This window comes from Pagrus pagrus, assembly GCF_965226575.1.
Source record: "Pagrus pagrus genome assembly, chromosome: 24".
In the NCBI taxonomy this organism is placed as follows: domain Eukaryota; kingdom Metazoa; phylum Chordata; class Actinopteri; order Spariformes; family Sparidae; genus Pagrus; species Pagrus pagrus.
Window position 1 is genome coordinate 1,396,095 of NC_140206.1, and position 114,398 is coordinate 1,510,492.

The 114,398-nt window shown below is 43.9% G+C and overlaps 5 protein-coding genes across 28 annotated transcripts; 2 read left to right on the forward strand and 3 right to left on the reverse strand.

Annotated features, from left to right (window-relative positions):
- Positions 1 to 18,990: 18,990 nt before the first annotated feature.
- Positions 18,991 to 56,522, reverse strand: LOC311253020 (CLIP-associating protein 1-B-like). Of its 13 annotated transcripts, XM_084346697.1 has the most exons (40): positions 56,310 to 56,522; positions 53,378 to 53,456; positions 52,657 to 52,760; positions 52,478 to 52,569; positions 52,306 to 52,381; positions 50,787 to 50,884; positions 49,902 to 49,972; positions 41,320 to 41,460; positions 41,112 to 41,188; positions 40,936 to 41,028; positions 40,708 to 40,853; positions 40,485 to 40,620; positions 40,197 to 40,267; positions 39,488 to 39,547; positions 38,230 to 38,307; positions 37,979 to 38,146; positions 37,260 to 37,306; positions 36,734 to 36,934; positions 34,230 to 34,325; positions 33,929 to 34,117; positions 33,276 to 33,380; positions 32,067 to 32,123; positions 30,807 to 30,904; positions 30,459 to 30,482; positions 29,624 to 29,871; positions 29,384 to 29,447; positions 28,897 to 29,060; positions 28,347 to 28,569; positions 28,128 to 28,223; positions 26,968 to 27,120; positions 26,744 to 26,850; positions 26,287 to 26,409; positions 25,022 to 25,169; positions 24,688 to 24,910; positions 24,554 to 24,607; positions 24,124 to 24,326; positions 23,915 to 24,043; positions 23,635 to 23,841; positions 23,438 to 23,554; positions 18,991 to 22,967 (listed from the first exon to the last, which is right to left on the reverse strand). In XM_084346697.1, exons 1-40 carry the CDS (start codon positions 56,511 to 56,513, stop codon positions 22,884 to 22,886), a joined length of 4,854 nt encoding a protein of 1,617 aa, XP_084202823.1. In that variant the 5' UTR covers positions 56,514 to 56,522; the 3' UTR covers positions 18,991 to 22,883. The 13 variants fall into 13 exon arrangements, with proteins under 13 accessions (XP_084202823.1, XP_084202829.1, XP_084202828.1 ...); XM_084346703.1 differs by lacking the exon at positions 32,067 to 32,123; XM_084346702.1 differs by lacking the exon at positions 30,459 to 30,482.
- On the forward strand, positions 55,196 to 65,158 carry LOC311253023 (high affinity cGMP-specific 3',5'-cyclic phosphodiesterase 9A-like). 5 transcript variants are annotated; one of them, XM_084346713.1, is made up of 18 exons: positions 55,196 to 55,394; positions 55,987 to 56,106; positions 58,583 to 58,796; positions 59,451 to 59,600; positions 59,753 to 59,786; positions 59,867 to 59,969; positions 60,123 to 60,236; positions 60,495 to 60,566; positions 60,691 to 60,833; positions 60,955 to 61,014; positions 61,703 to 61,880; positions 62,155 to 62,277; positions 62,367 to 62,459; positions 63,215 to 63,282; positions 63,369 to 63,471; positions 63,787 to 63,891; positions 64,281 to 64,427; positions 64,559 to 65,158. In XM_084346713.1, exons 2-18 carry the CDS (start codon positions 56,092 to 56,094, stop codon positions 64,652 to 64,654), a joined length of 1,818 nt encoding a protein of 605 aa, XP_084202839.1. In that variant the 5' UTR covers positions 55,196 to 55,394; positions 55,987 to 56,091; the 3' UTR covers positions 64,655 to 65,158. The 5 variants fall into 5 exon arrangements, with proteins under 5 accessions (XP_084202839.1, XP_084202838.1, XP_084202840.1 ...); XM_084346712.1 differs by lacking the exon at positions 55,196 to 55,394 and having other exon boundaries at positions 55,868 to 56,106; XM_084346715.1 differs by lacking the exon at positions 55,196 to 55,394 and having other exon boundaries at positions 55,871 to 56,124.
- Positions 65,159 to 65,236: 78 nt separating this feature from the next.
- Positions 65,237 to 75,262, reverse strand: LOC311253022 (H(+)/Cl(-) exchange transporter 4; the record flags this gene model as incomplete). Its single annotated transcript, XM_084346711.1, has 12 exons — positions 65,237 to 68,335; positions 68,963 to 69,179; positions 69,260 to 69,658; positions 69,829 to 70,015; positions 70,306 to 70,851; positions 71,287 to 71,367; positions 71,582 to 71,788; positions 71,872 to 71,994; positions 72,360 to 72,547; positions 73,268 to 73,367; positions 74,055 to 74,209; positions 74,944 to 75,262. 12 exons carry the CDS (start codon positions 75,260 to 75,262, stop codon positions 68,245 to 68,247), a joined length of 2,613 nt encoding a protein of 870 aa, XP_084202837.1. The 3' UTR covers positions 65,237 to 68,244.
- A 77-nt stretch (positions 75,263 to 75,339) lies between these two features.
- On the reverse strand, positions 75,340 to 88,303 carry LOC311252953 (uncharacterized protein; the record flags this gene model as incomplete). The annotated part of the gene is made up of 6 exons (XM_084346617.1): positions 75,340 to 76,262; positions 76,398 to 76,481; positions 76,672 to 76,941; positions 77,600 to 77,902; positions 78,374 to 78,388; positions 88,263 to 88,303. 6 exons carry the CDS (start codon positions 88,301 to 88,303, stop codon positions 76,196 to 76,198), a joined length of 780 nt encoding a protein of 259 aa, XP_084202743.1. The 3' UTR covers positions 75,340 to 76,195.
- On the forward strand, positions 80,202 to 105,291 carry LOC311253455 (uncharacterized protein). 8 transcript variants are annotated; one of them, XM_084347447.1, is made up of 17 exons: positions 80,202 to 80,257; positions 81,352 to 81,525; positions 88,796 to 88,996; positions 89,526 to 89,642; positions 90,115 to 90,231; positions 90,761 to 90,871; positions 91,348 to 91,464; positions 91,994 to 92,104; positions 94,615 to 94,722; positions 96,679 to 96,757; positions 96,912 to 97,140; positions 97,318 to 99,094; positions 99,191 to 99,364; positions 99,748 to 99,921; positions 100,571 to 100,744; positions 104,179 to 104,225; positions 104,352 to 105,291. In XM_084347447.1, the coding sequence occupies exons 3-17, from the start codon at positions 88,815 to 88,817 to the stop codon at positions 104,915 to 104,917; spliced, it is 4,083 nt and encodes a 1,360-aa protein (XP_084203573.1). In that variant the 5' UTR covers positions 80,202 to 80,257; positions 81,352 to 81,525; positions 88,796 to 88,814; the 3' UTR covers positions 104,918 to 105,291. The 8 variants fall into 8 exon arrangements, with proteins under 8 accessions (XP_084203573.1, XP_084203575.1, XP_084203576.1 ...); XM_084347449.1 differs by having other exon boundaries at positions 91,997 to 92,104; XM_084347450.1 differs by having other exon boundaries at positions 91,351 to 91,464.
- Positions 105,292 to 114,398: the final 9,107 nt, after the last annotated feature.

Consider the following 114,398-nt stretch of genomic DNA (forward strand, 5'->3'; position numbering starts at 1 on the left):
TTTATTGTCTCACACATGATCGTTAACTGAATATATTTGGGTTTTAGACTGTTTTCACTGTTCTTGATGTTTTAGAGACCAAACAAGAAAAATACCAATCGGTCAGCTTTACAGACGTCTTATTTAAAGTAAAACAGTTGTCGCTGCTGCCGCAAAATCAACTGTTTCGCTTTCAGTTATTCTCATAGTAGCAACTACCAACAACACAGGACAAAACAAGAGTTAATATTTTCACCTCTCGTCTATAATAGAGATCTGAAAGCAGATAAAAATGGTGCCAGGCTGCCAGCCTGTCATCATATTCCCACAAGCTTTTAAACCTAAACTGTGTTGGTGTCATTATTGTGTCGCCATTACATTATAGTCAACATTTACTTCACAATAAAACATTAAAGCAGAACATGAAGACAGCTGGTCTCAGTGAGCCGAGGTCTGCGCCGTCATCTCCTGCTTCTTGTAACTGAGTAAATATTACTCCTCATCAGTCCGTCCCTTCATTTCCTCCTGTAGGAGTGTTGATCGCTTCAATAATTCAACAACAAAACTTTTGTCTTTGAAGCCACGTTCCTGCACCCTCTGCCGACAACGCACTTTCCTCAAACCTTTCTTGTGGAGTGTCAGAAGTGAGGCGCCACGCGTTCTTGAGACGCTGCTCGACCTCTTTGAAATAACTTCCCCTGACCTCGTCTTACCTCGCCGGCAAGAGCGGGCTTGACATAATGTAAATCCTCACTCGGAGGCTGATGAAAAAGGACGCTAACAGGAGGGGAAAAGGCGAGACGCGTGCCGAGCGGCTGCTGCTGCTGCAGTTAGCCTGTGTGTTCTTGAATATTAGCTGTGACAGAGCGGCCCAGAGGACGCCGCTGCCGAAACCACATAAAACAAAGCAGCTGAGAGGTTCGGGGGACGCAGCGCTGAGCGTTAGCGAGAGGAACAAATGATTTTAGTCTGTCAGGGAATTCAGCCGAGGATACGTTTGATCTGGAGTTTGTGATTGCTTTTGCCACTGGATTCCTTATTCTCTCAGAGATGTGAAGTGGGAGAGAAAATAGCCCCGGGCTGTGAAATCCAACCAGGCCCCGAACAAGAGGTGGAGATAAGACGTGCAAAGATGGAGCATTAGCAGCACCTTCATTTATTGATGGGGATCACTGAGACAGAGAGATGAGAGGACGTCAGGTCGTGGATTATAAATATCATTACGGTGAGAAAAGAACGGATTTAATCACAAACAGGAGGATTTCGGTCACATTTTGCAGCAAAGTGCTCGTTAACGTTACGAAACAACTCAATTAATTCCAACAGTGTGGTGTCAGATTCATATCAGCTGTTTGACTGAAGTAAGAAGAGCACAGGGGGAATATGTGCTGATAATACCAGGAGACACGACAGGTGAACACCTCCACGCTTCCCCAGCTGCTGTCTTACATGAACACAGTTCATTTTTGTAGTAAAGATGTTCTGATTCTGGATGTTTAAATATGCAAATGAGGCGTCATCTAGTTAAAAATGCATCAGTTTGCATAAATGTGCAGAACAGAAATCAGAGGGTCAAAATTCCTGTTTCATTTTGTTGACACATTAAAGTTAAAAGGTTTTTTACTGAGGGAATTTTGCATCATTCAGTAAAAATCAGAAAAGCCTAATTCTGCCTGTTAAGAAAAAATAATGGGAACTTGGCCTTTTTAAAAATACTGAGGCATCAGACTCAGCATGTTGTTGTTCAGCGCTGACGGACGCAGAGCAGCGAGTCGACGCCTGGTGGCCGAGTGTTGAGACGAAGACCACGGACCACAGCTGACGACTGATAAAGGACATTTATTGCATGTCATTCCCTTTATTTCCTGTTTCAACACATATAGTAATATAATAAAGGGCATAATGAAGGGAAAAGAAGATCCAGCTGAAATCTCTGACATCCAAGATTTGAGACCGTGATCATGAAAAGGAAAACAGCAGAAGCAGAAAGCAACTAATGAAAGGACGATTCAGACCGAGTCCACAGGTCAACACTTTAATCAACAGCTGAACACACACAAGACAAAAGGACCGACTTCCTGACTTCCTCTGATTTTTAAAATACACCAACCCTCAGCTGAGAGTCATCTCTAATCAGCTCTTCAGGTTTAACGAGGTGATCTCACTGCAGGGCAGTAAACAGGCCGTCTGCTGACTTTAAAGGCCTTCACAGGAATGTGTTTTACAGCGAGCGCTGCATTCTCCGACATCTCTCGGGGCTCCGAGTCAGACGGACTCTTTATGAGCGACACGGTTTTCAAAACACCCAGACGAACCCGAACGCAGCTGCCGGCGCCGCCGACAGTCAGAATTCAAACGTGATGCGTATGTTTCTGCAAACCGCATGTTTAATCTTTACATTTCATTATGTTCCAACTTTTAGCAAGTTTATTTTAGTTTTATTTTCCGTTTAATGTTGTGACAACGCTGTGTTTATGGTCCGGTTTGGTTCTGGGCACAAAAACCACTTGGTTAGGGTCCAGAAATCGTAATGTTTTGGCTGAAGATACCTGGTTCTGTCGCCTCTAAACAGCTGAATGTCCTGAAGTCTCAAACACACACAAACACGACTGGAAACGTCCCGACTTCTTATTAAAATATCCCGGTTTTCTTCGCCACGCGGCTGAAGAATGTCCAGAAGTCTAGTTAAAAACTATCCAGTGGTTTCATGCTCACAAATCTCAAAACGCAGTCTTGAACAGCGGTCTCTGGCTCGGCTGTAACACCTCCCTGCCCTCTGCCTGCTGCGACAGTCAGCTCATGTACAGTTTGGTCATTTCATACGTGTTTCATCAACATTTCTACAATATTCAATAAATCCGGGTTAAACTGATTATTCCTCCAGGTAAAGAATGAACTTAAGTGTTTCAGCAGGTGTTTTGCACAGTTCTTCTTCTGTGGTTGCTGGTTTAGCAGGAGCCGCCACCCGACGGCGCTCTGTGCGGTCAGACGCTACGTCCCCGCCGCTGACACCATCAACCTGACGATATGGAAAGTGACGAGTGGGCCAACATGGACGCCAGAGGCTCAATTACAGCCCTGACAATCGTGAAGGACTCTCGGCTCTGACCTCCACCAGCCTCTTCCTTCCTCCCTCCCGATGACACCACATCACATTACCACAGCGCGGCATTACGGCGTGATTATCACACGTGTGACAGTCCAACAGTCCCTCCTCCAGCTCCGTGTCAGCGCAGATGATGGATAGTGCTCTGCAGTCACTGATGCCTCATTCATTTCTATTAGACTAATATGTAAATCCCCTGCAGAGCTCAGCCTCTGCCTCCTGAAGCTGGGAGACGATATTAATTCATGAATCAATTTCAGAAGCTTCTGCTCAGACTGGCAGCTGAGGAGTGTTTGTATCTGATCCCACATCAGAGTAACAGGCCGCAACGAGCCAGAGAGCATCCAAACACAAAGAAACAAGAGAAGTTCAAGTCGGCAGCCCTCCAGGCTGCGACGTCCGCGATGTATCAGACGGAATAAATGATGTCTTTTCACTGGAGCGAAGTGGCGTAGTTCACCCTGAGGGTGGCGCTGCAGGAAGGATCAGGAGGTCGAGAACATTTTCAATAACAAACACACACATTCTCCAGCCAAAAATGGCCTCACGGGTCAGAGGGAAAAACAGTAAAATCATCACAAAGTATTTGTTGAAAAAGTATAAAATATATGTTTCACTCACATTGAAAACAAATGCAGGAGCGAACAGATCATCAGTCGGTGGAAACACTACTGCTTTTGCCCACAGGAGGCGCCAGAATCAAAATATAAAACTTCGCAGCATTCTGCTAAATTTCATTAAACACTTGAATTATCTGTTAGCACTTCCTGTTTGCAGTGTGCTCATGTATGTGAAGACAACTATCACTGGATCACTTTGATACTGAAGAAAACTTAAAAACATGATGTTTCTAAGTTCTGCACATGTAAGGAACGTCTTTTTTCCTACAATCACTCTTCTTCAGAGTCAAAACATACATGAAACATATATTTTTAAATTCAATGTGACTTAAACTTTATTAGGATTTAATAATATTGATGTCCATTGCAATTATGCGACAATAAATCCACTTAGAAACCCTTGGAAAAAAAGACGCTCCTCACATGTGCAGAACTTGCCTTAGAAACATCATGTTTTTAAGTTTTCTTCAGTATCACAGTAAACCAGTGATGTTGTCTGTACATTCATGAGTACACTGCAAACAGGAAGTGCTAACAGATAATTCGGCAGAGTTTTAGTGGAGTTTGGGAGTTTTTTTGTTTGTTTTCTGACGTTTTAAAACAAGTCTCCAGCTGCTTCAGTTGTTTAGCAGCAACTCTGTTTTACTGTGAAGCTCCAGAAATGTTCTGTGGACTACGAGACTTCACCTGACTTTATATCAGCACAGAGTTGAGAAGATAATGACAACATTTCCATTTTTGGTTGAACTGTTCCTTTAAGTTTTGAGTCCTCAGTGATTTTATGCTCTTCACTAAATTTACCACCTTTGTTTTTGTTGTAAAGACAAAACCGACTTCATACAGAACTGGTTTCATCCCCACGACCATTAAATCAACTGTTTAGGAATCAAGAATCAGGATTTGTATGATCCAAAGCTCCTTGCAGCTCCAGAACAGCAGACATTTTCTTCCCATGTGTGGCCCCTGAGGGACAAATGTATTATTAAGGCACGGCTCCTCTCATTTCAATAGGGCCACCTCCCTGCCGAGAGCCCAGCGCCGGGGCCTCAGTGTCAGCGGCTGCTTAATATTAACCACAGCCCTCTGAATAATCTTCATCCTCAGAAACGGAGGTCAACGCAGCCATAAAGGACAAAAACAGCGGTATGCTCCTTTAACAGGACAATCAGCCCTGAGCGTTAAATGTTTAATAAAGAGGGTGAACACCTGCAGAAGCCGTCTGGTCTCCAGCCAGGTCAGTGTTTCCCTGAATGAAGCGACACGCTGACCTGCTGCAGTAAATGGCCGAGCTGCTGCAGGTTCTTCAGATGTTTGACCAGTAATTTCTGTAATGAATGAACCCGCACGGCAGATTAATGTTGGCAGGGTGGTTTCTGCTCTTCATAGATATGTTCAGCCTTTATATTTGTCTCGTCAAAATTATCTAGAGCTGAAAAACAGAAGTCTCATCTAAAATATTTGGGTTTTTTCGCCACCAACAGCTGGAAAATGTCCAGAAATGTCGTCAAAAATACAAAGTTTTGTTGCCACAAATGCCACAAGAACTTTTCCCAATATCCTGTAAAAAATATCTTGATTTATTGCCACAAACTCGGCTCGAAAATGTTTCAAAGTCTCATCACAAATGTCTGGCTCTGTCTCCACAAACACGACAGGAAGTTGTCCCGACACCTTGTCAAAAAAAAATGTTGTTTCGATGTAACAGACACGCTGGACAGCGTCCTGAAGTCTTCTGGTTTTGTCGGCACAAACACAAAAAGAAATTCTCCCAGTATCCAGTTTTGTCACGATTTCTATGTGTGGAAAATGTTCAGATATCTTGTAGAAAGTATCAAGTTGTTGCCACACACGTCTAGAAACTGCAGGTTATAAACCTTCTGACAAGACGTCGGGACATTTTGCAGACTCGACACAAACATACATGTTGCTCTTGTGTCAATACGTTGATATTAACTCGTCCTGTCTGTTCCTGTTGGCCGTCACACTCACGTATCAGTAAAACCATCTCAGACATTAAAGACGGGTCAAAATAAAGACGTCCAACACTTCGTTCATCTCTGCAGCTCAAGTGTTGTTGAGGCGGCCAATCATCGGCGAGGCCTCCAGTGTCATGAACTAATACAGCATAAATATTCATCATATGTTCTGATGCAAAATAACATCTGTTTTCCAACAACATGCCATCTGTTTGAGGGACTCTGTGATATTAACGGCTCATCACGCCGAAACACAACAACAGCAACGCCGAGCGCCGCTTTAAAAAGACAATCGTGCTGCTCATTACCTCGCCTGGCCAAACACACACACACACACACACACACACACACACACACACACACACACACACACACACACACACACACACACACCTTGTGAGTGAGGAGATATTTATTTACATTTCAGGCAGCGGTTCAGCGTCTTGCTCAAGGACACTTTGGAAAAGTCCAAAATCAACATTTTTAACATTTGTAGTTCATCATTCATCACTTTTTCTGTTAATATATGTTTTATATATAATGTTAATATGTTTTATATATAATGTTAATATGTTCTATATATAACGTAAATATAATATATCCTCTGCTCCCGACAGACTTTTGAGTCGACGGACTGCTCAACCAAACTCCATTCAAAAAGCAGGTGATTTAAGGCAGCTCATGTTTTTCTGCAGTTACATCATCACAGAGTCTCTTTTCTGATTCGCTTCAAACTACCGCCACACGTGACATTCACTCGTTAGCATCGTTAGCTTACCTGTGATGAGGTGTTTGTCACAGACCTCCCACAGTTTATCATTTTCAAGGGTTCAGTATTCAGGGTTAGGAAAAGATCTTGATTAGGTGTTCAGTGACGTGACGTACTATCAGACTGTTTCTTCTTGATCATTTCTTATTTTTCTTGATTGTCTTGTTGTTTTCTGGATCAGTCTATCTGCCTGATGCTTTTGTTCAGTAGCATTATTAATCAGTCCAGTGTTGATACTGAACTCGCTCTCAGAGACAGAAGAAGAAGATCAAACCGTGACGTAACTCCATCAGTCAACTTTCAGTAACTCAGCAGGAAGTTGAGCATCAACACTGGACTATCAAACTAAAGTTTCAGTTGAAATGCGTGAATCAGGAGCAGAAGGGGAGGAAGAGGAGAGAGGAAGAGGTGTCGGGGTTTCGGAGGAGTCATGGATCCCGGCGACAGCTGAGGGAGGTCAGCGCCGCCACCTCGCTGCTCGCCGGGTCCTCCAGGTCTCCGCTCTCTGGAGGTTTAAGGATGGAGGTCCTCATTAAAACCTCCCATCGCTCTGCCCTCTCCTCCTCCTCGTCACCCAGTCCAGCTTCTCTGAGGATTCACACCACTAAATGTATGCTGGGACGGTCCAGGTGTCATCCGGCAGGTGTCTGCAGACGGCTGGAGGGTTCTGATTAGATCGCACAGAAACAGACTGTGGGTCCATCAGCAGGCCCGCTTTGTTTCTGTCGCTCCGCTCTTTTTAATGATCACTCATGAAACAGGAAGTAATGTCATCAGGTTGGTTCTTCTGGTGTCTCCACCGTCTTTCATAACTCGTCCTCATGGAGATTCATCTCTTTCAGCAGCAGCAGGAGTTTGTTGTTAATAAATAAAAGCATGGTGACGAACCTGCTCAACAAATCTGCCAACAAAGACACAAACAGGCCGACTCTGCTGAAATGTTCAGCCTTGCAAGAAAACTGGGTGTGTTTGACTTCAAGACGTGTTCACGGCGACAAAACTGGACATTTGTAACGAGAAGTCGGGACATTTTTTAGCCGCCTTTGTTGCAACAAAACTGGATATTTCTGATGAGACTTCAGGACAGTTTCCAACATGTTAGTGGCGACTGAACTCAATGCTGTTGGCAAGACTTCCAGATGCATCACTGACGACAAAACCACAAGTTTTTATGAGACGTCAGGACATTTCCCAGCTGTCTTTACACTCATGTTGGTGCGGACAAAACCAGGATATTTTTATGAGGCTTGCACATGTTAGTGGGGACAAAAGTAACCAGTTACTTTATCTTCAGTTAAAAGTTGAATATTTGCCTCTGAGATGTTGCAGAGTCTAAGTAGACAAGAAAAACTCGTACCTGTAATTTATCTGGTTTTGAGTATTAATTTAAACTGTGATTGAAAAATGTGAATGCGTCGTCAACGTGAGACGTCTGAAGTCTGATTTCACACGTTTTGGTGCTTTGAGACGTCCCACAGCCTCCAGACGAGGCTTTAAACACCGACGCTGCACACGAGAGGCAGTAAAGGCTCCGGTGAGACGCCGCTCGCCGCCCTCGCGCCTCAGCACCTGGACCTGAGCTGCAGCCATGTTTGATCTGCCACAAAAGGTCAGCGGAGGAACGGCGGGTTTGAACATTTTCTTTTAAAAATCTCAACAAGAAAGGCGTTTTTTTTTATATATTGTTTTGCTTTTTTTGAGGATGGTATCCCGAGAAAACAGGTTGTCCTGGAGGGGAGTTCGTCTCTGCTCGCCGTTTCAAAGCCAGAAAGAGAACAAAGCAGCTCTGTGTGGAGAGGCCGGCTGCTCGCTCACTGTTTGTGTCTCAATTTTTAACTCCCCTCCTCCTCCTGCACCTCCTCCACCTCCTCTGTCTCCATGATTGGCACAGACAAGGCGTTAGCAGGGAGCGAATGCTATTATTTCATAGCCTGTGAAAACAGAGATATGAACTGTGCGTACATTTTAACCAGGAATCATAAATACCTGATTTCTCTGCTCTAAGACTCGTCGGAGGAGCAATCAGAGCGAGGAAAGTTCATACACCTTGTTCACAAAGTCTTTTTTTCGACTGCAGGGCTTCGGTGCGAGAACACAGAGCGTATGAAACATTCACCACCTGATGCAACGGTGATTTAAGTGTGTTAATGTTTTTCTGGTGAAAATGAAGCCACATGGTGCCAGAAAGCCTCCAAAGCCTGATTATTCTTCCTCTCACTTTATAAATCAACCTTTTCTCTGCGGAGGAGGAGGAGGGGCGGCGGCGGCTTGTTTTCTTTACAGGCTGCTTCAACAGGCGGGAAATGCAGCATCATTTTCCACCGCAATTAAGAAGGAGGCCGCGATGCTGAGGCAGCGCCCGGTGCCAGCTCTGTGTATGGCTCTGGCACCTTCCAGCCTGTTTCTGGAAGGACTTAACAGGCCCTGGTTGCATGTCTTGGCTCGGAGTCTCGAGCTCGAGTCAGCCTCCCCTGACGTAATCCTTTAAGAAATCCTCTCCTGGACATAAAGGGAGCCTTGCTGTGATTATCAGCACGGTTAATAACCCCGACGTGGAGCCAAAGTTAGCGGAGAACATCTAAAAAACAGCCCGCTCTCCTCTCCAGCTCCACATTAGAGGCCATTTATGCAAAGCGTGGCTCGGCCTGTCAGCGGCTAATCATGGCAAGGATGATCGATGGTGTTTATTTTCTGATGATGGAACGCAACCCCCTGCCTGATGATAATTGTAATAAAAAGGACAGATCAAGCCGGCAAAGTTATTAAATTATCAGACCATAATTTGCATTAATGCCTGCCTGCGCTCGGGCTGCAGAGACGGAGGGTTGGGGCGGGCGGAGCGGCTGACAGAGGCCCGGCGTCGGCTCGTTAGAGGCACCGTCCACCTTGAAAAGGCTCCATGTGCCCTTGGCCCCCCGCAGATCCTCCCAACGACATCGTGACATGACACGTCACATGACACTCAGCTCACGACTCACTGTCAGACACCGAGAGAGACGACATCTGTGGCGTCCTTGCTGCCTTTAAGAGTCCAACATCCGAAACTGTCCGCTTTAAAATAACAGCAAAAATGTTTAACTCTGATTAAGATGAAATCTTCACTGCAGCTGCAACACTAATGCCTTGTTGTTGTTTTATTATTATTATATTGTCGCAGTATTTATCATGATATTTGATTCTCTCGTCCTAGAAATCATTGGAGATTTGAAATTTTAAAAATGTTCAGGCCCTGATCCAGTTTGAGATTAATCCATTTTGTGGTCTCAAAACAAAATGTCGGATCATTCACATCGATACCGACGATGATGAGGTTGATTTCTAGTTGAACTCTGAACGTCAAAGGTTGCACGAGCTCGATCAACATGGAGGGTTTTGGTCTCATTTTGTCTTTTTAGACTTTTGACGTAAAAAGAAAATGTCAACACATTTCCAGGACATTTTCCAGACGCGTTAGAGACAAGAAAAACAGATACTTTGATGAGACTTTAGGACACTTTTGGACACATTAGTGGGGACAAAAGTAGCCAGCTTCCACATGAATGTTGTGAAGTAAAAAAAGGAAAACATTTGAGGCGTTACTTTCAGTTCAGATTTCACTGGATGACTGTAATGAGAGCTCAGGACGTCTTAAAAACAGGTATTTAATCCAGAATATGACGCTTTCTTCACACTAACCAAGTGTTTTTTATGCAACATTTAGTTTAGTTTGGGTAAATTATCAGATATTAGATCAAAAAGCCTTGTTGCACATTTAAACATAAAATATTAGAAAACTTGAAAAGCAAGAAATAATTGGCTTAATGTAAGAAAATCAAATGTGGAAGTTATTTATGAGTTCATGTGTTTTTTCACCCTGTTCTGTTCTGCTGTAAGCGTCAGGTGGACCTGGATCACATCCCGTCTCCTCAGGGACTCTGTCACTTGTGCTGCGACCGTGTTGAGCCTCTCTGTGTTGTTCTGGTTTGAAGTTCTCACAGAAACAGACACTCTGCAGTGAATCGAGGTTAACGGGGAATTCATGTATTCCTCTGCGGCTGCGCTGCACTTAAAAGCAGCACAGCCCCATTAGCTGCTGCCCTCTTTTCTTTTTTCCTCGGCTCTTTAGTTTCTTCCTCCCTCTGCTGGATCTTTTCCGTCCAGTTGGCTCCCAACCAGAAGCTCCTGAGACCAGTTCAAACATTAACAAAGAAAAAGAGAAAAGTCCCCGGCCTGGTTAATGAACATCACTCGGCTCTGATGGTTCAGAGGTCCGTCTGGACTCGAGTTCAGGTCTGACAGATGCTGGAGTGTGATGGGATAATCAGAGGTTTCATTCAGACTCTTGCACCGACAGAGACAACTAAAAATCAGGAATACATATTTTTCCTCTTAGTGTTATTGACTGTTTTGTTTTCCAGTATAATGGAACTAGATGGCATTCAGCTTGATGGGTCTGTGTAAAGACGTGGTGGAGACAGGTCTGTGTAAAGACGTGGTGGAGACAGGTCTGTGTAAAGACGTGGTGGAGACAGGTCTCTGTAAAGACGTGGTGGAGACAGGTCTGTGTAAAGACGTGGTGGAGACAGGTCTGTGTAAAGACGTGGTGGAGACAAGACTCTGTAAAGACGTGGTGGAGACAGGTCTGTGTACAGACGTGGTGGGGACAGGTCTCTGTAAAGATGTGGTGGAGACAGGTCTGTGTTAAGATGTGGTGGACACAGGTCTCTGTAAAGATGTGGTGGAGACAGGTCTGTGTTAAGATGTGGTGGACACAGGTCTCTGTAAAGATGTGGTGGACACAGGTCCGTGTAAAGACGTGGTGGAGACGGGTCTGTGTAGAGATGTGGTGGAGACAGGTCTGTGTAAAGACGTGGTGGAGACAGGTCTCTGTAAAGATGTGGAGGAGACAGGTCTGTGTAAAGACGAGGTGGAGACAGGTCTGCGTAAAGACGAGGTGGAGACAGGTCTGCGTAAAGACGTGGTGGAGACAGGTCTCTGTAAAGAGGTGGTGGACACAGGTCTGCGTAAAGACGTGGTGGAGACAGGTCTCTGTAAAGACGTGGTGGAGACAGGTCTCTGTAAAGACGTGGTGGAGACAGGTCTGTGTAAAGACGTGGTGGAGACAGGTCTGTGTAAAGATGTGGTGGAGACAGGTCCGTGTAAAGACGTGGTGGAGACAGGTCCGTGTAAAGACGTGGTGGAGACAGGTCCGTGTAAAGACGTGGTGGAGACAGGTCTCTGTAAAGACGTGGTGGAGACAGGTCTCTGTAAAGATGTGGAGGAGACAGGTCTGTGTAAAGACGTGGTGGAGACAGGTCTGTGTAAAGATGTGGAGGAGACAGGTCTGTGTAAAGACGTGGTGGAGACAGGTCTCTGTAAACATGTGGTGGAGACAGGTCTCTGTAAAGATGTGGAGGAGACAGGTCTGTGTAAAGACGCGGTGGAGACAGGTCTGTGTAAAGATGTGGAGGAGACAGGTCTGTGTAAAGACGTGGTGGAGACAGGTCTGTGTAAAGACGTGGTGGAGACAGGTCTCTGTAAAGATGTGGTGGAGACAGGTCTCTGTAAAGATGTTTCTGGAGACAGGTCTGTGTAAAGATGTGGTGGAGACAAGTCTCTGTAAAGACGTGGTGGAGACAGGTCTGTGTAAAGACGTGGTGGAGACAGGTCTCTGTAAACATGTGGTGGAGACAGGTCTGTGTAAAGACGTGGTGGAGACAGGTCTGTGTAAAGACGTGGTGGAGACAGGTCTCTGTAAACATGTGGTGGAGACAGGTCTGTGTAAAGACGTGGTGGAGACAGGTCTCTGTAAAGACGTGGTGGAGACAGGTCTGTGTAAAGACGTGGTGGAGACAGGTCTGTGTAAAGACGTGGTTAAGATGTGATTTTTGGGTGCACTGTTCCTTTAAGGCTCTGTGTATGTTAAAACTGGCTGCCGTTGCTTTAAAACGACTGAAGCGTCAGATGGAGATCATCCATCTCAAACTGTCTCCTGACTAAAACGCTGTTTGTACAAAGTGTGCAGAGGCCTCATGTAAAATTCATCACATGGTATATTCTGTCTACATGTTGACGGACAGAACCTCTGATCCAAACTGCTGCTTCTCTTCATCTCGCTGTCGTGTTGTGGACCAGACGTGGAGCTGATCGGAGGCTCAACGCGAGCAGCTTTGAACGTCTCGTTTAAACTCAGACGTCTCAAAACAAACTCCAAGAACGCAAAATCACAGCCGCCATTATCACAACAGGAGAGCCGGAGCAGACGGCGTGCTGAAGGAGAGCCGAGGGCAGCCATCTTTGATTTCTCCCTTAATAGGACGTGAATCAGCCTGATCTGCAGCAGGCCGACACCGCTGATCTGTAACTGCATCATAACACGTTTTTATATCTTTAATCTATTTTCATAAAACACTCTCCAGTCAAGGTCCACTTATTGTTCTGGAGCTTTTGACTGCATCACACCGTCATCAACATCGAACAATTATGAGATACATGTCGACCTTTTATCTCCTAATAATAATAATAATAATAATAATAATAATAATAATAATTGTGACTCTTCAGCTCTTGATAAGAGACGGTGGTGTGAACTTGTCTGTCAGCATGAAGTTCCTGGTTTCTGTCCACTGACAGTAAACTGAAGATCTTTGGGTTGAGGATGAAACGAGACATCTGATGACGACATCTTTCACCAAACAACAAAATCGATGAATCGAGGAAATAATCGACAGAAGTTCTTTCCTCCCGTAAAGGAAGTGATGAACTGCTTTAAATAAAACGGCGATGTCCCTGCCGCACCGTCCAGCGTCCTCTTTGTCAGAGACGAGACGAGACAGAGTGGAAACACAGTCGAGTCTGAGATGATAAATAATCTCTGATATGTTATTGGACTAGCTGTTGAGATGATGTGAGCAGCTTTAAAGCGGCCTGTCAGACACCCAGCAGCTCTGAAGCTCCCTCTACTGACCACCGGAGGAACAAGTCCACCGAGCGAGGACTCAGAAACACTCTGGATTTAAATATTAATATCTGAAAACACATAAATCTGCCGAGAGGCTGCACAGACAGAAGAAAAGGCTGAATTTCTGTCTTCAGACTCACTTTTATTTTGTAAAGTGAGGATTTATTTGTTGTTTAGTGAAGACGACAGAAGAATTAAATATTTCCGGTTTGTTTTTTTGCCATTTGATTCTTATCTTTGGTTCAGTCCGCTCTTATTGGTCCGACACGACTTACAGCTCATTTAAATCATCTGATCCCATCAAATTGTTGATTTTCTTATTTGTTTCTGTATTTCTGCCCTGATGAAGGTCTTTCTTTGGAAGCTAAAGGTTGAGGAGGTGTTGTGCATTTAAAGCTTCAACATTAAAGGAACAGTTCACCAAAACATGTAAGTTCAGTCATCATCTCCTCCATGATGATGTAAAGTCAGGTGAAGTCTCGTAGTCCACAAAACATTTAAACAACGTCGCAGCATTCTGCTAAACACCTGAAGCAGCTGGAGACTTAATTTTTTTTTTCAAAAAACAACCAAAAAAAAGTTAAAAAATGTGCAGAATTAGCGGTTAGCACTTTGTTATTGCAGTGTGCTCATGGATGAACAGACAACCATCACTGGATCACTTTGATACTGAAGAAAACTTAAAAACATGAAGTTTCTAAGGCAAGTTCTGCACATACAACAAACATCTTTCTTCTGGGATTTCTAAGCAGATTTATGGACATGTAATTGCGATGAACATCACAATTAATTATATCCTAGGAAAGGTTTAGTCATATTGAATGTAAATATATGTATATTAAGTGTGTTATGACTCAGTGGGAGAGAGTGATTCAAGAGAAAAGATGCTCATTTTATGTGCAGAACTTGCCTTAAAATCTTCACATTTTTAAGTTTTCTTCAGTATCACAGTGATCCAGTGATAGTTGTCTGTACATCCATGAGTTCACTGCAAACAGGAAGTGCTAACAGCTGATTCTGCAAAGTTTTAATAGAGTTTTGCAAGTTTTCATACATTTTTTTGGTTGTTTTTTCCGTTTTAAAACAAGTCCCCATCTACTTCAGTTGTTTAAGAGAATGCTCCAACATTAGGCGAACTGTTCCTTTAATGTCTTATGGCAGCTTTTTCTGCATCTCCTGTAACTAAAATGGCCGCCACAAACAGATTTGGGAATAATTCCTCCGTGTGAACATCTAAAACTCGTTAACGCTGCGGCAGCGCGGCTGCAGTGCAGCGCGGCTGCAGTGCAGGTGAATCTGCTCTGTTAAATAATCATGATGAATAATGAAGGCCGGCACGTCTCCCCTCCTGGGCGGACATTTAGTGTCAGGCTGACAGGTCCGGGCGCAGCTCGGGGACAGCGGGGGGAGGAAGTTGTCTCCATATTAAGCAGCCACATTAGACCTGTTAAATGGAGGGCAGCGTGGAGACGAGCGCCACGTGGACCTCCGGGGTCTCCGTCTCATCCGGCGAGCCCAGGGCCGGGTCTCCGCCACACCTCACGTCTCCCGCATCCACAAACTGGAAGTGACCCCGCGCTTCTGCCAGCCTCCGCCGCAGCGAAGCTCGGCCCTTCCCATCATGCACAGGGGCCGCAACGAGCTCCCAGGAGCCTCGGCTCGCTCCCTGCCATCTGCCGTGATTTATAGAAAACGGCCGATGATTTATGGGCCAGTCATCTCACAATGAAGTCGTTCTCTTTCATTGGCGCGACCTCCCGACCCAGCCGCCACTCCCAGCCAGGTTGGGGAAACGCGCGCTAATCATACACTATGAGGCTTTAACAGGCGGCGCTGGGCGGGTGGAGCGGGTGGAGGTGGTGGAGGAGGCACTGCGGCTTTAATCAAATTAATTTTCAGCAGCGTGTGCATACTGATGAAGCCGGCAGGCCACCGCTGAGAGACGCTAACAAAGCCGTTTCAAGGTCCGACGGCGGGGAGGACTCCGCCCCCACGCCACGCTCTGATCTGCCAATGAAACGCTCCATCAGGAGGCGCTGATCCGAGGAGCTGTTTAAAGATTTACACAAACGCTGTAATCACCAATATGATGATGAGACGGGAGGAGCTCTGCAGGGACCACACGCTCACCTGCTCACCTGCTCGCCTCACCGAGCTGCACGGACTCCACAAGTCTGTACGAAACATGATGACTCACGTGGTCCAGCACGACTCAGCGCGACTCGGCACCACGAGATGAGCCCCTGGAGTCATGGACTCATTATACTTATACTACAAGAGGCTGAGAATACTTGTGTACTTTCACTGCATGTAGCTGATAATTCTGATCTCTCACTGAGTACTTGTACTTGTATCAGAGTATTTTTACGGTATTTTCGTGGTACTTTCCTTTAAATAGCGGACGTCAATACAGCAGCTCCATCTGCTGTTGGACCGGAGGCAGGGCCCGACTCACCTGGTACTGACAAGAGCAGGTACTTTATACCTCAGTACTCAGAGAAACACAGAGTACTCTTTAAAAGTACTTCTTCATTTTCATGTTGCAAAAACAAAAGTTGATCCTTTAAAGTTAAAATCAGACACAAACGTGTTGACTCAGTTTTAAATACACTCTGTTGTTGTTTGTAGTTTTAATTGATTTGATTTCAGAGAAGCTGAACTTGAAGTTGGAGGAAACAAACTCTCTGAGGTTCATGATCATCAGGACCTGCAGCTGAGGATGTGAGTCTGCAGCCGCGACTGAAATCAGGACCAGAGCGACAGAAACAGACGAGTCCTGAGACAGAGAGCTCAGCTCAAACTCCACATCTGATACAAAGTGAACCTGAACAAACAAATAACTCAGAGGTTCATCAACAGTCAGTGTGCAGAGAGCGCCCTCTGCTGGTGATTTCATCCCCAACTGATTTTAGTTTCAACTTATTTTGAAAGTCTGACTCTGAAAGTGACTTTCCATCAGATGGTTTCACTCTAAATGTTGCTGAAACCAACATGAGCACATTTTCCCAACATATTAATGTATAAACCTGTGAATTTAAGATTAAAAATATAATAAAACCTGGAAAAAATATATTAAAATCCACAAATTACCTTCCAGCCAGCTTCTCTGGAGAAAAGACGTCTTCATGTTTCATGATAAAGTTTTTATCTTTAAAGGATTTAGTCCGTAAACGTTCAACTGTGCCAACAAACGTTTGACAGTGTTCATGATGTCGTCAAATAGAAATCACCTGTGCTTTTACGTGCAAGTGCCCCTGGGAAATGTAGTTCAGAGCTGTAGTTTATAAGATAGAAATACAGGAAGCTCCACAAACACAACAACAACAATACATTGAACTTTTCAAGAAACTCAAAGACGCTTCAGAAAAACACACATCAGGATTAAATTACATCAGATCATTAATTAATAATTAAAGGTTGTTGCGGCTTGAGGGATTTATTAAATGTGTCGAGTCTCAAATGTAACTGTCTCTGAAGTAAAAGTACTCACTCGTCTGTAAATGTTTGATGTTGTAAAATATCTAATAGCTTTAAATTTAAATTATCTTAAAGTCGTCACAAGCCAAAATCTGTCATGTGACAAACTAGAAATACTCACGTTAAGTACAATTTATACTTAAGTACGTGTATTTAGTTACTTTCCACCATTGAAAATCAAAAATAATTGAAGAAAACTCATCAGAAGAGAAGAAAATATTTCACATCGTCTTAAACTATTAAAAATGTTATAAATCCACATTTAAACACACGTTGTAAGGATTCTTGTGTTCCTGATAAAGTTCAGTTTTATTTATTCATCTGATGAACATTCAACCAGATTACATATAAAGTACCATTTAAATTAAAGCTGCAAGCAGCGATGAACGGGCCCTCGCCCCCCCCACGTACGTCGGGCCGTGGCGCCGTCGGAGGGCAGACGCAGAGGGCGAGTCTGTCCACTATGTGGCCCGAGAGCTCACCCATCAATTATATGTCATGTTGTAATGTGTGATTTGGAGAAAACAGCCTGTGAATGTCATGTAAACTGGATGATGTTTGTCGTCACAGCACATAGCTGAGCGAAAGATAGCGCCTCAGTCAGAAATGCATGTATGTGTTATGTGTGAGAGAAAGTGTGTGTGTGTGTGTGTGTGTGTCTTTTGGTTTCACTTCTGTTTTGTTGTGCTTGCTTTTATTGTGTGAAGCTCTTTGTGCTACATTGTATTTGTATTAAATGTGCGATATAAATGACGTCTGATTGATTGATATCAGGCTGACCCACAACACAACGTAGCCACCTAGTGGACAGTTTGTGTCCAACACACACCACACATTGACATGGCTCTCACAGTGGCCAAGCATCGAAAGTTCAGACTGTCATGCCCACCAGGAATAACGTAGGAGAAAGCTTTTTACAACTTTTCATCATCAAGGTATGAGGATGAGTCTTAGTGACTGTGAAGTCTGTGGCGTTAAATCTGTAGGGCAAGTTAATTAAAGTACGAGCCATGGAAATGGGTGGAAATGGCGGCAACATCTCAACTTTGAACCAAAATGGCAAACTTCCCGTTGGACTGAGGTTGTGGGTCCAAGAGGCTTTTTTGTGCGTTTGGTCACGATACTTATGCGTGCCGAAATTCGTTAGTGTATGTGCATGTAGGAGGCGGGGCTTCAAGTTTGACAAAATGGCCGCTGTGAACCAAAGTGGCCGACTTCTTGTTGGACTGAGGGTTTCGGTGCCGAGGGGTATTTTGTGCGTCTGGTCATGATACATATGTATATCGGAGGCAAAAGCTTTTGACAAGGTGTCATCATCAAGGTCTGAAGATGATATTTAGTGAGTGTGAAGTCTGTGGCGTTAAATCTGTAGGACTAGTGAAATAAAGTACGAGGCGTAGAAATGAAAAAACATTAATGGGAAAAGCCATAAGGGGGCGTTAGGGGGCGCTACTGAGCTATCGTGCTGCACATGAGGGCAGTTGTGGTATCGAATTAACGTACTCATGTGTAACGAGCTACAGGCCAAATCTGGTGACCCATGACTCATGCAGCCAGTGTAGTTACATGACCCCAACATGATTTTGAGTCAATTGATCACATGACCTGGAAGCTATTGAGCTAACATGCTAATATTTACATATAAATATGAATAAAAAATAATAAAAATTAAAAAAAATATTTAGAGATGTAAAACGTAAAAAACAAGTCTTGCAAATTAGCATGGCCTACATCACAAGATTCAACAGAATTCACTGAACGTGTTGATATGAGGTTTTTGAATGTGCAACAAAGTATGTGGGAGTTATAAGCCAAAACACACTTTCCTTGATTATAGCGCCACCTAGTGATGGAAATTCACAACGACAACAGCTTATAAAATTTTTCGCCAGGTGGGACATATATTCCAGGTTTGCTGAGTTTTGGGGCATGTTCAGGCAGTGAAAAATGCGATCATTCGGGACAAAAAATGATCACTACAAAAACAATAGGGTCCTTGCAGGTTCCCTGCTCGGGCCATAATAAAGTTTGTTTCAATAAAGGTAAAATAAACAAATACATTAGATTAGAAGAGACAGTAAAATGACGTCAGTGTTGTAAATAAAGGACGAAGACAAAGAGAATAGAAGTCTGATAGTTTATTTCAAGTTCTGCAAAGTCTATCACAGGTGAAAGAACCAAACATGTAAATATATACAGGAAATAAAACATAAATATAGTCGAGGATGAAATCAAACTAATGAACAGGAGCCATGCACTGTGAGAGGCCTGAAGCTTATGTACAGCACCGCTCACGTCTCCTCGTCGGTCCACCTGGAGAAGCAGCGCGTTCGTCGTAGTGTTAGTTCGGGTTAGTATCGCACAGGACCGCCGCGTGTATTGCCAGAAATCTTTACCCAAAGGCACACATTCAGGTTTCAAATCCCATTCTCAACTTTTGTTGTTTTCTGCTCGATCGCATGCGGACGAAGTCTTTAAGTTTGAGATGTAGAAAAAGAGTAAAGGGAGGTTTCAGTCGCTGGGCTAACACTGGGTCACTGTGGACGACTTCATTGGTTCTGGAGGAAACATTCGGTCCAGAGTTTGGCGCCGACCGAAAAGTGACGACGGGCGCCGGTGCAGAACATTTAACAGTCCGAGTTATCGAGTCTGAAGAGATGAAGTAAGGCCAGAAGATCTTCAGTCACGTCATCCTTCACTTCGGGTCGCACAGACGGAGGTCGCTATTTTGGGGAATCAGCTGACACCAACATGAAGCTGCAGCCACTAGCCTTTTAGCTTAGCTTAGCATTAAGACTGCAGAGTTTGTTTTATCCTGCACACTTCACTGTCTGATTCAATTTTCGATGACATTCAATATTTTTCCCACATTTTTTTGGACTATTTCTCGGCCGGGTGCAGTGATTTTTGGGCAGAATGAGGCTAGCTGTTTCCCTTTGTTCTCAGTCTTTATGCTAAGCTAAGCTAACTGGTTGTAGCTTCATTTTTACTCTGGCATCAATCATTCAACATCTGGATGATTTCTCGGCCGGGTGCAGTGACCTTTTGGCAGAACCAGGCTAGCGGTTTCCCTTTGTTCCCAGTCTTTATGCTAAGCTAAGCTAACTCACTTTGGCTTCATATCTCCTCCAGTAGGTATCAATCTTCTCTTCTGGAATATATTTTTAGCTGGGTGCACTGACTTTTGGACAGAACCAGGCTAGCAGTTTCCATTTGTTCCCAGTGTTTATGCTAAGCTAAGCTAACTGGCTTTGGCTTCATTTTCCATTATCTAACTCTCAGCAAGAAATCATCGCAGAGTTTTTTCCCAAAATGTCGAACTCGTCCTTCATCACGACTTCAACCTCCTCTGTAGCGTTTGTTTGATCCTTCCTTGTGCGCCAGGCGGGCGGAGTTTAGCACCAGGAAAGTTCAAGCGGTCAGAGGATTCAAACATTTCAGTGTTCAGTCCGTAACCGAACCCACACCTTTCCGTTCAGATACAGTACGTACGCTGGAGTTATTAGGCGCGTTTGTTAGTGTTTTAATAAGCAGCAGTAACATTTTATTATAATATACTTTAAAAAATGACACTTCTGTACATTGACCAGCGAGAGCGTCTCAAAGGAGGAACACGATGGAGATTTACAGTGCTTCGACGTGAAAAGAGTTTATTGCTAATGTCCACAGATCAAACACTCGTTCGTTTTCTCCGTTAACGCCGGCACTTTACGATCCATCGAGTTAGCATTGTCGCTTGCTTTTTTTCTTCTTTTTTAGTAGCATCTCATCATTCAGATTGTCGATCTTTCTGTCAGATTTAGGCCCATTTGCTGAAAATATTTCACATTTTAACGGTCGAAGTCTCCGAGTGGACTTACATTCGATTTAGAAACAGCTGATACGGAGGAGTTTCAGTTCATTAAACCATCTCTTTACAACAAGAACACAAGATGAACAGTTTGTCAGCCATAAATTAAAACACTGATACTATTCTCGAGACATTTAGACCTCAGTCTTGACCTATAGATTACTTTTTAAGTGTAATATGACATAAATACTTCAGTATTTTGGAATGAAACTCTACAAATCACAGTAGTCTCGACAGCAGACGTTAAAACCAGTCAGCTCCCAGTTCACAGAGAAGCGGGCCTTCAGCCTCACGTCCTTCAGACAGCAGAGAAACATCACGTCTGCCTTTCAGTGGTTATTTTTCTAAAAATCATCATATTCTTATTTTTGTACTTTCAGTCCTTAAAAATTATTTTTAAAAATCCAGTTTGATTTTAACATGACGACCGTGTAACACTCATCGGTTTGACTTTTAATGTCGTCAATTAACCAAAATTAAAGATTTTGAACTCGTTTGACCTTCTCTGTGTTTGTGACTTGAAACCTTTTTTTAATTAAAAAATTAAAGAAATGTTTCACTCGGTTTCACACTCACAACTCTTTTCCCCATAAAAAGCTAAGCTAACTGGTTGTAGCTTCATTTTTATCATGATAGCGACCTTCTTATTTTTTTATTCTCTGGATGATTTCTCGTGCAGTGACTCTTGGACTGAGCCAGGCTAGCAGTTTCCCTTGGTTTACAGTCTTTATGCTAAGCTAAAGAACATTTTCTCACCAGTTCTCAGGTCATAAACACAGAAAAGAAAATAATTCAGATCAGACGTAGAAAACATTGTTCTCACTTTCCTCTCGTTCTCTCTATCCTTCAGAAAACATCATTAATCATCATATCGTTAATGAGTTAAAGTGTCGGTGGACATAAAAACAGAAAGAATATTTTAAGAGCTGTCGAACTGTTTGATGAGGAGATATTGTGAATGTGTTTGGTCCCATTTTAAGACGACAGCTCTGTTACTGCAGTGACTCACTTTGCAAAAACGTTTCGTAGTTAAAATTTAAGGTAGAAATTTTAAGTTGAAATGAAGAAAACTTGTATACTGAAGTTGAGTTAATGACAAAAGATTAGTTGATTCAACTAAATTCCTGTACGACTTTTTACACTTTGTAAAAACACTTCGTAGTTTTAATTTGCTTTTTTTAATCCAGGTGGAAAAAAATAGTTCAAAATCTTTATTTTCTATTAACCTGACAAACAGGAAGTGACGTGTTGGAGTGTTACACGGACCGGATTTCTTTTCTTTGCACGTTAAAAATGATTTTTGCTCATCTGCTCTATTTTTAATATCGTCTGATATCTTCTGCTGGTGGTCGGGTCCTACATAATACAACTTTGACTCACTGTAGTGCTTCAAATCATTGGCCAGCCAAATGATCCTTGGATGTAAACTGACATGAACGTGGATTTCACATTATTAGTATATTAGTGAGTGTGACAGCAGAAGAGGAGCAGTTATTCTGCTTGTTGTCACTAATGAAAGCTCATTATTTTAACTTATTCATCTTCAGCCTTTTCAAGACTTTAGTGCCACTTTCTAAAACTCATCAAACGCTCAGAACGCCTTTAAGATTGATCCAACGGGTACAATGAGGCAGTAGTTCAGGAGGGAGGAGCACAACCTGTCAAAGCTTTACATTCAATATACAATAAGGTTTGATGTGTCAAAGCAAAAGGAAATAAAAGTTGGTTAAAAATGAATAAAATACTGACAGCCGCAGGTCTCTCCTCACTCTTCTCCGTGGTCCACACTCACCTCGGGTCTGTGTTCGGTTCAAGAAGACGGATAAACTCTGAGAGGTCGACCTCGGTGACAGACAGTCGGAGGAGGAGGAGATCTCTACAAAATGTTTTCTACCATCGCTCATCCATCGTACATGGATGGAAGATAAAGTCTTAAGGCTCATGACTCTAAAGTGTGAAGGGAGGCGGTTCAGGTGGAGCGCCTGGTTCTGTATGGAAGGATCACCTGACCGCCAGGAACATTAGATTCAAGAGGATGGTCCGGAAACCTGGAGCCATGAAGCACGAGCTCCTCAAGAAACAGGAATCATCTCGACGACAGGAGACACACGATCACGACGGGAATGAAATGGTTTCTGTGACGGAGGCGGTGAAGCTAAGAGGGAGTTAGTAGGAGGAGATGTCGGAGGAGCTGCTGCTGTTGCTGGTGGAGGTCTGGGCTCTCTTGATGTACAGGTTGAGCAGCTTCATCTGTAGGAGGAGACAGCAGCGACGTTAGGGTTCGACTCTGCTCCACCCGAACACTACACTTCATGATAACCGTCAGTGTCATGGAGGTCACATGACTCGTCTCGTTCCTTACTGGACTCTAACTTCCTGATTAAATCTGCCTGGCTACGTTCACATGCACTCTAATGTTCCCTTATTATTCTCAATGTGATAATATTCAGATTAATAAACCTTATTCGATGTAAAGAAGTAAAAACAGGAAACAACTAAACTGAAAGGCACATTTCTTGTTTTATTTTGTAGTTTTCATGTGACTTCCTGTCTTTGTCTCATTCTGACGACCGGTCGTCCTGTTCTCGCTCCTCGTGGCTCATCTGTGTTCCTGCGCTTCATTAGTTTTGTACTTCCTCACTTGGACTTGCTTCGTCTCTAACTCCTGCTACCTGTTTTCTTTGCGGTCTCTGCTCTCAGCTGACAGGAAGTGAGCGTACCTTGCTGCCGGTGAGCTGAGCCAGGTAAGGCTTCAGCTCCTCTCCGATCACAGAGTAGATGGCCACCAGGCAGAAGACGCTGGCCTTCCTCACGCTGCTCTCCGTGTTGTCGTAGCCCTGCGGCAGCAGACGATACAGAGTCAAACACTGGACCGCTCTCTGCTGACAGCACTGCTGCAGCACCGACGGCGTCTCACCTGCAGGAGTCCAGGTATGATGTCCGACAGCAGCTGGTGGAGCGGCTCCTTGGCGATGCGTTCGATGGCCCTCGTCTGCATCTTGATGGCGGCCAGGTTGATGGGGTAGTCCGCCGTCTGCACGATGGGACAGAGAACTTTGATGCACTGCTCCGGGTGGATGGAGGACGCCAGGGTGGAGGCCGCCTCCTCCGCCGCACGCACCACCTGGAGACGACAGCGAGACGTAGGATCAAAACTGACAAAACGACCGTGAGTCAGACGTGAGAATGATCCTCACCTCCTTGTGCGAGTCTTTGTGAGCCTCCAGCGTCTTCATGATGGTGAGCTCGGCGTAGTTCTTGAAGCGGGCCGGCTGGTTCCTCAGGATCTCCTTCAGGACTCGCAGGGCCAGCGCCCGGATCGTGTGCTGTGAGAGAGGAGTCCGTTAACACGACTGTCAGAGACTTTTCTACAAATGTGACGCTCACAAACGTTTTCTGTCCTCACGTCTTTGTCTCCCAGCGTCTCGAGCAGCAGCAGCAGCATGGTCTTGAAGTGTTCCTCCCACACCACCAGGCTGTCCTCTCGGGCCACTTTCAGCAGCTCCAGCAGGGTCCCCCGTCTCTCCTCGGGGCCTCGCTCCCCCGCCTGGCTGTGGGAGAGCTCCTTCAGGAGACTCCCGACCAGCTCCAGCTGCTCCGCGGGGCCGGCTGCGGAAATCAGCAACATAAATTTACTCTCAGATCGTCCGAGGGGGTTTTGTCCAGACTCATGTGGCAGATCGGAGATTAATGTTGTGTTACTTTGCTCATAATTCAACCAAAGCAGCTCTGAGTGCTGCAGGACGTGTGTGTGACGGTGGGAAAAGTCTGGAGCTCACATTAAATCAACGAAAGACAAACAGACGTAGAAACGAAGTCATCAGTTGTGTCTTTACCTGGGAAGCTTTTAGGGTTCATGATCTTATTTTCGACACATTCCTGTCGGCAGCCTGCGAACAAAACGTCTCAGATTAAAGACAAATCATGACAAACAAATAATGTAAAAACTTCTCAGCTGCCGCCGTCTCACCGTCCCTCAGCTGCTCCACAGCGTCCTCGTACAGCGCCTCCTTCAGGCCGGCTTTGTCCAGCGTGCTGATGCTGTCCGTGTAGTTGTACGGGTTGTAGTCTCGGAAGCGCGGGCCGGCGAAGGAGCGCGGTGACGGCGTGTTCAGCAGCGACGTCTTGTTGTCAAGCGCTGTGCGACCTCCGGCCACCACGTCGCCAGAGTCTGAGGACGCCCCGACGCCGGACTGAAGGACGACATCGAAACGTGTCATCACAAACACGTCAAAGTGCCACAAGAGCGCTCTGTTGTTTCATTTTGACAGATTTCTTTAAGCCTGATTTCCTTGTTTCCTCACCATGCCCTCCCTCTTGCCGTCTCGCCTCAGCGGCTCCATCAGGTCTTCTTGGCTGCGGAAGCTGAAGTTCTGGATGGCCTCGGTGACGCCGCGGAGAGAGCTGTAGATCTCCTCTGAGTTCAGGTTCTCACTGTCGTACTCCAGCATGCTGCGGCGGCGAGGGAGAGAAAATCACATGAGAGCAGCTGAGACGAGTTTACATCTGTGACTTAGTTTGATTCTTTAGATCGTCTTTGAAGAAAAACCTTCAATCTTTATTTGTAAATCACGACAAAACTCATCTCATGACACTTTTCAAACTGAGCAGGTCGAAACCAAACTGCTGTCCGCCTCGACCGGACTCCATCTTGGACTAAAGACTTTAGATGCTTTTCTGTGGTGATCCAAGACGACTTCATCTATAGCTTCAGTCATGTGATGGTCCTGGATCAGCACCGCTTTAGTTTAAAGTCTGTGAGTGATGTGACACTTTCCTAGACACGGACCAATCACAATCCTCACTGACGGGTCTGCTTTTATTTCCACTTCTTGGTCTTACTTGTAATTTTTGGGCCCAGAAGTCTGAAACATCACATTACAACACATGTGGTCCATGACTAGGAAACAGGCAGAGCTGTGGAGTCAGAGTCCACTTTCTCTGTTCACTGTGATGTACCCGGGCCCAGACACACCACACCGGCATCAAAGAGCGAGCGGCACCGAAGGCAAAACTGTCCAACACAAAGACGACAGCCGACTCTCCAACCCAAATACTGTCGTACCAGCCAGTCACAGATACACTGGTGTTGGTTTACATCAGATATTGTCTGAAAAGCTGCTGACAGCTGGAGTCGGGTACCGTTCAGATCTGAAGCGATACCGGTACCTGGAATTCAATGCCGGTTGTTGTTGTTTATGAGCAACGTGTCGCTGTAAATACACTTTTACACCGGCCTGGTGTGTCGGGGCCTTCACAGAGCAGGCTGACAAACTGACGGAGGTCGAGACAAACGGGTGAGTCGAGCACGGAGACGACGACAAAGTGACGACACGTTTCATTTTTCAGTCGAGTAAAAACAGAAACTAAACGAATGGACAGTGAAGGACACCTGATGAGACGGTTTCACAGAAGTACGGAAGTTTTATTTAAAACAAAGTCAGTTTATTTATCGATGCAGAAATAAATGTGGTATTGAATTATATCTTAGGTCTGCTGTGAAACCTCACAACAGGGAGGAGGAGGAGGAGGAGGAGGAGCAGGAGGAGGAAGAGAGGGGTGGGGTTACCTGGGTGAGTAAGCTCGCCGCACTGCCTTGAGGGAGGAGTGGGCGGCGGGCGGAGGAAGAGGGGAGGGGAAGGATGGAGGAGGGAACTTGGAGAGCCCGTCTGCGCTCCAACCCCACAGCCGACTGCGACCGGCCGGGGAGGAAGAGGAGGCGAGGGAGGGAGGAAGAGGAGGAGATAGAGATGTGAGAGAAAGTGTGAAATAAACAGAAGCAGCGTTCTCAGTCAGTGTTAGTACAGGCGGGTGGAGGCGATGGTGGAGCTGTGACATCTGGTGTTTGATGGATAAGCTAACGGTTAGCGCTCAGACTACAGACGCGACTTATTAAAGAACAATGTTTCGTCTCTTTCTAACAATCAAATCTCAGGTTTTTATTCTTGTTAGTGTGGCTGTGATGAGGATGAGCTGATGATGTTAAAATGTTAGTTAGTGAGTGTCAGGACTCTTTGGACCGGTACCTGGGCGAGAGCCCGCCGTGGGAGCAGTTGGTGGGTGAGGTCAGGGGGCTGCTGCGGCTGCTGGGCTGACGAGGAGGCGTCCGGCCCGCAGAGTTACTGGGAGACGCCTGAAACACAACAAGACACACGACCGACCTCAGGGTTGCAACTGACCATCATATCCACCATTATCTGTTCAGACGGTTCTGGTCAGACTTATTAATTGAAGTGAAGCCGTGTGTTACCAGGCCGAGGCCGCTGCTGGCGCTGGCGTTCCTCAGGTGGTTGTGCAGCAGCTTGGTGGTGCCGTCCTGGAAGGTTTTGGGCAGAGCGCCCAGCAGCATGGTGAACTCTGGAGTGTTGAGCTCGAACAGGGCGATCAGAACCACCTGGGCCGCCTGCACACACACACACACACACACACACACACACACACACACACACACACACACACACAGGTATGTTACTTTAGCCTGATCTCCGGTCGTTACAGTACCCGGAGCCTCTCAAAGCACAACAACAGAGTGATGAGAATCATTTCAAAGTTTGGAACATTTTCATTAGCAGCATGTTTATTGATTACACAGACGGCTGTTCACTGTTCACATGTCTCTCTATAAATGTGTTGTTGTTACGTGTTTTTTAGATGTTTTCCTTCCACTCGTCTGAAGAAGACGTGTTTACCTCTCACACAACGTTCACCTGTAGCGTCTCGCATTAACTAATCAAAGTCAGTGATAGAAACACACGTCTGTGCACCAAAACTCAGAGAAACAATGTTTAATAAAGCAGTTTCTCTGACATGATTTAACTCTAAAAAGGACCAGAGAGTGAGCTGAATAACCGCCGGTCAACCAGCTTTAAAGTTAAAAACACTCGAGATATAAATCCTCAGGAAACGCCGCTTTAGTTTCAACTCTGTTTTTAGAAAAGAGACAGAGAAATCTGAGAGGATGACGTGTTATGAAGCGTATTGTTGCAGTGAACATGCAGCACGTGTTCAACATTCAAATTAATTCAAAGGAAAAGTTCAGGAACAAGACGGAGCGAGCGTTTTTCACTTCATCAAGAAACGTGTCAAGGTTTACAGAAGACAGGCGTTAAAGGCTTTCTGGAAAAGAAACGTCGCGTTTGTTACAGTTAGTGTCTCGTGTCTCGTGAGACTCATGCACAGACTGGAGGTTAATTAACTGGCTGCTGCTGCAGTCCATCCTCCTCGCTCTACAGACAGGTCAGCTTATGAAACACGATCCTGAGAGTCGGTTTTAGAGCAGTTAGTGTTGAAAAGCGTCCACACAGCTCGCTCACTGTCGGGTTATCTGAGTGTCTTCACACCCAGCGTCTCTGAGCGTCTCTCAGGCCGGGTTAGAGGAGCTCATGCTGCTCTGTCTGATGGAGCTTCTACCTGCTTGCACCTCTCCTCCAGGTTGCCCTCTCCAGGCAGAGAGGCCACGGTGCTGGCTCGGCCTGAGAAATCCTCCCCTGCCCAGTTATGAAGGGTCTGGGGGTGTGGTGAGTGAGAAATGACGATTGGACAAAAAAAACAAATAAAATCAAGACAGATGAAACAAAGAAAAGTAAAGAAACGTGAAGAAGAAGTCACCGAAGCTCCTCGTCCTCCTACCTTACGGACGTCGGAGCTCTTGGGCTCGGTGGTCCAGGTGATGATGCGTGAGACGGCGAGGCGCGTCTCGCTGGAGTTGACGAAGTCGGCCGGGTCCATCTGACGGGCCAACGCCTCGATGTAGCGCAGGATGGCCACCTTCACCTTCAGGTTGGGCGTCTGCGTCTGATCCACGATGAATCGCATCAGGATGTTGAACTGCTGCTCGTACGGGAAGGACTCTCTGCACGGGAGCAGGACATACACCAGAGACTCAGAGACACTGAAGACGGATTTAATTCATCTGTGTCACAGTTATTAATCCTGATTCTGACACCTTCTAGAGATAAAGAAGACGAAGAAGAAGAAAAACTAACCAAACCATTCAAATAGTAACCACAATATCACCAGACTCCCTAAACAAATGTTGTGATTTTAAGAGTTGCTGACTGAGGAGAAACTTTACAAACTGTGAAACTCAGTCCGACAAATTCTTATTAAACTCTTTGATTCCTTGTGTAAAAACATGGTGTCTGTTTGTCTCAGTGATGCACAGAGAGATCTGACCCACCTGGTGACGTCCAGCGCCTTCTGGACTTTGGCCTGGACGGAGCCCAGCAGGTCGGCCCCCATCTTCTTGAGCAGCTGAGTGAGCAGCACAAAGAGCCAGTCCTGCAGGTCGTCCCTGTGCAGCGTGATGAAGTCCACCAGAGTCTCCAGGAACATGCTGAACACCTGACGAAGGAAGAAAACCAGACCAAAGTCAGAATCCTCTGTGTCAACGCTGCAAAGGTGAGACAGGACAGCTGACGGTGAGTACGGTGAGTAAACACTTACTCTCTGGTGTTTGTTAGAGTCCACAGCGAGCAGCGACGAAGGCATGCAACAAGAAAACACTGTTAGTTTGTCCTGCAGTTAGTTCAGACACGTGAGCTGTGATTCAAACCACTCTTCGACCGGCAGCTGCAGCGAGTCCCAACAGCAGCTGAGCTCTCTGCAGAGACTGAAGGTTTGTTCAGGAGCAACGTGAGGCTGCCGTCTGTGTTACTGAAGCTCACCTTGCTGTGAGGGTCTGCAAACATCCTGGTGAAGATCTCACAAAGCCTCTTCAGCTCCACGCGACTGACGGACAAAACAAGCAGAGGGTCGATCACTTCATGTCAGTCAATGCTCTCATAATAACCACCAGCTCACAGCTGATGTAAGATGAAGATCTTTTTTATCAAACAGTCACAAGTTATTCATTTTTAGACACGTTTTAAAGAATGTGTAAAAAACTGCTCATGTGTTGAAGCCACCTGAGCATCCTCTGGCTCTTGAGCAGGTTCTGCAGTCCCAGCAGCCCCTCCTTCCTCTCAGACCAGTTGGCGCTGGCGCAGTGGTTCAGCACCTCGGCCACGTCCTCCGTCTGACGCAGGTAGTGCGGCGCCATGCCGCCGTTGCGCGAGCTGTACGAGCGCTCGGAGCAGGCGCTGGAGGCGTCGCTGTTGGCGTCGTCGTCGGAGTACATTCCCGGAGACTCAAAGCGCCGCCTCACCGGCCTCCGCTGAGCGAGAGGAGAGACGACGGCGTTTAGAGGCAGGACTGAATAACTTCTCTGTCTCTATCTACTGTCATGCCGTCAGAAGGTCTACCATGCAGCTACAGTCTGACTCATGCAGGCTTCTGATGATGGAAGAGGTTATTTCATGCTGTCGTTCTTCACCTGTCACTTCAGGCTAACGTGCTGATTTCATGAGACAAACAAGCAGCTTTTACCAAACTAACGACTGTGACACACTGAGTCTGTCAGGTTAGAATAAAAGGTAACACTTTATGTTACAGGTCAGCAAATTTCATGGTAAGTAGGTGGTTATCACCAGGCAACAGCTCAGAAATGTCAGAAACAAGGTGGAAATTAAAATGACGCTACTGGCAGAAGTTCAGCAGAAACTAGTTGAAAGTTTCCTGGAAATATTTTACAGAAATGACTTGATTTTTTATGAACTGCTGAGCAGTTGATTAGTGTGCCGTTATCTTCTGTCAGAGTAAAACAACCTGCTCACTCTCATGTTTGGAAAACAGAAGTTAATGTTTAATGCTCATGCTCTGCATGCAGTCACACGACGCTCAACAGGTGAGTGTTCTTTGTACCTTACTCCTCGAGTCTCCTAAGAGCTGAAATGTACAAAATCCAGGAAGAAAGAGGACACATGAGCTCACCGACATCACAGACCCTTCACTTTTGTTTCATATTAAAGGATTAGTCTGGTGTTTTTCTTACCACAAACCCCATAAAAAGATCAAAAACAGCAAAACGTCAGACCTCAAGTCTTTTTATGTGGTTTGTTGTCTAGAAATATTACAAATGTCACCAGACTTATCCTATAAAATGTTGCAGAAACCTCTTGACATGATGTGAAGAATGTAACAAACCATGTTTTTCTGTAAACTATAAACTATATTTTTAGAAAACATATATTCCTCTGCTTCTGTTCTCACCAGAGCGTCAGCGACGGCTGCCTCGACGTCGGTGCCAGTGTTGAGGATCCTCATGGCGTTGACGGAGGCCGAGATCCGAGCCTGGTGGGACAGACGGTCTGGAAAAGAAAAAGGCAAACATACATCAGCAGGTGGAGAGGAGCGTGGTGCCATGACCAACACGGGATGAAATCAAATGTGCAGGTAACAGGCAGTAAAATGGATTAAATAATAAGGATGATGATAAAGAGGAACACAATCCACTCTTCACTCTTACATTTTTATATTTATAATTTCTGTCATGAGTTGCAGAAAATGTCAGATTAATAAAAGACAATTAGATTTAGGAGTGACGAGTGTCTCGGTCCTGTTTTTATGGATTCTGGGACCAGAACCAGATCAACTGTGTAAGATGGGTTTTATAACATTAGAGTTCAGGTTGGGCTTCCTTAAAACAATAAGCTTAGCATCCATAACAAATAGTATATATTGTAAGAAATACTTTAACAGAACAGCAAAGAAAGCCGCAACAAACGTGTTTCTGGAGATGAGAATGCAACAGAATGTGAGCGGAGCAGCCAGCAGCATGTTGAACCCACCACCACAAACACAAGATGCAAATCATACACAAAGATGTCACGTGACTCAGCAGCGCTTCGTCAAAAATGCCAAAAACAACAACAAGTCTTTTGCGCGGCGTAAAATAATCATCATGAAGCTGCAAAGTAAAAGTTTAAAAAGTCCTGCATCGCAAAAACACACAAACAAAACGGCTTCTTCATAGTTTCCAGCCACCGAATCCAGCCAGCAACATGTAGCGTCAGGCTGATGTTCAGTCTCGACCTCTACGTGTCCATGAATTGCTTTATGTGAACCAAAGTGGAAAACAACCAACACTTCTGATGTAGCAGCTGCTGAAACTCAAAACTAAGGTCGCACAAGCAGAAAACTAGAATGACTGCGGCTGTGCATCCATTTCTGTCCAGCAGTGAAGGGTTTTACAACACTGATTACTTCACTATAATGCTGTTTTGTCAAAGGCTGTACTGTACTGTACTGTACTGTACGCGGCTGATAATATCTGAAGTAACCGTGCCGCTCTACTTAAAAGCTGCAGACTCAGTGCTGGTTGTTTCCCACTCGAGTCGTTGCATGCAGGATGAGGCTTCACTCAGCAGGAGAACTCAGTCAGCCAGCTAACAGACACGTCTGATGCTGAACTTTGCTGTTTGATCTGGCTAACTGAGTGAATCTGCCTCCTGAGGAGACCTCGCTGGTCACCTGAGTAGCACTCTGCAGAGGACAGGGCGCTGGTTGACCGGGAGTGTCGACGAGTCACTGCAGGAGGACGCAAGAGTCAAAGACAACACGTCTCACTGAGGAACTGACACTACTGTCATCATATCAGAAAAGGGTATTTCTGTCTCAGCTGCACTCTTTACATCATCACACACACTTCAGTGGAAGTTTAGTACAATAGAGGAGACACATTTAAAAGAGCATGCAGAGAGTCAGGCAGGAGAAACAGTGATCTGTGCAGACAGATGTGCAGGGTAAGAGAGGGCTGGTGTAAAGTTGTGTGTTTAGAGCCTTCTTGTGCACTTTCTGAACTTTAAACGACTTTAAACTAATTTTTCCACATGATAGTCTAAAGAGGCGTTCAGACCAAACGCGAGGCAAATTATTCACGTCGTGAGCTGAAAATATTGAACTCAAGCGAGGATTTTGTGTGACGCTGTGTCCTGAAAGCCCGTCAGTGGTGACATTCACACTGACGTCATGACGTCAATGTCGCTGATGTCCGGACATTCATGAACAGCAATGGAGGAGAGGATGATAATCACTAGTCGTGGCCGTTTGCAGACACCAGAGCTGTACGATCACACATCTACTCGCACCGAGACGGGACAAATAAAGAGCTGCTGTGGAGCAAAGTGAGCGAGGAGGTCGGACTACTTGGTAAGTTATGGAAATACGTCTCAGCACAGCAAAGTCCTGATCGATCCAAACTCCATTCAGGGAACAAACATTTTAAACGTTGTCTGCTTGTCGTCTGGCCGACAGACCTGATGAAGCATGAACTCAGGCTTTTTACAAGGCGGCATTATGATGATGTTATTTCAGCGTCCTTTTGATCCTTTTATTGCGTCAGATCACAGAGAAACCTCTTTGTTTTGGGTTCATATCGATCTACCTGCTGGTCACAGTTACTATTTATTGATTTTAACACGCATATTAAGAAACTGCCACTCAGCGGACACAGGTGGACGGGTGAAGTGGGCGCCGGTCAGCTGGAAGCTGCAGTCATCCAGACACTGGAGTTCACCCAGCTGGGTGCCGCGTGAGTAACACAAATAAAAACTAATAATCCAGCGATTATCCCGACTTCGCGTTTGGTCTGAACACACCTTAAGTGTTCTTCTACTGGCCTCTGTGAGCTCTGGTGTGCAAAGAAAGGAGGTTTTGGAGGATCTTCAGGAACATACTCACCCAGGGGGGAGAAACCCCTGGCGGGGCTGGTGTCGCGGCTGCTCTCGCGACTGGTTTCGCGGCTGCAGCCCTGACTCATGCTGGGCCGGGGGATTCGGCTGCGAGCTAGAGGAGCGCAGCAGGCAGACGGACAGAGAGACAGGCAGACAGACAGACAGACAAACAGACAGACAGACAGACAGACAGACAGACAGTAAGCAGCGCAGGGGGAGAGTTTAGCTCGTAGCACTGACACAGCTGAGCTCTGCAGAGATGGTTAGTCAGGCAGGAGAGAAGACAGGATGAGACTGAGGGAGCTGCAGGAACAGTGTTAATGTGAGGAGGAGGAACAGGAAGTACTGCGCTCGTTTGGGACGTGCATGCAAATCTGATCAACTCGACACAAAAAGGAACAAAGATCACACTTACAACTCGCTTCAGACTTCACTTTTACTTTGAAGTTCACGCGTTATTATTCCTCTGTGTTAACTCATAGTGTCGACCTGGTTGTGTCTGTGTTTCTTAGATTAAGTTTGTATTTACTTAGTAACATCACATTACTTCAACAAAAAAGCTCCAAGAATCCACTTTATAAGCTGATGTCACTGGTCCAAATGCTTCTACAGCAACAGGTTGAGCTGAGGTGAGCACCAGAACATGAACAGCCAGCTCACCTGTGCTCGATCTGGTGGGGCTGGTCTCTCGGCTGCAGCCATGACTGCGGTGTCCTCGGGGTCGGCTCTTGTCAGTCATGGTGCTGGAGGTGCTGTTGGCGGCGGCGGCTGCCGTCCCCATGGTCGGCCTCGGGATCCTGCCGTAGGTGGAGCTCAGCAGTCGGCCAGGAGAACCCGACCTACTGCCGGCTGAAACACACGGGGAAGGACTTTAGTTAGTTCAACATTCACACATGACTTCGACTGTTTTTGTCCTGATGCTACTCGTCTCAAACATGAGGATAAAATCTAAGTTACTCACGTTGAGACTGAGAGACGACTTTCCCGCGGCTTCGTCCCCGGCTGTCGGTCACTGATGGACCGTTTCCTGCGCTCGTTCTCCGGGTTCGTACTCGACCTGCCGACGACACAAAACAGAGAAGGAGAAAGAGTGAGAGAGAGGAAACATCTTTAAACTCACGGCAGAGTTTAGACACACTGAATATGACGACTGCAGCTGGTTTGGACCTTTTCTACACTTCTGTCATGCAGGAACAGAGAAATCAAAGTTGAGATCGTAAGGAGGGAAACGTGACAGAAGATATGAAACAGGGAACAGTGAGAGACGATAGACGAACACAAGTCACTTCATCCTGAGAGACATCTTCATAAAACAAAACACAGGCACTGTTGTTTTTTAACAACTAATCATCAGCAAGTACACAACGCAACAAAATATGCAACAAAGTTATAGACGTTGACAATTTAATGCAGGACGTTACATATATCTGTAACCTGAACTGGCAACCACAACATCACCAGACTCCATTAACAAATGTAGTGATTTTAAGAGTTGTTCCATGAGGAGGAACTAAACAAACGTAGTGAAACTCTGTCTCTGACAGACTCTGAATCATTGTCTCCTTCTTGTAAATTCAGCATTAAATGAAAACAGTAAGTTGTTTGTTTCCTTGTACAAAGTGTCAGTTTGTGGCAGCATGGCTGTACCAGCCTGTCTGGTTCTGTGTCTAAAGTGCTAAAGTCTCACCTGCCAACATTTAGCAGCTGTTTGAACACACTGTTTACACTGATTTCACCATTTACACTCAATTTATGAAAGAAGAAACATTTTATTGGCGGTTAACATCAAATTTTAGGCTACTTCTTTGAAGCCTGTGCAGAAAAGTCCCCAGACTCCCTTTAAAAATCGCCTCATTTAGTGATTTGTTGAGTCAGGAGAAACTTTATACACTTTGTTAAACACTGTCTGACAGATTCTTCATTATTTGGGCCTTCCTAGAAATGTCTTTCTTTCTTATTGTAGAAAACACTGTGTCTGTTTGTCTCAGTGATGCAGTGGGTTTTTTTCATAGAGAGCGAAGGAGGAAGTGATCACTTGAGACACATGTTAATGCTGAGTGTGATCGTTTAATAATTCACCGCAGTAGCCTGAAGTTTTTCTCAGAATTCCTCACAAAAAGTCATAATTTCACGTAAAAAGTCAAAATCCTCAATTCCACTCACCTGCACTCGTTTCAAAATAGTTTTAACCAACATGATTAAATAGATTTTCACGTGTAACAGAGACGTTACAGTTCACCATGCATAGACAGTCCATGCATTGACAGTTCCATCACAGATGGGCACCATTACAGTACTGATGGGGTCAAACACACACCGAGGAGGAGGAGGAGGAGGAGGAGGAGGAGGAGGAGGAGGAGCATCATTCCCCTGTCCACATATGGAGACACACACACAGCTTACCATCTGCGTTTACAGACGACGAGCCGTCTGACGGGTGGGTGAGGGGGGCGAGCCCAGGAGAGACACAACAAGGGTCACGGGTCAAGAGGTTAAGATTTGGATATGCTTGTCAAAGAGGTGATCGGGAGACTGTGAGCCTGATAGTCCACTGATTATCAACAAAAACGCCTCAATCGGATGAGACCCGATCAGACACAAACGTGGAGACTCTTTAACGTGACAACACCACTTTAAGGCCTTAAATTCAGCATAAATCCCTTAGCAGAAATATCACTTTTACAATAAAATATCACTTTTATAATCGGTCTCCAGGACCACTTATAAAAGCGTCTAACAGTTGAATTCTGTCTAAATATCTGTAGTTTTGTCAAAAGGGTAGATGCCGAATTTACAAACATTTCACGTTGTATCGCAAACGCATGTTTTACAAACTGTTCGATGTGTATATGAACATTTACAGCAAAGAAATATTAAATCATGACATTTTTAAATGGAGCTTTGGCACAGCAGGCTCGAGGGAAGCGGCTTCATACCAGGAAACGTTCTTTGTGAAATCATGATGAAGTCTTGCCACCTTAGCCAAACTCCATTCAAAAATCTGTCACTTTAAAGACGCCTGTGGCTTAACAGCAGATGAATCGCTTCACAATGTTGGAACCACTTTGCACGATGTCAAAAAACATTAATTCAGATTAAAGGCTTTGGTTTTCATTTGATCATTTAATTTAACGTCCATGTAAACAGTAAAAATTGGAATTGCTAAGAAATATTGTGGATGTAACCACAGCTACTGGCTTTATTTACAGGAAGACGTGCTTCCACAGTGATTGAATTAAGTGTCCAACATATAAATTAAATAATAAAAACGACTTTGATCTTCTGAATCCAGTCATAAGATCCGGATGCTCGCTGAAGCAATAAAACTACTGAAGACACTTTTGGATCTGGGTTCTCTTCCACACAAACTCAGAACTTTCCCAGGTCAGGTCAGAAAACGTCACGATAAGGTCGTAAAATCATTTGAAGGTGCCACACGATGGTTTAAAATGTGGTCTTCCTCACCCAGTGAAGCGTAGGATCCAGGGGGAAGAGCCGAGGCCGAGCTGAAGGGCCCCGCCGCCGACGCCACCGCGGAGGGCACGGTGGGCATCCTGGTGCGGGCCGTGGCGGTGGCCGCGGCGTTGACGTCCACGTCGCTGCGAGAGCGCTGGAGGGAGCCTGGAGACGAGGCTGCGGCAGGCGTCCTGGTGTGGGCGGCTTTGGCTGGAGGACGTCCAACAGAGAGGAGAGCGGCGTGACACAGCAGTTTGACAGCTCTTAGTTCTCCGACTCTTGTGATCACAAACACTGATCTGATATTCTGGGACCAGTTTTCTTAAAAAAATCATAAACAGCAACAGCAGCTTGAAAATTCAAGCTCATCAAATGGTCGGAAAATCTCTTAAACTGCTTTCAAAGGAACGTTTCACAAATTGAGGCTTAAACCTTCAAAGTAAAGGACGTCCTGAATCATATTTCATCGTCTCATCTCATCAGTTTGGACATCACGAGGGTTTTACAGATGAAGTAAAGAGTGACGTGAACTTACATCTTGTCGTGCTGCTTCCAAAGGTGTTCTTAACAGACAGAGGTCGACTGAGGAGACAAAAACAAAAGAGGAAACCGTCTGTTAACCACCAAACTATAAACACTACAATGTGTTGAACTTAATTGTAATATTATCGGTGCATTTACTGGCATATTCATTCCTGTTATATACAGGTGTCCTTCACTACTGCTGCAGAATAACACAACACAAAACATCCACATGGATCTTTTCATCCAGAGAAATGGGTCGAAGATCAAAGCTGAGCTCAGACGGACAGAATATATTAACATGAAGAGACACTGGAGACTTGTGAGGTCGTATTTATGATCGGTGGTGGGAGTATTGTTAGGAGAGCTGCACAAACACGATGTAATGAAGATATTTTCAGACACATTTCATCATCAGATGTTTTGAGCTTCCACTGAAGCTCAGCTGATCTGACAGCTGATATTAACTTTTTATTACTGGATCTGAACTCTCATTGGCTACATGAAGCATCAATCATCTGGAGGCTGGTGTGTGATTGGCTCAGGAGAGAGGAGGAAGAAGAGAGAGTGGGTCAATCATTGGCTGTTGTAGGCTCTAGGGCGGTCATAGAAGCTCATATCTGCTTAAATGAGCTGTCAATCCAACGGCGGCCATCTTAGGATCCCCTGTGTAGAGGGATAATGGCGCTTGCTGAACTGACTATTAACAGGTTATAGGAGGAAGCGTCTCACTTGAGGCTCTCCTGCGAGGACGAGGAGGAGCGATCGGAGGCGGGCAGCGACATCAGACTGTCTCCGCTCCTCAGGTGAGCCTGCAGAGCTTTCTGATAGGACGACTCCAGGCCCTGGAAGAGCTGCTCCGCCTCCCGACGGAAGTGACTGTGGAAACTCCAGTAACACCTGCAACGGCGAAAAGAAACACCATCAGGACATCTGTGGTCTTACACCTGAATGTTCAGGAGTAAAATGATGTGGTGACGTACTTCCTGGCCACAGAGCGAGCCTCGGCGTCGGCATCGTGGATCCCTTTCTTTATAGTCTCCATTAAAACTGTTCCATGTCTACGAGGAGGAAAAAGAAGTTGATTACTCAAAAGTCAGAGTCACAGGAGTGTGAAGTGGGTGCTTTACTGAGCGTTGAGGGTGTAAATAATGATCTCGGGGCTTCTTGAGACTTGGATTACACCAGACGGACTGTATGGAGCCACTTTATAGTTTTTATGGTTGTTCTTTACATTTTAAAATAAGTCCCCAGCTACTGGAAATCCTCAAAACAAAGAAGCGCCTCACATGTGCAGAACTTGCCTGAGAAAAATCACATTTTAAAGTTTCCTTCAGTGTCACAGTAATCCAGTGACAGTTGTCTGTACATCCATGAGTACGCTGCAAACAGGAAGTGCTAACAGCTTAATCTGCAAAGTTTTAATGGAGTTTTGGAGTATGTTTGTTTTTTGAACTGTACCTTCGGTATTTCCATCTGTATCGTGATGTGAACGCAGCCTCTGACCTCATGTGAGTCATGAATCTGCCATCTGCTCTGCAGTCCATTAGGTGAACTGTCACTCTGGGCTTTTACAGCTCCATTAATCCACACGTTGGGATGCTGATGTCACTCTGATGTCACTCTGATGTCACTCTGATGTCACTGATGTCGTTCTGTTTGAGACTTTAATGAGCTCATTTCGTTGATTAAAGCCGTTTTATTTCAGGTTTTATAATTTCAAATGTTTTGATCCGTGTCTCGATACCAAAACAATACTTTTTTACATCTGTCCCCTCAAAGAATAATTAAAATCCATCTGTATTTTGTATGAACGTGTGCTGATGTCACAGCTGCTTTCTCTCTGGATAAATCTGAGCTGGATTCGTACTCGTGTGACGTTTAGGATCAGTGATCGATGAGAACCAGAGAGCTCCCCTGGTACTGGGATCAGCTCGGGTTTCACCCTCGGCAGGAAGCAGCCGGGCGGAAACACAATGAGGCTTTTTGGAGGCAGACAGAGATCCCTCCTGGCATCGCCATGGAAACTGCTGAGACCGACCCTGACCCGGCCGGTGTCACATTTCCTGACAAGGTGGCGAGTAGCGCTTTAAGCCATTCAACGAGCCAACGTTTTATACTTACTGTACGAATATCTGCTTATTTCAGTTCAAAATACGACCGTTTGTTTTTGTAAAAGCGTCGAGCGTGAGATGAACGTCATATTTTCATGTATTATTAAAAAGTGTTTGGTTTCGTCACCTCTCCAGAGAGCCCGTCTGCCACTCCCGCAGCAGCAGATCCAAGAACTCGAAGCAGCGCCTGAAGACAAAAACATCAAAACAGAAATCATTAAAATCTGAACACAGACTGAAGAAAACATCCAGAGTACGATTCATGTATTATATCATTAGTTATAAAGTAAAGTTAATATAATAAAATGTTAGAAATCTAAATAATAAAAATGTAATAACATTTTAATAAAATCATTTAAATAATTTATAAATAACATTAAAATGCATAAATAAGATAAGAAAACAAACAAATAAAACAAATATATGATGTTAAATAAAAATGTTTGAAACATTTAAGATAAAATAAATATAAAAAAGAAATAAATAAATACTATTAAATAAATTAGACATTTAAAATAAAAACAGAATAAAATAATAATATTTATCAAATTAAACATAAAATTAAAATAAATATAAATAATAAATATTTTTAAAAAATAATTAAAAAAATAAAATAAAATAAAATCGATGATCAAAGATAGAAATAAATATATAATATTAACTCGAAAGTAGAATTAAATAATATTAAATTAAGTACATATAATAAATTATATACAAAATATTAATCAATTGAAACATTTGCAAAAGAAAAACAGAAATGTGTGTGTGTGTGTGTGTGTGTGTGTGTGTGTGCGTGTGTGTGTGTGTGTGCGTGTGTGTGTGTGTGTGTGCCTCACCTCCTGACGGCCACAGATTTGGACGCACAGTTGCTGGTGATGATGGGGATGAGGCGAGGGAAGTGTGTGTGCTGTAAAACACAGAGTGGAGTCAGAACAGCGTTTGAACAGACGTTTCTTTCAGCACTGAGACTGAGACTCTTCTTCTGTGGTCACAATAAAAACGGTCATGTGATTTCATCTTTTAATCCCATTTGTGAATTCTTTCCAGTTGTAACTGGGAGCTAACATGGTTATAATGCCGCCTCGTGAACGGTTAAATCGGGACAGGAAGCTGCCGTTACGCACTCTGAGGATGAGGCGGATGGCGGCCATGCCGGAGGTGGCCATGACTTTGGCACTGTTGGGGACCAGGTTGAGGAGGATGGGCATGGTGGCCTCCGCCGCGTGGTCGAAGCGACTGCCGAGCACCGACGACAGGTGGCTGCAGGAAACATCAAACAATGGTGATGTTTTCTGACAACTTATTGTTTTGAATGATCGGTTTTCTCCTCTGACTGACGCGTCTCACCCCAGAGTGATGCAGGCCTCCCTCACCACCTGCGAGCGGAGGTCTTTGGCGGACAGCTTGAACGCCGCCTCCATGAGCCGCAGCTGCTGCAGAAACCCGTCGAACTCAGCGGCGCCGGCCAGCAGCAGCGAGCGCACCTTCTTCAGCTGGATGGACGGAGGAGAGCAGCGATCAACAAACATTCTCACCTAACTGATGACCGAACAGAGACGACAGAGGAAGTCTTACAGCCGCCACTCGGAGCTCCCAGTCCTTCTTATCGTCGGACAGCACGTCTCGAATCTTCGTCATGGCCTCCTCCACCTCCCTGTTGGAGTAGATCTGGTGGGCGAGAACAGGAAGGACCAGAAGATTATGAGCAGAACAAGTTTATGTGGAAATGTGGGATAAACGAGGCTCCGTACCTGCACGGTGGGAACATCCTCGAAGGCCTGGATGAAGTCCTCCTCATCCACAGCTCCAGCAACAGATCCATCCTTCCCTGCAGACGACACCACGGGCACAACACGAGAGGAAACCTTTACTTCTCATTCATCATTCTGTTTACTCGAGGGTTCAGAGTGTAACATTTGCTGTCTGAACATTAAGGTGTCAGCCGGTGTGAGCTCTGACCTGCAGACTTGGCGCTGGAGGCGGAGGCGGGACGTCGGAATGAACCCATGCTCACCGTCTTCCTCCCGGACAGCGAGGCTCCTTTGGATGAGGACGAGGAGCGGCCGCCGTCCACCGAGTCATCGTCCTCGAAGTTCTTGTCTGGAGGAGGAAGAGCGGGAAGGAGAAACGGCTGAACAACGAGCACAAAGAAAACGTCCCTGCTGATGTGGACGCGGCAGGCGGACTCTGACATTTCTGCATTTTAACTTTTCGCTGACGTTCAGCAGAGAGCGATACAGAGGACATAACTCACATTCCTGCATCACCAACATAACGAGCTGGTGACGGCGAGGAGGCTCAGACACAATGTCCCGACAATAAACTCAACAATCAGTCCAGTGTTCCCAGTGAGAAGCCTCGACTGACCACAGGAGAACAAAACACAGTCTGAGGACACGGTCGGTTCTGACCCACTCATACCTTCAGTCTTCATCCCTGCAGAGGGATTCAGACCTGGTATAGAGGTGAAAGATGTGTTTGTTTAGGTTTTCATTAATGCTGAGACAATCAGTCGTTCAGGTTACAAATCATTTCAGTCACTTAGTGAGCAGAAGAGCCAATGATCCACACAGTGTGAGGGTTTGCTGCTTTCATCATATAAAAAAAGTCTGAATTCTGAAAAAAATGTAAAACACGTCACAATTCAGCCAATAAATACTGAATAATCTGAATCTGCAGAGTCGCTGGTAATTAAATTGATTAAATAAATTTAGAGGAGAGGAAGTAAAAAGAAGCAGAAAATGGAAATACTCAGGTAAAATACCTGAAAGTAAGAACAGTACTTGAGTACATTTTTACATTTATTTCTTCACTGGCTGTTCGAAATTTTGACACAAAGATTTTCATCATTGATGCAAATGAATATCAATCAATCAATCAATCAATCAATCAATCTTTATTTGTAAAGCGGCAATTCACAACAAAAGTCATCTCATGACACTTTCCAAACCGAGCAGCTCTGAACCAAACTCCTGGATTCATTTATTGACAGAGACCCAACATGAGCAGCTCCTGGTGACAGCAGAGACAAAAAACTGCCTTTAACAGGCAGAAACCTCGAGCAGAACCGGACTCAGCGGTGGCTGGGTTCAATATCGGTCCCAAATATCTGTTTTCAGTCTCCGTGATTTCTAATAATCGGTATCGGCCCTGAAAAAGCCACCGAGACACTCGGTCACACTGGTGGCAGCAGTGTTCCTTGTTGTAGGCCACATTAAGCTTGTTTCTTTCAGTCGTTCTGTCAAAATGTCAAAATACACATTACCTCCACAGAAAGGCCGTTTTGATCTTTGAACGGCTCAGTAAATAAAAACACAACAATACACAACGCTGACAATCTTTTGTTTGTCGTCTGAGGCCGCGCCCTGTGAAAGCGTCTCCTGGTGGTGGACAGGCGAGCGCCACGTGAGCCCCCCAGAGCGCAGGAATCTGCACGGCCAGCAATCAATCCTCTTTCATTATTCAGAGTTCACACACACACACACACACACACACACACACACACACACACACACACACACACACACACACACACACACACACACACACACACACACAGCAGGGCACTCAGCCAACACATCCGTCATGTGCCATCAGGTTGCAGTTTTTTCCTCCTCAAAGCGACAACAACGCCTCAATATCAACACAAGGTGACTGTGTGTGAGCGGTGTGTGTGTGTGTGTGTGTGTGAAGGAAAACACACCTGTCACCTGAGCTTCAACACATTAGCATCAACACAACACAACAGGAGGAGAAAACAGCTCGTAGCTCAGGAGGAAATCCCTTTAAAACTCGACGACGTGCGTCTAAATATCAAGTAGAAACAGTAAACGCTGATAAAATATATCTGCTGCATCAGGACCATCACTGATCAACCACTGAATCTGATCCGATCATACCTGAGCTGAGAGGGCTAACGCTACCAGATATCTGGCCTGATAAAGCGTGCGTTCTTACTTACATAACGCCCGCTGCATGAGTTTTAATAATAAATGTTATTAATGCTCGACTTGTCGCTGTAAATCTGAAAGGAATAGTTTGAGGTTTTAGGAAATGAACAGACGACGGCAGAAGATGCATTTTACTGTTTTTCGAATACTGAATACAAAATGGAGCTGTTCAGATCAGATTTAACCTCCACAGCCTCAGTTCTCACACATCAACTTGTAAACTCATCTAACGTCTCGTATCCACAACAGGTCTTCATCAACCAGCAGGAACGTTCACCCGGGAAAACTAAAATACGCCAGATTTCATCTCACAATGTCTGGATCCGTCCCTTTATCTGGATCAAGACCCATCCTGCATCCAAGCTTGGTGGAAATCTGTCGCTTACTTTCTGGATCATCCAGCAGAGGATGGAGATCACCTGGTTTGGGAAACCAAGCAAACAACCAACGAACAAACGGACACAGGTGAGGACGTAACCTCCTCGCCTTAGGTAATAAACACTTTATAACTAGAGCTGCAACTGAAACTTAATCTGGGTCAGAAAATGGTGAAAAACAAATGTCTTGTTCTGGACACAATCTCATGTTGTTTAACATAATGAAAATGCAAAAAATTCAAATTAAAGAAGCTGGAATCTGAGAATTGTGACCTTTTTGCTCTCAAAGAGAATGAATCAAACCGATGAATCGATCATTCAAATAGTCAGCGACTGATATAATAGCTGACAGGTAATCGATTCACAGTCCTCTCAGACTCCAGGGCAGCAGACTGCCTCCAGGTTCCTGACCTCAGCTCCGCTCAGCGACCGACCGCCCGGCTGCATCACAACAATCCAGCTGCGAGCGGGCCGACAAATCATCCTGCTGTGTTTACATTCAGACACCACAGACGCATTTACAGCCGTCGTCACACCAGGCATCCCTCCTCCTCCTCCTCCTCCTCCTCCTCCTCCTCCTCCTGCATCCATCATTCATTACGACCTCAACTGGAAGAGCAGCAGCTTACAGGAGCAGATCCGCCTGCAGACCAGTTTCCTCAGCATGCCGGCAGACAGACAGTCAGACAGTCAGTCGGGTGGTCCTCCGGTCCTCTGAGCTCCTCACATCTTTCCCTCCTGCTGAGGAGAGGAAAAGGGGAGGAAGGAGGGGAGTCCGACCGCGAGCCCCCTCCCTCCCCCGTCAGGCAGCATGTGCTTCAACATCTGCCTCTCCGTCTCCGTCCTCTAGTTCACTTCAGCACACACACACCGTCAGGACCGGGATGGAGGAAGAGGAAGGGAGGTGATGGAGGAGAGGAGGAGGAAGGGAGGGGTGGCGGAGTGGACCAATGGGATGCAAAGGGAGGGGTTGATGAGAGGACAAACCCCGGCGCTCGATGTGGAGGCGGAGCTGGGGGGCGGAGTCACAGTGTCATGATGACTCAGGAGAGGAGGAGGGAGGACGGAGGAGACACCTCTGAGGGGGAAGCTGCTCCTGACGGTGTTAATGTCCGCCGCCGAGCCTCCGCCCGACTTATCCGAGCGCTTTTAATCACAGCGAGGTCGAAGCTGCTGCACGAGTCAGGGCAGTGAACGAGGGAGGCAGTGGTGGAACGTAACTAAAATGTAAAGTACATGTACTCAAATCTGAGACGCCCCCATGGCGCTGTCGCTTCCAGCCATCTGCCATGAGTGCAACTGACCACACCTCATTTTAAGACCAACATGGGGCGCACAGGTGGGCGTGAAAACGACTGTGTCAGTCTGAAACACTCACATCTTGTTCGACTTGTTGAAGCTCCTCCAGAGTTGCAGAAGACAAACCATTTAGAGTCAACTGTGTTTGACAGGCGAGATTTAACTTTCACAACTTTGTTACAGGTGGATAACAACTGCCCACGTCAAAAAAAGACTAACAATAATCCGACAAAGCGACTGTGACTAATTGTGCCCCTCCTCTGGATTGCCGGGTCACAAGGTTTCCTCCTGGCAGCGTCTCAAAGTCTTTGTGAGCTCGGAGCCTGATGGAGCCTGACAGCTGATCCCCCCGATGCAAATTCACAAAATGACCCTGGAGAGGTGAGTGCACAGTGTTGCGTCACCGGACACAGAAGGAAACAAGGGAGCGTGGGAGAGCAGCTGAGAGTCTACAGCAGGTAATCTGAGAGAGATCGAATCAGCCTCAGCTCTGCTCACAAATCACACTTATTTCACTCACATTTTTCCGCCATCTCAGCTCAGAATAACAACGGCGTCAGATAATAACGCAGCCGCAGCTCAAAGGTGAGCGCCGACCTGTTCAGGTCCTGTTCAGCCTTTTCATGGCTGAGTGAATGCAGTGGGAAACACCCCTGCTATTCTCCTGCACCTCACAACCGGCTGGAACAACAGTGGGAGTGACGTTCCCACGGACTTATCAGGCTTCATTCACAACTTTCTCACCAGATTAAAATGCATTCACACCAAGCAAATCCACAGGCAGCGGTCTGGAGTTACAGTGGAGGGGCCATTAGTCAGGTATGCTGGGTATGTTTCTTTAGATGAGCAGAGGTACAGGACGCTGGTTCACAAAACACCCACTACTCTGAATTAAAGGTTGTAAAAGAGCGTTAAGTTATTTCACCTGAGACCACGAAGCTGCTGAGAGGTCTGAACAAACTTAATCAGATAAAACGCGGCTGATGGCTGAACCTCTGAATTCATCCTGATCAGCTCAGGTTCCTTTATGCACAGTTTTTATGACTCAAACTGGATTTCAGGGTCGTAAACAATCAATAAAGTAACAAGAATTAAACTCAGTAGAGGACAAACTTCTTCCAAGGACAGCATCCGATTATACTCATTCATAGACACCAGCCACCTAAATACGCCTGATTGTTTCATCAAGATCCAGGAATTATTCCCTGAGGATTTCAGGAAAATGTAGAAAAACACCCCAATCTGACGATGTTAGATACGCACCAAAAGTTAATGGGGTTTATTCTGGGCCAAAACCCATCTTTCATCCAAGTATGGTAGAAAATCAATTCAGTAGTCCAACAAACCAACCAACTAACCAGCAAACCAACCAACTAACCAACAAAACAACCAACTAACCAACAAAAAAACCAACTAACCAAAAAGCCAACCAACTAACCAACAAAACAACCAACTAACCAACAAAACAACCAACTAACCAGCAAACCAACCAACTAACCAACAAAACAACCAACTAACCAACAAAACAACCAACTAACCAACTAACCAACAAACCAACCAACTAACCAACAAAACAACCAACTAACCAACAAAACAACCAACTAACCAACAAAACAACCAACTAACCAGCAAACCAACCAACTAACCAACAAACCAAAACCCAAAGTCTCTTCATTTACTGTCATGAATGACAAAGAAAAACAGTGGATCTTCACATTTAAGAAGCTGGAACCAGAATATTTTTCACATTTTTGCTTGAAAAATGATTAAAACGATTAATTGATTATCAAAATAGTTGGTGATTATTTTTCTTTCTAGTCTCCTAATCGATGAATCGACTAAATGTTGCAGTTTAAGGAGTGGCGGACAGCGAACAGGATCAGGTCAGCAGGACTTTATACAGTTATCTGAGATATTCAGAGATGTTTTGAGAAGCTTTGACCCAAAGATCAGACAGTTCTGCTTCATGAAGGATCTTAATGAGAATATTTCAGATCAGTCAACAGTTTCAGCTCTACTGGACATCTTGTTGTGTGTTTGTTTACTTGTTGGGTCTTCAGGGTCAATCAGTGGTTGTTCCTGTTGGGACTGAACCTCTTCCTGTTTGGTATCCTTCAGTTCTGTGGAGAGGAGTTTTCCTGTTATGTTGCGTGCAGCGTCGTCTGGTGTCTTTGTATATCTGTGCAGACGCCAGCAGACGTGAGGCCAGAAAAACCTTGTATAAAGCAGCAGCGAGTGAGTTTCCACTCTGCAGACCTTCATAAATGCTCTTTCAGCTCTGTAGCACGTCTACCTTGTGTGAGAGCCTCAGCAGTGCATGCTGCCCTGTCTCTCTGTCCCTGCACTGTGTTCATTATTCAGGAGGTTTCCAACTGTGCAACCTAAGTCCTGCTGGCAGCGCGTACCTGTCCTCGTCTCTCAACACCTCCCCTGCAGGACCTCCTGAGGCTGAGTGACGCACACAGCCAGGTCCATGTTTATTAAACCCGCAGAGCTGGATTCAGAAGCACGACGAGGTGCAACGTCAAAATATGACGTCCAAACAATAAAGGTGGTCTGATCGTACAAGTTTTTCTTGAGCTTTGAAACAGAGTGACATGATGACGACTGAGCCGACAACTTCCATCACTGAAGAGAACGAGAGTTCAGGAGCCTCTGATCTACATTATTCAGTGCAAAGTCTTTTTCAACTGCAGCTGCAAGACTTTTAATCAAAACTATGAGGAGAGACCACATTCCTCCAGTTTTAACAGCCATTCATTGGCTCCCCATCGCTCCAAGAATGCAGTTTAAAATCAATTAACCGCCTCTGAGAAGAGGTTAAACTGACTGTAGCTACAAGACCACAAACTCGTCCACAGAAGTCTTTACATGCAACCAAGTGAATCCTCCTCTACTGCGGTATTTTCTCTGAAAAATCAGCTAAAGTACTTATTTTAAACCAGGTTTCCCTGTTGAACAGAACATCATTATTACTGTCTCTGCACCAACAAAAACATTATTATTATCATTTAAGTTACTTACATTAAAGTAGATGGAAATTAGCCTGTAATCATGACTGTAAACACCAAACAGAGTAAGAGCAGCACTGACGAGCACACAGGTGGAAATGATGAAGTTCCTCTAATTATGTTCCTCATATGATGACGACCGTTTCTACCTGAACAACTCTGATGTTTCGGACGTAATCGTGCACGTCAGACGCAGATCAGCGGAGCAAAACTGCAGCATTAAACGCATCGCTGAGCCTCTGTTACTTGTGGCATTCATTTCCTAATTATGATCCCAGAGAGCACAAAGAGTCGAGTGGAGTCGGCTAAATATTTCACAACAGGGCTTCAGCTTTAAAATAACAATACTTCACTGTGTGTAAGAGTACCTGCAGGCTCTCTGCGGATCCACTGGAGGAGAAACAGTGGCGTCCTGACAGCGACCCAGAGCTGGTGCACTGCCGCCTGCCTCCTCCCTTCCCCTCCAACCCGGTCTTGTGACCGTAGGGACGACAGCTGACACCACTCCTACAAAATAAGAGCCCTCGGCTGCTGGAGTCAGTCTTCTTGTGGTTTTCTTCTCAGTTTAACAGTTTGTTTTGCGGGCTCTCTTCCTCTCTCTGTATCTTCATGTAGTTTCCTCTATTCGCTCTCCTCTGAATGATTCGCAGCTTCTCTTCCAGGTCAGCGTGACGCTCTGTCAGCTGTCAGGGTGCTGACGTCCACGTCTGTCTGAGGAGGCTGCTGAACTGAACTGTGTCAAAGTAAAAAGTCTCCCTCTGAAGGACGTTTCTACCGTTATTATTATACTGTAATTATATAACTACTTAGCAGTTTCATTTATCAAATCAAGGAAAAATGAAGAGACACTAAATCACTGGAGGGTGTTACTGAACGGTTTCACTGCGAGTGCAGAGTACAACACTGTCCCACACCTGACAAACGAGCTCTTATCGTCACATTTGATGCAGATCGTAGATACATTTTGCGACTTCTTGTAAGAACTCAGATGTTTCTCCTGCGGCAGCGTCATGGTGAAGCTCCTCCCTTCATGTCAGACTATCTCAATGACAAATTCATGTTGTTTCCCCAAAGGAAGGAGGTCTTGTCTTGTTATTTTTAAGCTCGGGGGCTCAGAGATGAAAGCTGAGCCTTGTGACCGCCTGTCAGCGCCGAGGTTCAACAGCCTGACAGACCAGTCTGACGTCCTGGTGCTTGTTTTACTGCTCATATCTGTGGGTGTGATATCCGCCCCGCTGCTGCAGGGTCGCCGTTCCTGCAGCGAAGCGGCTGAAAGCTCCTCGCCTCTCGCGGCACAAAGAAAGCAGCTCAGGTTGCATTGTGACTGAAAGACAGCGAGCACACCCCGCTGAGACCGCTGGAAACAAGACGAGGGCTTCCCAGGACCGAGATACTCACCCAGGTCACGCTTCCTGCTTAACAAGATGTTCAGATTCATGTTGAAATGTTTTCTGACTAATACAGCGTAAAAATGACTTCCTGTTCTTCCTAACCAGTTGAAGCCCTTGTTGCCACAGCCCGTAGCCTCCACAGTGAGCAGCTAGATGATGAGCAGTAACAACCTGACTGCCCCTCCTCACCACAGACCTCCTACATATCTTCATATTCTGAAATCTCCTCGATATCTCCTCAGACATGTGAGGACTGGGCGACTAAACCGTAGTTTGCTCATTAACAGCAGCTTCTCAAACACAGAGTCCCTCTCGAGGTGTTGGAGTCTGGTTGGTGTACAGTTAATGAACTGTGGAGCAGTTTTGGACGTCGTCACATGTTCGTGTCCGCAGGCTGTTTTCAACAACAAACACAAAGCTGCCAGGACGACCAGATTCACCGCGGGCACGAAACCGTCCCGGTGCTACAGACACGACCAGAACCAAGACGTCAGGAGTGAGGTGTGATCTTACCTGACACAGGAGACAGCACCATGTTCCCCGACCTCTGAACTTCATCGAATTTACTGAAGATGACGTTGAGCCTGGACAGAGAGCAGGAACAGACAGTTACCAGCAGGTGGTGCTGTGATACAAACAGGCCCGCAGCACAGAGTCGGATCATATCTGACTCCACAGAGAGCCGATAACTAGGCCAGAGGAACATCCCAGAATAACAGGCGACGGTCACGGCTGTGCTGGCTGATATTAACGGGACAAACACCGATTATCACAGCGTGGACCACATGTGATGTCTGCGCACTGTTCAGGAGGAAACTACTCTGATTCAGATGAGTGTCTGTGACAGAAAGTGTTTAAAAGTGGATCAGAAGAGAGGCTTGTGTGTGAAATGTTTAAAATAAACTGTCACACATTCTCTGGCTTCAGCTCCACAGATGCTTTGTTTTATATCACTGAAAATGAGACATTTGAAGACAATCTTGCAACTTCTGATCTGCACTTTTTATTATTTTCTGTCAATTTATAGACTTAATAAATCATCAATCGAGTGAAATAATCGGTCCGGACCGACCCTGACGTTGCGTTTGGGGTCCTGGACATCCTGTAAATGCAACCGTGCTTCATCAGCTTTAAACATCATGATTTATTTAATAATTTAGTTACTTATCAACGTGACTTTGAATGATTTTCAGATTCTTTCTGTTTGTCGTTGACGGTATTTTCTAAGCACCACTCGCTCTCATGAATCCAAAATAACCGAGACGATTTCTTGTATTGGAGAATTATTAAAGTGTGTTAAGGGTTAATTATTACTGAAATAATAGTTCGCTGTGTGTTTGCAGAGTCCTCCATTTAATAAGTTAGTCGTGCCTGTTCACAGTGTGCACTTGAACGCACCGTGACTGAGGCAGACCCTTCTTTCCCAGGTCCATCCTCACTCGCTCTCCAACGTGGCGGTAGATCTCAATGAGGCAGTTCATGGCTCCGTCACGCACCTGCAGGACAACAAACATAAAGCTGTGGCGGTGAACAACAGGCAGAAACGTTTTGTGCATTTCACCTCTGACCTTCTGGACATCACATGTCATCACTTCATCATTTTATCCTGATAGACATCTGTGTAAAACTGCGTTGTACTCATCGTATGGATTCTTGAGTTACGGCAGAAACTGTGTTTTATGAGGCCACCAAACGTTAATCAGTTCTACTTTAAGTCAAAGTGGATATTTATAACTAATCTGAAGAACTTCCCTCAATGTGTTCTGGAGGTATCAGGACAGACGGACAACCTGAACTCATAACGACACCTCCAGCCACAGATACAAACAAACTTTACAAAAGATCCTCCTTTCTGAGAGTCAACGTCTGGTTTATCATTTACTTCCATCATATATATTTATATAAAAAACGGACTAAACTGACTTAATTCTCTTAAATTAAAGGAATTCTGATTTTAGTCATTCAACAACATGATGCTATTGTGCTACAAGTGTTTCTCTCCTGAAAATCATATCAAATGTAAACTTAAGTAGTTTTCCTTCAGGTTGTCTTTAAAAAATATCTTCTGAGTCACAATAAAGAGAAACGCTCTAAAAACGATGACTTCATATCCCAAAATAAGGAGCGAGTCATGATCTCAGAACCGTCTACACACCGAGGATGTGGATCAGACGACCGATCGCGGACTGTTTAGTTTTCTTTTGTGCTTTTTGGACGGTGAAGCGTTACCACGGTGACGGCTGCTCCTGCTGCTTCACATGTGATGGTGATTACACAAAATAAACTGAATCATGGGGGGCATATGGTGGCAGTTAGCGGTTGGTCTGAGAAGGATCTCATTGTGCTGCGACACTAAGTCAATAACTCTCTTGAGACAGTTAGTTCCTGATTGTAAGACTTATAGGCTCTTTTTTCTTCATCTGTCTTATTTTGTGCCAGTTTAAAATCCAATAGAAATGAAATCTAATTCTGAGTGAGAACACAATCAAAATGAAATACTGCCTCCAGTCACCACCACGTGTGTCGAGTGTGTTTTAAGATGTTAAGTTTGTTTCCAGCTGGTAAACTGAAATGAAAATGCTTCCTGCACTCATCGTTCTCATGATGATGGCTCGTAAGGCGCTGCGCGACAAGTGTTTGGCCTCAGGAAGGGCAGTTCATGGGCCTGGCTTCCTGTCCTCAACAGGAAGCGTGGTTCCGGTGATGACAGACGTCTGCAGCCTATCAGGAGACGACAAACTCAGCGGGGGGACGAGGAGACCCCGCGACTGAAAGGTGTGATGCCTGTGAGGTATCGTGAGTCTGGCTGCAGGTAAAGGTTTTGTGATTTGGAAAAGGAAACCTGGTTCGTGGCGTGAGGTGTAACTCGTGTGTGTGACCAGCAGAGGGCAGTCAAAGACCAATAATCAGGCCGTACCTGACTGGTGGGGTCTCCGAGGAGGTTACAGATGTGAGGCACGATTTTACTGAGCGTCAGACTCTGAGATCCAAACCTGAAGGACAAAACACAACAAGAACCTCTGAGTAAAACACGAGTTTGTGACTGAGTCCAGACTTAAAATACACCAGAACGCGACGTCTTCACTCACACATTCAGGGTGGAGATGAGGCAGAGGCAGAGTCCTTCTCTGGTCCTGTTGTTCTTGTGTTTGAAGCCGCCCATCATTCGCTCCCACACGAACTGAAAACACAAAGTTCAGATTGAAATGATCAGAACGCGATGGATCTCCTCTCACTGAACTGAACCAGCGTGTGTGCTGAGGTGCACCTGTGGGTTTGCAGCCTGGTCCATGATCTTCAGCAGAAGTGCTTGGTCCTGGTCTCGAACTTGGTCCTTGGCGTCTCCTAACCGATCGATGAGGCTCGGCAGAACTGAGGAGACACGAACAGAAGTGAAGGAGATTTTTAGTCTTCAGCCTTAATAAATTAAAATAAATACAATTTAAAGCAGAATAAATGTGTTTTAAAGATTTATTAGAATTTATTAATTTAATCTCCTTTTTTAATCTGTTACTGAACTCATTCCAGGTAAATCTACATGAACATTGTCAGCTTTAATGTCTAAAATGTCAATTTAAGAATTAAAGAAACAATTTAACTAATAAAATAAAGTTGAATATTCATGTCTTTATCTGGTGTTTATATTCAAGATATAAAGGTTGAAACAGAAGAATAAATAAATGTTTTATATAGATTTATTGTAGCTTGTGCCTTTAAACATTATATCTAATATTATATAATTGACTTAATAAACTCATAAAACACATTTAATATTAATATTTCTATCTTTAACTAGTGTATATTTTTACATTTGTGCTGAACTCATAAGTAAATATACATAGATAGATATACGTAGATTGTGCCTTTGAATGTTTTTAAGTATTTTTCACAGACATATTTTACATATTTGTTTATTTATGAATGTATTTTCCATATTAAACTGTATTTTGTGTTTGTAAACAGTAAAAGGATAAAGTGGATGAGCTCACCTGTTCCCACCTGCGTCCTGAACCTCTCCTGCAGTCTGCTGACCAGAGCGGACAGGATGTCCATCCCCAACAGAACCACCTGAGGAGGACAAGTCAACAGCAAACATGTTAAAAAAAATAATTAATTAATTTAAAAAAGTGAAGAAAAAGAAGAAAAACAACAACATGAAGAAGGAAACCCATCAGAATCAGTTCACAGCACAGACGGATGGACTCGGACCGGCTGCAGCCTCAGAGCAGCACAGGAGCAGTGGATTTGAATCTGAGCTGCAAAGGATTATGGGTAATGACACCAGAGCATGGATTTCCATTAAAAAGAGGGTGAAATAGTCAAAATAAAGGAGTTGTGTTCGGTTAAACTTGAGGGAAATCACCTCATGTGTCGTTCAGTGGGGTCAGAGCGGTGAGCTCACACTGCACCCTGACTGAAGAGCCCGTCCAGGCTCTACTAGCTGCCTCCACCACCTCCTGCTGCAACTTTCCTTGTCTTGGGGTGGTTTGGGAGGCTTGATGAACGTGTAGTGAGAGTCTCCCTGCTGACACCAGAGTCAACACATACGCACCACCTGAGCTCTGCTCAGATCCTGGTGCAATTTTTGGAACTTCTCTTTGACAGAAAGAGAAAAACACTCGTAACAAGAACAAAAGACCGGACCTCCTCTGCTGCCGCCTGCTGGACGGAGAGCAGAAGACGTCTGCTGCACCCTCACAGGACAGCAGCACGTGTTGCACGATATGATGATTTCATTTATTCACTGAATATCAACAACTGTAATAAACTGTCAACTCGGTCATCTGCAGGTCGACGGTGAGCTCAGATGTTCAGGACGAGAAGAAACCAGCAAACCTTCATCTGGAGGTCAACTGACCTTTTTTACACCTGATCTCTGAACCACAAAATATCCAAAGTATTTACTTTACTGACGTTTGAAATGAAGAACAGCAGCAAACCTCCTGAACCAGTGAAGATTTGTCACCTAAATTAAACTGTCTGTATTGATCAACAGCTGAACGCTCTTTTAATCGACACGATCATTGGCGACACCTGAGCTCTATAATAAAGACGTGTTTTATACTGATGTGTTATTGATCGTGCCGTTAAACGTTATATCTGCTTGTTTTAAAATTAAGAAAACAACTAATAAACTATAAAAAAACATTTATTAGTGATATTTTAATCTTTAACACCTGAAATCTAAACCACAGTCTTAAAAATGAGCTTCACAGTTTGACATCTTTAAATCAATTGTCTCAAAATATTTAATTTACTAACGTTTAAAACAAGGAAAAGCATTTGTCACTTTAGCTTGAATATGTATTTATTTTATCCAACACTGGCTGCCTGTTCACTCCCTGTTGATCCTGACGTTGGACCTTTAATCACACATAAACCAGCTGCTACAGGACGTCTGCTTTATGTAACTGATGCTTCGTGAATCAGTTCCTTGATTAATTGTGTCAGTCAGTCGACAGAAAATCAATCGGCAGCGATTTTTCTTTGGTTCCAGCTTCTGAAATCTGCTGCTTTTCTGTTTGATATCACTGTAAAATTAATGTATCGTATGTAATGTATTTCTGGCTGTTTGTCACTAAAACAAAACATCTACAGAGAGTGAGTAACTGTTAGTCGTAGCCTTCCTTAATGTGATCGTTAAGGAGCCTCTGATGTACATGTCCACTTCTACCACCAGCCTGTATTGATCCATTAATTCACAGCCTGTCTGACTGCTCACTGCTCGTCAATCAATTAACGAGAACCACCACGAAGCAGCTGTCCACACATCTGAAGGGTTTTACTACCACCAGCCACTCACACAAACTCATCTCCACATCCTGAAGAGATGTCCCCCCCCCCGCTGGGACAGAAACTGGGCTAATGGTGCTGGTAAATTAAGCTCAGAGCCGCCGCCACGTTCGCCTGGGAGCCTCGTCCCCATTACAGAGCCGCAGATACCAACCAGACCGGAGGACGCTGCGTTTCCAGGGCAGCGCAGGAAGCAGCTATATGATTGGACGTGTAAGTATATGTGTGTGTGAGTGTGTGTGCAGCTGTGTGTCCTTTTGATGAGCTCCACTCAGTCTCATCTGCTCCCTCACACCAAACTCCATTCAAAAATCTGGCAATTTAAGCTTTCCTTGATGCTCAACTTCACAAATTTTTCCCCAAATAAAGAACGAGATTTATAATTCAGTCGTCGAGGAAACAATCTCACCACGGCCTCAATTTGGGAGCTGTTCTGATATATATCGTGCATCCCTATAGAAACAGTGTGTTTATGTATATAACCTGTGTATAAATATAAACACAGAAGTATTTTCACTTCCTGATATAGAAAGCTGCATCAGCCCCAGAATCTCCAGACGTGAGAAAACATGAGAACAAACGTCACGTCGTCATGATTTTATAGTTATTTGCAATCAAAATGAAACTTGTGATGCAAAAAAATAATCATTCCCACGAATCATGAGTCGGAATATCTTTCACAATATTCCCAGTATTTTTCCCTGAGGCTCTCGAACAAGTTAATCTAACAGCCACTGAGCAGAAACTTATCCAGAAGACGAAGAATTCAAGTTTTGTGACGTCTTTTTTTACACGTCTTTCCAAGGTTCACTGCTGATGTCCAAGTGATGAAGATTAAACTTCAGTTTCAGACGTCTGAAGAGCTCAAAATTAAAGGTTTTTACAGCAGAAGCTACAGGGAGGACTGAGGATGGATCAGCTTCAGGTCGGCTGATATTCACAGGTTTGCATCTTCTGTCTCTACTGTTGACTGTTAATCTGCAATATTGTCTTCCTGAGTTGCTTGATTGTCAAAGCTCTTTGTAAACTCTGAACTTCATGATTGTGGACGTCTCTTGGACATGTCTCTGCTCAGTGGGTGTGTCTGAGGGACAGTCGACCTGTCCAGCTGACAGGGACGTGTCTCACCTTGAAGTTGCTGGAGTTGACCCAGGAGCTGGCCACCGCGTCCACCGTCCTGTCCAGCAGGCTCTGGTCCTGCTCCAGCTCGGGGGACTTGTCCTCGTCCAGGATGAGCTCTATGACCTCCGGGCCCACCTGGAGCCTCCTCCCCAGGTCCTTCTGCATCACCTGCTCCAGCACGTACTCCATGCCCACCACCTCCTCCTCCATGGCTGCAGGAAACTCAGTCAGACTTCCAGCTGGCCTTCCCGTCAGGCTGACCTGGTTGTATCAGCTGCGGTCTCTACGAGGCGGCTGCCGGTGCTGAGTGAGCCGGGGAGAGCACCGTGATGAGCACCGTGATGTCCTGCGGTGGAGGGCTGCAGTGAACGCAGCACTTCATTCTCCTGCAGCGACATTTCAGAAGAAAACACCAAGTTTCACAGCAGCACATCAACACGAGGAGCGAACGGCCATTTTACCGACGTGTGTTTCATACGAGCTGAATTAAACACGCTAATGCTGCTTTGAGCGGAGCTAACCGGCCGTTAAGTGACTTAACGCGAACTAAATGTCAAAACAGTTCATGTAGCCGTTAGCTGCCGAGCTAGCACACTAGCTCGCTACTAGCAAAACACAGTTGGTTCAGCGTTAGCTCGGCGGGCTAAGTTAGTTAGCTCGCTAAGTTCCCTACGGCCACGGTGACAGCTCTGACGTCACTCACCTGTTCACAGCGGGTTAACTGATGAGTTATCGATCAGTGGCCGGTTATAGATCCGCTCACCGGATGGACTGAACGGTTCCCAGAAAAAAAAGTGGCGATGCTGCCTCCGGCCACGAAGTACCGTTACTTCACATCCCAGCCCGGCGGGAGCTCGTCGCGTCACGGCAGTTAAGAGTCCTGTCGGTTGATCCTGACGCCATTTTAACGTCAGAAACCGTCCGCTGCCCGTTCTGGACCCAGTCCGCCGGATTAAAGAGGACAAAATGATTATTAACTGGAGAAAATCACAACGTGTCCCACGGCAGCCGCCGTACAGTCTGCAGTGAGGGGAGCCGCAGAACGACGACACCTGCCGGCAGAGCTGAGAACTGCACCTCCCCCCGCAGCAGAGCGCGATCATTTGAGCTGACTGTTCCTTTAATTTCCTCAAAAACTGTCAAGTGAAATAACTCAAAATTTAACATGATCACAGTCCGAGTCACCGTGAACACGAGTCAGTGCAAATACAGCAAGAATCTTTAAAAGAAGAAAGAAAAACTGGTCAAATTAGAGGAAATTATAAATGGTCTGCTATAATTTGAGCTGACTTTTCCTTTAATTTCCTCAAAAACTGCAATTAAATAACTTAACATTTTGTTAAGTTATAGTTGAAATCATCCTCAACAAGATTCCATAAAAAAAAATCAGAAAACTTCTTGTAAGAAAAAAATATGACTGTTTTAATTTGAGCTGATTTTTCCTTTAAGTTCTCAAAAACTTCAAAAAAATAAACAGAACTTCATTGAAAATTTCAGAAAACATCTTAAAATTCAGAAAAATGACAGGTCACATGTGAGTAAATTTCTCACTTACTGTATTTTACCTGACTGTTTTTCAGACGTCACATTCAACAAGACTCGTGTCATCATCTGTTTTCCAGAGAAAATATAAATCTTGACTTTTAAGAAATAACTAAAACCCAAATCAGACCATATTTTAGATTTTGCTCATCTCTATTGACCACGAAAAATAAAAAAACAGTGAATTTCAATTAAAACTTTTGGATTTTAAGATGAAAAATCAAACGGCAACTCGTGTTTTTGTTTTTTAATTCCTGTTTCTGAAAAGAAAACTGAAGTGACTAAAAGACATGATGGATTCATGAAATACACACACATACATATAAACACAATAACAATGAAAATATATTGTGCAAAACAGAAAAAGAGGAAAAACAGGCTGTTGTGTGTTTTAGTTTGCATGTAAAGAAGAAACGATGTGAACATTAATTCGCAGCTTCAGGAGTTTTCTCTGTTTTTTGTCCTTACAGTCGTCGCCATCTTGTTTTTTGGAGCCAGAAGAAGCTTTTTGTTTAATGAGGATTTATTGTGCGTTTAATATCACAGACTGTATAGTTGGAGTGGAGTGGCAGTGTTCCCTCCTTCATCGAGTTCATGTTCAGTTTTGCTCAAATATATGAAAAAAGTAATAAAGAAGTTTAAAATCTGTACGTATTTCTGATCTTTTGAGCTCTTTGTCTGTTCATTTTTCAGATTTTCTTGTGTCATGGTTCCCGTCTTGTTTTCCCTCTGCTCAGTACGACACATCAGAAAAGGGGAGGGCTGTCTGTCAGCTGCAGGTGGTCCTCTACAGACTGAAGGAGTCGGTGTCAAGAGGTCCAGTATTCTCTGTGGAAGCGGGTCATGTCCCACCGGGCTCTGGGATGACGACAAAAATCATTCATTTCATGGTGAACGGGCGGCTGGAGCAGGCCGAGTTTGGAGCCGACTGCTCTGCTGCTGATGTCAAAGGTAAGACGGACGACCGCTCGCTTTAAAGACATCAGATGTAAATGATTTAAACTACGTGACCACTGATGTTTCATTCAAACGGTGAATCCGGTCTCGCGTGAAGGCGTCACTGCTGTGTAGTCGGATCATTTCATGCTCATGAATGTTCCCGCGGGTTCTGTGGATGAGGCCGACCTCCATGTGGCTCTGACAGCTGCTCAGGTTTAAGGACTCTGAACCACGTGACAGCGAGGCCCTCGACCTTTAGAGACGACAGTAAGAAGACAGGTGGATTTAAGGATGTGAGACCAAACTGTCAGTGGAGAAACATCTGAACCAGTTTACATCATTTCTATTATCACAGAGCGATGGATGTATGAAACTACTGTATAGCCTTTTGGTGCCATGACCTCAACCAAACAGGAAGTCAGCCATTTTGAAGTTATTCTAATCCAGTTATCCAGTTCACTTTACTGTCATGGAGGAAAGAAAACAGAAAATGTTCTCATGTGACCAGCTGGAATCAGATGATCAGAATAGTTCCCTCATCGATTGATCGTCGCAGCTCTGATCTGAACTGTGTCTTGATGACGTTCTCTCAGGATTTATTTACTCTGTCCACTAATCGTTGATCGTCTCACAGTCCTGACGTGTCCTGAACCCTCCGTCTGACAGATCTGTTCCGGGCGGCGGCGGAGGCGGGGCCGCACCACATCCTGAAGATGTACAACACCAACGGCGGCGTGGTGAACATCTCCCCCCAGCTGGAGGCCAACAGCGAGGACTCGTTCTACCGGCTGGAGGTGGTGGCGTCGGATCTAAAGAGTGAGGGCTGCAGAGCTGTTTCCAAAATCTAAGAGTCCATTTTGTAAAGAAAATCTTCGTTTCAGAGCTGCGTCATGAACGTTGTGATGTTTTGGAAACCTCGGACCCCTAAAGATGGTAAATCTTGGTTGTGTTTGTTTGTCCATGTGCAGGTGTGCCGACAGAGCTGGACAACATGGAGTACAGGTGAGTGCGTCCTGTAAAGGTGATGTTGTAAAGCGTCTGGGTGAGAAGGACTCACTGCTGTGTCCTGTCTCCGTCTTCAGGCTGCATCACCTGGAGAGCAAAGTGATCGAAGACGTGGGGAAGACTCCCGACATCATCTGTGAGCTGAAGAGCCAGGTGGAGTCCTTCAAGAGGAAGCTGGAGGTTCGTGTCTCTAATCCTACGAAGACATCAGCTGTCAGGGACAGTTTGTTCTGGTCTCCTGAGGAAGACGTGGATAAAAGCTGCTGGAGCCGCAGGACACGAACATTCAACCTCAATCAATGTCATTAAAACTCAATTTGTGAATATTTTCAGGGAGTTAGCACATTTCAAACCTGCAGCAGCAGAGATAACGCACAAGACACACTGCTTTATATGAAGTCAGCCAGAGCCAAGTGGAGGCCACACGTCCCCACAGTCACACTTCAGGTGTCTCATTTTCTTTAAATGTCAAAAATATGAGCTAAAAGATCAAAAATATGAGTTTACAAAAAGTTGAAATTATAAAAAGTCATAATAATGAGATAGTCACAATTGTTGAAGTCAAAATGATCAGAAAGTCAAACATGAGTTTAAATTGAGATAAAATAATTTCAACTTTACTTCTCAACAATTATGACTGTGTGTGAGTATTTGTATTAATAAAGCTCAGTTCTCGTCTTGTGTTTTCTTTTGCTGACTTGATAGCTGGCTCTGCCCATGGATGAGGACACATTTCAAGATGGCAGCTCATTCATTCCTATTAAAGCTGCTCACTGGGTGCATACGCCCAAATACATGTTCAAGTATTTTAGAAAAGAGCTAGAGCAGGATAGACATGAAATATACACAGTGTAGGTAAGAGTTTTCCAGTAACAATGAAGTTTAATTTCTCTCCCGTCAGAGTGTGGTGCACCTGAGCTGGATGGGTCTGTTCAAGGACGGCAGCGAGCAGCAGCCCTCCAAGTTCCCCCCGAAACCCAGAACTCCTCAGCTGAGCGTGGAGGAGGAGCGCCATCAAGTCCGCAGGAAGTTCATCAACATGAGGTGACTTCGGCGTCACAGAATTCTGACTTTAATCTCAGAATTATAACCTGTTTTAATTCTCAAAAGAACTCAAAGATGACAAAGTGTAAAGCACATTATTGTCCTTTGTGTGTTGCTGCAGCTCACTGCAGGTGACAGAAGAAGTGCGAGAGCACCTGAAAACTCCAATTTTTAACAACTGGTGAGTACAAACAATGTTAATACAGTGGCTTATAAGAGCCTTTATTGTCTAAGACTGACAATAGGACTATTATCTATTATGGATGGAGGTTTGGTTCTATTCTTGGCCCAGTTATATTTGCTTTATTGGGCCTTTTAAATGAAGTATTTTCTTTTATGCAGATGACACACTGCTTTACTTTTCCATCAAATATAATTTCAGCAAACTTACTGACCTGGACTCTATGAGCAGCTTGACGTCTTAAACTTTATCAATTTAAATAAAGACTACCTAACCCTCACCCTCCTTATCGCTGAACATGAGTTTGCTCAAAAGACCCTGCAGCAGTCTCCGGGACTTTTGACCTCTAACGTCAAAATGTACTGTAAGAATTCAGGCATCAGATTTGAGACTGGATTTGTCTGTTTATATTAAGGAACCTGTAAAATTGGGCTTTTCAGCTATGAATTCGTTCTGAGGTCAGATTCATTCTGTCTTTAGAGAGTGAGAGACATCAATCCTTACCAACTACCAAGAAATAATAAGATTCTAGTTATTATGACGAAGCTGCGGGGTACAGTTGCTGCGTCCGTTCAGTCTAAATGAAGAATCGTTTATCTGATTTTTAAGTTATCAAGACTTACTGATGTCTTCACGCGCTCAGACACCCATACACTCCTCTCACACCTGCTTCTGGGGTTGTCACCAGGCAGTGGGAGGAGGCGGAGATGCTGGTGCTCCTCCAGGTGATGTTCACCGACCTGGACTTCCTGACGGCGTTCCACATCGAGCTGGAAGTCCTGCAGAACTTCCTGTTTGAGGTGTACTGCCACTACAACAGCATCCCCTTCCACAACTTCAGGCACTGCTTCTGCGTCACTCAGATGGTACGAACAGGAGGAAGGAGTCAGTAATGTAACTAAGTATATTTACTCAAGTACTGTACGCAAGTACAACTTTGAGGTACTTGAACTTCACTTGAGTATTTCGCTTTTATAGAAATTAGAATGAAAGACATTTACTTCCACTAGACTGCAGTGTTTCTAAAACAGTCGGTAACAAAATGTCCACTCCTGCGACACTTTGCAGGTTAACAGAACAGTGCAATTATGTGGAAATGAAGCTGTATTCTGGTGTTTTTCTTTTGTTCTTCTTCCTCAGATGTACGGGCTGATCTGGCTCACGGACCTCAGGAGTAAATTATCAAGAATCGACGTGTTGATTATGTTGACCTCGGCACTGTGCCACGACCTCGACCACCCCGGCTACAACAACGTCTACCAGGTCACCTCACTGCCATTATCTCATCTGTTTGTCTCATAATCTGGGTTTGTTTATTCTTAAACTGTGTGTTCTCTTTAAATTTCACGCAGATCAATGCTCGGACTGACTTAGCTCTTCGCTACAACGACATTTCCCCCCTGGAAAACCACCACTGTGCGGTGGCGTTCGGCATCCTGTCCAAGGTAAAAAAAAGAGAAATTAAAAAATCCCGAGTGTGACTGAATGTCCAGAAAACAGAGGAGCAACGAAGGATCGTAATACCATTCTCGAAAGCAAACATTTGCAATGAACAAAGTGACGTACTGTACTGATAAAGTAAATGAAATCTAAACAAATATTTTTTCTGAATCAATTTTTCAAAAACAGTAAAAACACCAAAAATCTTTTTGATGAGACCTGAAAGGTAAAAAGTTGTTTCAAATGAAAATTGATGTAAATTAACTTTTGTTTTCAGCAGTAAATGTCACAAAATGACATTTACCAACACTTTACATCTTCATTTCAAGCCAATGGGAGTTTTGAATTAATCTGCATTTTTGTCAGAAAAAAGTGCAGTAAAATCTCTGTGAAACAAGATGGTGTCATCTGCAAAAAGTCATAGAAACGTAGATGAACATAAGGAACAAAAGGGTTCCAAGAATGGATCCCTGTGGACACCACAAGTTTCTACCTGCTGTTTTTGATTAGAAACATGATTTAAGATCATAAATACATCAATGTTTGAGAGAAAATGTTCAGTTTTTGACAATTATTCTCTTGATGACACCTAAAACAACTGATTTTTGAATGCAAAGGTACTGAAACTTCTTTGAAGCAAATACAATAAAATGGTCATCAAACATTTTACCCTGCAGATATTCAAGCAGTTAAATAAAAAACACTATTGGACGTTTCTGATGAAACACATTAAAATGTTGTAAAATGACTTTCTTTGCAGCCAGAGTGCAACATCCTGAAGAACCTGACCTCCGAGCAGTACAAACAGATCCGAGGAGGGATGATCAAGTAAGACCTCAGCTCAAATCCTCGTTCCCTTCATCCACGTGGAAGATGTTTTGTTTCTTCAGTTTAAAAAATATTTCCATTTTTAGGTGTATTCTGGCCACTGACATGGCGAGACACAACGAGATCCTCAACAAGTTCAAAGTCATGCAGCCGGTGTTCGACTTCACCAACAAGGACCACAAGGAAGTGGTAAAGAAATACACACTAGATTAATTTTAGACTTTAAAACAACTTTCATTTTCTGTCTTCACCTAAAACAGCAAAAACTTCCAAACTCCTTTTGTGTCCTATTTTACTGCCACACATCTATTTTCTGAGAATTCTGACTTTAATCAATATCAGGCAATGAGAAGTCTAAAATGAAATACACTAAATAACAACACAATAAAATAAGACTCTGGCTTGTAACGACTGTAACGGTAACCAGGAAAAATAAAAGCATGTATGACAAGGAACATCAAATGACCAAGAAAAACTTACCAGTGACTCTTATTCTGTTTCCAGCTGATGAAGATCATGGTCAAGGTGAGCGACATCTCCAACGAGGCGAGGCCGATGGAGGTGGCCGAGCCGTGGCTGGACTGTCTGCTGCAGGAGTTCTTCAACCAGGTCTCTACTCTCAGATCACTGGTCAATATACAGGAGGTGACAGTGTGCGGTCAACCTGAGGTTAACGTCGCTGTTTGAAAATGGCAGTTTAGCAAAATAACTGGTCATGAATGACAATGTAGGGATTATTAAAAATGTACTTTTTTGTCTTTATAGGCTAAAAATTTCAAAAAGTTTCCAAACTGCTAACGTTTTGCTACTTTAGCATTTATTTTTCTATTGCTTAAAAGTTTTGAATTCGATATCGAGGAAATTTTTAACTTTCCACACCGAGGTTTGATTTTTCAGCTCAATAGCAGCGTTTCTTTGAAATGATTGAAGGGCGTATATTAAAATGCAAGTACAACCCTTCATCGACGTGTCAGCCTTTGTTCTGGTTCTGTCGGCAGAGCGACACAGAGAAACTCAAAGGACTTCCAGTGACTCCCTTCATGGACCGAGACAAAGTGTCCAAACCGTCCTCTCAGACCAACTTCATCCGATTTGTCCTCCTGCCGCTCTTCAGCGAGCTCACCAAGCTCTTCCCGTGTCTGGAGGTAAATTACCCCTGTGGCTTTGTGCCAGAGTATCTCTTATAAGTAGATCTAATGTATTAACAGTTTTTTGACGTAACATGCCGAACAGAGATTTTTGAGGCCTAAAGTTCTGCTGTCTCATTGTTGTGCAGCAACATATTCTGGAGCCGGTGCGCCGGGCCCTGGAGTACTACTCCGACCTGGAGAGAGCCGGCAAGGAGGAGGAGGAGGGAACGACCAAGACATGAGGAGGACGAAGAGGAGCTGACTAACACTCAGTCTGGCCTGAGGATGTGTTCTGCATCTGAAATATAGGCATTTGAATTTTTGTAGGGCTGTATCACTTCACAGGTTTTAACGTTTGTTGATATTTTAATGGAGTTTTGCTTTTTGACAGCGATGAGAATCAGTTCAACGAAAGAAGTCGAGCAGAAATAGTTTGTTTTAGGGCTCGGCACCATATTATATCGTTATAATATATCATACATGTCAGAAGTGTTGGTTTTAAAGGCTCATCACAGTAAAGTCACGTCAGTATCTGAACATTGCTGATGATTATTGATCAAACATCTCATTGTGTTCATATTTTCTGAAAGTACCAAAAGTCATCCCTACAATATTGTCAACAAAAATATTGTGGTATGTGATTTTGTCACCCAGTCATAGCTTTAATGAGCTTCTGAGCAGACCTCAAAATAACAGGATATTTATCATGTAACGCAATAAAGACAAACATTGTGATTCAATTCTGAGATTAAAGTCCGAACTCTCCTGTTGGTTTCAGTATTCGATGTAAACTGTGCACATTAAAACAGAAGCAAACCAAACAGTGTGTTTCTTCACCATCTGAAGGTAAATTCAAAGGTTTATTTTTCATTCACTTCATTTACAAATTCAAAAAACAAAAGTGCAAGTATCTGTTTTGTGTACCAGTAATGCATCTGATAAATATTTAGTGTTGAAAATAAAAAGTAACCAGGGCTCAACATTAGTGTGTTTCAGACAAAATTAAATTAAAAAATGCTCACAATAAATCTGCAATATATACAAGACAGTTATCTTTTAATACATTCTCTTGGCATTTAAAAACAGAAAGTTGATCACGACATGGAGTGTTTTTTCAACAACAAAACTTAAATCCTCCAAGTTTCCAGTTTTTAATGAACTGTTAGCAGCTCTGACCGATCAAGGTTATTTTACACTACAACAAAAAACCACGACACAAGAAAAACAATGAATGTGCAGTCGAGGACGCAAAAACTACTTTTTGTGCAATCTTGATATTTTTAAGTGCTGGAAATAATAAATCATTTTCCAGACCTGCGTGTAGAAACACTAACGAGACATTTCCGACTCCTTCTTGATCATTTTCCTTCATTAATGATCGTTCTGCAGCCGCCGGACTCACGACTCTGAATGAAGGAATATTTAGCTTAATATATTGAGTCCAGTTCATGTAACAGGAGCCGAGAACCAGCTGGAAAATGTGAAACTGGTGCAGATCCAGAAAAACAAACTAATTTTCGTTAATTTCTCGGGGAATCATACGTGGATGATCTAACAGACTTGAATATGTTTCATTTGATATTGGATTAGACTGTTGGGCCTTGGCGGAGGTATGCACTCTAGTGATGTTAGATAAAGTTTGGTGTTAAACTTGAGAAGAAGTTGTCCTGATGGACTGTAGTTCAGCCTCTCATCAGGCTTCATTCATTTCAAATTCAGTAATTACAGGTCGGGTCAGTTATTTGGCTTTTATATCAAACCGGTTCGCAATGTGAAACACATCCACTGAACGATGTCATCGAGAGATTTGCAGTTTATCAACCAGCTCCTGATAACACATTTCTGAAAGGGTCACACATTTATAACCACGTTTGCTCCTTCCTCTCTTTACTCTGGACTGAAAACTGATTGGAGACATGGATTTAAGTCTTTTTGAGTCTTTTTCACAGATTGAAACTGTGTAAAATGCATCAATATAACTTTGATGAGCGGTAACACGAGGTGAGAGATCGAATGTAACTGACAGAGGAGCCACTGAACTTCACAACGATGCATCAGAAATCTTAGAAAGATAAATTTTCCTCTCCAAGTTCGCCGTGATCGCACACATTTTAAGGCTCTTCGAAACCTTTTTGACACAAGATACCAGAAATCAAACGCAGCTCTGACAAGAACGTCCTCGGCTTCAGTAAAAACAAACATGTAGTGTTTCAGACCGTTTGTGCCTTCAGGTCAAAGTAACAGGGAGACACACTGACGCTTAAAAATCAACATTAACAGGCAGAATTCATATAAATATGGCAGCAACACATGACAAAAAAACAACGGTTAGCTTAAACACAAAGTGCTGCAGTCCCCAACTCTTTAAATAAAATCAGTGTTAGTTTATCTCAGGATTCAAGTGGTCCCATTTCTTTACAGCATCGATGACGCTCGAGTACCAGATCACACAGAAGTGACGAGTCCTTTAAACTCTGGACTTACAGACGATTTCATCTCGAGCAGAGTTTAATGTGTTTCTTCAGCACACTGTCTGTTAGACGTCATAAAAAGGTGTGTTTGAAACAGTTTTGTACCTTTAACGGGCTCCAGACGGCCACTATGAGCCGCAGTTTTGGAGCCGGTGCAACTAAATATCATAACTTTTATGAATTTTGTTTTAAAGTCATGATTGTTGATGGATTAAGGGGGACAAACCCTGAGGAGAAGTTTATCCTGGTGAATTTCTATCATCCGGATGATTGTGAATATTCTCATGAGTGACGAGAAAAAGCCGCCTAGCTCGATGATGTACAGTCCTATAACTGATTTCCTGATTTATTTTGAATTTAAGGGTCACAGAAAGAAGATGTGTTGTTAATGTGATGCAATAAAGTAATTATTAGTAGTTATTCCAGGATGTTTTAGTGTCAGTTTAAGGGTTTTAAGCCTAAAGTTTTGAGGATTATTATCGAGTTATTTAGGCCGGAATGATCGTGACATAAAAACTTCCTCAGAAACACTTTAATGTTTCACAGAGTCTGCATCAGAGGAATCTAACACTGGTTTCATACTGCAGCGTCTTCATTTTGAGTTTTCCTTTAATATAAAGAGAGAATATCAGTAATTATGTAAATTGTCTCATGTTTTATTAAATATCTAACTGGACATCTTTGGCTGTTGGACCGACAGAAAGGACATTTAAAGACATCGACCTGGAGTTTTAGAAGCTGTGACGAACATTTTTCACTCTTTTACCATGAATGGATTAATCTGGAAAATAACAGGCAGGTCTGATTGTAATGAAACTAACCATTAGTTGCTCTCTTGTTTGAGTTAAACAGTATTTTCAAACACACCTTTTGTTGACTGAGATGATATCCTTTACCGCTTCCTGTGAGGATTAGTAACAACACAGATCAGCTTATAGAGACACATCAGGTCGTAGTGAGCTCCTGACGTCGCCATCATCGCTGTGACATTACGACAGATCGTCAGTTCCAAATGAACCGACACGCGTCCTTACACGTGACCACATCTTTATCCTCAGCGTTCCTTCAGCGAGGCTTTTTAAATGTTTTATTTGAGCGAGCAGCACTAATGAATGACCGCTGCTGTGGACACTACAGAACCAGAGTTTGGCACTCTGAACATTAAACTCTACGCACGTGTTGTCAGATGATGATGGGAAAGAAAAAGACGCCTTAATCAGCTGATCTCAAATGTTGAAACTTTACGGTCAAAGCGTTCGCGGTGCTGCTGTGGTCACTACAGGGTGGGACTTGCCTGTCAGGAGGATGGAGGGACTCGGTCGGTACCTATTTACACCGTCGGCGAGGTAAAGCTCTTCTCTCTAATTAAACATGATGGACTCTGGATCCTGGTTCATCATTTGAGCCATGTGACGCAGGACGTCCTTCTTGGTGATGATGCCCAGGAGACGCCTGAAGATAAACACAGAGGGAGATAAAGTTCAACTCCAACAGTCACTACTTCTATCGGACTTACCAATTCTGTCAGTACACAATGTCCTGTGATGTAAATCTGTTCTCAGAAGTGCACGTGTGAAAGACAGAAAAATGACCCTCATGAGTCAATTTCTCTTTTGATTTTCTTTGGTCGACTTAAAATCTATTAAATTCAGGATACAAAGAGTCTTAAGAGTAAAATCCAGCACTTTTAAGATACGTTAACCACAAGTGTTCATTCTCGAAGATCATCACATCCAAACTGTTACAAGAAAAACAACAGTTTATCAGCTGCTCATATTGACGTTGTCTGTTTAGATCACGATTATTTAATTCTTACTAATTTTTATTCAACTAATCAACGCTGTCCCAATCTTTAATTGATACGGCTTGGCCACCAGATGGCGCCGATAACCAACAAATCATTTAAGTCATTAAATAACCAAACAGAGCAACAATCATTTCTGCATTAAATATCAAATTCATCAGATTTGACTTTGTTTCACAAATCAAATCATGCCGGACGTTTGTGTCACGTTCATAAAATAATAAAGTTTTTGATTTGAGTCTTTGCTCCTGCTGCAGCAGCAGTCCGGTTCTTACCCGCTCCTGGTGACGAGACACTGACGGAGGCCGAGCTTGCGGAAGATGTCCACCACGGTCTCCATGGGCGTGTGGTCGGTGACGGTGAAGGGGCTGAGGTTCAGGATGCGTCGCAGCTTCAGCGGCTGCGGGTTGCTGGCCGGCAGCTGCGGCGCGTCTTCGGTGAAGTAGACCACCGAGCTGCTCACCACGCCGTCCTGCTTCTGCCGGGCGTTTTCTGCAGACAGACAGCGGAGAGACGTTAAACATCAACAGACTGTTAGGAAACGCAGCCCAGGACTGGTTTAGCAGACTCACTGATGGCGAGGGTGAGGTCCCGGCGCTGAACGAAGCCGATGAGCCTCTCCGACTCTCTGGACACGACCACCGGGAAGCCGTTATAGTCGGTGTCTTTGATGAGCGTCTCCACGTCCTCCACCGTGGTGGAGTCCTGGGTGAGGACGGCCAGAGTGGGGTCGTTCCTGCGTGGTCGCATCACGTCGGTGGCCAGGGTGCGGTGGGTGAACTCGTCCCTGACGTCCAGGTAGGGGTAGCCGTTGAGCTGGATGTGCGACTCGTAGATGCCCTCCTTCCCGAAGGCGTCCGCCACCCACTTGCTGGTGACGGCGGCGGCCATCAGCGGGACGATGTACTCCAGACCGCCGGTGAGCTCGAACATGATGACCACCAGGGAGACGGTCATCCTCGTCACGCCACCTGAGGGGAGCCAATCACAACTGCTTTATTACAGGAGAGAGTCACAGCTGAAACAATCAATCAATCTTTATTTGTATAGAAACAATTCACAAAGACGCGTGAAGACATAAATCTGGACAATGTTTACTATTTTCTTCATGTTAACTCGATGTAGCACCGCGTCGACTCACCCAGACAGGCGGCGGCTCCCACCATGGCGTACAGTCCGGGCGTCACACAGTCGGCGCCGGGCCGGCACCAGTTCTTGAAGATGATCCAGTCATGGTGGTGGTACGCCATCTGCTCCACGGCGATCCCGACGATCCGTCCTGCGATGGCTCCGACCGCCATGCTGGGGATGAAGAGACCTGATGGGATCTGCAGGAGATTTACAAAGAGTACAGGTCACTCGATTATTCTGACTCCGGACAAAAGAACAAGGTCATGAAATTCATATAAATCAAACGTTTCCATCAATCTATCATCGATTTACAAGACTGCCATCGATGATACTTTGCAGTTAGAGAAATTAAAAGAATAGATAACTCAGCATGAACTAAACTTCTACTCAAGTCTAAAATACGGCGATTATCAGTTTACTAGAAAAAAAAGGGTGCGCTTCTATTTTCTTTGACTTTCTTAACAAACTTCTTCTCCATCGTACTGACCTTCATGCCGAAGGTGAAGACGGTGATGACGATCTTGAAGACGAGAGCGAGGGCGAGCTGCCACAGGGCGTTGTAGACCCCGGGCCCCGCCGGTCGGTCCGGGATGTCGTCCACCGGCCGACTCATGTTGGGGTTGTTGATATAATCGCAGAGCTGCGACGACTCCAGAGCGCCGCAGTCGTTGAAGAGCTCGGAGATGAGCTCGCTGGTGCTGCGGCGGGTGTACGGGTTGGGATACGCCAGCACGGCGGTGATGCCCGTCACAGCGATGACCTCCAAGACCGGGTACTTCCCAAGCTGAGTGGTCTTCCTCCGCCGGCACCAGGCGATGTTGGCCCGGATGAAGAGAGTCCCCCAGAGTCCGCCGAACACGCCCAGCAGGATGAACGGGACGAGCTCGGCCATGTACCACGGCGTGTGGTACTCCACGTAGAACAGCACCAGGCGGCTGTTGCCAAACGGGTTGATGGAGCGCAGCGTGAAGGCAGCGACCAGGGCAGCGAAGAAGGAACGCCACAAAGTCTTCAGGGGGAAATAGTAACTGACCTGCAGGAGAGACAAAGGACACGTGATCGTCAGGAGAAACATCAGGAGCAGCTGGAGGAGAGAAGATGCAGATAAACAAAAAGACAAAAGACAAAGGCAGCTCCACAGTGAGTCCACGAGAAAAGAAGAGCACGAGAGGATCACAGCGTCCTCAAGAGCTCCTGAACCACAAAACTCTCTAATATGTCTAGTTTTTAATCAATAGCACCAAAATCGTACTTTACGCTCATCATTTATTGCGTGTTATAGACCTTAGATGAGAATATTTTCTCTCCGTACTGAACTGGAGCCTCCTGCTGTGACATGGCTGCATTTCCTTTCCTGTCATTCACTGGACTACAGAGCAGCGATCTAGATGTGTGTTACTAAGAGCGCTGCGCAGACGAGCTGCGTCCAGATGACGGTCGGACCAAAGCAGCTCTCTTTTTAACAAACCTCTTCCAGGCTGAACAGAACTCCTCCGATCGGCGCTCCAAAGGCCACCGACACTCCGGCTGCTGCTGCCGCCGATAACACCTGAGAGGTCAGAGGTCAGAGGTCAGCGACAGATTGAGTCAGTGAAACACAGTGTAATATTTTCAGTCTCGTTCTCCTGGACGTTAGAGCGACAGGAGACTAAATGAAACGCGCCGTTATCTTTTGGGAACTTGTGAATGTCTCTGGTTTGAACTTGATAATGTGAGAAGACAACTCAACAACATGAAGAGCAAAGGTCTCCTCAGCAGCGTACCTCTCGGCGCTTGCCCTCGTTCTTGCTGTACTTGGAGAAGAGGCTGCAGAAGAGGTTTCCGCAGCAGCAGGCCACGTGGACCAGAGGGCCCTCCTTCCCCAGGCTGAGACCCGACGACACCGCCAGGACCAGAGTGACCGTCTTGATCAGCAGGGTCCATTTCCCCAGGTAGCCCCGGATGATGAAGCCGCTGAGGATGGTTTTAATCTGCACGAAACAAAACACGGTGTTTTAAAAAGACTACGGAAGCAAAACAGCCCAAAAGCTGATCTGTCCAGTGTTGGTGTCACCTCTGGGATTCCTGAGCCGCAGGCGTACGGAGCGAACACTCGGACCAGCGACACCGCCAGGAAGGAAAACAGCAGAGCCCACAGGACGTACAGGAAGTAGTTCAACACGTACGCTCCGGCTCCCTGAAGGAACCAAGTCAAACACGGAAAAATATCATCTATACAACAAAAACCTGCAGCTCACCGGAGCTCTCCACAGAAAGACGTTCAGATGTCAGCGACTTGAGCTGCAACGACGAATTGATCAGTTGTCAACTATTTAATTAATCAATTAATCTGTTTGAGACTTTATTTGTCTTAAAATTACTCAGATTACAGTTTCTGGTTTCTTTCTTCCGCTAAAACTGTAAACTGACAACAGTGACGAGTCAAACGAGACACTTCAGGACGTCATCTCTGATCACTTTTCATCACTTACAGACCAAACAACTGATCATTTAACAAAGAAAATACTCGACGATGAAAACAATCGTTGCAACCGCTCTGACCTCGGCGTGGCCCGTCATCAGCTCGGCCCACTTCTGCCACTGCGGACACTTGTCTCGGTCATCGAAGGTCGTCTCGTTGGACGTCCAGCAGCACTGCTCGTGGCTGTACCAGAAGGCCGACAGACACACGCCTTCCTTCAGGTCCGTCATCCAGTCCACGGCCAGGTCGATGACTCCGGCCAGCGTACCTGCAGACGACAGGAGACGTCAGTCGGCCATGACAGAGTCCTGAACGAGAACAAGACTGTTTCAGCCTTTAAGCACCGATGTTTCCTGCTAATAGTGGAGAGTGATGAACCAGAAGGTGCTCTCCAAACCCTGACTGGTGCAGGACCGGTCTGTGCCAGTCGGGAAAGATTTACAGGAGAACACAAAACTTTATGTTTCATCAGGTGTCCTGTAGGTTTGGGCAAAGATTAGATTAATAAACAACTTTGTGGGTTAAGTTGAGGTTTGGAGACGACCAACTGTGAGCAGGCGAGAACTTTCAGTATCAATTAAGACGCCAATTTTCCTCATGATTAATCAATTTATCATTTTGTCTACAATATGCCAAAAAAAAACAACAACTGAAAAACAGTTTCCCAAAGTGACGTCTTCAAATGTCTTCTTTTATTAACCAACAGTCCAAAACTCAAAGATTCTTCATTAACTGTCAATCTTCACATTTCAGCAGCTGGACGGACGATGTTTCTTTCAGTCCATTAATCAACAAATCATTTTAGCTCGACGCACCGCAGACGTTCAAACTCCCTTCATGTCATAACGCAGAACTGAACTGACGGCTCGAAGTGACTAAACAAGTAAATAAGAAGCGTCCTGTAGCAGCAGCGTTGTCAATAATACAGAACAATAAACATATTTCACATGACTCTCTTCGGTGCGTATCGTCGCCCCTCCTGACTGACCTGAGAGCAGGCCGATGAGCAGCATCACCACCCATCCCGACCAGGCGTCCAGCAGGCTCTTGATCAGCTCCCAGATGGACTCTTTGCTCTTACTGGTGATCTGGTGGACACATTCACATCGATCAGCTGATCGAAGGCTAAAATCACAGACAAAACTCTGTTCAAACATGACGAGACAGTTTTATGTCGCTGACAATATGAAGAGTCAGAAGCTGTTTGGAAACAGCAGATCTTCTGGGTGAAATGTTTAAAGTAACTTTCATCGCTCAGATTACTAAATAAAAACCACGTCCTTAACCTTGTTAAACGCCCATATTGTAACGGGCGGCATCAGGGGAGAAGTCAGGCGTACGAGAGTACGAGCCAACATGTTGCTCCACGGTTACTTTATTTTTCTTCTGTTTTATCTGACTGTGTCTGCGAATAAGAAGATTTAACTGTTATCTCAAAAGGTGGTTGGTGCATCGCACCTTCCCTCCGCCATTTTATATTTATGACGCCATATATCAAAATGACAGACACACAAAGTTAAAGGTGCACTCTGTAGTTTTGTGGTAAGACTACTGCCTTCTAGCTCCAACAGTGTTCTGGGACCTTATTTTCCTCTGAGAGCAGCTCGTTTATTCACTTCTACAGTTTGTAGTATTACCTCATTAGTATTGTAAATATTTGAATTTCTTCTGCAAAACCACACAGTGCACCTTTAACAGGACGCATGGAAACAACAGGTAGATAAGAAACATCAACAGAGTGAACGTATGCAGGTGCAGAGAAGCCGTGGTCACACCTTGCGGTGGCGGTCTGTGTCTCTGGATTTCTCCCTCAGCCAGTCGATGGTGTGGAAGTCTTCATACGTGCCCACGTCAGGAAACGGCTCGTCCAGGAAATCCATCAAGTTTCCAGCTCCGTTCATCTCCTCTGTGGGCGTGGAGCTGCTGACACCTGGCAGACGGGAGAGATCATCAGTGTGGTTCACTCTGATACAGAGGCTGTCCACATGAGCGGTCGCAGGGATGTTTAGCTCAGTTCTTAGGGATTATTACAGGATCGTTTCAGGACAAACTTAGATGAACACACACCTAAATACTGACAGGATGAGGCAGTAGGGCTGCAGCTACATCACTTATCACTGATTCATCTGACAAACTTAATCTGGCTGTGAAATAGTTACATTTATCATTTTATAATAGTTTTGTTCAGTGACAATGGAAACTGTTAAGTGTTAGTTATCATTCCTGCTCATGGAAATTGTAATATCAGCCAAAATAATCGCAATATGATGTTTTTAAATCAATATCGAGCACAGAACATCTTTAGAAATTCACATTGTTAAGGCTGTTTGACGTTTTAGTCACATACACCACAGCTTTGTTTTCTTATCGATCAGACACTCTGACATTAGCTCAGCTGACTAAATAATTAATCAACTAATCGCAGTTTTAATCAGCTTTACATGAAACATGTTGATAACTACATCATGTCTTCCTCGGATGCACTCACAACCACACATCTATAAAAACACGTCTTTCATTAGATCATTTCTCACTAACATCTGCGAGTAAACAAACATTTAACATGTTTATTTATGAGCGTTAGCTGCTAAAGCTAACTGTATCCGCATCATTAGCTAGCCTCACCTCTTCTAGCTAAGTTAGCTCGATAAAGTCGTCTTTTACCTTCACCAGCCTCCATTTCACAGTCCGTCCACACGACCGCAGCTACAAAATGTTTCCTCTGATTCAATAACTTATTTAATGTCGACCTCGTGACGCATTTTAGCGTTAATATAAAAGAAAAGAGGCGTTTAATGTCCAGAAACAAACAGCAGACAGCGTCAGACTGCTTCCCACAATGCACCTGTTCCAACTGACAGCGTCCGCGAGCGTGCGTCAAAGATCGTCTATTGAACAGATGAGTGCAAAAAAACAACCCATACATGTGCCTCAAAGATCGTCTATGCTGAAAGGACAACAAAAAACAATTTATACACGGCATCAAAGATCGTCTATGTTAAAAAAAATTCATACATGTGAATCAAAGATCATCTATTAAAAAATGATCAAAAAATAACATGTGCATCAGAGATTGTTTATGTAAAAAAAAACATTTCATACATGTGCATCAAAGATCGTCTATGTTAAAAACATTTCACACATGTGCATCAAAGATCGTCTATGTTAAAAAAACATTTCATACATGTGCATCAAAGATCGTCTATGTTAAAAAACATTTCACACATGTGCATCAAAGATCGTCTATGTTAAAAAAACATTTCATACATGTGCATCAAAGATCGTCTATTGAAAAGATGAATGCGAAATAAAACGTGCATCAGAGACTGTTTAAGCAAAAAAAAAAAATCATACATGTGCATCAAAAATGGTCAATGCTAAAAAAAGAAAAACAATAAAAATACCCGTAATTCATCATTAGGATTTAACATTCATCCCAAAATACAGTTATCACAAAATAAAGTACAGTTATCACAAAAAGAATAAAAGATAAATTGGGAATACTCGTAAAATGACATTCATTGTGTCACAAAACAAAATAATTAAATCATCACAAACAAACAACCTGATGTGTAAAACCTGAGAGTTATCACATAAATATAAACACGCTGAAGACAAATCTACAGTATCATGAACAAGAGAAGAGCCATGATCTCCAGATGATTATCATCAAACACTGCTGGCTGCTCTTGGCCTCCAGACAACCTTCTGAATCAGTCTATAACAAAGAGCAGGAGTCATGATGTTCTCGTCTGTGAAGCAGAGATCACCGTGTGGAACATGATGGTCCCGTATTATAAACTGTCCACCACCACAACAGTAACAAGTAATCGTACCAAAGTCATGTTTTCATCTAACGATCATGAGACATCAGCGACTCCCTGATCAGCACATTACCACCACACTGACGGCTGCTTCACCAGATTTCAAACCGCTTGTCTTTCTTAAAAGGAGCTCTGTCCTCGATGTTGTTCCTGAAGAGTCTAGAAGACCAAAGCAGAGAGAAACATCACTCACTCAGCCACAATAACATGTGACAGGATTAACTTAACTCATCTGACATGATGAAGTACAGATGTCTTAATAAATGAACGGTACAGTGATGAATGTATGCTCACAACACAGTGTCCATGGAGGGGTTGATGGAGACCAGTTCCAGTAACATGTCAGTTGAAGCATCAGTGATCTTATTGTGACTCAGACTGTAACACAAACACAGGAAGTGACACAGAGGATATTTATGATGGTGAGTTATATCAGCCTGCTGCTGCTGGAGACAGTACAGCTACTGTCCAACACACAGCAGCAGGGACAGACACAGGTCAAGGACATAACTAGAATTACATACATGTTGTCACATGAACACGTGTGTGTTGACAGACTGATACTCACTCCAGGACTTGTACTTTGTGCAGATGTGTGAGGAGTGTGAGCAGCAGCTGGTCAGTGAGCTCACAGTGACTCAGGTCCAGTTCCGTCAGCCCTTCAGAGACGTCCAGCAGCCGAGCCACAGCTCCACAGGCCCTCTGATCCAGTGTGGTGTGACTGAGGTCCAGCTCTCCACCCAGGGCTCCACACAGGGACACTGCCCGTCTCACTGTGTCTCTGTCACTGTTCACAGGAACCAGGGACAGCAGCTGGAGGACGACCGTCTTACTGGCTCTAAACAGGAGGATCAGAGCAAAGAGCTGATTGTTAAGCTGATTTATGGTTGAATGTAGATTCTACGAGAGCCTACGGTGTAACCTACGCATGGGGCTTTCAACATAGTGAGCATTTATACATGTGCACTGGTGTGTCTCTGCTGCTGGTGGTGGTGATACAGGGGACCACCAGCTGCACTTTCCCCAGTAAACACACCGACCCGTTCGGTTCGCAGCTGTGTCTCTGGGCTTGGCAGAGCGGACAGGCCTGGTGTCAGCAGGGAGGGCTGCTCCTCCAAACACACCCATCTTGGATGCAGGATGTGACTTGGTTTCGACAAGGTGACATTTGCCACTGGGCTGCTCCTGGAGGGGCAGCTGGTCCTTTGGACATCCGGCCTGTCCACTCTCTCGAGCCCAGAGACACTCGGGCAATGAAGAGCGGCTCCTGAGGAGGCGTATAACCCAAGAAGAGCGACGGAGGTCGGTGTGTTTACTGAGAAAACTACAGGTCACAATGCCCTGTACTAGTACCGCCACTAAGCACCAGAGGAGGATTGTGGGGAGGTGTGAGTCAGAGTATGATGTAGGTGTTTCAACACAAAGCTTTAAGCTGCATGAACATAAAAATGAACAAGTTTCTTCTCTGGTTTAGGTCATTTTGATGTCTTTCCCACCTGAGGAGGACTCTGCCCAGGACAGGAAGCAGCAGGTCCAGCCCGCTGTCCTCCACCTCACAGTCCTGCAGGTTGAGCTGAGTGTCCTGGCTGCTGTGTCTCAGGATGGTGGAGACGGCCCTGCAGTCCTCATCAGTCAGACTGAGAGTCTCACTCTGAGCCTCCTGCTGCAGCTCCACACAGGAGGAGCAGGACAGATCCAGCCTGTGCTGCAGAGTCCTGAGCAGGCTGACTGCTGCCCCCTGCTGGGCGTCAGAGGCAGCACAGCAGTGGATCAACTTCAGCAGCAGATTTCTGTCAACACTGAGAGGAAATAGATAGAAAATAAAACATTACACACATTATAACCACATACTTTCATCGATCAGTTACTGATATGATGTGCAGATTAACAATATTCCAAATAAAAGACACCACAAATAATATTAATTAAGTATAATCATGTTTCTTACCGGCTTGGGTTTTATTATTGTAGTTTTGTCTTTCGTTTCTATTAGTTATAAAAACAAAGAGACCTTCGCTTTAATATCTTAGACCTGAGAACACAGTGACTCACTTATACTCATTATGATAAGTCATGAGACAAAAGAAGTCAGATGATCAGACAAGTTGGAAACAAACAAGATAATTATTAAGATATTAAGATAAACTAATTTTTAAGACAAAATGAAGTCAAATGGTGAAAAATTACTCAAACTGTCACAGTGAGAGACGCATTATGTCCTGTGTGTTGAAGAAGACAGATACTCTGACAAACAAACACTAACGTTTTACCTGAGTTGAGAAACTCTGTAAAGAGGACGGACTCCAGGATGCTTCTGTTTTGCAGTTGTTTCAGATGTGATGCTTTCTTTTCCATTGCAGGTGGTATGGGTAGAGGTTGAGCCTTTCGGGTTGAATGCATGGGTTTTGGGGTGTGTTTGAGTTTGATGTTCTTCTTTTTCATTTCTCGCTTGGATTGTTGGGCTTGTGGTGGAGAGGGTGGTGTTGGGACGGGTGCTGGATGGGGTTTGTACTGATTGGTGGTCTTGACCCTACTCTACTGAATTTATTTTGTATTAGTTATAGCATTTAACTGGGTAATACATGTCTCTTGTTCCTGTATTGTTCCTTGTTCCTGTGTCTTGCTCAAGATAGTGTTTCCTCAGTTCCTGTTTTAATTGTTTGCTGTGTATGTACTGTACTGTCTGTCTGTCTGTGTGTGGGGGATGGAGGGATATTGTTTTTATTGTTCTCATAGAGTGAAACACTGTGTTACTTTGCTGTGTTAAAGTTCTATACATTTAAAGTTTGATTGGTTGATTGAACTACATTTATACTGCATTAACGAAGAAAACAGACAGCAAATGATTATTTGCTGAGCAAGGGATGGGTATCGAGAACCGGTACTGTTGAGAAAAAGTGGTAAATTGTCTGATCCATCCAACTTGTACCCGAGCCTCACAGATACTGGATTTTTCACCGGTAGTCTCGCCGGTACAGTTCGGTGAGTCTCTGGGCGAGCCTGTAAGAAAATTCACACAGATATATCAGCTGATAGATATTATATACATACAGTATGTAATGGAGGCAGTACATTTTACAGTTTAACAATTCACTTTAACTTTGTTATTTACTTTACTGTTTATTTAATTGGAAAAATTATCATTATAACTTACCCCGAGTAGGGCTGGGCGGTATGGCCAAAACTGTTATCACAATGTTTTTTCATATTGATCGATGTCGATAATTATCACCATGTACAGTATATTTAACAATAATAATGTTGAAGTGACAGTTTTAAGAGTATTCTCCTCAGGACAGAAGCCAAAACAAACCAGAAGGTTAATTACGGTTTATATAAAATACAATTATTTATTGTTATTAGTCAGAATGAACAGGTGACAAACATCCAACAGAACCAACCAAACAAATGGCTTCATGTTAAACACTGGATAAATACAATGATGAATATGTTCAACAAACTGCTCGTTTCAAACGCGTCTCAAACATGTTAGAGGTAGTTTACTGCACTGAACATTGATTCAACAAAATAAAATAAAAAGGTAAAGTTGAGGATGATTATGCTGCTGTATTCTTTGAATATTGCACATTCTTGTACATGTTTCAATGTCATTTAGAGAAAAACTTGACTTTGTCACTTTCCAGGATGTTTGGTGGGTCAGGATCTCAATCACAACACATTATAACAGCATCATATGATTATAAACAGTCAGCGGGTACATGCTGTTTCACTTTTTTCAGTTTTGTTTGATTCAACCAGATATAACTTAAAAACTGTCACCATAGTGATAATGGGGGTTTGGAGGGTTACTTGTAGAATGTATTCTGATTACCTGCTGAAAATGTAGTCAGTAACGTAACGTAAGAGGGAGAGACTCTCCCCAGACTCCCTCATGAAATCTCTCCATTTAGTGAGTTTTTGAGTCAGGAGACACTTTATAAACTGCATGAAGCGCTGTTTGTGACTGATTCTTCATTATCTGGGCCTTGTTGTAAACTCGGCTCATGTCAGCCTCGTGTTGGGTCGTGCTGCAGCCCTCAGTCTAACAGGAGGACTCAGTCACGCCTCTCCGGGTGTTTCCTCCTCAGTTTAGTTTCACTTTGTCTGACAGTTGTGGCGCAGATAGTTTTCTCCGTCTGAACCTCCAGCTGAAGGTAATGTACTGACTCTGACACGTTTTACTCGCTGACACAAGCTGCACTTTTCACTGTTACACTGAAACAGCAAGAAAAGTGAAGCTCGCTGTTTATTTCTCGACGAACTCGTTAAAGTTTAAACTCGGGACGACGGCGGAGAAACAACTGCCGTTAAGACTGTCCGCCATTTTGTGTCGATACCTGCGGAGTGTAGCCGCTGAAATCAGAGATAATGAGAGTAGAAGTGGAGTTAGTTGGTCAGTATGTGAGCACAGAGTGGTTGTCAGTGTGTAGCTCCACTTACTGATGACTGAAGGCAGCTTTTCCTGCCTGAATCAGCCTGTGGAGGAGGCCGAGACGAGCCGCCGCTCTCCCGCTGTCTGACGCACTGAACGCGGCTGGAGAGCAGCTGTTGGTGTCGGTGAATAATCTGTGGGTATATTTACAGTCCAGGACTGATGAGGAGGCAGCGAGAGCCAGTAAATACGTTGTTTTACATGAAATTGATCAATAAATATGTAATTTTGTCTTTAAATAGGGGTGTGTGTGTGTGTGGGGGGGGGGGGACGACAAGCTGGAAAGGTGAGGAAATGAGTGACGCAGGAAATGCAGTACAGTTGAGTGTAGAGTATGTGAGGTCAAAGTCTCATATGGAGCAAACTCTACAAATAACCTGCACAGGTACGTTAGAATCAGAAACAGATTTATTGCCAAGAAGGATTTTACACCAACAAGGAATTTGTCTAGGTGAATAAGGTGCATACATTGAAGACAATAAACAATAAACAAACAGTGACTATAATAAATATACAAAATATGAAAAATAAAGGATGTACAAATTCTGCATTAATGTAATGCAAAGATTTCAGGGGCGGTGATGGGTTTGAGTGCCACTGTACATCCATCCATCCATCAGTGCAGTCGGAAGAAAAAAGACAAGCGAGTTAACCTGCTACTAATGAAAGTGCCAGTTTGTCTACTGCAACTGTTGCTGCTGCTGCAGTGTCTACCGTATCTACCGTGTCTACAGTACACCACCACAACCACTTGGACCTACAACCAGAGCTCTGTGACACAGTTTGTGACAGTCCCCTTCAATGTTTCCTTTGCAGAGGGAACACAGAAGTGTGACTTCTGTAACTGAGCCACGACGTCCTCCCACTTCTTCTGCTGGTGGAGGAGCCCATCCGCAACCCAGCCAGAACCTTCCGGGAGTCCAAGAACCGGACGAGTAGAAACACAAACAGGAAGTTGAGTCTGTGACAGAAACGTGACGACACAGTGAGGTAGGGCTGGGCGGTATGGCCAAAACTGTTATCACAGTATGTTTTTTCATGTCGATGTCGATAATTATCACCATGTACAGTATATTTAACAATAATAATGTTGAAGTGACAGTTTTAAGAGTATTCTCCTCAGGACAGAAGCCAAAACAAACCAGAAGGTTAATTACGGTTTATATAAAATGCAATTGTTTATTGTTATTAGTCAGAATGAACAGGTGACAAACATCCAACAGAACCAACCAAACAAATGGCTTCATGTTAAACACTGGATGAATAAAATGATGAATATGTTCAACAAACTGCTCGTTTCAAACGCGTCTCAAACACGTTAGAGGTAGTTTACTGCACTGAACATTGATTCAACAAAATAAAATAAAAAGGTAAAGTTGAGGATGATTGTGCTGCTGTGGTCTTGAGCTTGTTCAGTTCAGCTTTAACGCCTCCTGTTCTGTAAGAACTGATGTGGTTAAGACGTGCGAGCAGAACACAGATCAACGGTGACATCTCTGAGCTGCTGCTCCAACTTTACCCTTCAACCTGCTTATAGGCATCATATGTTTAGTGATACAGCACGTAACTACGCTGGTTGTGTCTTTGTGTCGCTTCGGTTTCTTCTCATATGGGGTAATGGCTGAAAAAGCAGCAGTAACTGTTGGTTGAACTGAAGTTTGACTAGTAGCAGCAGTGGGGCTGGGCTGTTGGCTACTTGAGGGGAGGCTGACGCTGACCAATCAGAAGAAGGTAAAGTCAGCTGTGAGATGATGTCACAGAAGCTGTCAGATAGCTGTTGTGTGACTATTATTCCTGTAAGTGTGCAGATTCCAGATCCCAGTGTCAACTTGTGGACCAGAAGCCAGAAAGAGCAGGAATTCCCATCACTACAAAAAAACGACATGACCTCAGTGTCCTCAGCTACGTCACACAGTTAAATCACATTCGCAACCATAAAGTAAAAACAGTTATTTATCAAATATCAATTTGTTTAGGTCTATAATATACTGTCGGTATACTGACGGACCACGACTCTCCCTGTGCTCAAAATGAATGCAGTTCATTTATCACATGCACGTAAAATCATCATTAGATGTAATAACAAAAGTACACTAGCAAAGTACTGGAAGTCTATTAACAATAATAATAATAACAATAATAATAATAATAATAAAACAACAGTCTTCATTCTTTTTGATGTTTATATGATATCAAATACATTCAGGTGAAATATTCATGAACAAACTCAGAAACCAGTTAAAAAGTTATTGAATAGATACTATTAGAGTTTTAGATGATAATTATCAGCAGAGGTGGATTATAACTTCATACATTCACTCAAATACTGTATTTAGGTTCTAATATTTCTTTTTATGCAACTTCATACTTCTACTCCATGACACATTCGAGGCAAATATTCTACTTTTTACCCAACGACATTTGTCTGACAGCCTTTAATTAAGAGTTACTTTTCAGTTTGTCCTCCGTGTCCTGTCCAGTCAAAACACCGTGTCGTTTGGTCTTTAAATCAAATCAAATCAAATTTTATTTGTATAGCCCAAATTCACAAATCACAGTTTGCCTCAGAGGGCTTTACAATCTGTACAGAGACGACACCCTCTGTCCTTCGACCCTCGATTCGAGTGAGGAAAAACTTGCCCCAAAAAAGGCCCTTTTAACAGGGAAAAAATGCGGAAGAAACCTCAGGGAGAGCCACAGAGGAGGGATCCCTCTCCCAGGACGGACAGACGTGCAATAGATGTCGCATGTACAGAGCAGATCAACGAGATCACAATGTATTCAATTATAAGCGATGGTTGACAGGAGTGAAAGTACACAAAGATGTATTACAGCAATAATGATGAAATGCACATGGAAATGTGATTACTAGTGATAACAGTAGTAATGATCAATGGCAAGGATGGTATGTAGCAATGCAGTACGATAATAGTAGTGGAACGTATGTAACAGAGATGTGACTAATATTAGCGACAGTAGTGGTGGGTGTCAGGCAGGCTCTTGGCAGTAGGTGCATCCACGATCAGGCAGGGCCATAGCAGTGGGCGCATCCACGATCAGGCAGGGCCATAGCAGTGGGCGCATCCACGATCAGGCAGGGCCATAGCAGTGGGCGCATCCACGATCAGGCAGGGCCATAGCAGTGGGCGCATCCACGATCAGGCAGGGCCATAGCAGTAGGCGCATCCACGATCAGGCAGGGCCATAGCAGTGGGCGCATCCACGATCAGGCAGGGCCATAGCAGTGGGCGCATCCACGATCCACGACCCGGGCGCGGCCAGGATCCAAGGGAGCCTGTAGGACTAGAAAGCACAAGGACTCCGGGGAAGAAGCAAGTCAGTGACATGCAGAGATGGGGCATGTATACAGGCATAATGTATACAGATGGAGAGGAGAGGAGAGGGGAGGAGAGAGAAGCTCAGTGTGTCATTGTCCCCCGGACTAGGCCTATAGCAGCATAACTAAGAGCTGGCCCTAACTATAAGCTCTATCGAAGAGGAAGGTCTTAAGTCTACTCTTAAAGGTAGAGAGGGTGTCCGCCTCCCGGACCAAAACAGGAAGATGGTTCCACAGAAGAGGAGCTTGATAGCTGAAGGCTCTGGCTCCCATTCTGCTTTTGGAGACTTTAGGAACTAGAAGTAATCCTGCGTTCTGGGAGCGTAATGCTCTAGTTGGGTGATAGGGTAATATGAGCTCCTGGAGATATGATGGTGCCTGATCATTAACAGCTTTGTAAGTGAGGAGAAGGATTTTAAACTCTATTCTTGATTTTACAGGGAGCCAGTGCAGAGAGGCCAGTACAGGAGTAATATGATCTCTTTTCTTAGTTCCTGTCAGTACACGTGCTGCAGCATTCTGGACCAGCTGGAGACTCTTTAGAGACTTGTTAGGGCAGCCTGATAATAGAGAATTACAATAGTCCAGTCTGGAAGTAACAAATGCATGGACTAGCTTTTCTGCGTCTTTTTGAGACAGGATGGGCCTGATTTTTGCAATGTTACGTAGATGAAAAAATGCAGACCTTGAAATTTGTTTTATGTGGGAGTTGAAGGACATATCTTGATCAAAGATAACTCCCAGATTCCTGACGGTGGTGCTGGAGGCCAAGTTAATGCCATCCAAACTCGCTATATCATTAGATAATGCATCTCTAAGGTGTTTAGGACCAAGTACTATAACTTCGGTTTTATCTGAGTTTAACAGCAGAAAATTGCAGGTCATCCAGGTCTTGATGTCCTTGAGACATGCATGGAGTTTAGTAAGCTGATTAGTTTCATTTGGCTTTATTGATAGGTATAACTGTGTATCATCTGCATAACAATGAAAGTTTATGGAGTGTTTCCGAATTATATTTCCTAGAGGGAGCATATATAAGGTGAATAGTATGGGTCCAAGCACGGAGCCTTGAGGAACACCATGACTAACCTTGGTATACAGGGATGACTCATCATTAACATGTACAAACTGAAATCGATCCGATAAATAGGACTTAAACCAGTTTAATGCGGGTCCTTTAATGCCAATTAAGTGTTCCAGTCTCTGTAGTAGAATGTGATGATCAATGGTATCAAATGCAGCACTAAGATCTAGTAAGACCAGGACAGAGACAAGTCCTTTGTCAGAAGCGATTAGGAGGTCATTTGTAACTTTCACCAGTGCCGTCTCTGTGCTATGATGTGCTCTAAAACCTGATTGAAAATCCTCATATAAACTATTTTTATGAAGAAAGTCACATAGCTGGTTGGCGACTGCTTTCTCAAGGATCTTGGAGAGGAAAGGGAGGTTGGATATAGGTCTATAGTTGGCTAAAGTTTCTGGATCAAGATTAGGCTTTTTAAGGAGCGGTCTAATTACAGCTAGTTTAAAGGATTATGGTACGTATCCTGTTAATAGAGACAGGTTGATCATTTCTAGTAAAGATGTGCTAATTAAAGGTAAAGTTTCTTTCAGCAGCCTAGTTGGGATGGGGTCTAGGAGACAAGTTGTTGGTCTAGATGAAGAAACCATCGAAGTTAGTTGGTGGAGGTCAATGGGAGAGAAGCAGTCTAAATATAAGTCAGAATTTAGAACTGTTTCTGAGGTTCCTGTGTTTAAAGATACAATAGTGCCAGTTGAGGGCAAGCGATGATGGATTTTGTCTCTAATAGTTAAAATTTTATCATTGAAGAAGCTCATGAAGTCATTACTACTGAGCGTTGTAGGAATACATGGTTCAGTAGAGCTGTGACTTTCTGTCAGCCTGGCTACAGTGCTGAAAAGAAACCTGGTGTTGTTTTTGTTTTCCTCTATTAATGACGAGTAATAGCTTGCTCTGGCATTGCGGAGGGCCTTCCTATATGTTTTAAGGCTATCTTTCCAGGCTAAGCGGGATTCTTCCAAGTTGGTGGAACGCCATTTCCTTTCAAATTTCCGTGATGTTTGCTTCAATTTGCGGGTATCCGAGTTATACCAGGGTGCCAACCTCCTGTGCTTTATAGGTTTCCTTTTCAGGGGGGCAATAGAGTCCAGTGTTGTTCGCAATGAGCCTGCAGTGCTATCAACAAGATGATCGATTTGTGAGGAACTGAGGTTAGTGGAGGAGTCCTCTATTATATTGAGACATGGCATTGAGTTTAGTGCCAGCGGTATAATTTCCTTAAATTTAGCTACAGCACTATCAGATAGACATCTAGTGAAGGAGTGTTTGCCTAATGGTGTGTAGTCCAGTAATAGAACTTCAAAAGTTATTAAGTGATGGTCTGATAAAAGAGGATTCTGTGGAGAAACTGTTAGATTTTCAATCTCGATACCATAAGCTAGAACAAGGTCAAGGGTGTGGTCAAAACAGTGAGTTGGTTTATGTACACACTGAGAGAAGCCAATAGAGTCTAATAATGAGATAAATGCAGTACTAAGGCTATCATTAACGACATCCACATGAATATTAAAATCACCTACAATAATTACTTTATCTGATTTGAGGACTAGACTTGATAAAAACTCAGAGAATTCAGATAAAAATTCTGAGTAAGGACCAGGTGCTCGATACACTACAACAAATAGAACTGGCTGTAAAGTTTTCCACGTTGGATGTGAAAGACTCAGAACAAGGCTTTCAAATGAGTTATGATTTAATTTAGGTTTAGGAATGATTGACAGACTTAAGTCATAAATAGCTGCAACACCACCTCCTCGGCCGGAGCCTCGAGGAATGTGAGTATTAATGTGACTGGGTGGAGTGGATTCATTCAGGCTGACATATTCTTCAGGATGCAGCCAAGTTTCAGTAAGACAGAATAAATCAATATTACAATCTGAAATTAAGTCATTTACTAGTACAGCTTTCGATGACAGGGATCTGATATTTAGGAGTCCGCATTTAATTCTCTTGTCTTGTTTTGAGATTGCAGAGTTGCTGTTAATTTTTATTAGATTTTCATGCACAACTCCTCTTCTGTGGACTTTTGATTTGATTAATTTGATTAATTTAGGTGGTCGGGGGGCAGACACAGTCTCAATGAAGTTTTGGGTGTGCAACTGATCTAATGGAAGCTCAGAGAAGCGTGTAAGACTGCAGCTCTGCCTCCTGGTCTCAACTCTGGGTTGTCAGGCTGGTTGTTGGCTAATGAAATGGGTTAAATTTCTAGAGATGAGAGCCGCTCCGTCCAAAGTGGGATGGATGCCGTCTCTCCTAATGAGACCAGGTTTTCCCCAGAAAGTCCGCCAATTATCAACAAAGCCCACATCGTTTGCTGGACACCACCTCGACAGCCAGCGGTTGAATGATGACATGCGGCTGAACATGTCATCACTGGTTAGGTTTGGCAGGGGCCCAGAGAAAACTACGGAGTCCGACATTGTTTTGGCGTAGTTACACACCGACTCAACATTAATCTTAGTGACTGGCGTCGCCGGCAGTCATTACCGCCGACATGTATTATGATCTTACTATATTTACGTTTAGCTTTAGCCAGCAGTTTCAGGTTTGATTCGATGTCGCCCGCTCTGGCCCCTGGGATGCATTTCACTATGGTCGCTGGTGCCGCTAACTTCACGTTTCGTACTATGGAGCTGCCAATAACCAGAGTTGGTTTCTCAGCGGGTGTGTCGCTGAGTGGGGAAAATTTGTTTGAAACGTGAAGCGGCTGGTGGTGTAACGTGGGCTTTGGTTTGGTATTATGCTTCCTTCGTTCAGTCACCCAGCCGCCCTGCTGTCCCGGCTGCTCGGGAGTTGCCGAGGGACGGCTAGCTGAAGCTACGGTCGCTCGGTCCGCACTAGCTAAGTGGCTAACTGCAGCAGTTACAGTCGGAGTTTCCATGCTGCGGAGCCTCGCCTCCAACTCACTGAGCCTCGCCTCCAACGCTACAAATAAACTACACTTAATACATGTACCAGTATCACTAAGGGAGGCAGAGGTGTAACTGAACATCTGGCACACTGAGCAAGAGAAAAGAGGAGAGCGAGAGGGAGAGAGAGAAGCCATCGCTAGCTGATAGTGGCTAAGCTAGGACACGATAGATTAGCCAGCAGAGCTAAGAGAGCTACAAACAGCAGCAAGCCCGGCGACCAAGCTATAAACACAGAGTATTGTTGAATGCCTTAGTGGACCAGCAAGTGCCCGATCACAAGCGGGATCTCGGTCGCTGCAGAAAGGAATACAACAATAATCTGCTTGGACGAGCCGGAGCAGCACAGTTACGCTATCAGTCAGTAACACAACAACAGGAAATGACGCAACACGCTTACCGTAGTACGTAGACAGTCCTGTCCATGCCACTGCTGCCCATGGTGTCAGAAGATTGTGGATAACACTTCACACTTTCCTAGAGCCCAACTTGTTGTTTAGAATAATCCTTTCAGCCAAAGTTTGTAGAAACTGTAAACTGACTTCATTTCATAGTTTAACAACAGGTTTCTCTTTAGTCACTGTTGGGTTTGTTTGTTTGTGGCTGTATAATCTTTGCTTCACGCCTCTTGAATTTAGTCCATTAAACCACTGATAACATTACTGACACAGACTCAACATTACAAAATGTAAAATGCTGTTTACTAACATTTACAGCTCGAATCAACTTGTGAGCAAAAGATATTATCAGCTGGTGCAGAAAACTGTTTGACCAATCAGGAGCTACTCGTTTAACTTAGTTTTAGTTTTAGTCTTGTTTTTGTTGTGAAATAATTGTTTTGTGTTACAATTTTCATGGTTGAAATGATTAATAGTCGATTAATGTTCAGTTGATGTGCAGATGAATGATTTGTGTTTCCTCTCCATATGAAAGTGTGTGTGAGTTGAGCAGCATGAATCAGTGTGAGGACAGAGAGGAGGGAGGCCCTCCCTCTAAAACCACTGGACCTGGACCTGGACCTGAACCTGGACCTGAACCTGGACCTGAACCTGGACCTGAGCCCAGCTGTGTGTCCTTCAAGAGTGACGCGTCAAAGGATTTTCTGATTGATTTTAAACAAAGCCGTGGAAGAAAGTAAGTTATCAGAATGTAATTATTCATAATTATAATAAGGAAGGCTATCACTTAATTTTAAGACACCATGCCACTAACCTGTGGACGGAGCTGAACTGGAGCCAGCTTCATCCTCCAGGTGATACTGAGCCAAAGCACAGCTCCAAACTATGAAGAACTATTCAGGGAGGAGGCAGTCGGCTGGTGTTCTGCCTGTAATGGAGTGACCAGCAGTCACCACATCTCAGCCCTTTTGAGCTGTTGTGGGAGCAGCTTGACCGTATGATACAGAAGAAGTGCTTTTCAAGCCAGTGCAGCCTGTGGGAGGTGCTTCAGGCAGCAGTGAGGGACGTTTCTTCAGATCACCTCATCAAACTGACACCTAGAGTGACAAAGGTCTGCAAGGCTGTAGCTGCTGCAGATGGAGTATTCTTTAATGAAAGTTTGAAGGACAAAATTATTATAGTAAAAATTATTGTCATTATATATTAAAGAAAAAAATGCTTATTTCTAACATTGTCAATGTCTTGACTATATTATTTATTCCTAGCAGACTCCGTCAGAGACCAGACTCTCCTGGACCTGGACCTGAACCCAGCTGTGTGTCCTTCAAGAGCGACTGGTCAAAGGACTTTCTGATTGATTTTAAACGAAGCCGTGGAAGAAAGTAAGTGATCAGACTTTATTCATAATTATACACTTTATCAGATGTATTTGTTGTCTGTCTAATATTTAATATTTTGTGCAGGGAGACTAACTGAACACACAGTAACACTTAAAAGTTTGGCGTCACTGATGTCAGTTTACTTTTCATGTGTACAGAGCACCATTTTCAGCAACCCTCCCTCCTGTGGTCCAATGCCACATTGTGTTAGCTAATCCAAGTTTGTTGTGTTAAAAGTCTCACTGATCAGAAGGAAACCTTGTCCAATTGTGTCAGCACAGTGGAAAACTTGCATCAGCGTTGAGGGTTTGATTATAGTCTTAAAAAAGCACTTTCTCCGGAAATTGATCAGTCTGGTCTTGTTCTGAGAAATGAAGGCTGATAAAGATACTTAAAATTATGGTTATTATATATTAAAGAAAAACATCATTATTTCTAACATTGTCAATGTCTTGACTTTATTATTTATTCCTAGCAGACTCCGTCAGAGACCAGACTCTCCTGGACCTGGACCTGAACCCAGCTGTGTGTCCTTCAAGAGTGACGCGTCAAAGGATTTTCTGATTGATTTTAAACAAAGCGGTGGAAGAAAGTAAGTTATCAGAATGTAATTATTCATAATTATAATAAGGAAGGCTATCACTTAATTTTAAGACACCATGCCACTAACCTGTGGACGGAGCTGAACTGGAGCCAGCTTCATCCTCCAGGTGATACTGAGCCAAAGCACAGCTCCAAACTATGAAGAACTATTCAGGGAGGAGGCAGTCGGCTGGTGTTCTGCCTGTAATGGAGTGACCAGCAGTCACCACATCTCAGCCCTTTTGAGCTGTTGTGGGAGCAGCTTGACCGTATGATACAGAAGAAGTGCTTTTCAAGCCAGTGCAGCCTGTGGGAGGTGCTTCAGGCAGCAGTGAGGGACGTTTCTTCAGATCACCTCATCAAACTGACATCTAGAGTGACAAAGGTCTGCAAGGCTGTAGCTGCTGCAGATGGAGTATTCTTTAATCAAAGTTTGAGGGACAAAATTATTATAGTAAAAATTATTGTTATTATATATTAAAGAAAAAAATGCTTATTTCTAACATTGTCAGTGTCTTGACTATATTATTTATTTCTAGCAGACTCCGTCAGAGACCAGACTCTGCTGGACCTGAACCCAGCTGTGTGTCCTTCAAGAGCGACTGGTCAAAGGACTTTCTGATTGATTTTAAACGAAGCCGTGGAAGAAAGTAAGTGATCAGACTTTAATTATTCATAATTATACACTTTATCAGATGTATTTGTTGTCTGTCTAATATTTAATATTTTGTGCAGGGAGACTAACTGAACACACAGTAACACTTAAAAGTTTGGCGTCACTGATGTCAGTTTACTTTTCATGTGTACAGAGCACCATTTTCAGCAACCCTCCCTCCTGTGGTCCAATGCCACATTGTGTTAGCTAATCCAAGTTTGTTGTGTTAAAAGTCTCACTGATCAGAAGGAAACCTTGTCCAATTGTGTCAGCACAGTGGAAAACTTGCATCAGCGTTGAGGGTTTGATTATAGTCTTAAAAAAGTACTTTCTCCGGAAATTGATCAGTCTGGTCTTGTTCTGAGAAATGAAGGCTGATAAAGATACTTAAAATTATGGTTATTATATATTAAAGAAAAACATCATTATTTCTAACATTGTCAATGTCTTGACTTTATTATTTATTCCTAGCAGACTCCGTCAGAGACCAGACTCTCCTGGACCTGGACCTGAACCCAGCTGTGTGTCCTTCAAGAGTGACGCGTCAAAGGATTTTCTGATTGATTTTAAACAAAGCGGTGGAAGAAAGTAAGTTATCAGAATGTAATTATTCATAATTATAATAAGGAAGGCTATCACTTAATTTTAAGACACCATGCCACTAACCTGTGGACGGAGCTGAACTGGAGCCAGCTTCATCCTCCAGGTGATACTGAGCCAAAGCACAGCTCCAAACTATGAAGAACTATTCAGGGAGGAGGCAGTCGGCTGGTGTTCTGCCTGTAATGGAGTGACCAGCAGTCACCACATCTCAGCCCTTTTGAGCTGTTGTGGGAGCAGCTTGACCGTATGATACAGAAGAAGTGCTTTTCAAGCCAGTGCAGCCTGTGGGAGGTGCTTCAGGCAGCAGTGAGGGACGTTTCTTCAGATCACCTCATCAAACTGACATCTAGAGTGACGAAGGTCTGCAAGGCTGTAGCTGCTGCAGATGGAGTATTCTTTAATGAAAGTTTGAAGGACAAAATTATTATAGTAAAAATTATTGTTATTATATATTAAAGAAAAAAATGCTTATTTCTAACATTGTCAGTGTCTTGACTATATTATTTATTTCTAGCAGACTCCGTCAGAGACCAGACTCTGCTGGACCTGAACCCAGCTGTGTGTCCTTCAAGAGCGACTGGTCAAAGGACTTTCTGATTGATTTTAAACGAAGCCGTGGAAGAAAGTAAGTGATCAGACTTTAATTATTCATAATTATACACTTTATCAGATGTATTTGTTGTCTGTCTAATATTTAATATTTTGTGCAGGGAGACTAACTGAACACACAGTAACACTTAAAAGTTTGGCGTCACTGACGTCAGTTTACTTTTCATGTGTACAGAGCACCATTTTCAGCAACCCTCCCTCCTGTGGTCCAATGCCACGTTGTGTTAGCTATTCCAAGTTTGTCGTGTTAAAAGTCTCATTGATCAGAAGGAAACCCATGTCCGGTTCTGTCAGCACAGTGGAACTGTGCAGAACTGTTGTTCTTAAACTGCTTGTAACCAGCCTCAGCTCTGACCGTCAATGGTAAAGACTTGGTGCTACAGATATATTTCTTTTATAAGCGTGTTAATCACTTTGTGGACCAGTAAATCAAAAGTCTAGACCCGCTATAAGAGAAAGGGGTACGGTACAGGCCATTCGCATTGAGTGAAAGAGTAAAACTCACACAACCGACAGGTTTGTTCACATGTATTGATTAAAAGAAAAAAATAAAATAATGGCGTCTCAGTAAACACATGAGAAATCAAACAACAGTTCACAAAGTAAAGCCCCAAATCACTGACAAGATCACAGTCCTGTTTTCAATGGCTCGCCACGACTACCGAGCTTCAGAGTCTACCTTTACAGATCAGTAAGAATCCCAGCAGAAGGAGTCTTCATGCCGATCTTGGAACCAGGAATCCATTCAAAGGAAAAGACCCGGCCTGTATAGGCCAAAAGAGGGTTACTATAATATTCTCATAAAGAAAAAAATATATATACTTTTACATATTAATATATATGCATATAAACACACATACATTCATGTACATTAAGACATTGTTGCTTAATGAGCATTATAACTATTCTCACTATCGACCAAATGAATTGAACATGTATATCAACATTAACATGAAACAAAATGGCTGAACCATTACTCCTCTGTTCATCTCTTGTTCTTTTAACCACCACTCACTCTCACAGAAAAACACACGGAGTGAGGGTAATGTAATTAAATACACCTTAATATAAATGAATTTTTTTAAACACAACATGCATGAAATTAACGACTAATATCGGTAAAAATGTACTCACCAGAGGCTCAAACATCATATACACACACTCCGGCACAATGCAGATCACACGGCTCTCATCAGTCAAGGTCCCGCTGTGGTGACTATTCAATAAAAAACAAAACTTGTCACCTGACGGTGGTTTGGGATGGTTCTTGACTCGATTCCAGAGTGAATAAAAAAGAAAGGTTGCAAAGGTGATCTCTTTGGGTGAGGTTCCCGTTTATTTCAACAAAAAGATAAGGTAAGTTGACAAAACAAAAGGTTTTCTATTTCTTCTCTGGCTGTCGTGTAAAAACTGTGTCTTTCCCACCACCACTCCACTCAAACTAATCAGCTCTCCTGATCTTAAGCAGCTGGGGCAGCTGCTGAGGTAAAAGAAAGCAACTGAAACAATACTGCACCCTTGTGGAAAAGTAAATACCTACACAACATAAAAAATGGCTCCTACACCAACTTTTAAAGAAACAGGGACATGGGAGTTCAAGCAATGTGTAATTTCACAACGGGAATTAGCAAAGTTCAAGTGGCTAATGGTCTAAGCTAGGGCCACGGCTGCTAGTAAACACAACTCACGTTCTCCTTCGTTTTCCGTCAAAATCACACAGTCCACTTAATCAATCCGCAGGAAGAAAAAGGGTTTCACTTTCGGCTCCGACGATAATAATGACGCAGTCGTTGGAATATCTGGCTCTCTTGCCTTCCTAAAACAAAAATATCCACAGCGAAGATTAGCATGCAGCCACCTCATTGTTGGTCCGGCAGAGAGAGAGTAAGTGAAGCAACGCACGACGACACGTACACCCTGACGGCGTCTGATTGGTTATGCTACATCACGTGAACTCCTCATGTCCCCTGAATCTTGTACACTTTGAAAAGCATATTCGCCACACTTGAAATGAAATGAAATATCCTTTTTAACAGATATAAATAACCTTGTGTACATTAATTTATTTAAATTTGTACTTTTTATTTATTGACATTCAAGATTTTAATCATAAATTCTATTTATTCCTTCCATGTAAGATTATTTTAAATTGAACCCCCTATTTATTTATCTGTCACATAAAAATATGAATTTATTTATTTATTTATTTCACCCACAAACCTATAAACTGGACTACTAATAAATAAAGGGCCTAGTAACCTGGGTTACATGCTGGTTATTGAAACAATAAAACTGGCCTACATTAGGCTAGTTGAGTGTCTGGAGCAACTCATTTGTACATTACCATGTTAACTTTTTAAAATTATTTTCCAATACTTCTTTGGATCATTTAAGTTACTAGAAAGGTAGAACATGAATTCACTCTGGAGTTTCTGTAAGAAGAGTTTTGTTTTCAGCGGAAGAAAGAAGTTTCAGTGTGTTCTGGCTGCAGTGAGATTATTTGCTGTTTCTATGTGTTTCTATCAGGAAGAGGAAGATGGAGAAACCAGAATCCAGCCGTGTGTCCATGAAGAGTGACCGGTCGATGGGTCACCCTATTTCCTTCCAAAATGGACGTCACGCTGTTGATAAAAGGTATTTAAAATTGATTTGAAAAACAAAACTATGTCCCAATCTGAAAATGTTTTTCACCAGACCGCCATGATGTCAATAAATCAGTCAATAAAAGCAAAAACTCTGGTTCTGAGGGAAACTGATGGAAGATCAGTGTATGGTGGGGAGCATGTATATGAAGTCCAGCCCAGTGTAGTAGAACCTGATGTTTTTGTCCGTCTGAGTCAGTTGATGATGTTGCACATCGTCTCATGTACACAGGGAATCAAATCCAGTAGAGCAGGGCTGAGAATAAATTAATCAGGATCAGCCGGGTAAGACCTGCTGACTTTCACGGCCACGGCCTACAGTTTTATAAATATTATAATAACATTTCTCCCACAAGTATTGTTCTGGTTCAGAGTGGGGAGAGTTCATGGTTTCTGAGAAAAAGCTGTAAAAAGCTGAGCAGCTAACAGCAGACAGACACAGTTAGAGAGTAGCTGGTGAACATAGTGGTCCCATCCCCAGATGACCTGTGATCACAACTTAAAACAGCAGAGGCAGGCTTCGTGGACCTGCTACCTCTCCAGGGTCAGTATAGTTTTTTCCCTCCAGGAGTTCAGAACCATGCCAAGAATGTTGTGACCTGGGAAGGCTGAAGCTTGAATTCGTTGTTGTTCAGGCATAGGCCCAGTCTCTGAATGTTCTCCTAGAGTAAAACCACATGACAATCGATGAAGTAAGAATCCTCAGCCCCACAGCTTCATGGGTGATGTCTTCATGCAGGTGAGATGAGACAGTGATATACCATAAGGCAGGACAGAAACTTGTGTTTTTTGCTCTTTTCGCCAAAACCTTAGACAATGCCCCTACCCAATGAATATGTGACAGTATGCATCCTTGACGTTGATGGAGGATCACTAAAGGTGCCTTGTAGAGCTCAAGAGATTGTCGATTCAGTTCCCGCTGGAAGAAGTGTTGTTCAGACACAACCACCAACTTTGACAATATGTTGTGGATCACAAAGGTGTAGGGTGTTAATGGGTAATGGATGCAACACAATGTTGATTTTCTACACTCTGACATTTCAAATGTGTGCTGTGTTGCAGACAACATCAAAGGTCGGAATATTTGAGAAACTTTCAACTTCGAGTTCATGAGTAGGAATTCCGACTTTGAGTGGCATTCCAGTGTTCCTCTTGTCTGGAATGCAGCATAAGACCTGAAAAACATATGTAGTCATGTTATGAGTGTGAAAATATGCATTATATTGTCTTATTATGAAGAGCTTAAGATTTTTTGTCGCTCAATAAAAACTAGAATATAAATTCCAAAAATTACAGATGAAAAGCTTTAATCTTAAGACAAGTTAAATTTTTCTTCAACAAAATGTGACATTGTGAAGGTCGTCAGAGGTCACTGAGAATAGCTTAGTGGATACACCATCTGGCACAGTGGGCGGCTTTTATGGTATAATAGAGTTCAAACCCCGCTTTGGGCAGAAGTGATGTTCAGACACAACCTCCAAATTTGACAGTATTGTGTGTCTCACACAGGTGTAGGGTGTTCAGCCTTTATGAGTCCAACACAATGTTTATTTTTCCTACAAACTGCCATTTCAGCTTTACCTGAAAGAAATAAACATGTTTTATGAGTTTCTGAATTCAATCAGTGTCCACATGGATATCAATATTTCTTAAGAGTAGTCATGCAGTTTCTTTATCTGCTTTACACTCCAACAGTGGATGGGATCAAAATACTGAGCAAGAGTGCCCTCTACTGGTATTTCAACTGTATAGCACCAGGGTCTAAATGTATAATCACAAACATGATAGGCATTGATTGACATTCATTGACAAGGTTTGCTGTTTGAGCCCCACTAAGTGCACTAACTGCAAGAACACTGCAGCTTTCAGCAATCACACTTTCAATTTTCCACTTTGTTCTGTTTACAGAAGGAAATGCATTTTCTGATTCTTCATGATTCCTCCACAGAGTCGACCAGGAGAGCTCAGAGGTTCCCAGAGGTCCGTCTGCCCAGCAGCATCAAACACACCTGGACTCCATATTTATGGTCTGTACATGAACAACAACTACTTTTACATCCAGTCTGTTCACAATAATCTCCGTGCTGCACTTTACAGACCAGTGGTGAATCTGTCCAACATGGATCTGATGTTTGGCTCCGTGATGTTAAATGTTCTCATTCACATAATATTCTGTTCCAGCTGCTGGAGGAGAACATTGTCACCTTTGTGAAGAACGAGCTGAAGAAGGTCCAGAAGGTTCTGAGTTCATATTACCCAGAATGCTTAGAGAGTCAGAGGGAGGATGAGGAGGTGTTGGATGGTGAGGATGAAGAGCAGAGGAGGAGCAGCAGAGAGGCATTTCTGAAGATCACACTTCACTTCCTGAGGAGAATGAAGCAGGAGGAGCTGGCTGACTGTCTGCAGAGCAGTAAGAGGATTTCTCTAAAGATTTAACATGATGGATCAATGAGACGTTTACTGAAGTCTGATGATGATGATGATGATGATGGAAAATCTGTTTATATATTCAATCTTTAGGGGAAGGAAATTGTCTTATTGTCTTTATAAATAACTTAATGATCTTGTTTGTTGTGTGTTTATTCAGGAAGTCATTCTGCAGTTTGTCAACGTAAACTCAAATCTAACCTTCAGAAGAAGTTCCAGTGTGTGTTTGAGGGGATCGCTAAAGCAGGAAACCCAACCCTTCTGAATCAGATCTACACAGAGCTCTACATCACAGAGGGAGGGACTGCAGAGGTCAATGATGAACATGAGGTCAGACAGATTGAAACAGCATCCAGGAAACCAGACAGACCAGAAACAACAGTCAGACCAGAAGACGTCTTTAAAGCCTCACCTGGAAGAGATGAACCTATCAGAACAGTGATGACAAAGGGAGTGGCTGGCATCGGGAAAACAGTCTTAACACAGAAGGTCACTCTGGACTGGGCTGAAGACAAAGCCAACCAGGACATACAGTTCACATTTCCATTCACTTTCAGAGAGCTGAATGTGCTGAAAGAGAAAAAGTTCAGCTTGGTGGAGCTTGTTCATCACTTCTTCACTGAAACCAGAGAAATCTGCAGCTTTGAAGAGTTCCAGGTTGTGTTCATCTTTGACGGTCTGGATGAGTGTCGACTTCCTCTGGACTTCCACAACACTGAGATCCTGACTGATGTTACAGAGTCCACCTCAGTGGATGTGCTGCTGACAAACCTCATCAGGGGGAAACTGCTTCCCTCTGCTCGCCTCTGGATAACCACACGACCTGCAGCAGCCAATCAGATCCCTCCTTGGTGTGTTGACATGGTGACAGAGGTCAGAGGGTTCACTGACCCACAGAAGGAGGAGTACTTCAAGAAGAGATTCAGAGATGAGGAGCAGGCCAGCAGAATCATCTCCCACACCAAGACATCACGAAGCCTCCACATCATGTGCCACATCCCAGTCTTCTGCTGGATCACTGCTACAGTTCTGGAGGATGTGTTGAAGACCAGAGAGGGAGGAGAGCTGCCCAGGACCCTGACTGAGATGTACATCCACTTCCTGGTGGTTCAGGCCAAAGTGAAGAAGGTCAAGTATGATGAAGGAGCTGAGACAGATTCACACTGGACTCCAGAGAGCAGGGAGATGATCGGGTCTCTGGGAAAACTGGCTTTTGATCAGCTGCAGAGCGGCAACCTGATCTTCTATGAATCAGACCTGACAGAGTGTGGCATCGATATCACAGCAGCCTCAGTGTACTCAGGAGTGTTCACACAGATCTTCAAAGAAGAGAGTGGACTTTACCAGGACAAGGTGTTCTGCTTCGTCCATCTGAGTGTTCAGGAGTTTCTGGCTGCTCTTCATGTCCATCTGACGTTCATCAACTCTGGAGTCAATCTGTTGTCAGAGAAACAATTAACAGACCGTCAATCTGCAGAGACACATCTCTATCAGAGTGCTGTGGACGAGGCCTTACAGAGTCCAAATGGATACCTGGACTTGTTCCTCCGCTTCCTCCTGGGTCTTTCACTGCAGACCAATCAGACTCTCCTCCGAGGTCTGCAGACACGGACAGGAAGTAGCTCACAGACCAACCAGGAAACAGTCGGTTACATCAAGAAGAAGTTCGAAGAGACTCTGCCTGCAGAGAGAAGCATCAATCTGTTCCACTGTCTGAATGAACTGAACGATCGGTCTCTAGTGGAGGAGATCCAACAGTACCTGAGATCAGGACGTCTCTCCACATATAAACTGTCTCCTGCTCAGTGGTCAGCTCTGGTCTTCATCTTACTGTCATCAGAAGAAGATCTGGACGTGTTTGACCTGAAGAAATACTCTGCTTCAGAGGAGGCTCTTCTGAGGCTGCTGCCAGTGGTCAAAGCCTCCAACAAAGCTCTGTAAGTGTGGAGAAGTTTTTTCAGAATGCAGTAAATGTGCAGTTATTGACCCAAATAGAAATAATTTTCTTGTTCTGCTCATTATTCTTTATCCAGACTGAGTGGCTGTAAGCTCTCAGAGAGAAGCTGTGTAGCTCTGTCCTCAGTTCTCAGCTCCCAGTCCTCTAGTCTGAGAGAGCTGGACCTGAGTAACAACAACCTGCAGGATTCAGGAGTGAAGCAGCTGTCAGCTGGACTGGAGAGTCCACACTGCAATGTGGAAAGTCTGAAGTAAGATTAAGTCATAGTTTGTCTTAACGTGTTTTAATTATGTATTATTTCATTCAAACAGCAACTCCTCTTTCACCATTTCAAATTTAACCATACAGGAAATGTTTCCAACATGTTTGGTTCAAATTCCTATTCACTTGTTGTTCTTCCAAAATATGAACTCTAGCTGAGATTGAAAACCTCATGATTTTCTATCATGCAACTTAACATTGATTTTCTGTTTAATACTGATTCAGGAATGATGATGTCCCCAACTACTCAGAGTAGAACAGCAAGGACTTAAACATGTCCTAATAAGAGATTATACATCACCACCAAAAGTCCAGACTCCATACTTAAACACCAGTGTTATTTATTATCTTATTTTTTCATTTCCTCTTCAGACTGAGTGGCTGTAACCTCTCAGAGAGAAGCTGTGAAGCTCTGTCCTCAGTTCTCAGCTCCCAGTCCTCTAGTCTGAGAGAGCTGGACCTGAGTAACAATGACCTGCAGGATTCAGGAGTGAAGCTGCTGTTTCCTGGACTGACGAGTCAACATTGTAGACTGAAAACTCTCAGGTCAGGATTCATTAAACAATTCAACTGATGACAATTTTAAAACTGATTGAGATTTGTGGATGAGTAGCTGACTTGTGTAGGATTGTGTCTGCCAATATGATTTGTGAAAGGACTTTTAACTAAACTTTGACAGCAGTTCAGACTCAGCAAATTACTCTTCATAAGAATTTCCAATCATTTTCCCTTGTTTTTGTTTTTAATGTTTAATTATTAAGTACAAAACCTCCCAAAGTGGAGTTCTTCCTCTGTGTGTTGGCTACTTGATCCAATTTTTATTTTGTGAGTGCACACAGCACACAACTCATGGTGAATGGCTTTTTTCTCCATTTTTGATCCCAGATTCATTCTTTTGAAGCACATTGTTAAGCCATGATAGCAGCTTGGTTTTATGGATGGTAATATAGGTCCATCAGTCTGCCCTCCACTTTGTTCCAGACTTTGACCAATGGCATTTGAATCTGATAACTCTTATGGTTTGGTTTATTTCCAAATACCTGCAAAACTAATGACATTACCAGTGTGTCATTAGTGCTAATTAGCAAAATAGCGTAAATTAAATTGGTGAACATGATAAAGATTATACCCTCTAAACGGGAACATGCAGTACCCCCAGATGTTCTTCCATGTGTGTTGTTTTGTGTGTCTGCAGGCTGTCAGGCTGTCTGATCACAGAGGAAGGCTGTACTTCTCTGGCCTCAGCTCTGGACTCCAACCCCTCCCATCTGAAAGAGCTGGACCTGAGCTACAATCATCCAGGAGACTCAGGAGTGAAGCTGCTGTCAGCTCGACTGGAGGATCCAGGCTGGAGACTGGACACTCTCAGGTATGAAGAGTCCTACTAATAGTTTACTGTTCGTTTTTGTATACAGTGTTTTTAGCATTTTCTATCCTGTAGATAGATAGATAACCATTAGTGATGTTAACTAGCAACACACTAACATTAGGTCGCTTTGGTTCGTTGTTATACCTGACGCTTGGAAGAGCTGCCAAAAATTAAAGTGACTGACAAACACCATCTTGTGATAGCGAGCAGTAAACCTTCGACCTCATTGCTGGATAAATCACCAATCAGAGAGAAGGGTAAACTGTTGTACGATAATGTGTTTGTGCAGAGCTTTTTAGGAAGCTAGCTGAAGTTTAAAAAAAAACTGTGATTTTCCAAACGATCAAAAAATGCCAAAAAGACTATATCCAAAAATGAACAGTAAGCTATTAACAATATATACAAAGCGAAGTGTGAAAAGTGAAGTACTTTCACTAAGTTATGGATGAAAATCACTGAGATAACTCTAGATGTTTACTGTACAGCTGGAACATGAAGCAGAAGGACGTGCAGTTTGTAAAGTGGATAAACATCACGCTACATTGTGCAAGTGTAGACCTGTTGCAGTTTAAACAGATCTCTGCATGTTAATGAACTTTTTACCATTTTGTGAAATGTCCTTTTTTGCCCTCTTACCTGGGATCAGTTTCATCTCCGTACAGAGACAGGTCCAGGACATGTTTAGCTTAGCTTAGCACAAAGACTGGAAGCAAGGGGACACTGCTAGCCTAGCTCCATGAGAAGAGAAATATAAACCTTCCAATAACTCCAAAGTTATATTTATTTAAAACTGTGTTCAAACCTGATAACCACAGGACAGGACTTTAAAGGTGCTACAGTCATTAGAGTTAATTTTACAAAGATGAATTAAAAACTAAAAGTGAATAATTACATACATTTAGTTTTTAATTCAAATACAATTACAAAGTAATTTAATACAATGTAACTTTGAATATAAAACTATTAATTATAAATTAAATGTATTTAATATTTAAATGTATATGTGTGTATATATATATATATATGTATATATGTGTGTGTGTATATATATGTATATGTATGTATATATCTATATGTATATATATATGTGTGTGTGTGTATATATGTATATATGTATGTATATATATATATACACACATACATATACATATATACACACATACATATACATATATACACAATTCTTTCCTCAAAGTTGTTTGAGACAATGTAAAACACCAATGGTTTCCCCACGAAGTGACAGAAACACACACAATATTGTGTTTAGTGGCTTCAGATGTTTCTAAAATATAAACAGATCTGCTTAAAATATAATAATTGTTGAGTCCTTCACCTGGTAAATAAAGCTCTTAGCTCTCACCTGTAACCTGTATAGTCTATTGTGTGCTACTGAATCAACCAGAAGGTGAAGCATAGATGTTATGAGCTACCATGCAGAACAGAAATGTTTAGTTTTTAAAGTTAGAGAGACAATATATCAACATTTTAGACTACGTCCACACATTGGTGACGTGTCCCACAATGTCCCACACAAACATGTCCTTTGTCCCACATTTGGCTCATTGGGATCTGGTCATCCTAACTGCACACTGCCTGCCAAACACACACTGAAGTATACTCCAGCTCTGCATCGATCACATCACCGTCTCCTCTGTACATCCATGTGCCAGCTACTGTTGAATGAATGTTGTTTCCCACTGATGTAAATCAACATTATGTCCAAGTGTTATTTTAAGGCCAACCAGGGAAAAAGGAAATAAATGGTAACGGCTACTGTTTGTGGTTCACGTTTGATTTAAAGTATAAAGAACTGAAGATGAAAGATGTTAACAGATACTGGCCGCGTTTCCCAGATTCGTTAAGAAGCTCTTAAGTGCTAAGATCTTCTTAGGAGCGCTCTTAAGAACGCTGTGAAAGAAGGATGTGTTTCCCAGAGTCGCTCTTAGCTTAAGAAGATCTTTCACTAAGAAGGAAATGTAAGATCGAGCTGACCCACTCTTAACAGCCTTCTTAGCGACCAAATGCTCAGTGATCAAACCGCGTCAGGGAAATTTACATCCTCCACTTTTCGAAATAATAAAACAATGCTCAATGTTGAAATTCGCTCATAGCTGCGGACCACTGGCGCAAGAAAAAAAAAACGTTTTATTGAATTACACGTTTTCCACACACATCTGCATATATGAGTTTATAGTACTACACATAAAAATACAACAACCCTGTGGCATTTCACAGATATCAAGGAAACAGGTGTAATTAAACTCAGCTGAACCTCATCCAGAGAGGCTTCACCTGCTACTCTGCGTTGCCAAAGTCCACGCGTGTGAGAAACCATGGCTGCAATACAGCACATTTTCGCTGCGAACCAACAGCGATGCCGTGCGCGAAGCCAGGTGGTATACATAAATGCATACGTGCACGCATACTGGACGTGCTGTCAGACCGGGCTGTCCTGGCAAAGTACCGGCTGCCCCGTGCGGAGATCCAACGGATGATCACTCTGGTGTCTCCACACATCCAGAGAGCAACCCACTGCAATTTTGGCCTCAGCCCGGAGGTGCAGCTCCTGGCTGCGCTGCGTTTTTACGCCGTGGGGAGCTTCCTGGAGGTGGTGGGGGATGGCACCGGCCTCAGCAAAGCATCGGTGTCATGGAGTGTGGCAGCTGTGACACCGATTCTCCTGCGCCATGCCCGGACCCACATAAAGCTGCCCACCACACTGGACGAGGTCCGCCAGGTCCACCAAGGGTTCCACGCAGTGGCTGGGACCCCCGGGTGATCGGTGTGGTGGATGGCACCCTCATTCCAATCCACAATCCCTCCCTGGTGGATCCGTGCTTGATCGGTAGAAAGCACTACGCGGCCATCAACACACACACACGCACACACACACACACGATACATGCGTAGCCTAATTGCACCTGTGTGGGGACCACGGGGCGCTGTGTGTGACTTATGCGCTGATAAAGAGGTGGGTGATCGATTTGCCTGGCATCGATTGATTCAGTTTCAGCAGCACCGCGGTGGACAGCTCCCACTAAGAGCTTCTTAAGAAGCTTCTTTGGCTTGATCTTAAGGTTCTCCTAAGAAGGCAGTTAAGAACGCATCTGGGAAACACCCGTATCTTAGCGCTCCTTCTTAGCCGAACCCTTCTTAAGTCCTTAAGAACGATCGAATCTGGGAAACGCGGCCATTGTCAGGACGTCACATGACGCTCAGGGTCGGGTCTGTCAATGATACATATACGTATGCAGCCATGTGAAGCCGCTCGGTTTTGCACTTTTGAGATATGAATTCAACAGCAAACCATAAAAAGGGAGAACAGGGAGAAGCAGGCCTGATGGACATATTGTGTTTCTGTGTATGAGTCATGTCATGTCCATGTCTGCATGCTGAAAGAGGATGTGCTGCTCTGACCCCCCTCCTCCTTTCAGGGTGGAGCCTGCTGGAGTCCGATGGTTGACACCAGGTCTGAGGAAGTGTGAGTGTGTTTTTACTTTGATTCAGCTTCACACTGTGACATCACTCAGTCACCTCTGTGATGTCATCACCACACTGATGATACATTAATAACTGCAGCTGTGTTGTGTCTTTTTCTCTCCATCAGATTCCTGTGAGCTCACAGTCGACACAAACACAGTCGGCAGAGACATCAAACTGTCTGACAACAACAGGAAGATGACACGTGTGGAGGAGGATCAGTCATATCCTGATCATCCAGAGAGGTTTGAGTCCTACTGGTCTCAGCTGCTGTGTAGAACTGGTCTGACTGGTCGCTGTTACTGGGAGGCTGAATGGAGCGGAGATGTTTCTATATCAGTGAGTTACAGAAGAATCAGAAGGAGAGGAGACTGTGAGTTTGGACGGAATGATCAGTCCTGGAGTCTGTGCTGCTCTGATGATGGTCGTTACTCTGTCTGGCACAATAAGACAGACACAGTCATCTCCTCCTCCTCCTCCTCCTCCTCCTCCTCCTCCTCCTCCTCCTCCTCTGGTAGAGTAGCAGTGTATGTGGACTGTCCTGCTGGCACTCTGTCCTTCTACAGAGTCTCCTCTGACTCACTGATCCACCTCCACACCTTCAGCACCACATTCACTGAACCTCTTTATCCTGGGTTTGGGCTCTTTTGGCCCACTTCCGGTTCCTCCTCAGTGTGTCTGTGTGGTGTTTAGTCTGCAGAGTCTCCTCCTGTCACAGAAACATTGTCAGTGCTGAACAGTTGAGTCTGTACAGGATCACAGTCACATCAATCTTTCAGCTTCTTGTAATAAATTCATCAGTGAACTTTGTACAAAATGATTCAGAGTGATTGAAAAGATTCTTCATTTACATTTTAAACTTCTTCCATTAAATTGTGTAAATTGCGTTGACTTGTACTTTCTGTCATGTTGTTTTGAATTCTGACTCTTGTTCCAATAAAATCCAGAAATATTAGTGAAATGTCAGAAACAGGAAACATTGACTCGTCTGTAGTTTAATTGTAAAGAGTCATTGTGAACAAAGTTGTAAATGTTCAGTAAAATATGATCAGATGTACTCGACACTCCACCTGAAACACTCTGACTTGTTTCATGTGTTTCTAATGATGAAACACAAAGTTTGATCATGTTGGTTAAAGGTATAGTTGGTAATATTGGAGAGCAAGCCAGATTTGAAAGTGGCACCTCGTCTAAGCTCCGCCCGCAGAGGAGAGCTGTTAGCATTGGGCTAATACAAGCTACAAAAGTAGCTAAGTTGGCTAACGTTACATATTTCATGAAAATAACAAATCCCCCCGAAGCAAAACAAATAATTACCTGTCCAACAAGAAGACAGCAGCCTCTGCATCACTTCTGGAGCTACTGTAGCTGCATTTCCTCTGCCACTGTTCTCTCCTGCTAACTGTGCTAACTCTTCTTCTTCTGCTGTTTTATGGCTGTTGGCAAACAGCTGTTAGGTGCATTACCGCCACCTTCTGACCTGGAGTGGATCTCCTGCTAACTCCATCTGCAGCGTGCTGAATATATCCGGCAACACGTGACACGTGATGAGTGCGTGCAGGGAGGAGGGGGGACAGAGGGGGGTGCAGGTAGGACGAGACATGAAGGCATCTGATTGGTTCTTCCATGTCGGACCGAGAAGAAGGGATTGGTCAGGAGTTTTTACAGGCCTGCAGCTGCCACAGAGGTCTGATTTATTTGGCTCCTTTTTCTGAACACAGTGGCCCTCATTTATCAAACGAACGTAAAACCGTGCGTACAACCATTTCCACACAAACTTCGGTATTTATCAATTTGGACGTGAGCGGAAGCTACGATCAGATCTCACGTCAGGTCTGAGCTTGTGTACGCAAATCTGAGTCTGGATTTGCGGTGCAGCACAGCAAAATCTGTCTGAGTCTGAAAATAATTATTAAACAAACCTCAGCTGTCATTAAGCATAAGCAGTCACGTATTTAGGACAGATCAAAATGGATTCTTAAAACGAATTTTTAAAAAAAGCCATTTTACTGATACCACTTTTTTGTAAAATAAAACAATATGATAGGCTAAATAGCCTAGAGATTGCTGGGTTTCCGAATGTGGTTGGAGAAATTGATTGCACTCATGCGCGTCTGAAGGCACCATCCATGAATGATTACGCATTCATCAATCGCAAAAACTACCACTCGATAAATGTACAGGTGATTTGTGATGCCAAGCTATCACTTTTAAACGTGGTGGCCGGGTGTCCGGGGGACACACGATTCTTTTAGCCTATATTTCAAAACAGCTGTGTTGGCGCGCGGCTGAAGGAGGGCGCACTGCAGAGCCAAAGTCACCTCCTCGGTAAGCAGCTACCCTAGATAAATTGCATTAAACTAAACAAGGTATCAGATGATGGACATTTCGGTATGGTTCTTCTAGGTGACCAGGGTTATCCTCTAATACCCAATAACCCTGCTGGCAAACCTGCTACAGAGCAGGAATGCAGATTCAACAGTGTGCACACACACACACGGGTCACAGTGGAGCGCTGCTTCGATTGCTGAAGGGCAGGTGGCTCTGTCTCGGACCAGCAGGGGGAATGCTGCTGTGCACCCCAGAGAAAGTGTGCGATATTATTTTGGCCTGTTCAGTTTTACACAACATCAGTGGATGGAGTGCCTTCTGATGTGCCGGCACAGCCAGATGAGCCAATGCCCATTGTCTCTCCATCTCGGAAAAGTTTCTCTTCTTGCCAGTGTTTCTTCTCTCCACGTTTGACCTCAGTGGACGAGGCCTCCGAACCAGGAATATTTAAGGGCGTAACATGTTAATGACGATCGAATTCAGCCGCCGCATTTATCAAGACCCGATCATTCGTACGCTGGGATTGGTCAGATACGAATGTTTCATAAATCACACGTGTGTCCTGTCGTAAGACCAATTCTGCGCTCAGATCTGCACCCGTTTTCACGCAAGATTGATAAATGAGGGCCACTGTGTATGGACTACTCTCAGGGTGGAAAGACCATTTCACCCAGTATAACAAAAAGTGTTTCTGAACAGGATTACCAACTATACCTTTAACACATGTAATTATGCCCATAGTGACGTCATAATCTGTCAACATCTGTTCATTTCTGTGTGATTATTATATGAGAAGGAAACACGTTAATGACAATCATTGTGTTTCTCAGTGTTTTGTGGCTGTTGAAGTCCATCAGATCCTTGATGGTTGTGAACGTTGATGTTCAGAGCAAAGAGTCTCAAACTTGTACAAATGATTCAGTTTTGTTTAAATCTTACTTTATCAAATCAAATCAAATCAAATTTTATTTGTATAGCCCAAATTCACAAATCACAGTTTGCCTCAGAGGGCTTTACAATCTGTACAGAGACGACACCCTCTGTCCTTCGACCCTCGATTCGAGTGAGGAAAAATCACAGACCACAGCTGGTTTTCCACACAGCATTTACAGTAACTCACGTGACACGTCTCAGATCAGGAGGCGCTGCTGCCGGTGTGTTTTTAAAATGAGCGAACTACTGTAGGCTAGTAGCGCCGCAGATTTCTCATTCCCCACCTTGTTTGACTGAGAGTGTTTCGAGATGGTTTTCATGAATGAACAGGCAATATGTCACTGTCAGACCGGATCGTTTGACGGGGGGTCGGGCCGTATGAGTTTCACTTCTACCGCGCCGTCCACTTGAAATTATAGTTTTCTTTTCCTCAAAAGTTCTCCGCGAAAACGGCACTGAACGCAAAGACTGAATAGAATTAATATTTTCACTCATTTTGACCTGGCTACACGATGAAATGAACCACTGACAGTTTCCCGCTGAACAATTCAAACAAGTCAGTTTTGCGCATGCGCGTTGGCAGATAAACTGCTTCACTGACAGCTTTTTTGCCATTCAAAATGCTCATCTACAGTAAACACAGCCTCTAGCAGTAACTGTACTACTCGGTGTCACAGTGCGCATGCGCGAAACAAGCTGTCAGCTTTCCAGCTTTTCGCAAGCAAAACGGGACAGATTAGGCACGGATTTAAGACCAAAACAGTAGAACTAAGGTATTGTATAATTGAACACACTGCCAGATTAATATTTTCAATTATTTTCATTGAAGGGCTTGGGCATGCACTGCATTTATAGTTTATTATGACCGCTCGCCCATGATCTACAACAATCTGAGACCGTTTAGCAGCACAGCAGAGTAACAACACCAACACCAACATGTTATAGTCACATCACCTGCAAGGAGGCGAAGAGGGAGAGACTCTCCCCAGACTCCCTCATGAAATCTCTCCATTTAGTGAGTTTTTGAGTCAGGAGACACACACACACACACACACACACACACAGTCATGTCAGGGGACACACTGACTTACGTTCATTCCCTGGGGACTTACCTGAACTCAGACCCAGTGATGGAGTGTAACTAAGTACATTTACTCAATTACTGTACTTAACTAGAATCTTGAGGTACTTGTACTTTACTTGAGTATTTCCATTTTCTGCTACTTTATACTTCCACTGCACGACATTGTGGAGATTTCATTGAACCCAACATCAACACAACATCACCAGACTAGTTGCTGAGTTAAAACAAACTTTATAACGTTGTGAAACTCTGTCTGTGGGGACTATTGTTACTCAATCCAATTGTCCTCTGAACCGTCCGCACCAACCCATGCCGGCTCGGTTCCAGTCCAGCGGCGAAACATCAGATCCCGCTTGATCCGCTTGCAGCGCACTCCACTGATGATCCCACACGATCCTTCGGATTACCTTTGGTAAAACAAAGAAACAACAAAACATCAGCGTGTGCATGGCTACACGGTCAAAAACTGTGCTCATCCCCGGTCCCAATCATCTTCACCTGCCCTGGTGAGCTCACCTATGTGAGTGTTCAAAACAAAAACAACAAACAAACAAATACTACATACATACGTAATGGCTGCAACAGTATCTGACAGACTCTGAATCATTGTCTCCTTGTTATAAATTCAGCATTAAATGAAAACAGTCAGTTGTTAGTCTCCTTGTAGAAAGTGTCAGTTTGTGGCAGCATGGCTGTACCAGCCTGTCTGCTTCTGTGTCTAAAGTGCTAAAGTCTGACCTGCCAACATTTAGCAGCTGTTTGAACACACTGTTTACACTGATTTCACCATTTACACTCAATTTATGAAAGAAGAAATATTTTATTGATCTAAACATGTCACATTTTACAAACACACTAAACAGTAACCAGTATAGGCGACTTCTTTGTCACCAGACTCCCTTAACAAATGTGTCAGTTTAGTGAGTTGTTGAGTTGGAGACACTTTATAAACTGTGTGAAACTCTGTCTCTGACTGATTCTGACTTATTTGGGACTTCTAAACTCAGTAATGTGGCCTCACACTGAATATGAATATTTGTTTTGGCAGCTCCTCCTGCTTCATGCTGTCTCTGCAGAGCACACAGACCCAACACATATCTGCAGAGGCAGAGCGCCCTCTGGTGGCTGCAGGCACTCACTGCATCTCTGTGTGGAGAGTCAAAAATCCCTCTGGTTGTTATCACAGCAGCTGAATCACACATACAAATATATGTTGTGTATTTGTACAAGTGGACTTGAAAGTCTACAACCACAATCTAACTTTAAATATATCCAAGAATATTCATTAAAAATATGCTGTATTTAATAATTAATCCTGTCCACGTCTGCTCTGAAAACATCTCCGCAGACTTTTGATCAAATCTTTACTTTTCTTTACTTTCACATTGAATATTCAACATTATTTCACATTAGATACAGTTTCGTTATGTAAGAAGAAACACCTTGTTTCAGCTCAGCTTCTTCTCTTTGTCTCACAGGAAGCTGCTCTTCTGCTTCATTTGTTTGTATTCAAAGATGAACGACCAACAAATTCCTCTTCTTGGAACTTCAATACCCAGAAATCCTTTGGGGTGACATCACTAACAGTGAACCTGTACTGCACAGTGTGATGCTGTCCCCTGGTGGCTGCACTCTGTAGCAGCACGAGACTCAAACTTCTCTTATCCGGTTCTTTCTTCATCTCATTTGGACTTTCAGGTTCGTGCATGAAGTATAAATTAATGTCCATCGTTCACGTTGTATAATGAAACATCCCATTTTGGGGGTATTTGGTCCGTGTACGTTTCGTTAGTTTGATTTTTCCTTTAAACCGAACTGTCAGAAAACGAAAGTAAGCTGGTAATTTGGTTTTCCGTTTCAAACCAAAAACCAAAAAACCAAAATTCAGGCTGGTTTTTTGGTTTTTTGGTTTTTGGTTTTAAAACGAAAAAACGAGGAAACCAAAATCAAATTACGGTTAAATTTTGATTGTCTTTTCGTTTTTTGATCTTAAACAGCACATTAAGGCCGATGACTGACCGGAAGTGTCTGAACTTCAAAATAAAAGCCCAGTGAATTAAGTTTTAGCCGTAGACACTAGATGAATGGCCTATAAAAAAAAATTCTTCTTTGTAAATGTTGTGTTTTGAGCACATTAATACATATTCAAAGCTGTGTTTATTTTTACACATTAGCGACAAGCTCATCGTTTAGTTCATCTTCTCCTCGCTGCGCTGGGTCTCTGTCTTCGCTGCGCACGCTGTAGCGCTTCGCTTCCATTCAGTCAGATCATTTTCACAGCGTGTTCTGCCGCCCGTCTCCGGTCCCAACCGGGCTCCGGACACGGAGCAGAGACTGTCCGACAGGCTGTCCCTCTTTGAAGCAGAGGATGAGGTCAGCTTCACTCCCGCTTCTGATCTTAAACAACACTGAACTTCAAAATAAAAGCCCAATGAATTGAATTATAGCCATAGACTGTGCCGACTCAATCCGACCCTGAGATCTCCAACCCCGGGCATATTTGGCAGGTGGCAGCGGCCCCTTTATGGTTCTTTTCTACTGTCCTGATCGTCCCAGCTACACCCAGGCGCAAGAGGGCAAGAGGACTTCTTGTCCCACCACTCTCAGGAGTTGTAGTGGTAACTGTTAAGTGTAGCCTAATTGGCAGCTTAGATGAGGGGATCACCTCCGCCGTGCGTAATAGTCGCGCGTAATGACAGAGGGTAGAAATTAGCATCAATAATCTTCTTTAACTATTAAATATACTAAGTGTGTGTGGAACAGAAATGGGTAAGTCACATCAAATACACAGCTCAACAATTGTGGATGAGGCCAGCCAGCTCCTTTGTTCTAAGGGCAAAGGCCTCACAGGTGAGCTGGCTGCCTATAGACTCCAGACTCAATGGATGTGAGGTGGAGGGAGGTGGGTTTGGTTTTTTTGGTTTTTTTTACAGAGAGGAATTATGACACTTAATCAGACTTCCACATGTGTAGTAATTAAACTGTTTAGCACAAAGTATGGATAAAAATTATGAAACTTTTCGGATGAGATGACCTTGAGGGTACGCTCGCAGTGCGACACCTGCTGGTGTTTTTTGGTAAATGAACAACATGGATTTTAAAAGGGGAAAATAAAGGTTGTGATTGGATCTCCAGTGTGGAGAGAGGATTTACACTCAATGTCCTGTAAACATCACACTGGAACGAAGTCTGTCACTGACATAATCTTAACAATGATACTATTATGATTTGTATGCTTGCTGGCGACGGAATGAGTTTCGCAATGGGCGGACATACTGTAGGCTAGTGGGATAACTGTAGATTCATTGATAAGACTGTCAGGCACACACAAAGCCAGTAATAGCCTACACTGTTTTCGGCATATAATAATGCTGTGTGACGCTAACACTCAGTTAATGTAGCTACGAACCAACTTCCACTCCATATTTATCCATAAATGGACGAAGACGTCCTGAACCAGCTGTCATATCAATTTGCCGCCTGATCCACCTTTCTGTATACCTCTGTGTAGGTTCCACCATGTCATGAGACAAACATGCAAGAAGTCGCGCAGTTTATTGTGTTTAACCGGCGAAGAGCTGTCATTACGCGCGACTATTACGCACGGCGGAGGTGATCCCCTCATCTAAGCTGCCAATTAGGCCACACTTAACAGTTACCACTACAACTCCTGAGAGTGGTGGGACAAGAAGTCCTCTTGCCCTCTTGCGCCTGGGTGTAGCTGGGACGATCAGGACAGTAGAAAAGAACCGTAAAGGGGCCGCTGCCACCTGCCAAATACGCCCGGGGTTGGAGATCTCAGGGTCGGATTGAGTCAGCACAGTCTATGGCTATAATTCAATTCATTGGGCTTTTATTTTGAAGTTCAGTGTTGTTTAAGATCAGAAGCGGGAGTGAAGCTGACCTCATCCTCTGCTTCAAAGAGGGACAGCCTGTCGGACAGTCTCCGCTCCGTGTCCGGAGCCCGGTTGGGACCGGAGACGGGCGGCAGAACACGCTGTGAAAATGATCTGACTGAATGGAAGCGAAGCGCTACAGCGTGCGCAGCGGAGACACAGACCCAGCGCAGCGAGGAGAAGATGAACTAAACGATGAGCTTGTCGCTAATGTGTAAAAATAAACACAGCTTTGAATATGTATTAATGTGCTCAAAACACAACATTTACAAAGAAGAATTTTTTTATAGGCCATTCATCTACTGTCTACGGCTAAAACTTAATTCACTGGGCTTTTATTTTGAAGTTCAGACACTTCCGGTCAGTCATCGGCCTTAATGTGCTGTTTAAGATCAAAAAACGAAAAGACAATCAAAATTTAACCGTAATTTGATTTTGGTTTCCTCGTTTTTTCGTTTTAAAACCAAAAACCAAAAAACCAAAAAACCAGCCTGAATTTTGGTTTTTTGGTTTTTGGTTTGAAACGGAAAACCAAATTACCAGCTTACTTTCGTTTTCTGACAGTTCGGTTTAAAGGAAAAATCAAACTAACGAAACGTACACGGACCCGGACAGACCGGAAGCGGAAGTGAAGTGTAAAACCGTCAAAATAATAGTTTAGCGTGCTGGCGCTAACTTCTTAGCATACATTATAGACTACCATCCTCTTTCTACACCATATGGTTCACATTTATTTTACTTCTGTGAAACTATAACAGCTGGTTGTTTGGAAGAACGTGTTAGGCCTATAATTATAATTTTATGCAGTTTATTCGACAATGCTGTAAACCAACAGCCACGCCCCTTCCAGGAGGCTATCATGGAACTGATCACTGTGTCGCGGCAGCAAGGGTAAAGACAAAAGGAAGAAAACAGACAGCTGTTGCTATCGTTCATTTTGTTTAAATGGGCGAAGGTTAATGTGCAATGCTCAGCTGTCAGAAATTAAAAGCTTGCCTCATTGTCATATTTGATCACTTTTTTGTAGGCTATTCCTCACAGCTCTACATTAAATCAACCTGCTCCTCCCGACTGAAATGAAGTGATCACAGGCGCATCTCATCACCACCGTGACACCAGTTGGGTCTGTCCGGGGATTTAGTTTTTGTTGAGCCGCATCATGAACACAGAGCCTGGCTGTGTTGGCCATCATCCGCCGTGGTAGCCCTGAGGTCTACTGTTCATGTAAAAACTGCGCCACCCTGTGGCTAAACAACTGCACTTAAGTCATAAGTTCTCATTTTCAAAATCATTCAAGACAGTCTGGCTGCAGACCTGCACTGTCAGGACACCTAGTCTTGACTGTGGGTGACTTGATAGATGTTCTTAATTTAGGCAGGGAACGTAAAGCCTAGCTAATAGTAAAGTTTTTCCACAAAGTGCATTCACACACTCGGCTAAAATTATAATTATAGGCCTAACACGTTCTTCCAAACAACCAGCTGTTATAGTTTCACAGAAGTAAAATAAATGTGAATCATATGGTGTAGGAAGAGGACGGTAGTCTATAATATGCTAAGAAGTTAGCGCCAGCACGCCAAACTATTATTTTGACGGTTTTACACTTCACTTCCGCTTCCGGTCTGTCCGCCGTCATATTCATAAAAATAAAGAAACGAAAAACGAAAAAAATGAATTTGCAAAAACCAAATTTCGGCCGTTATTTGGTTTTTTGGTTTTCTCGTTTTTTGATGCTGACAGCAAAAACCGTTTTACCGTTTTTGATTCAAAACGAAAAAAGGAAAAAGGGGCGCTGTTTCCCTTTATTCGTTTTTTGGTTTTGACAGAAAAACGGATTATACTTTCATACCCGGACCGTCTCTGTCTCCGCTGCGCACGCTGTAGCGCTTCGCTTCCATTCAGTCAGATCATTTTCACAGCGTGTTCTGCC

Excerpts from the sequence above, each read along its gene's own strand:
- LOC311253020 (XM_084346697.1), bottom strand. The coding sequence starts at position 56,513 with ATGGAGGAGGAGGTGGTGGGCATGGAGTACGTGCTGGAGCAGGTGATG. Across the intron at positions 53,457-56,309 it reads TCAACTCCAGCAACTTCAAG|GTGGTTCTGTTGGGGATGGA; the intron begins GTGAGACACGTC and ends TGTCCTCCTCAG. Across the intron at positions 32,124-33,275 it reads CAGGGGTTTCTCCCCCCTGG|TGACTCGTCGACACTCCCGG; the intron begins GTGAGTATGTTC and ends GTCCTCCTGCAG.
- LOC311253455 (XM_084347447.1), top strand. The coding sequence starts at position 88,815 with ATGAATCAGTGTGAGGACAGAGAGGAGGGAGGCCCTCCCTCTAAAACC. Across the intron at positions 90,872-91,347 it reads AAACGAAGCCGTGGAAGAAA|CAGACTCCGTCAGAGACCAG; the intron begins GTAAGTGATCAG and ends ATTTATTCCTAG. Across the intron at positions 97,141-97,317 it reads GGCTGACTGTCTGCAGAGCA|GAAGTCATTCTGCAGTTTGT; the intron begins GTAAGAGGATTT and ends GTGTTTATTCAG.
- LOC311253023 (XM_084346713.1), top strand. Across the intron at positions 59,601-59,752 it reads GGTGGCGTCGGATCTAAAGA|GTGTGCCGACAGAGCTGGAC; the intron begins GTGAGGGCTGCA and ends GTCCATGTGCAG. Across the intron at positions 60,237-60,494 it reads TCCCCACAGTCACACTTCAG|CTGGCTCTGCCCATGGATGA; the intron begins GTGTCTCATTTT and ends CTGACTTGATAG.